Source organism: Bombyx mandarina, chromosome 08, assembly GCF_030267445.1.
Source record: "Bombyx mandarina strain Sakado chromosome 08, ASM3026744v2".
Lineage (NCBI taxonomy): Eukaryota > Metazoa > Arthropoda > Insecta > Lepidoptera > Bombycidae > Bombyx > Bombyx mandarina.
In genome coordinates, this window is record NC_143215.1 from 406,831 (window position 1) to 551,009 (window position 144,179).

Below are 144,179 nucleotides of genomic sequence, written 5' to 3' on the forward strand. Positions count from 1 at the left end.
ATCGCGTTTTCTTCAAATTATAACGTGAATCTTTTCAGACGAAGTATCCATTAGGTCTTAGGCTCTCTTCTAACCCTGCTATAACTCACGGGTGGCGATAACAATACATCATCAGACCACCTGCTCGTTTTTTTTCGACAACAGCGAAACTACGCAATTTCCTTTTAATATTTAGAGAAACTAGTTTTGGACGGAAAATATATTCGAGGCAAAAAGTTAATTAGGACAGTACGAACCGCTTGTATGTAATATTCATAGCTGCAGTGCTACTGTGTCTCGGAGGTAGCAAGTTAGTTCATTTCGTTTTGCAATATTACGGGTCGTAAATTATTTTAGAGTACTAATAAATTTATTTTGTTTTGAATTAGTTTGGCAGTTAAATATATCGTACACTGAAATTAATTTTTAAGTGGATGTACAAATTCAAATTTCGATTAATAAAACTGTAGTGAAGACTGCAACAACTGTATAGTATTTGGAACATAGAATATTGCTCATAGAGTCAATCTGTCTTAGTTCACAATAGTTTTTTTTTTTTTATTGCCCTTGTAGGCAGACGAGCATACGGCCCACCTGATGGTGAGTGGTTACCGTTGCCCATGGACTTCAGCAATGCCAGGGGCAGAGCCAAGCCGCTGCCTACCGCTGCTTACCCTTTGTCCATGGGGTCCAAGTGCTATAAAGCTTTTTAAGGAAAAAGGTTAATCGACATCATAGGAGACAGAACAGCTGGCAGCTCCTTGGAATAAAGAATTAGTCTAGCTATTCAAAGGACCCCTACCAGTATCTTCGGAACTTTACCTAAAGGGACTCCTTTTAATAATATATTTTAGTTATTATATTATATTTTTTAAGGTTTTTCATTTTTATTTGTTAAATAAACTATATCAGTTTATTAAAAATAATAATTACGTATTATGAAAAAACCGATTAGTCGTATGAACCACAAGCTTCTACACCATCTGTCTGATATGATATCTATTTCATCTTGCTCCCATTATAAGCCGGTAGGCAGCGGCTTGGCTCGTTAGGCAGCGGCTTGGCTATGCCCTTGGCATTGCTGAAGTCTATGGGCGATGGGAACCACTCACCTTCAGGTGGGCCGTATGCTCGTCTGCCTACAAGGGCAATAAAAAAAAAAGTACAGATTACGGAGTACGCAGTGGTAGGTGCTGCGACTGCAGACTGATGAATACCAAAATTATATTTCTGGTGATCGGATACCTACAGACATAGACAACCTTGAGACATGAGTTATTGTGGGGGGATATACGACAAAGGGAAGATTTTCCACCGACCGGGAGATATTGCTTGACAGACCGACGTGACGGTCTGAATATTGTTGTCCGGAACTTGTATAATATATGCAAGCTTACCTTGAAAATGTCGTAAGCGAAATTTAAGCATCTGTTAAATATTTTTGTGTTCGGTGTTGGCTACTCCCACATTATAAGTCTCCGTTCAAAAGTACAACGATTAAGCACACTTTAAAGCAAAATGCATTACTGCTTCACGGCAGAAATAGGCAGGGTGATAGTACGTACCCGTGCGGGCTCACAAGACATCCTACCACTAGTAATGACGTAAATTAATATTTTGAGGGTTTGATTTGTATTACACGATATTATTCCTTCAGCGTGAAAGTCGTTCGTGAACATTAGTTAAGTACATACGCAAATCTTTGGAAAAAAAAGGTACCTCACCGGATTTGGCAGCTACGGTTCTCCTACACTCAGCCCGCATAGATTGATAGTAAATAAAATAACAGAGCTACGACAAAAACATTTCTATAATGAACACAAACTAATAAAACTAAAATAAATCTGATAGATACCACTTTTGATTACCAATAATAATAATAGTATTTACATTTATAAGGAACAATAAATTATTATACGACTTTTTCTGCCTTCTCTGTTGAACCTAGAAATCAAAAATATTGTTCATTAACTTAGGCGATCTTACGGTCCACTTAGCGATAAGTCATTATTGTCTTTTATGGACGTTGGTAGTTCCAATAGATCAGTCAAGTCAATGTACATATATCGATGCAAAAATCTCCTATGCAAAAGGACATGCATTTGTTTAATTGTATCTTAAAGTTATTAATAACTAAACTCTTTTATGTAATTTATTCCAGCCAATGCTGTTTAATGATTGATGTTTTGATTGTTCACAGAACATTTACAAATTAGATATTCATATTTAAATATATTTAACCTCTATACGATTTATCTTAAAAGAGGTTGATATGTTATAAATATGACATAAATGGATTTTTGAATATTGAGACATTAGAAGAAGGAAAAAAGTGGTGAAGCATTAGCTTTAAATGTTGTTTTACAATGATCATTTTATACACATCAAAAAACAGTTTAAGCTAGTAAAACTATAGTACAAATTGAGTTGCTCTATAAAGAGAAATAACATTTAAAGCTATTGCTTCACCCCTTTTTTATATTTCAATATTCCAAAATGCTTTAAATGCTTCTAATGTTCCTTCTTCTAATTTCTCAATATTCAAAATTCCATTTATGTCATATTTATAACATATTAACCTCTTTTAAGATAAAGCGTTACATATATTAAGATCGATTGGTACACGCACGCCGGAGCATCACTAGAGTACAGCTTTAGCGATCTTGATGACTTTTTATTCGATGTCTTTGTAATTGTCAATGACACATGCTTGACTATTTTTAGGAAACACCGCTGGAACGATCTCCAACCACCAACGACACTCGTAACAGAGCGTGGCCCGTAAAAAAATAAAAACAAACGTATTCGCGAATTAACGTTATTCAATAACTAATTCAGTTGTTTTACTGATCAATTCATTCAAGTTATTGCAATCAGGTACATTATCTGTTGACTGAAGAAACAAATAACATAAAAAGCATAATATTGGTACAGTAAGATATTAACGTACTGTTTAAGTATGTGAAAGTACACGGAAAAATCTTGTGTAGCCTGAAATTTCATCGCAAGAGGAGGTGGGCTTTAGAAAAATACAAGGAACTATTTTATTAGTATAGACGCAGATGAGATATTGGTGTTAGGCAGATAATGTAGTCAATAGATGTCAAGAGGCGAATGTCGTCGCCCACCAAAGTTAATACAATATTATTCTCCAAGACAGGAACAGATAGGGTTCTACCAACGTTAGTATAGTATGTTAATATATTTTTTATTACTTAGATGGGTGGACGAGCTCACAGTTCACCTGGTGTTGAGTGGTAACTGGAGCCCATAGACATCTACAACGTAAATGTCACTACTCAGTATTAAGCAAGATTAAGTTTTTGTGTTTTTACCATTATCAGTTTCTGGTTCATTCCACTTTTGTTTTTTACTGGTCCCGAATATAACGAAGAAAAGGTTACAAATGATGTAAACAGCCGACGATACATAGAACACTTTACGCCAGTCTGCTGGGTCGGTCTGAAAATGAAAACATATACAAGTCTCAAGAGGGCAGTAGCCATAGCCAAAACAGACTGATTTTCGACATTCCAAAAAAATTTTTTTTTTATTCCCGAGATCGCTGGACGAGCTCAGAACCCACCTGGTGTTTATTTTGAGCCCATTGACATCAAAAACGTAAATTCCACTATCCACCTTGAGACATGAGTACCAAGTCTCAGTTTTTTTCAGTACAACGGCTACCCCACCTTTCAAAACAAAACGCATTACTGCTTCACGGCAGAAACAGGCAGAGTAGTAGTAACTACTAGTGACTACCATCTTATCCATTAGGCCACGGCATTTTTGTATAGATTGCTACGAGAGTTACAAACCAAAATACTGAAACAAGTTGATATCTCATTGTTGCGCGTTTAGGCCATCAAATCCCTTACCTCATCTTGTAGCAAGAGTCCGGCGACCAATGGCGCTATGATTGATATTATGTTTGCTATGCAGTTTGTGATGCCCATAAGAGTACCCGCAAAATTTGGTGCCATGTCGATGTGTACCAACTGGAAGAAAACAAAAGTAAGTTTAACAAGTCGCTAGTGAAGTGCGGTTCCGCCCTTCTAAGACTACCGCCAAGTGTATGAAATGGATAGATTTCTTGCAATTACTCGAGCTCCACATATTATTGATACTAACTACAGTGCTATAACAGAAACATTGCCGGGATGAAATCATTTAAGAATACATAGAGGACAAACAAAAATTCATTTTTATTTTCGGCAAGTGTATGCTACATTGGAACTGTGCGACGTCAGAGTATTGTTAATACAATACTCTCTTAATACAATACAATACTCTAAGCAAAATATTGTAAAAATCCCAACAATTTCACCACCAGATCTGCCAATGTAGTGGATTAAAATTATGTATGCCTGATAATGTGCCTTGGAACTTCTTTATCAAGGCCACAGCCACGTAATTGTTTGAATTGATGTATGTCTGCTTGTTTTAATACTTGAATTATATCTACAAGGGGGACACTTTAGCGGTCAACATCATTTAATTCGCATGGTATAAATTTACAATCTGAATGTTTGTTAGAATTTGATAGTTCTGCGGTGTTAGTTGTTGAGACTATTTAGTATATTCAAGTCTGTTCACTATATTATTACGAGTATAATATCACTAAGACTAACACGGAAATAAAGATACCTTGAGAATAATCTCAATATACGTTGATAAATACATCGAAGATAGAAATTTAAGAAGGTGGATAGATATTGAAAATCAAAATTACCGGAACAAATTATTAAAAATTGAAAATAAAATAAGCAGAATATTGAGGCGTAAATTGCGGAGATAAATCAAAATACATTCCACGCGAGAATTGAAATCTAACTGCTGGCGATTTGGAAATATTCAAAATATTCTTAACAAGCGGCCCGCTCCGGCTCCGCTCGGGTCTTTAACAAAAATTTCAAGAACATGTGACGTTGTTTTATTTTTGTAAATAAAAGAACACTTATTACGGCATAACTATAATAGTTAGACATATGCTGTCGCGACTTTTTTTATAAATAATAATGAGTCCTACAAAGCCGTAGTACATTATTTTATTCTATCATCAATAGTTTTCGCAGGGCACGCGATGTAAAGAATATTTTAGGTAATTTTTTACACCTTGGGTTACATTATTGGAGTTTTAGTAAGGATCCCTAATTTTTTCCAAAAAACATTATAGCCCATGTCACTCGGGAATAGTGTAACTTCGAAAAAGTGAAAGAATTTTTCAAATCGGCTCAGTAGTTTCGGAGTCTATTCAATACAAACAAACAAACATTTCCTCTTTATAATATTAGTATAGATATAGATGTCGTGTGACTGAAGCGGTTCGGTGTCGAACGTGTTATACGTTAGTTTTGCATTTGGTTTCTCGAGTGACATAAAAATTATAAAATTATGGAACTAGAATTAGAATACATGATTTTTTATAATTTACGCACCAAATATCCCGTGTAATGACCTGCGTTCAAACTGACGACAGCGGTAAGTAGTGCAACAGCCACCGCTACATTGCCAGCCGGGGAATACGATAACCCGATTAGAGCTATCGCCGGGCCCATGTGACCTAAGAAGAATGGCATAGGTTAAAAGAAATAAAACCAAATCCTGTCAGCCAGATTCCGAAGATTTCAATGTACTAGGCTGTATTTTAGCAACACTGATCAACGAGGGATTTTCATGAAGCTAATTATAAAACTGTTATATTGGCAAATTGTAGATAAGGAATTTTAGAAACGTAAAGAATACATACCAATAGAATTGCTAATCTTCCTGCTAGTAGTAATGCTGAACCAATTCTTCCTCAAAATATAATCTGATAAGTATCCAAAGGGGAAACTAAGCAGATACATTGCCAAGTACGGTAGAGCTGACATCACTCCGTTCTGCAAGGATTTGTTTCAGTAAATTAGCAACTTAAATTAAATAGCTATTTCAGTGTAAAATTTGGTGATCTTAGCTGGTAAACTGGCCTGGGCTTACTTTTTAGTCGATGTCAAAGATATTTGGTAATTATGTTTATGGTTAAAGATATTTGGTATTTGGTGTTCTACGTGGAATTGTTATAATTTATGTGTTTCCGGTACTCATAGCAGAAGTAATAACCTTAGCGAAAGTCTAGTTTTGATGTTCCCGGCCAAAGTGGAGTAAGCTAACGCTCAACATACACCAAAGACTACCGATCATACTCGATCACAATTTTGGAGATGTGTCAGCTGCTTATTTATTTTCCTATTGATTGGCTTATACTCGTATTATGAGGCAAAATTTACCTGTTTAATATCAACTTCCAAAATTTGCTTCATGTAAGAAGGCATCTGCGTCATGAGTGTCCAAAAGCCCCAATTTTGGCCACAGTGAACAATTATTAAAGAGATGAATGGTAAAGATGTTAAAATTGCCTTCCACGGTGTTTTTAATTTCTGAAAACAAAATATGTATATAATATAATATGTGTTAGGCATAATATGTAATATGCACATTAATAGCATGTACACCTTTTGGAATATTTATAATATAAACCTTTTGCTCTTTAACTTGGCCCAACGAGGTCTGGATGTATAAGCGCTCGGTATCACTGATCATCTTCGAGTTCCGCGGAGTGTCAGCACCCAAGAAAACATATACCACAGTCCATATAGCTCCAAGAGTTCCATTCGTATAAAATATAGCTGGCCAGCCCCAATAACTGGCTAAATATCCTGAAATTATCAGCTGTATTGCTGTTCCCAGTTGACCACCTGTAATGAATTTGAACTTATGAAGATATTGAGAATGATAGCAACTTTTGCGGCGGTTCTTCACGACACTTTTCTGGTTAGTGTGCACTGGCAGACGAGAATTACTAAGCTTGTTCTGCCAGAGGTTTTGTGGATAAAGTGCCATCAACGTACGACAACTTCATAGCTTTTTTTTTTATTGCTTAGATGAGTGCACGAGTTCACAGCCCACCTGGTGTTAAGTGGTTACTGGAGCCCATAGACATCTACGACGTAAATGCGCCACCCACCTTGAGATATAAGTTATAAGGTCTCAGTATAGTTACAACGGCTACCCCACCCTTCAAACCGAAACGCATCACTGCTTCACGGCAGAAATAGGCGGGGTGGTGGTACCTACCCGCGCGGACTCACAAGAGGTCCTACCACCAGTAATTACGCAAATTATAATTTTGCGGGTTTGTTTTTTATTACACGTAGGTCCCAGCGAAGCGTGGCCTAATTTTACTCGTTTAAGTTAAATGTTATGCATGTATATTATATGAGAACTTATCGTAACGAGATCAATTTGTATTGGTTTTTAAATCAGATGGCTTCATACAACAATCTTTTACCGGCCCTACAGTATCGCCCCAGGCTCGAATTTGTAACGGCGTGAGCAGAACGCCTATTCTGTTACGGACCGTAGTGACTTCCTTGGCTTATCATTGCTGGGTAAGCTTTGATTAAACAACTATAATACGTAGCGGGGGCTTCAGCTGCCTTTATATCTTAGGTATAAAAACGAGCTTAAAATTACTTGGGCTAAGGCATACCTTAGCCTTAATATTCTTGGGCCCGCGGTTTGCAGTCGCGGACCAGTTCCACATATCCCGAGACCCCCTAAGCGGGGGAACCTCGTAGGAGGTTCATCTCCAAGCACTAAAAAAGGTATATCTTGAGACACAAGTTGGAAAGTTATCTCTTCGGCTTCCAACGGGAACAGCTTTTGCAAGGTAAAATATCTATCTATTATCATTTTAAATCTTTTTTGAGCCAAACAGGAAGACGTAATCGATCTTTCTGGGTATTGAGTTTTACCGGAACCCATACAACCCGTGACAATAATGACACAACCAACCTTGTGTTCGAGGTATCAACGGGCCTCAATAATTATTTAAGGGCTGTTCCAAGCTTTAGATTATTTCATTCTCACCCGAATATATTAATGTTCCAAAGCGACTTTTCTCTTCCAGAGGTATCCATTTCCCTATAAGGTTATGCACTGAAGGGAATATAAAACCCTGGGACAAGCCCTGCAGGACACGGCAGGCACATATCAGTTTCCAGCCTCCCTGTTAAAAAAAATTGTAAATAAATTCATATAAATTTAGTTCAAATATAATTTTTATCTTGATACTCTTAAGTATTTAAAAATATATGTTTTCTAGTTATCTTACAAAACAGAGATTCATATGGTGGCATTATCCACACGGGTTTGTTCTCTTATTTATCGTATTTCCATCGGTAACCGACTATTGGACTGGGGGACTTCCCAGCTTGAACGGCAAAGCTGTTTTTTTGGCCTAAATAATTCTGCCAACTGTTTCACCTCAAAATTAGTATGTAAGGAAATGAAGTGTACATTATCTCATGCTCACAAAACGAGTCTTTATACAGATAATAAAGAGTAACACAAAAAAAATAAAGTAGGAACTCAAGCTTATTGTTGCACTGGGTGTGTAGCTGCAGTACACTGCATTTCAAGAAATTCGTGTCACAAAATTTCAAAGCAAAGGTAAACGAACTCTTCCCCGTGGTCATTGCCCCACCCTTTAAGCGAAATGAATTGTTGATATTTTGATAATTTATTTACCATAATCTCTGTATATGTAACGTAATTAATTAGCCTTTATTACCATAATCTCTGTATATGTAACATAATTAATTAGCGTAATATTCACCGATCCCAAGATGTCTAATAAAATTGAAAAGTTTTACAACTTGAATGCATCAATGACCATGCCAAAGCGAAGAGGATATTTTTTGTTCGGTTTTATTAATATGTATAACCTGTTTTTATTATTATTATAAATATGTATAAAAATAAAATAAAAACTTGAATCACATAAGCATGTCTCATTTCCAACGATACGAAATCGCGAGATTCAAAGAAACACAATAATTAAATTCGACCTATAAATTTGCTTAGCTATAATGAATCGTTGATATTTATTGACGAAAAAAATATAATTTCATTGCTCTTTATTTACAAAATTTAGGTCGACCTTTTTTTTGTGGTTAAAAAGTTAAGAACGTGTTAATTTTTATTTTCCTTAATATAATAATATGTACATTTCATGTTATTCTATCGTTTGACCTACTTTTTGAAGGTAAGGTTTCTATAGCTGACTTTATGCTATTTTATTTTTACTTTTTCGCATTTCTTACTGTGAACGATAGCAATAATTAATATTCATTAACAACGAACATACGGATAGATTCCGATAGCAGTTGTTTTGATGATATTTTTTAATAAGTAGTATATCCACAAGCCTAAGTACCACAATCTTGTCTATTTCCTCCTCAAAGCAGTAACGCAGCAGTTTGAAAGGTGAGCGAGATTTGTATCATCGAGGTCATGGTGCCTTTATAACCATACTAGCGACCCGCCCTCGCTTCGCTTCGGAAACATTAAAACACACATGAAACTAAAAAAATAAAATAAAAAATAAATAAAAAAGTAGCCTATGTTCATCAGGGACAATGTCGGCTTCTAATGGAAAAAGAATTTTTCAAATCGGCCCAGTAGTTTCGGAGCCTATTCGAAACAAACAAACAAATCTTTCCTCTTTATAATATTAGTATAGAAGACTCCTAGTGTACTTGTATCAAGCGAAGCCACTCTCTTGGTTGTCAAATTCCGTAGACAGGAGCGATTTTTTCTAGAAGTATACGTACTTAACAGAGGTCTACAAATGACTTCGACGATAAAGGAATAGCATTCTATAATAAACATCAAACTGCTAAAATTTATAAATTTGCGTAATATCTGATTCTGATGACAGCGCTAATCCTTTTGCCTAATCTTGCCGCAGAGCAGTCTTGCGTTCTGGTTCGAAATTTGGAATCGGTGTCATACAATATTCTAACACTTTTAAACAAGCAAACAACAGAACGACGTCATTATTAGACACGATTGCAACTTACATTGACACAATACAATGGCAGCAAATTTAATAATTGCCAGTTGACAATTAGGTAGCCTTTTCAAGGCAAAATCTTGAACGGTACACTTGCGAGCTGAAGTTAACCATGAAGTGTCAGATAACTGACCCAAGGAAACAATATACAATAGCGGTGCTTGTCCAAAACTGGCCCTTTCACTAGCTGGGTGACTAGTGGGGCTTAGCAGTGTACATGGTAATAGAATAATAACAATAGTAATAATTATAATAGGTCTAACTTTAATATTTGGTTCATTATCGCCTATACCATATGGTAGCCTTTGTAAAATCAGTAAATAAATGGCATGATGTTTGTCGTTTAACTAATTTCAATAGTTTGGGCACACACAGGTACAAACTGGGGCGACGTGTTGTGTGTGACTCCACATGCTTCACTAATTGCGCCGCCCACGCGTTCTCTAGCCTGAACACAGTAAGCCGTGAGCTCTTTCAACCACCAAAGCTATAAAAAAGCGGCCCTGGGATCTCGAGTTAGTCGCAGATTGTTTAGTGTATGTTGTAGCTTCATACGGACCCATGTTAGAATACAATGCGACTGAAGTCTCATGTCTTAACCGTGGCGTTCAAGACATTTTGTGTATGGGCCTCGCTGGTCACTTCACACTAGGTGGGCTTTGAGCTAGTTCTAGAGAACACAACTATGCAATGAAAATATTTAGATTTATTTCGCAAATTGAGTAGTCTCCATCTTATGGTTCCTGGTACCTTCAAGCTAAAGTTAGTGATTAAACTGGCAAGCTGTCCAGTGACTTGATTTATTCTAAGCTCGTCTGCTCATCAGTAAACCAAGAGACCCGGAGTCAGTCCGCGTTTACGACTATTACATTACAGAGATACTTACGTAATGGGCTCCAAGAGGTATCAGCAGTGAAATAGCAGAGTTGATGGCGATACATAGAGTAATGAGAATCGATCCTCCGAATCTAGCAGCCAGCTCACCGCCAGGAATCTGCAGCACTACGTAGCCCCAGAAAAACGAAGAAAGAATCACGCTTTGAATTTGGACATTCCAATCAAAATACTGAAACAATACAATCAGATTAATATAGTCATGATTTTCAAAAACTTTATATAGGTATTTTTGATGTCTTATTTACATTTTTCCCTGTTATTGACATGTACAAGTACTTAACTTAAAACAGTATTCATAATAATATACATAAATATTCATCAAGATAATGGTATATAACCAAGCAGCTTGTCAATTTTTTTACCTGCCAATAACAATACAATGATATGCAACATCTCAGCCTACCTATGATAATAAAATAAAAATATAAGTATATTATTACAAGGAATATTAACCTGTAACTTTAAAAAAAATATATAAACAAAAACTCATTTGTGTTCATTAAACTTTAAATTTTTTACTAGATTTTTAAGTACTCGTAATGTCTTGAGGTTTTACAACCATCATTGTACATAAGATGAGAGTTTATTTCTGTATTTAAACAACATTGTTAAAAAAAATTCTTACTGGTGGTAGGGCCTCTTGTGAGTCCGCGCGGGTAGGTACCACCACCCCGCCTATTTCTGCCGTGAAGCAGTAATGCGTTTCGGTTTCAAGGGTAGGGCAGCCGTTGTAACTATACTTGAGACCTTAGAACTTATATCTCAAGGTGGGTGGCGCATTTACGTTGTAGATGTCTATGGGCTCCAGTAACCACTTAGCACCAGGTGGGCTGTGAGCTCGTCCACCCATCTAAGCAATAAATAAAATAAAAAAATTCCCACCTTCACTGAGACTCAATCAACAATAATAAAATTTATATAAAATAACACATTTTCTAAGTGTTTGATAAACGTTGTAATTTCGACGTTGTTCATTCTTGTAGTGGCAATAACCTTCGTAAGGTCTGATGGGCAACATTTGTTTACTTTACTTAAGAATGCTTTTGTTTTGGTTGTCGTCAAGCCAGGTAATGACAAGAGGATAATGTTGTTCTAAATTGGATCAAGAAATCCTCTAAAAGCAAAAAAATACACGGTTTTGATCAAAAGGGATCTATTGAATCATTGTACGCTCTAAAATCAGTCCTTCCTAGATAGTGCATTCAAACTATTTTCGGGAATTCGTGTAAAGTCGTTTATTAATTATACCGCTTTCCTACCTATTCTTGCGAGATTAAAAATCAGTATTATTTTAATAATGTACACTACTCATATGTAATAAAACTGCATTTAGCTGTTATAATAATATTACAACCAGGATACGGTGTAAGTAGTAGGTGTAGTGTAATGTTCTGAATAAGCATGAATTACAAATTAAAATATGAAGTAAATTTAAAAAGACTACACCGAATGTCAAAACATGTTGGATTTGAGAACTTTCAGATTGAGGCACGCTCTTAGAATTTATTATTTTTGATGGCAGTCTTATTTAATATAGGAGGAAGCTAGATTGTAGCAGCAGCAAATAAATAATCGGCACGAGTCTTGAGCTCTGACCTTGAAATCCATTTTTGGGCATGTTTGGGGGAACAAAGCAACGGAGACGTGGCGCTGGCCATGTTGATTACGTGATTGGATCTTTCCATGTCGCGTCACATGCCGTCAGTTGTGATTGGTTCCCTGTGTTGTGCACGCGCATTACTCCAGCAAACTACACTTTCATCCAATTTTATTAGCCACGCGTTTTTTTATCAATCTCTTTTAATTTATATTGTTTTTGGTAAGTATTCATCAACTTAGTATTATTATAATATTCCAATAATGTAATATTTTAAAATTTATTCTCATAATGAAAATATATCCATTGTTAAGTAGTAAAGTAATCAATAACTCTGATGAAATAAAAAATAAAATCAATTAAATGAATTAATTGATTTAAATTGAAAGAACATAAGCACATCCCTAAAATCTATATTTAATTGTTGCAGTCTAATTTAATCTATCTATCTAAATAGATAACAGAAGGAATTGGTAAACTTTTGGAAGTCGGTTAAAAATAGGGTTATTTCTGACTATATTAGGAGCGAAACCCCGCCAAAACTATTATAAAATTACTAATACATTTTTAAATCCGAAATTGAACGAAATTAATTTGATTATAAAAAATATACATTAAATACATGAATAGACCATTTATTTTGACCCTAAGTACACGATGCGCTGACGGTCACAATCTTTTGTCGAGAGCTCAAGACTCGTGCCGATTACTATAAAGGTGACGATACGAAAAAAAAAACACATTTGCTTTTAATTTAGATCAAGTTAAAGCTGTATAAATAAGTTGAGTAATGCATATCGTTACAAAACATTATATTTCAGAAATATAGAAAAAAACACCAGACTCATACCTAATATCGATAGTCTAGTCAGATACGTTCGATGTGTGTTTTAAACTATGGTCATCTGTTTCAAATCAAAAGTTGTTTTCAGATTTCCTTAATATGCATTTTCTAAGACCCCTTATCTTGTCGATAGCAATCTGATTTTAAGATATACTTTACAGATATTTTTATATGAATATTTGTCAATGTCACGAATCATGTGGGGTTTTTTGAGTTTAGATAAATCAAATTGATTTGAAATTTCGTTGTTTCGTTCGTTTATATCAAGAAGAACGATCTAAGATCTCTAGAAAAATAGGCTATGGTTCTACAATATATTATAAAGTGCATAATAATATGATTCAGGACACATACGCGGTTTTCATGAACTCCGAAATTTTGGTCACTTTGCATTATTCGAAATTAATAGTATAATGCAAACCAAAACCACTTAAAAGGAGGACCTTGAGGTTAGGTAATCTATATTGCATAGATGGGTTAACACGAGCGCACAGCCCACCTGGTGCTAAGTGATTACCGGAGCCAAAAGACATCTACAACGTAAATACCGCCACCCACTTTGAGATATGAGGTCTAACGTCTTATTATATTATAGTTACAACGGCTGCCCCACCCTTAAAACCAAAACGCTTCACGGCAGAAATAGGCAGGATAGTGATACCTACCCGTGCGGACTCACCAGAGGTCCTTCCACCAGTAAAGTAGTAGATATCCGCAACCAAATAACCATCTACATATATTTTCGTCTTCTACATACATACGAGTGTATTTACTTATATTATTATAACGTAAATAGGGAAACATTATAGTAGTAGCCAGCGGCTTGGCTTTGCTCCTTACAGAATTGATGGCCATGAGCGCCAAAATACCAAGTACATTTTAAATGAAAATATTGGAAAAGATTATGTCAAAGAGTTTTTTAGTGACCTCACGCAACTTTGTTAGCCTCAGATGAGATGACTGATCCGTAAGCCCTGGCATGGATTTGAATAAATCAGAATGTACCGAAGAGAGACATGCTCGAAGAGAGAAAAGTGGACTGAGGATTATTTTATGATGATACCTTAATTTCTTTTATCATCACACCATCCACCGTAGTGACAGACTTTATTTCTATTAAGTGCCTCCGCTGCGTTCATGCACATTTCTTTCCATTGCAGCCACGTTACTGGATATGTTTGGCTCTAGAATTAAATTCTTTCCACGGTATTTTCAGGATGTCATAGCTTGCTACTTTTCAAATTATTTTTAAAAACAGTTCTTAGCGCCAAAAATCCATAAACGAGCGCATTTAAAATTGATCAGCATTTTCATTTCCTTTCAACATCAACATGTTCAGGTACATTAAACAGGTAAATTAAGTTGACACTTTTGTGTCTTCCTAGTCTGAGCTAGCAAACTTTAAGTTAACCATAAGTCATGATTCTACTCACGTCTTCATTACTTGAATCAGTCATGGCGACTATGGCGATGCTCATGTTCACTCTCATCGAAAATGCAAGCAGCATGGCAAAAAACAATAACAACGCCTGCAGGTGGCGTACTCCGAGGAGGGCATCTGAAAACATTCAAAAGTACATATCAGAGGAAACGATAAAGATACACAATATAGACCATGGGTCTATGTGTATCATTGTATGTGACCACTAAGCTCACTTTTCAAACCTTGTTTGAACAAGAACCCCTCAGGATTCTATTTATTGACAAGGGAAGCTTATGCACGTTTTTTCCCATGATACGGCTGTTAGACGAGGCAACTTTATTCCGCCATAATAATCTTTGGCCAGCCCATACCTTGGGCCGCGAAGGTCAAGTACTTAGGAGTCACCTTCGATGAAGGAATGATAGTCCGTCTACATATCAGGACAGTACCCGACCGTGCCGCGTTCTCACTCGGTCGTCTCTACCCCATCATCGACCAGCGAAGTAAATTGTCCCTTCACTACAAAACTTGGTTATGTTTCCTCATGCCTTATATTATAAGTGTAGTGCTTACTCATGCGGCCGGCACGCATATGGTTTTGCAGGATAGCCATCGGAGCACCATGGTTTGTGAAGAACGTAGATTTTCGAAGACAGTGAGAACGCTTCTTCGATAAAGCGGCGTGATATGATAATCCTCTTATTTTGGCCACCTCAAATTACAAACCCGACTGAGACGACGGGGCAACGCGAAGCCGCTGTCGCACTAAGCACATCCTATCAGATGCTCCCTATCTACTATCGATGCTTTAGGCACTTCAAACATGGGTTACAGTCCTCGTCGAACTTGTGGAATGCGTTCGACGTGCAACCTAGTCCATAGAAACAACTCATTGAGTCTCTCGTGGGATCTTTTCAATGTGTTGCGGTTCCGATCTGGTGGTAAATTTAGTAAAACACTCCACTTGCTAGGACTAGTGTTAGCAAGTCCTCTTAAGTTGATCTCCTTCAGATGTCCGTACCGCGCGTACTTGGAATAGCCCCTTACTAACGATTTCGTTAATTATTACTGGTGGTAGGATTTTTTGTGAGTCCGCAAGGGTGGGTACCGCCACCCTGTCTATTTCTGCGGTGAAGCAGTAACGCGTTTCGGTTTGAAGAGTGGGGCAGCCGTTGTAACTATACTTGAGACCTTAGAACTCATATCTCAAGGTGGGTGGCGCATTTACGTTGTAGATGTCTATGGGCTCCAGTAATCACTTAACACTAGGTAGGTGGGCTGTGAGCTCGTCCACCTATCTAAGCAATAAAAATAATAAAAAAGAACGTAGTAAAAAAGTAGATGCTTTATGGAGTACGGAACAAATCTGTAAAAGTATTGAGCGAGCCCAGTTGTTCAGACAATAGGACTAGCCTTCCTTCTGTTTTTAGTTCCAAGGACAACAAGAATTTGCTAGTACAATGTATTGAGAGCCTTCACGGGCACAACCGACCCATCTGTTTTATAAATCCTGAGTTTCAAATTGTAGGATGGGTTCATCGTTTTCGATTACTAAAAAAGACTTCCACCCACGTTCTACAGTGAGAGACAATATTCATGTTGTGATCGGGCTTAGTAACCACTTCATTAAATGTGGTTCGTGAGCTCATCTATCCATCAACAGGAAAAAGAGCGAGAATCACCTGTTGGCGATGCTTCGTAGATTATGTCATTGTTATATTATAACTGTATTTAATATTATCTGTTAGTATCTGCCTTTAAAGTTTAGTATTTTTGCTACTGGTACTCTTGACTTCGGATTAGTTACTTCTTTTACAACCCACCTGGTGTTAAGTGGTCACTGGAACTCATAGACATTTACAACGTAAATGCGCCACACACCTTGAGATATAAGTTCTAAGGTCTCAGTATAGTTACAACGGCTGCCCTACCTTTCAAACCGAAACGCATTACTGCTTCACGGCAGAAATAGGCGGGGCGGTGGTACCTACCCGTGCGGACTCACAAGAGGTCCTACCACCAGTAAACTTGACAGCATTAATAGAAAGTTTGCTAATTGTGTACTGGATGACATTATTGGATATATGCAAAACGAACTGAATACTGTTTACTGTACATATACACATATATACAATATTAACATAACTGGATAATTAAATAATATCAACTAACTACCTTCAGTTAAGGTAAAATATGGCAATTCAAATACACATTGTCCATATGTACAATGTTGTGTCTCCAGCCAGCTCGCACGGCTGCTACGGAAGACTTCATTTCTGTTCTGTTGGTTCAGGACTACGCCGACCGCACCAGTAGCTAATACCTAATACTGTAGCTGTGTCTGTCCATTCATTATGGTAAAAATATTTAATAACAGAGAATAGCTTACCCGGCTTCTTAACTTCAGCAATATCTTCGACACCCATTTTAATTTATGTTGTAATATTATAACTTCTCCAACAATTCCAATGCACAAACTAAAATCGTCTCAATTAAAAACCGGTTTATGTCATGAGAATCGTAAAAATACATAAATAATTTAGGACGAAATTTTTAAGCAAAAAAAACATTACTACTTTTTTTAAATTAAGTGGTTGATCAAATCATTTATAATTTTATATGAGTTAGAATACTTTGTGAAGTGTTTAAAACAGGTAGAATTTTATATAAATTATTTATATAAACAGTGTTTCAACAGGCGTGCGTGCGCAATCGCCTCGTTTTCAAAACTAAGTTGTACTCCTGAGATTTTTTTTCTCTTAGTAGCAGCTGCTTGGCAATGAAGCATTGTACTATCAAAGTCACGGATGGTGCAATCATAAAACGTGATAAATTTAATAACTTACTATGGCATTTGTTACCTTCTAACACTGAGACGTAAATATTTAATTATCTGTTATAACTGTTGCGTTGAATGAATGTTTTTGGGGCTTCGATTGACCAAAAATTAAACCCTCAGACTGAAATACTCGTGGAAGATTGGCACTATTTACATAAAAAAAAGTAAAATATGTATTTAATTAAATAGATACAAAACTAGATATATCGATTATTGAGGGAATAAACTAAACGGGTTACAACATTGCGTGGTAATTGTTAAATTCGTTTTCTAATTATTATTTTTAAGTCTTTGGTGAGTGAGACGTGCCGTTTTTAAGAAGTCCAATGTATGTCTGTTTTAGAATTAAGAATGCAAAATTCTTAAATAAAATATGTAAATAAAGGAATTAAGTATAAACTATAAGCAAAGTTTTTTTGCGCAAAATACCTCGAATAGTTATCTGTCTATCACATTCGGATGGCGTTGAGCATACGGACAAAACCGCTCGAGGAAGGATATTCCATAACGACCTCCTGGAAGTTATTTGATTCCAAAGTTTGGTGGTATAACTGGTGGTAGGACGTATTGTAAGTCTGCACGGGTGGTACCATCCTATCTGACGCGAAGCAGACATGCATTTGGGTGTGAAAGCTAAGATAGGCTCCGATAGTCACTTAACATCATGCGGGTCGTGAACTCGCTCATCTAAATGATTTAAAAAGACAGATGTGGTAAAAACTATCTCTGGATTAATAAGAGTGTTCCTAAGTAGTAGGAATAAGCTTGGTTCTAGTGGCGATTAATGTGATGACCAACTAGAGATGTTTTTTTTTTTTATAATAATAATAATTTATTTATTTATTTATTTCTTAAAGCCATAGTACAAATACAAATAGAAATTAACCTTATAATTTATTTTGTAAGCTTTTGAAAGAGCTGTGAACAGGTGCTGCGGACTAGTGTTGAGAGATCATTAGGTGTTATCATTTAAGAAGGTCATTATGCGTGTGTGTGTGAATGTTCTAATGATGATGATAATAATACTACTAATAATGATAATACTAGTGGCCAGCTGCTACTCGATACTATCCCGAAGCGTTTGTCTTAGTCAGGAACCCTTCACGGCTTGTTCGACTCGCTCTTGCCGGTTTTTTTATGTTGATTTCATGGTGCTTTTTATTTTAACTGGGTCAATTGATTATTTCTGCAATGCGCTGCTTAAATATTAATAAAAGTAGCGCTATTTGATTATGCAAACAAATATAACATACGATATAATATATAGATCTGCGTTTTCAGTATTTTTATGTCATTATGTACAATAAATAATTTATTTATATTATTAATTCTTAAAAAAAATATATTAAGAGCAATCGTAGGTCATATTGCAAGTCCTGGCTGCTGCCAAGTCATTTTTTTCCTACCTAAGCTGAGAGCCTTGAGAGGATATATCAGCGTAACCTTAACTAGTAGGTGAGCTCATGGGGTTCAAACCTGACGACGTTGCTAACACGAACCCTAGCAAGAGCAGTGCTTCGTGGAATCTACCACCGGATTGGAAATGCGACCCACTGAGAAGATCCGACAAGAAACTCAGTGGGCTGTATCTGAGGGTTAATTTACTCGTCGAGCCCTTCGTCGCAAACGACGGGTTCGACGAGAACAATCACCGGTGCTTGAGGTGCCTAAAAACACCGTTAATGGATCGGGAGGATCCGAAATGGCGTGTTTGGGGCGACGTCGACTGCTTTCCATTCTGTCCGCAGGATTGGGAAATGTAGTTACCGTCGGCCACGATAAGAGGGTTCTCGTGTCGTGCCGCTTTATTGAAGTGGTGCCAAGTCATGTGATGCGTAGAAGCTTCTAAAACCTCTGCACTTCTGTTGAAGCTACCAACTTACACAATCCTCGTGGCGCTGGGCACAAGTGGTCGCCCATACACATCATATTAATTCACTGCTTATATTTAAATTTTCTTCAAATAAACTCAGATTTATTTAGCGAAACTGCATTATTTGTAATATTGAGCGATTTGTTCGAGAAAATAAGTCTGTATAATTTATTCCATAATTTTAAAGCTATTGCATAGCTTTTATCGCGGGCTTTGATCGCACCGACCGAATCGAGGAATTCCGTATAGAAAATAAAACCTAACACCCCCACTCCGCCTACCATGTAGCTGGCGTTCAACACATTCCCACGTTGCGCTTGTGTAGTGTTTGTGAATAAGCGCGCGGCGTGACGTCGCACTGCATGCGCATCATGAAAAGTCTGCCCATCTCTCTCTCGCGCGGTCTAGCTTATGAGTGTGAAGGGGACAGTTAATGTTTTGCTTTTATTAATGTTTATAAATACACCGTGGTCTTATTTTATTATTGTTTTAATATTAAATTATTATTGTCTAATTATAATTGCATGAGTTGATAAAAAATGTTATGCAATTCCTAGCTTTATCGCGGCAATCCCCGAGTGCCACACGTGTTTCTTTATTTATTCTTTTCTTCCATCATTTGTTTTTTATAACGAGTTTTCATAAGCTCTTCTAACTTATAGTAACAAGTGTCGATTGTTCAAATAAATGCTTTTTAAATATTCTACGTAAACCCACATTGCTAATTCTACTGGACTGAACATTGAGCGTATTTTAATGTTACTTATCAAATATATATTAAACCTTGGGTGTTAGTTACTCTGGGCTTTTTTTGCCATCCTTTGAGTGTTTCTCTTATAATAAAACCATTTCCTGTGACTCTGAACTTTAAGTTTATTCCCTATCAGTATAATACAATAATCCTTGAAAATTGGATAATTTGGTTTGATACTGCTGAAGAGTTTCATTTTTTGTAAAATACCGACACATCTCAAACTTGTCACTCAACATATCTTGTGCTTTGATAAAATAAAATAAAACGTATTTTTTTATCGGCACTTAACGTATCCTGAGTGTTTTTTCTTAAGTGAAATTTTTGGAATAGAATTTTCTATGACGGGGGGTCAAACTTACTATGTAACTCAAAACCACAACCGGTTGGGTGGTCACGTTGTATACTATATTACTTCTGTTAGATTTTGTCTTTTTAATACGCTTTTATTAGTTTCAGACGTAAGTATGTTAGTATGTAATGGAATCTTTGAACATGATTTTGACCTCCTTCTAAACGTCGGATTAACTCGAAATTTGGTATACATATTAAAGACCGATGTAAAGTCAATATTAAAAAAAATATTGAAAAAGTTGAAATTCAACAAAAAAATGAAAAATAAATAATAGTTTAAAAAAACAAAAAAATACGCTACCCAACTAAAAAAGTAGAAGATAAATTTTAATAAATCGGAATTAAAAATAGTGTATAAAAAATTGATTTTATTGTAAAAAAAGCGTGGGGTGCATGGTACATGGTAGTTATAAATATTTTATGAACAGATATGAAGTAGAAGGGTTATTTTGATAATATCCTGAAAAGCACCCCACGCTTTTTTTAAATTTATTCACAGTTATAGGCTTATTTTAAATGGACCAAATCGAAATAGAGCGTTGATTTTCTTTGCTAATATTATCATCAGGCTTTGTTTGAGTGTGCTAATTTCCTGTTTTAATAACTCCATTTCATTATCGGCAATTAGTAATTGTTGGTTAACCCATTGCTGCCAAAGAGTTGCTTTCTTTAGAAATAAATTAGGCATCGATACCAGTGGATCCCTCTAGGATTGTGAGACTATTTCACTGATAGGTACTTTATTCCGAAGAAGTAACAGCATACCAGAATAATAAAAATAATGAAAAGAATTAAAAGAATAATAGTTCTAGAAGTTGTCGTGGCCTAAAGGATGAAACCCGGTGCATTCGTATCAGCAATGCTAGGGTGTTCCAATCCCGCTGTCGGATACTAATTTTTCTAATGAAATACGTACATAACACACGTTCATGAGTCCCTACCATGATCAATTGATAAAAGTGTAATAAAAATTAAACCTTCTAAAAAATTAATTAGTGTAATTACTGGTTACATTAAAAACTAGACCTGTGCTTCCCAACATTTTTTGTGCCATGCCCCACTATAAAATTTCTAAAATTTTTATGCGGTGTGGGGGGACACATCATTTTTAACATAAATAAAATATTTGTTCATTTAAGAAACATAAATGATAGGTTTTAGGAAGAAATCACTACTAAATTATTAGCAAAACACAATAAGTAATATTTTAAAATATATGGAATAAAAAACTGAAATTCATAATAATTTTAATACAGATTCTCTATATTAATTTATTGCCCCCCTTAATTATTAAATTGCCCCCATGCGGTACGTAGGCCAACACGTCGGTGTTTCCCAACGGAAACACCGAACTAGACCCATAAATTACTCATTCTCTGTTTCGTTTCTGTTGCTGTAGTGACATGGCACAATGTAAGCACAGGTTAGTTCAGGCCCGGGCCTAATTCTGTTGCGATGCAACCATGCCATTTAATTCGAGAGGTATCCAACTTTGACCAACACCTTAAGGTGGGCGACGGCAATTATCTTTGTGTGTTACTTGCTGCAATGTGAATCCGACTTAAATTCAATACCAGATTTAATTTTGAAGTAATAGTTCGTTCTGGGCTCATGAAAACGATGCATTTATAATAAAAAGCAATCAAGTATCAGATGGTGGTAGGACCTCTTGGGAGTCCGCACGGGTAGGTACCACCACCCCGCCTATTTCCGCCGTGAAGCAGTAATTCGTTTCGGTTCGTAGGGTGGGGTAGCCGTTGTAACTATACTGAGATCTTAGAACTTATATCTCGAGGTGGGTGGCGCATTTACGTTGTAGATGTCAATGGGCTCCAGTAACCACTTAACATCAAGTGGGCCGTGAGCTCGTCCATCTATCTAAGCAATAAAAAAAAAAAAGTAAATAACAATTTTTTTTCTCCGGTTTCCTCGAGTCGGAGACATAGTAATTAAAACGATATTAACAGCTAAATCTCATGTTTATTGTTTTCATTTTATTATTTCTGATGCTTTACATCCTTTACAGTTTTTGTGACAATGGAAGACCTCGTTGTTATTCAAAAACTGTAAAGCAATGAAAATGTTTAACGCAAGTATAAGCTCTAAAAATATGTGGGCTTCTTTTTTGTCAAGTTTAAAGCTGTTCTTGCGTTAATCTGTATTGGTTCAATAAGCTTGTATTTTGGTGACTTTTTGTCGGGAATTTCGGTCCTCTGTGTACCAAATCGAAGGAGGAATCTGCCATACGTGTCCTAAGCAACGCTATCGTAATGATAAAGATCGTATCTAAGCAACAGCTTATCTTGAAATTACCTAACAGATAATCTCATGGTAAAATTTATCAACATTTAGAGTTATGAAGGAAACTTTTCAGGGTCTCCTAGATTAGCGGTATCACATACTTCTCATCCGAGAGGTTGTGATTTGAGATTAGATAGCCCCCTCGTCGCCCTCCAGCCTACCCCAGAGGGTAAGCGAATCTTCAACGTCCGAACAGTCTGTAGGCTTTCCTGAATAACCGTCGTAACGCCCCATAAAAAGCACTCCAGTGCTACAACTGTCAGTTACTGTTGTACGGGTGGCCTCTTATGAGTCCGCGCGGATAGGTACCATGCCTGCCTATTTCTGCCGTGAAGCAGTAATGAGTCTCGTTTTGAAGGGTGGGGCAGCCGTTGTAACTATACTGAGACCTTAGAACTTATATCTCAAGGTGGGTGGCGCTTTTACGTTGTAGATGTCTATGGGCTCCAGTAACCACTTAACACCAGGTGGGCTGTGAGCTTGTCCACCAATCTAAGCAATAAAAAAAAAATCTTCCCGTAATTGTCACGCGCGCCATAGATGCGACAAGTGTTTGGGCGATCACGCCAAGAGCCTTTGCACTCGTGATAAAAAAACCGCAACGGAACCCCTTAGCTGCGTCCTGTACCGTACACAGGGTCACTCCGCGAATTACTGCTTCACGGCAGAAATAGACAGGGTGGTAGTACGTACTACTGCGGACTCACAAGACATCCTACCACCAGTAATACGTAAATTAATATTTTGTGGGTTTCATTTATTATGTACATACATATACATATATATGTATTACACGATGTTTATTTCATCGTGGAATTTTATCGTGAAGATTAGTTAAATACCTACGTATTTCTTTAGAAAAAAAAAAATAGTACCGCACCGGACTCGGGTCTCCTACACCCAGCCTGCATAGATTGAGAGTAAATAAAATAACAGAGTTACGACAAAAACATTTTTGTAATGAACAAAAACTAATAAAACTACAATAAATCTGATAGGTACCACTTTTGATTAGCAATAGCAATAATAAAATAATAATAATAGTATTTACATTTATTTTATCAAGAACAATAAATTATTATACGACTTTTTCTGCCTTATCTGTTGAACCTGGAAATCAAAAATATTGTATCATTAATTATATCATTAACTTAGGCGAGCTTAAGGTCCACATAGCGGTAAGTCATTATTGCCTCTTATGGACGTTGGTAGATCCAAGAGCTCAGCCAAGTTAATGTATACATATATATATCGATGCGAAAATCTCGTTTGCAAAATGATTGATGTTTCGATATAGTTTTTTATTTATTTATTTTTTAGATGGGTGGACGAGCTCACAGCCCACCTGGTTTCAAATTATTACTGGAGCCCATAGAAATCCACAAGGTAAATGCGCCACCCACCTTGGGATATTAAAATTCTAAGATCTCAAGTATAGTTACAATGGCTGCCCCAATCTTCAAACCGAAACGCATTACTGCTTCACGGCAGAAATAGGCAGGGTGGTGGTACCTACTCGCGCGGACTCACAAGAGGTCCTACCACCAGTAATTATACCTACTACATCACAGCTCTACCGATTTTGGTGACTTTTTTTCGATGTCTTTATAATTGTCAATGACACATGTTTTTTTTTATTGCTTAGATGGGTGGACGAGCTCACAGCCCACCTGGTGTAAAATTATTACTGGAGCCCATAGAAATCCACAACGTAAATGCGCCACCCACTTTGAGATATAAGTCCTAAGGTCTCAGTATAGTTACAACGGCTTCCCCACCCTTCAAACCGAAACGCATTGCTGCTTCACGGCAGAAATAGGCAGGGTGGTGGTACCTACCCGTGCAGACTCACAAGAGGTCCTACCACCAGTAATTGTACCTACTACATCACAGCTCTACCGATCTTGGTGACTTTTTTTCGATGTCTTTATAATTGTCAATGACACATGTATGAATATTTTGTTTAGGAAAAACCTCTGGTACGATCTCCAATCGTCAGCGATAGTAGCAACAGAGCGTGGCCCGGTATTGTTACTTTATAGTAAACAAATAAAAACAAACGTATTACTATGCACGAATTAACCTTATTCAATAACTAGTTCAGTTGTTTCACTGATAAATTTATTCAAATTATATTGAAACTGGCACATTGTCTGTTGACTGAAAAAACGAATAGTACAAAAAGAAATCGGTTATCTGTAAAGTCGGTTTACTGACGATAGTTGAACGTGACAACGTCATAAGAAAATACTGATGGAATTGTTTCATTTTTCAATTATCGCAATTATCGTTGCTATAAACAATTGACACCACATTCACTTTTCACTGAACTTCATACTTGACGAAAACATGTAAATGTATTATTGTATAGCAGCTGTCCACGCGGATGCATCGCTCACTCAAGTAGAAGAGAGACAGATGTCGAACGCTGCCGAACGCGGAGGCCGATTGTGCCTCTTTGTCGCTCGTTGCGCGCTCTCGCTTGCACTTAAATGGAACGTCTCAGAGCGAGGTAACGCCGCATGGGTCATGTTTTTTCGTGCGTGCAGCCGGCTCCATCGAATTATAAGACGTTGTCACGTCAAAAAATAATTGGTACTGCAAGGTATTAACGTACTGTTTAAATATGTTAAAGTACATGGAAATATCTTGTATGACATGAAATTTCATCGCAGGAGGAAGGGGGTTTTAGAAAAATACAAGGAACTGACTTTTGATTAGTATATATGGCCAGATAGGATACTGGTGTCAGGCAGATAATGTAGTAAATAGATATCAAGAGGCGAATGTTGTCACCCGCCAAAGTCAATATATGCTCCAAGATAGGAACAGATAGGGTCCTACCAACGTTAGTATAGTAAGATTAAGTTTTAGTGTTTTTACCATTATCAGTTTCTGGTTCATTCCACTTTTGTTTTTTACTGGTCCCGAATATAACGAAGAAAAGATTACAAATGATGTAAATAGCCGACGATACATAGAACACTTTACGCCAGTCTGCTGGGTCGGTCTGAAAATGAAAATATATACAAGCTTCAAGAGGGCGGTAGCCATAGTCAAAACAGACTACAATTTTCGACTATCCAAAATATATTTTTTGGAACGAAGTTCCTTATGGAACGATGCGGAAGGGTACCCTAACCGGGAAAAAATGTCCGTAACGTAAGATTTTTATTAGTAATGCACACAGTGTACGATTTAAAAAAAAAATTATTGCCCTATAGGCAGACGAGCATACGACCCACCTGACGGTGAGTGGTTACCGTCGCTCACGGACGTCAGCAGACCTGGTGTTTACTTTGTGCCCATAGATATCAACAAGTACCAAGTTCCAAGAGCTTCAAGTTTCAGTATTTCAGTACCACGACTGCCCCATCCTTCATACAGAAACGCATTACAGCTTCACGGCAGAAACAGGCAGAGTGGTGGTACCTATCCATGCAGACTTACACGACGCCCTACCACCTGTAATTCTGCAAATTATTATTTTACGGGTTTGATTTTTATTACACGATGTTATTCCTTCACTGTGGAAGTGAATATTGTTTAAGTACGTATTCCATCAGAAAAATAGGTACCCGCCTGCGGTATTCAAACACCAGTACATTGCAAGATGTGAATGCACCGGACGTCTTATCATTTAGGCCACGACGACAACTACGACGACGTTGATTGAAACATCTTTGTTGCGCGTATAGGACATCCATTTCCTTACCTCATCTTGTAGCAAGAGTCCGGCGACCAATGGCGCTATGATTGATATTATGTTTGCTATGCAATTTGTGATGCCCATAAGAGTACCCGCAAAATTTGGTGCCATGTCGATGTGTACCAACTGGAAGAAAGCAAAAGTAAGTTTAACAAGTCGCTAGTGAAGTGCGGGTCCGCCCTTCTAAGACTACCGCTAAATGTATTATATGCATCGATTTCTTGCAAACACTCAAGTTCCACATATCATTGATTTACGCCGGTAACGTACGGTACGAGGAACGCCATCTATCGCAGAATATCAGAAACGAATATCAAAGGAACTAGTAATATCGAGAACGCTCGGGAAGTACAACGCCATCTATTGGCACTTAGCAGAAACACACATCGAAGCTACTCAATTTGCCCAGAATGTTCTCGATAAATCTAGGGATGTCGTATCGACTACAAAACCATCGCAGAGACGGCACGAAGTCAGTTATTAATCGATTTTTTTTTATTGCCCTTGTAGGCAGACGAGCATACGGCCCACCTGATGGTGAGTGGTTACCGTCGCCCATGGACTTCAGCAATGCCAGGGGCAGAGCCAAGCCGCTGCCTACCGTTTAATACTCTCCACAAGCCTCGTTTGAAGAAGGACATGTCATAGCGCACGGGAAACACCGTGGAGGAGAGCTCATTCCATAGCCAGATGGTACGTGGCAAAAAAGACCTCTGGAAACGCACTGTGGATGACCGCAGTGGCTCCAGGTAGTATGGATGAACTCTACTCCGGTGGCGGGAGGTGCGATGGTAAAAACGAGATGCCGGTATCATCTCTCAGAGCACTCCCCATGGAACATACGGTACAAAATACAGAGGGAACCGAAGTCCCTCCGCAGACCCAGAGGTTCCAAACGATCCGTGAGACCGGGATTATCGACAATCCGAACGGCCCTCCTCTGAAGCGAAACAGCGATCGGATCACCTGCAGCGAAGCGGAAGAAGTGAATTGAGAATTTTTTAGTGTTCATTAAGTGTTTTAAGTTTTAATTAATATTAATAATTAATAAATTTATCCCCCAGCGCGTGACAATACTTGTACTAACTACAATGCTATAACAGAAACAATGCCGCGATGAAATCATTTAAGAATACACAGAGGACAAACAAACATTAATAATTTTTTGGCAAATGTATGATGCATTAGAACTGTGCGACGTCAGAGTATTGTATTATCTAAGCAAAATATTGTAAAAATCCCAAAAATTCCCAAACCAGACCTGCAAATATAGTACAATAAAATTATGCATGCCTGATAATTTGCTTTGGAACTTCCTGATCAAGTCCACAGCCACGTAATTGCTTGAATTAATGTAGGTCTGTTTTTTAAATAGGTACTGGAATTATATCTACGATTGGGACACTTTAGCGGTCAATATCATTTAATTCGCATAATATAAATTTACAATCCGAATGTTTGTTAGAATTTGATAGTTCTACGGTGTTAGTTGTTGAGACTATTTAGTATATTCAAGTCTGTTCATCATATCAATACGAGTATAATATCACTAAGACAATAACACGGAAATAAAGATACCTTGAGAATAATCTCAATATATGATGATAAATACATCGAAGATAGAAATGTAAGAAGGTGGATAGATATTAAAAATCAAAATTACCGGAACAAATTATTAAAAATTGAAAATAAAATAAGCAGAATATTGAGGCGTAAATTGCGGAGATAAATCAAAATACATTCCATGCCAGTGTTCTGGTGAAACTTACTGGTGGTAGGACCTCTTGTGAATCCGCACGAGTAGGTACCACCAGCCCGCCTACTTCAGACGTGAAGCAGTAATGCATTTCGATTTGAAGGGTGGGGCAGCCGTTGTAACTATACTGAGATCTTAGTACTCATATCTCAAGGTGGGTGGTGGCATTGTAGATATCTATGTGCTCCAGTAACCACTTAATAACTGGGCTGTGAGCTAGTCCACCCTTCAAAGCAATAAAAAAAATTCAAATCTATTCGCTGGCGCTTTTCAAACCTTCAAAATAATTAATGTCGCGTGACCGAAGCGGCCGGGTGTGGAGCTTTTTGTAGGTTAGTTTTGCATCTGGTTTCTCGAGTTATATAAAAATTTACATTACAAAATTATGAAATTAGAATTAAAATACTTGCGATTTTTCTTTTTTATGATTTACGCACCAAAAATCCCGTGTAATGACCTGCGTTCAAAGCGACGACCGCGGTAAGTAGTGCAACAGCCACTGCTACATTGCCGGCCGGGGAATACGATAACCCGATTAGAGCTATCGCCGGGCCCATGTGACCTAAGAAGAATGGCATAGGTTAAAAGAAATTAAACCAAATCCTGTCAGCCAGATTCCGAAGATTTAAACGTTACCCTGGTAAGGTGTATTTTAGCAATACCAATAATAATAATTTATTTACTACATAAACTCTTATTTCATGACCTAGAATACTATTTACATATTTAACAAATTGAGAGATTACGCAGATGGCATCAATAATATAATATTAATCAATAATCCTCACACTAGGCATAGCCTGTATCGTGAGGACCAAAATACGATTTACTATATTAAATTTAATCGAACTCAAAAAGACACCACTGTTATTAATAATTTTTACACTCAAAAGCATGCGTTACAAGATTTGACATATATAATATATAATAGAAAATTTTAATAATAAAAATAACACATCAAATAATTACACATAATATGTGGGGAGCGTACAAATAAACAAATGTAAAATAAATTAGTAAGAAAAATTAAACAAAAGATACAAAACTAATAAATCTACAGCTATTTCTTGTTTTTAATTAAGTTCTCTGTGTCCATATAGTTCAATGTTAACAACCATTTTTTCACATTGGCTTAGCCTGCCTGACCGTTTTCTGTTTTAGGTTTTCATTACAATATCTAATAACCGCGTTATAAATATTGATTTTAGCAACATCTTGAAATAGATGTTTTTGGGTAGATGGAATTTTTGTAGCTGTCAATTTATATTAAATTTATATTTCAGAAGACAGCACCGCTTCATGTATCAATAAAAATGTCTTTAAAATGAATAACTGACGCACGTTGAGAACTTCTTTCCCTGTAAACGCGTTCTGTGGAGATCTTCGAGGTTTATTTAGTGTCACCCTTAACACTGAACGTTGAGCTCTTTCTAATTCAATTAGCACAATTTTTGAAGCAGATCCCCAGCTGATGATACAATACATTAATAGGGATTGGTATAGTGCGAAATGTATGGATTTGAGAGTATCAAAACTAGCCAAGTCACGCAGATTCTTCATGACGTATACACATCTTCTTATTCAACCAGACAACTGATGACACCAAGATTCTTTATTTCATTAACTCTTACAATCTCCCTGCAATAACACGAAGGATCGCCAACGTGTATTTCAATACTCGAAGACGCTGAAGCAGACATTGAGATTTTGCAAAAACAGATGTACATGCTTTTCTTTGTATTCGATGTCAAAAGATTACAATGTAACCATTTCCTTACTTTGGACATTCCTGCCTCGGCAATAGAATGAGCATCATGCCATGTTGATCCGCTAAATATAATTGCTGTGTCATCCGCATAGCACAGAATGTCTGCTTTTGTTAAAGAAAGTTCAAAAATATCATTAATATATAATATTTTATAAACAAGGTAGGCCCCAGAGAACTACCTTGCGGGACACCATATTGGTTAGTCTGTAGCCCACTCACTATACTCAGCCCGGGGAGGGGCCCAGTACGACACGTAACACTACCTACCACGATTTTTTTTAAATCACAAGAAATTAGTTTGTTAATACACCTATATTTGCACAGTTGGACTGTAAAAATATAAAAGCACTGAATATTTGCGAACAACTAAAACACTGCAATACTTTAAATTTCAAAATATACTATGTATATGGCCAAAAATTTGATTCATTGCGGAGCGATTTTCACAAACTGTTTACTGTCAGAATGAGGCGTCAGAAAAAGCAACGAAGTACTAAACTAATAATGACAAAACATGCTGTATTCACAAATTCTACTGAAGGAATCTTAGAAACGTAAAGAATACATACCAATGGAATTGCTAATCTTCCTGCTAGTAGTAATACTGAACCAATTCTTCTTCAAAATATAATCAGATAAGTATCCAAAGGCGAAACTAAGCAGATACATTGCCAAGTACGGTAGAGCTGACATTACTCCATTCTGAAAGGATTTGTTTCGGTAAATTGGCAACTTAAAATAAATGTAAAATTTGGTGATCTTAGCTGGTAAACTGGTCTGGGCTTACTTTTTAGTCGATGTCAATATCTATGCTAAAGATATTTGGTGTTCTACGTGTAATTGTTATACATTATGTGTTTCCGGTACTCATAGCAAAAGTAATAACCTAGCCAAAATCTGGTTTTGATGCTCCCTGCCAAAGTGGAGTAAACTAACGCTCAACCAGACACCAAAGACTAAAGTCGATCACCAACTTTGAAATGTGACAGCTACTTATTTATTTTCTTACCGATTGGCTTATATAAGAGGCTAATTTTACCTGTTTAATATCAACTTCCAAAATTTTCTTCATGTAAGAAGGCATATACGTCATGAGTGTCCAAAAGCCCCAATTTTGGCCACAATGAATGATTATCAAAGCGATGAATGGTAAAGATGTCAAAATTGCCTTCCACGGTGTTTTTAATTTCTGAAAACACAAAATATATATAATGTGTTAGGCATGATATGTAATATACACATTAATAACATGTACACCTTTTGAAAGATTTATAATATAAACCTTTTGCTCTCCAACTTGGCCCAATGAAGTCTGGATGTATAAGCGCTCGGCATCACTGATCATCTTCGAGTTCCGCGGAGAGTCAGCGCCCAAGAAAACATATACCACAGTCCATATAGCTCCGAGGATTCCATTCGTATAAAATATAGTTGGCCAGCCCCAATAACTGGCTAAATATCCTGAAATTATGAGCTGCAGTGCTGTTCCCAGTTTACCACCTGTAATGAATTTGAACACAAGATATTGAGAATTATAGCAATATCTGCGTGGTTCTTCACGACAATTTTTTAGATTTCCATCGCTAGTAGTTACTTGTATTGAGCGTGCACTGACAGTGGAGAATTACTAAGCTTGTTCTGCCAGAGGTTTTGTTGATAAAATACCATCAACGTACGACAACTACGTAGCTATGGTCACAGCGAAGCGTGGCCAAATTTTACTCGTTTAAGCAAAATGTCATGCATGTGTAACATATGAGAACTTATCGTATGTAAAGAGATCAATTTGTATTGGTTTTTAAATCAGGTGGCTTCATACAACAAACTTTTACCGGTCTTACAATATAGCCAATAGTATCAAATAAATGTTCAGCAGAAAAAATTCAATGGATTCAATATTTTTTAGTTTCCACGATCGAACATAATATACTCAAAACAGACATGTAGCTACGCGTCCTATCTCGAATTTGTAAAGGCGCGAGCATTACACGTATTCTGTTACGGACCGTAGTTACTTCCTTGGTGTATCATTGCTAAGTATGCTTTGACTATAGAACTATAATACGTAATTGGGGCTTCATCTGTCTTTATTTAATAAACTTAGATATCCAAATGGGTTTACGTCCTGCCTGATTTTTAAAGATTACTTGAGCCCACGGTTAGCTCCCAACATCTGCAGATCGTCAAGTCCCACATACTCCACACTCCCCCTAGGTGCGGGGAACTATAGGAGGTTCAGCCACCGGCCCGAATAAAAAAAAAGAAGGGGTATCTTGAAACACAAGTTGACAAGCTATCTTCGGCTTCCAACGGGAACAACTTTTCGAAGGAGCAATATCTATATATAAACAATTTAAACCTTTTTTGAGTCAAATTGGAAGACGTAATCATTCATTCTTGGTACAGAATTTTAACGAAACCCATCAATCATGAATGCGCGAGGTATCAATAGGTCTCAATAATTTTTTAAGGGTTGTTCCACAGTTTAGATTATTTCATTCTCACCCGAATATATTAATGTTCCAAAGCGACTTTTCTCTTCCAGAGGTATCCATTTCCCTATAAGGTTATGCACTGAAGGGTATAGAAACCCCTGGGACAAACCCTGCAGGACACGGCAGGCGCATATCAGCTTCCAGCCTCCCTGATAAAAAAAATTGAAAATAAATTCGTATAAATTTAGTTTAAATACAATGATTATCTTGATACTGTTAGGTATTTAAAAAATATGTTCCCTAATTTTCTTACAAAACAGAAATTCACATGGTGTCATTATACACAAGGGTAGGTTTCCTTATTGTATTTCCATCGCTAAGCGACCCCTGGACTAGGGGACTCTCCATTCTAGCTTGAATGGTAAAACATATTCAAATTCAAATTCAAAATCATTTATTTCAACTTGGATGTCATCAAAAACACACTTGTTGAATGTCAAAATGTAAAAGAAAATGTTAACTCTACCACCGGTTCCAAAAAAAGCCACAGTCCTGAGAAGAACCGGCGAAACAAACTCAGCGGGCTTTTTTTTTTTTTGTATTTTCTCAACTATTTTCTTTTTTTTTAAACAAGAAAACATATTTACAGTATACAAAAAAACAAGTCAAAAAAATACAATTCAAATAAATAATAATAATAATAATGAAAAGGCCAGGAGCGAACGCCTCATTCCCACGTAGTGCCATCTAGTAAAAAATCCTTAACTTTATAATATGCCTTGTTGCACAAACGTTCCTTGACAGTTTTCTTAAATCTATGAACAGGTAGTAGTTGAACGTTTTGTGGGATCTTGTTGAAAAGCTGTACACCCAGCCCCCTGAAAGAGTTGCTTATTTTCTTAATTCGAGCCGCCGGCAACGCAAGCCTATGTTTGTTCCTAGTGTTCACATTATGCAAATCGCAGACTCTGGGGAATTCTACAATGTTTTTACGCACGTACAATAAATTTTCAAAAATGTATTGGGACGCTAAAGTTAGAATTTTGATTTCCTTAAACTTGTCCCTCAAGGATTCCCTCGGGTGCATATTATAAATAGCACGAATAGCCCTCTTCTGCAGGATGAAAATCGTTTCGACATCGGCAGCATTGCCCCATAGCAAAATGCCATAGGACATAACACTATGAAAATAACTGAAATAAACTAGACGTGCCGTATCTTCATCAGTATACGTTCGTATTTTTTTTACCGCAAACGCTGCAGAACTAAGTCTATTCGCTAACTTGCATATGTGAGGACCCCACTGCAGCCTGGAATCAACTGTTATACCAAGAAAAACTGTCGAATCAACAAGCTCCAGTGTCTCTCCACTTACAATGATATTAGTGTCTACTTGTCTAACATTAGGTGTGGTAAATTTTATACATTTTGTTTTTTTGTTATTTAATAACAGATTATTAACACTAAACCAATGTACCACGCGCGAGATAGCATCATTCACATCGTCATAATCTTCCAATTGTCGTTTAATTTTAAACAATAAGGATGTATCATCAGCGAATAATACGACCTCGTGACGGGTTTCAATAAACTTTGGTAAATCATTGATATACACAAGAAATAAGAAGGGACCCAATATGGAACCCTGAGGAACACCCATATTAAGTAAGACCATAGCAAATGTACTCCATTCCGATCCAAGCACCCGTCGTGTGCAGACGTGCCCATCAACCGTTCGATCGCTCGACTTCGGTTCGTGGCACATCTGGCGTCGAAGTGTTTTCTCGGAAGTGACTAAGGGTCGATTCGACCAAACAAGAGTAAATCTTATTCTTAGAATAACTCGTCAGTTAATCGTAGAGTAAATCAATTTTACGTTTTACCATCTACAATTCTAAGAGTAGTGGGCCTATTCGGGAATTGTTACTATACCGCCCTTTCGCACGGAATAACGGAGCTATTCCTAGAATAAAGTAATGGCGTCAGTCAGTCCATCTGATTTCTGTCATTTCATAAATATTTATTCTGTTTTAATTTAAAGTCAACGCAATGCACTAAATTATTATTAATAGTCTGGCATTGTGTAATGCAACGTTTAAACGAAAAAAGATAAAACCACACGACAAAACTTGACAATTCCCTCAAACAAACAACAAATAAAATTAATACGTTTGACAGCTAGATATATTGATAACGAACTGTTTATTTGTTTTTTGGTGTACAAAAAAGAATACTCTCTCTCTCTATCTTACACTACAGCTACTTTTTCACACTAAAATACGACAAAATCGAGTTGACGCTATGTATGCTCTTACACTATGCCGTTGTACAACAACATTTATTTGCCGGGTTTTATTTTTGTTCACCATTTACTCTCTATTCGCGTATTGTTATTCCTAGCGCAAGTATACTCTCGTTTACGTGGAAAAACGACTATGGATTTACTCGAGATTAAAATCATGGAATAGGTTATTCCTCGTATAGTTACTCGAGTATAAATTTAAGTTTGGTCGAATCCACCCTAACTGTGACAAATGCGTCGCATTGCCATCTGTAAGCGGTCGGGCCCACTTGGATTCTCGAAAGTCGCTCGGCAACCAGGTGAGGTCTTTGTGATCAGTTGGCTGTGCACCGTAGGAGCGTGTTTAAGAGCCGAGGCAGCATCCCCCCCCCTGGGTACTCAGTAAGCATGCCGACGACCAAAGCTCTGTTGATTATAATATTCCTCCGACTACGACGCCCAAGGCTAACTACAGAATTTCTGGCTTCCATTCGTCGCGCTCGCCGCTTTTACGTCCTTTGTACCCGAACTCAAAACTCACGCGTCGGAAACCGCGACCTCCGTCGCGACCGCCGCGCCGCCTCCTCGACCCCTGAAGCACCCACCCGCAGGTCGCCCACGCCCGCCTTCTTGTCCTTCTGTTCTGATTCGAACATAGAGGCTGACCTCGCCCTCGCTTTAATGACGTACGGATTTACCCTTGTACAAAAGGGTAAGAAGTGCGCCACAGATTCCCCAGCTCCCGTGGCTGCTAAAATAAGCAAACGCGTCGCATCCCCACCCTCCGACTGCAGTCTCATGTCTTAACCGTGGCATTCAAGTTGTTTCGTGCATGGGCCCCGCTGGTAATTTCAAATTAGGTGGGCTTTGAGCTAGTTCTAGAGAACCCAACTATGCAATGAAATAATTTAGGTTTATTTCGCAAATTGAATAGTAGTCTCCGTCTTATGGTCTTCATGGTTCCCAGTCCAGTGACTTGATTTATAATGTAATCGTAAATGTTTGCTAAGCTCGTCTGCTCATCAGTAAACAGAGAGATCCAGAGTCACTCCGTGTTCACGACTATTACATTACAGAGATACTTACGTAATGGGCTCCAAGAGGTATCAGCAGTGAAATAGCAGAGTTGATTGCGATACATATAGTAATGAGAATCGATCCTCCGAATCTAGCAGCCAGTTCACCGCCAGGAATCTGCAGCACTACGTAGCCCCAGAAAAATGACGAAAGAATCACGCTTTGAGTTTGCATACTCCAATCAAAATACTGAAACGATACAATCAGATCATAGTCAAAATTTTCAAAAACTTTATATATTTTTTAATGTCTTATAAACATTTTTCCCTGTTATTTGCATATACGAGAACATAACTTAAAATGTATTCATAATAATATAGATAAACGTACATCTACAAAACATTACATACAGCAATATTCGCCAAAGTAGTGATAAATAAACAAGCGGCTGAATTCTTTTACGCGCCGATAACAATGCAATAATATGCCACTTCTCAGCCCATCATAATAATAATAAAGTAAATGATTACAAAGACTATAAACCTGTAACTATTAAAAATCAATTGAATAAAAACTCATTGGTGTTCATTAAATTTTAAACTTTTTATTAGATTTTACGTACATAATAATGGGTTTTATAACCGCCAATGTACTAAAGATGAGAGCTTATTTCTGTATGGTAAGGCCATTAAACAACACTAGCAAAATTTTCAACTTTCACTCAGACTTAATCAACAATAATTAAATTTATATAAAATAACACATTTTCTAAGTGTTTGATAAACGTTGTAATTTCGACGTTGTTCATTCTTGTGGTGGCAATAACCTTCGTAAGGTCGGATGGGCAACATTTGTTTACTTTACTTAACAAATACTTTTGTTTTGGCTGTAGCTGGGTAATAATAACAAGAGGATAATGTTGGTATGATTTGGATACGGAAATCTTGATAGGGATCTATTGTACGCTCTAAAATCAGTCCTTCCTAGATAGTGCATTCAAACTATTTTCGGGAATTCGTGTAAAGTCGTTTATTAATTATACCGCTTTCCTGTTCCTGTTTTGATACTGCTGCTGCTATTTGTTCTAATGAATTGAAACCCGTCAAAATCAATGACCTTTCAGTTAGTGTCAGTTAGAAATGTCAATGAAGCATGCGGTGAGTTGATATTAAGGAATGAGATTTTTTTCAGTTTCATTCAGTTACTGTTATAATACATGCCAATTGTCACCTGTATATGTGTGATACGATGAGATAATCAGTTTTCCAGTTCTTGAACAAAACCAAGATACTTCTAAGAAATATTTTTATAATCTTAAACTTTTCGTAAGTTTACTAGCCTTCAAGTTTCACAAGTAATAAGTTTATTTAATATCGTTGTATTGGGTCTAAGACTATACACTATATGGGTAGACGATATAAAGAATGAAGCAACTACAAGCTGGGTTAAAATCGCGCAATCTAAAGGAGATTGGAGGAGGGATCTTTGGAGGGGGTCTTTACCCGAGGAGGGGTTCTTGCAAGTGAGAAATAATACCTAATATTATCAACCAACATATTATTTATTAGTTAATTAATAGCATAGATCACACAGCGTTAATTTTGTTTTTATATCACTTGTATGAAATAAAAGGCTTTTTTATTTTATTTATTTAACTTCGTCCTATTGATATAAAGCCGTGCGACCCACGTGTTTTGTACCACACCCTTCACTCGTGACCTTATGAATGACAATACACCTCTGCCTTTGACTCTCTTCAAATACAGATTCAATAGTCGTTCGTATACATCAATATTTCGGAACAATACCGTAACAAAATACTTGTGAAATAAAAAATCAGTAGTATTTTAATAATGTACACAAGTAATATGTAATAAGGCTGCATATACTGGTGGTGGTTTTACTGGTGGTATGACCTCTTGTGAGTCTGCTCGGGTAGGTACCACCGCCTCGCCTATTTCTGCCGTGAAGCAGTAATGCGTTTCGGTTTGAAGGGTGGGGCAGCCGTTGTAACTATATTGAGACCTTAGAACTTATATCTCAAGGTGGGTGGCGCATTTACGTTGTAGATGTCTATGGGCTCCAGTAACCACTTAATACCAGGTGGGCTGTGAGCTCGTCCACCCATCTACGCAATAAAAATAAAAATATAGCTGTTATAATAAGATTACAACCAGGGTACAGTGTAAGTAGCAAGTATAGTGTAACATTCTCAATAACACTCTGAATGAAATAAATTTAAAAACACTACACCGAATGTCGAAACATGCTCGATGTGAAAACTTTCAGATTGAGGCACGCACTTGGAATTTATTATTTTTGATGGCAGAATTAGTTAATATATGAAGAGGCTAGATTGTGGCAGCAGCGAAACGACAGAGGTAACGGTGATGAAAAGGAAAACATAAACACATTTGCTCTTTTAATTTAGATGAAGTTAAAACTGTACAAATAAGTTGATTAATGCATATCATTGCGTAACATTATTTTTCAGAACTTAAAAAAAAGCAATAGTCATACCCTAATATCGACAGTTTGACCTAATCAGATATTTTCGGTGATGTGTGTGATAAGCAATGGTCATTTGTTTCAGATCAAAGATTTTGCTCCCTAATCTGTATTTTCTCAAACACCTTATCTTGTCGACAACTACCTAATCTTAAGATATATTTTACAGACATTTGCATAAGAATATATGTCTATGTCAAGAATCATGTAGGATTTTGTTGAGTTTAGATAGATCAAATTGATTTGAAATTTCATTGTTTCGTTCGTTTATATCTAGAAGGACGATCTCAGATCTCTAGAAAAATAGGCTATGGTTTTACAACATATTATAAAGTGCATTCTTCGAAATTAATAATATAGGGCAAACCACTTGAAAGGGGGACCTTGAGGTTTTTTTTCCCACAGGAAAAAAAGGCCGGATCCGGTATGTGGGAGTTGAACCTCACTAAGAACTCCTGCCGCTCCCAGCCGGCGCCCTGCCCCAGACTGTCTTAGTATAGTTACAACGGCTGCCCCACCCTTCAAACCGAAACGCATTACTGCTTTGCGGCAGAAATAGGCAGGGTGGTGGTACTTACCGTGCGGACTCACAACAATTCTTATCACCAATAAAATATTTGTTAAGTACGTATTTCATTAGAAAAATTGGTACCCGCCTGCGGCATCCGAACACCGGTACATCGCTAGATATGAATGCACTTGTCTTATGATGTCTTATCATTTAGGCCACGACGATTTACTCAATTAATCATCTGTATTATTAGGATCAAAGACATTCGCTTAACACAGCCGAGAGCTCAGCATTTTCGAACGGAGCTTTGTTTTAATTCGACCACACGTTTAGTCAAAAGCTCAGTGTGCTTAATGCGAGTTTTATAGCGTTCCTACCTAGATCCTACCACCGGTAAAGTACTATATATCCGCATATAAAAAACCATCTATATATATTTTAAAAAATAAAATTTTAAGATTAAAATTCGAGAACGGCTGGAACGATTTAGCTAATTTTGGTCTTGAATTATTTGTGGAAGTCCAGAAAAGGCTTAAAACGTAGCTAAATATGAAATGCTTGGAATTAAATAAAAATAACAATTAAAAACAAAATTGATGTGTCCCCCGTCGCGTCGGACGGATTCCTTTTGTTTGTTTTAAGTTTATTTTATACAAAAGTTTAGGCCTTTTATTTATCGATTGAGGCACTACGAAGTCTGCCGGGTCAGCTAGTTTTAAATAAAAATTTTGGAAAAGATTATGATTTATGTTCATATGAGTTTCTGATTTATGTTCAAAGAGTTTTTAAGCCAGTTCACGCAACTTTGTAAGCCTCAGGTGAGATGACTGCTCCATAAGCCCTGACATGGATTTGAATAAATCAGAATGTACCGAAGAGACATGCTCGAAGAGAGAAAGGTTGTCTGAGGAAAAGTTTATGATGATACCTTAATTTCTTTTATGATCACAGCATCCACCGCAGCGACAGACATAATCTCTATTAAGTGACTCCGCTGCGCTCAAAGCCCCAAAAATCCTCAATCGAGCGCATTTCTAATTGATCAGCATTTTTATTTCCTTTCAACATCAACATGCTCAGGTACATTAAACAGGTAAATTAAGTTGAAACTTTTGTGTCTTCCTAGTCTGAGCTAGCAAACCTTAAATTAACCATAAGTCATGATTCTACTCACGTCTTCATTACTTGAATCAGTCATAGCGACTATGGCGATGCTCATGTTCACTCTCATCGAAAATGCAAGCAGCGTGGCAAAAAACAGTAAAAACGCTTGCAGGTGACGTACTCCGAGGAGGGCATCTGAAAACATTTGAAGGTACAACAATAGAAAGTGGAAACGATAAAGGTACACGTAGCTCATGAGTTACCACTAAGCTTGCTTTTCAAACCTTGTTTGAAAAAGGACCCCACAGGATTTCATATATTGAGAAGGGATGTTTATGCATATTTTTCACCGATGATACGGCTATTAAGCGAGATAACTAACTCTATTGCCGTCGTAGTAATTTTTGGCCAGCCCATACCTTGAGCCGCGGAGGTGAAGTACCTACTTAAGAGTCACCCTCGACAGAGGAATGATATTCCGTCTACATATCAAGACAGTACGCGGCCAAGCCGCATTCTTACTCGGTTGTTTCCACCTCATGAGCTACAAGCGAAGTAAATTGTCCCTTCATAACAAAGTGAATTTCTACAAAACTTCAGTTATGTTTCGTCATAACTTATACAAGTATAGTGCTTACTTAATATGCAACCCGCAAATTTGGATACCGTTTGTATGCCAAAGGAAATATCAAGTTTATTAGGGGTTTTCAATAGGGACGCGTGAACTTTGACAGCTCATAGCGGTCTTCTTGGTAAAGCGATAGCTCTCAAATTTGGCATGAACACATACTTAGTCGTGACATTTCAGCATGGAACGCTAAACGCTTGTCTGGTGGTATCATCGGCCCTTATTTCTTCGAAAATGCGCAACAAGCCGCACTCACTGTCAATAGCAGCCGATATTGGACGATGATGACAAACTTTTGTGGCCTAGGATAGATATTATGGACCTCACAAACATGTCGTTCCAAGGAAGGCGCCACTTGCCATACATCTCGGGAAACATTAAATTTATTGGACGAGAAATTCGAAGGCTTCGTCATCTCGCGTGGTGGCGATATCGACTGGCCACCGAGATAATTTCATCGAATACCCTTTAAAATAAAATATTATTATGGCAATATCACTGAAAGAGGTTTTTTTTTATTTATTTCACGTTCACGAGTGCGCAGGAACCAGCATCGTGTCAATAACCTTGTTTTTAAATGGCAGCATGGTCATATTTTAAAGTTTAAAATTTCTGCTACTGTTACTCTTGATTTCGGATTAGCTACTTCTTGACAGCGATCATAGACAGTTTGCTAATGGTGTACTGGATCACATTATTGGATATGTGCAAAACGGTGCTAAATACTGTATACTGTGTAATAATTGGATAATTAAATAACATCAACTAACTACCTTAAGTTAAGATAAAGTATCGCAATTCAAATACACATTGTCCGTATGTACAGTGTTGTGTCTCCAACCAGCTCGCACGGCTGCTACGGGCGACTTCATTTCTGTTCTGTTGGTTCAGGACTACGCCGACCGCACCAGTAGCTAATAATACTGTTGCTGTGTGTCTGTCCATTCATTATGGTAAAAATACGTAATAATAGAGATAAGCTTACCCGGCTTCTTAACTTCAACAATATCTTCGACGCCCATTTTAATTTATGTTGTAATATTATAACTTCTCCAAAAATTTCAATGCACAAACTAAAATCGTTTCAATTAAAAACCGGTTTATGTCATGAGAATCGTAAAAATACATAAATCATATTTTTTTTACATTTACTATTTTTAAATTAAGTGGATGATGAAATCAACTATAATTTTTATATGAGTTTGAGCACTTTGTGAAGTGTTTAAAAAAGGTAAAAATTATATAAACTAAGTAATAAATAGTTTTTCAATAGGCGTGCGTGCGCAATCGCCTCTTTTAGAAAACTAAGCTGTACTCTTGAGATGATTGATTTTGATGGTGGTTTTTCTCTCTCAATGAAGAATTGTACTATCAAAGTCACGGATGGTGCAATCATAAAAAACGTGATAAATTTAATAGCTTACGATTGTATTTTTTACCTTCTAACAATGAGATGTAAATATTGAATTATATATTATTTTATGACAAGTTTCTAAGTAGTAGGAATAAGCTTGGTTCTAGTGGCGATTATGTGATGACCAACTAGAGATGTTGTAATGATGATGATAATAATACTACTAATAATGATAATACTAGTGACCAGCTGTTACTCGATACTATCCCGAAGCATTTGTCTTACTCTGGAACCCTGCACGGCTTGTTCGACTCGCTCTTGCCGGTTTTTTATGTTGATTTCAGTGTTTTTTATTTTAACTGGGTTAATTGATTATTTCTGCAATGCACTGCTTAAATGTGCTCCTAAATTATAGTAACGAGTGTCGATTTTGCAAATAAATGCTTTCCAAAGATTCTACGTAAACCCACATTGTTAATACTACTGAACTGAAAATTGAGCTTATTTTAGTGATACTTTACATTTCAGTTTCAATCAAATATGATTTAAAGTCGTCGTGGCCTAAAAGGTAAGATGTCCGGTGCATTCGTATCTAGCGATGCAACGGTGTTCGAATCCCGCAGGCGAGTACCATTTTTTCTAATGTAACTAATACGTACCTAGCATGCTTTTACGAAAACCTTCCATGATAAATTGATAAAAGTGTGGTAAAAATGAAACCAGCCGAAATTGCTCAATTACTGATAGGATGTCTTGTGATTCTGCACGGGTAGGTACCACCACCTATTTCTGCCGTGAAGTAGTAATGCGTTTCGGTTTGAAGGGTAGGGCAGCTGTTTTATTATACAACACAGACTTAGAACTCATGTCTCAAGGTAGATGGCGATATTAAAGATGTAGATGTCTATGAGCTCCGGTAACCCCTAACACCTGGTGAGCTGTGAGCTCGTTCAAGCAACTAAGGAATGAAAAATGGAATTCAACTTGTTGATGCCTATATGTCTAGGAAATGCAGTATGCTTTAAGGAATTCGTCATCTACTGAATTGTTTGAACCCAAAAATAAATTGGAGAACAAATTAGATTAGAACGCAGATAGATAGATTAGGGTAAATGTGTTCTCAAACTTAATTCAGAAGTCATGGGGTGCATATCCTCTTGATTTTTTTAAGAAAGTGGCCGCAAAACATTAGTTAACATAGTTGTCCGTGAAATCGTTTATGAATAGTATTTATATTCATTAATAATTTATTTCTGACTTTTTTTTTTCTTTCCTTAGATGGACGGACGAGCTCACAGCCCACTTTGTGCTAAGTGGTTACTGGAGCTCATAGACATCTACAACGTAAATGCACCACCCACCTCGAGATATAAGTTCTAAGGTCTCAGTATAGTTACAACGGCTACCCCACTCTTCGAACCGAAACGCATTACTGCTTCACGGCGGAAATAGGCGGGGTGGTGGTACCTACCCGTGCGGAGTCACAAGAGGTCCTACCACCAGTGAAAAGGTGACTTAAGGTGTATTTCAAGCTTCGACAATTGTATTACTTCTATATCGAGACTTTGGTGAGCTAAAGAGAATTAAATCACAAATTCATAAAATAAATTTTCATTTGGCAATAAATAATCAAATTTGCAACATATTATTTGCATTTATTAGTTAATTAGAAAAATGTAAAATTAAAAAACATTTTTTTCCTGTATAATTTATTATTCATAAACCGGCTGGAGGTTAACGAGTGGTTGTTCACGTCGCCGACCGTTGTTTCGTTATTTTGTCTGAAATAAACCGATGTTTAAGCTTTCGTAATTTAAATGTAATATAATTAATTGAAGCAGTTCGGAATTTTGATAGAAAATGAATGATTTTTGGAACAAAGTTCCTTATGGGACGATGTGGAGGGGTACCCAACCGGGAAAAAGCGTCCGTAACATAAGATTTTTCTATTTAGTTTGTTATCGACAGATGTCACTGCACGTAAATTCAACAATTCCTGAATCGCGGTGACGAGATGCTACACAGTTGATAGACGTTCTCGTATTTCTCTTGCTAAAGCATCGACAACCAAACGTAACCCACTCCATCGTAAGCCACGACTAACCTACCAAGAGTACCCAACTAGGAATAAGACTATAGATAATAATTGTGGTTAATTTAAAAAGTATTTATATTTATATATATTATGTGTATTATAACATTGATGTGGGCTCTTTTTTATGTTAAAAATCAGTTCTTGCCATAATATGTATTTTGGTCAAAATACAGTAAGCTTGTATTTTGGTCATCTGTGTTCCAAATCGAAGGAGGAATCTCCCATACAATTCGTAAATAACGCTAATCTTGATAAAGATCTTATCTAAACGAAAGCCTATCTTAAGATTACCTAACAGATAATGTCATGGTAAAATTTATCAACATTTAGAGTTATAGATTAGCGGTATTATATTAAGTACTTCTCATCCGGGAGGTTATGATTTGAGATTAGACAACTCCTACCCCGCTTTCAGTATAACAAAAAATGTTATTGATATGATTTATCTCGTACGTAAACTGATAGCTTATCTGATTACATTTAAATATATACGTTCTATATTGCAAGTGGGAACTAGTGGAGTATTATGTAATAAATAATATCTCAGGACGCTTTGAGACCACTTCTTACGGATATAACTTTTTTTTTCAGTTTCAAAATTAGATTATCTTGCTTCTTATTCGAAAATCCAGTCTTATGAAAAAGGAAGTTTTTAATTATTTATTTGATCTTGAGCTGATGACTTAAAAAGCTCACGGTCCAATTGGAATTTATCTACTACTATATAATAGGGGTTGAAGTATGAAGTTTCCGTTCTATCGTAATAGTTACTTCGAATAGAATCTTCATGGTTTGAGATTTTTGAATGAAACTTTTTTCAAATGGTGACTATGAACCTCATACTTTTAAAAAATGGGCAACATTGGATTTTCGACTTTCAGTTGTTTTGTTTGTTCAACTTAAACAAGAAAGCTGGATACTTCGAAAATTCGAGTGATTTTTGAATACGAGTTCCGACGCGGAACTAACGCTGCAGAAACAGCTCGCAATATCAATGTTGCGTTTGGAGAGGGGACTGCTAATGAACGATTTTTATTTAACGTTTTTATTTAGGCGATTTTGGTTTAAACGCTTTCGTGACGGAAATTCTTATTTGAAGAACGAAGCACATGGAATACCGCCCACACATGTGAATAACAATGAATTGAAATTGATGGAGGAATCCGATCCGAGCCAAATTATCCGAGAATTAGCGGTATGGTTTAACATTACCTTACCAACAATATTGACTCATTTGCGTCGAATCAATAAAATAAAAAATATGTAAAATGGTTGCCTCATGATTTGACTGATCTGCAGAAAGAAACGCGTATTCGACGTTTCCTCACGCACAAAATTAAATAAGTAATTCTAAGCTAATGAATAAAACATTGGTTGTTGATTATGAAACTTACATTATCATTATCTTTATTAGTCATAGCCATAATAGCGGTGCTCATGCTGACCCTCATACTGAAAGAGAGCAACAAAACGAAGAAGCTTTAAAAGTTTTAATTAACAATAATCAATTTTGTAATTTATTTTCCTTTCGTAATCTTTTCCGTTAATGGAAAAATGAAAAGCTTAATTATCTTGAAATATTATTTATTCATAAAAAGAGTAAAAGTGTTAAATGAGAAATGATCGTTGTTTCAAGCTGCTGTTTGTTTTTTCATTGTTTTATCTGAAAGAAAAGAATTTTAACTTCAGTAATCTAACTCGTGTCGGATGTTTTTCACAAAATTCAAGTTCCTTATTAATGCGGATTGAAAATTGACTTCAACTGCAATTACTAGACTAGTTTAAGTGGTAGTACTAGTCATTTCGTCCATTAATTAGAAAACACATGGGTCTGATCATAATCTCTTCCCGCACAAATTAATTTATCTCAACCTAATATGTAATTATTCACGGTACTGGTAGCAGAGCGTAGTGTAAGCCCCTGCGGCTTGATACCACCGTACTTTCGATTTACGACACTAAGCCATGGCGTGATCAGATTTGTTGGGCATCTGAGTTTTATTTATTTATTGCTTAGATGGGTGGACGAGCTCACAGCCCACCTGGTATTAAGTAGCTACTGGAGCCTATAGACATCTACGACGTAAATTCGCCACCCACCTTGAGATATGAGTTCTAAGGTCTCAGTATAGTTACAACGGCTGCCCCGCCCTTCAAATCGAAACGGATTGCTACTTCCCGGCAGAAATAGGCAGGATGGTAGTACCTACCCGCGCGGACTCACAAGAAGTAGTACCACCAGTAAAATGTGTCTTTCACGTCATTACGTGACCAATTTGTCAAACGGTAACCACAATTAGGTATTTTCTGCTTCTGGACACAAACAAGCATACGGGTCATCGGAAGGTGATCGATTATGCTTACTCATAGATATCAGCAAAGTCAGGGGCATTACCAAGCTGCTGTCTGTCGATGAAGACTCTTTTCAAACCTCGTTTGAAGTAAGCAGATCATAGATCATAATGAAGATACGAACCATTCGAATCATTGGGTTCGTTCCATTTCTGCCTCTCACTTGTTCCAAAAATTAAGTAGAAAGTATTTGAGACGATATACACAGCCGAGGCTATGTAGAAGACTTTACGCCAATCGGCTGGGTTTGTCTGAAAAAAATAAATAAATAGATGTTTAGAATTTTTTACATTCCTGAACTTAAGGAACGTAGACTAGTGTCACACTCTAATTAACATTTTTAATAAGTTTTAGGAATATAGATTAATAGTTAAGAATGAATTATCAAAAGCTTAGGAAACACAATAACATGGAGCTCATTCGAGTGTGTATTGGTGGCAGACGTAGTGATGTGTGAATCAATTGTATATATTTTAGGCTACCATCATCTCCATCAGCTACGAGACAGTGATCGACCTTGATCTGAATTAGCGAACAGCGTTTCACTTTGACTCCTCATGCTCCCATATCTCCGATATCAAGGTGAATTACAGTATGCACTTTAGGGTATCCATGACCACTTAGCACTTGGTGCGTCGTTAACTTAATCTGCTTTTCCAATATAATGAAAAAACTGCCTCACCTCATCTTTTAAAATTGCTCCTGCGACTAGCGGCGCTATGATGGATACAATGTTGGCAGCACAGTTGGTAATGCCAAGTAAGGTGCCGGCGAAGTTGGGCGCCATGTCTAAGTGCACAATCTGTTCAAAAATAAAAACTTTTATCCACTGTAATAGATATGCAGGCGAGCTTACTGGTGTTGCATCTGGTGTTGGTCTAAAAGAGATTGTGAAAGTATCAATAAAGTGGTAATGAAATGGTAGTTAAGCTACTTCCACTGTAAGCCAGGCATACGTTTTGATTTGAATCGTCGCCGATGCTGATGCGTAGCAGAACCGGTATGCTATTTAATTGTTAACTCGACCCCAGACCTGTAGATTGGTGACATCATTTTGATTTTTTTTTATTGCATAGATATTTGATATAGTTTTTTTTTTTGCTTAGATGGGTGGACGAGCTCACAGCCCACCTGGTGTTAAGTGGTTACTGGAGCCCATAGACATTTACGACGTTAATGCGCCACCCACTTGGAAGTATAAATTTTAAGGTCTCAAGAATAGTTACAACGGCTGCCCCACCCTTCAAACCGAAACACATTACTGCTTCACGGCAGAAATAGGCAGGGTGGTGGTACCTACACGCGTGGACTCACAAGATGTCTGGCCACCAGTAAAAAAGTTGTTTAGAGTTGTTTTGAACTCAGGTAACCACTTAACTCCGGTGGGTTTACAATAAAAAAACCATTCATGAAATTGTAATAACCCCAACTAATCATATTCAATTGAATATAATGTCATTAATTCCTTTCCTCTGTTTACTACGCTAATTGAAATATTTTGAATATTTTTTCGGAATACCCACCATTAATCCAGTCACATGTCCAACGTTTAGACTAACCACAATAGTAAGAAGAATAGCAGCTATCATGATATCACCAGCTGGCGAGTATGAGAGGGCTACGAGAGCTATCGCTGGACCATAAAATCCTGGAACCGTCCAACACCCAATATCAATTTGAGATGCAACCGCCTGTGACCACACAGTGGCCGATGTCATCAGGCAAGGTAGTGCCTCGTTGGTCTAATTGTTTGTAGCGACCCTGACAACTATTCCATATATAGGAGCTGTACGGGGCTCCAATTCCATAACAAGGATCAACCTCTTCAGAAATATTTGTCAATTAAAATCTAGATGTTGATCTTTTTTCGAATGTGATTTTGACCAGTACTCAACTCACAACAAAAAAAAATTGTTGTCGTATGTGACGATCAAATTGACAATAGTCATCGATATCGGTACAGCCCTGCAAACATTTAGGTAGTGCAAAATTATTTAATTTTATCGCCTAACTTATGCTATTCTTTAAATTTATAGGAGGTTTAAACAGTTTCTCGTAGATGTCAAGTTCCGGGCTGCTGATCTCTCGTGACTATCGTCAAAAATCTAAGGATACGAGTCCAAGTCCTTGGTCTCGATCTAATTCTTCTTCTTTTTCATCGTCTGCCTGTGACAGCAGTATGCTTTATTTTCGTACCACGAGACATTCCAACAGACGAGAAAGTCCAAATTACATTAAAATAGAGGCTTTCTTTAATCCCACAAGTTTGTTTTCATTGTTGACAAAAAAAGTTAGACCTTATGAAGAGTTTACCTATTGAATTAGATAATTTCCTGGTGGCAGTTACGCTCAGCAGCTTCTTGTTGGGTAGATAGTCGGTTAGGAACCCGAATGGGAAACTAAGAATATACATGCCTAAGTATGGAAGGGCTGACATTACTCCGTTCTGAAATTAAATAAATTCTGCTACATATTCCAGAAAATACTTTTTTTTTGTTGGTTCTTAATTGATGCGTTTGTGGATGATTCTCTTTATGAATTACTAGCTTTTGCCCGCGACTCCATCCGCGTGGAATAGTTACTTTGGCATAACGCTAAATTTTACCCCCCACTTCGTTTACCAAGAAAGTGAAAATATTTTGAAACATTCTTTATCGGTGCTCCACTTGTATTGGTCTTACCGTGATGTTCTATAGCCTATAACCTTCCTCAATAAGTGGGCTATTTAAAATAAAGAATTTTTCAAATCGAACCAGTAGTTTCTGAGATTAGAGCGTTCAAACAAACAAACTCTTCAGCTTTATAATATTAGTATAGATTCAGAGTAGAGTTGGTGTGGGAAGGTCAGATAATATTTTTGTGGAATTACCTTCGTATATTACTTGTGCACGCCATTAGTTTAAGCGAGCAGCTTCACAGTAGAGGCGGGATTTGTTTGCTTGCTTAGAAATATGTAGGTACGAAACTTCATTGGAAAAGTTTGTCTATCAACATACTTACTGCTTTAATATCAACGCCCAAAATCTGCTTCATGTATGACGGCATCTCAGTCATAAGAGTCCAGAAACCCCAATTTTGTCCACAGTGGAGTACTATCAGTGATATGAATGGGAGTGACGTCCAAATCTCTTTCCATGGTGTTTTGTATTTCTGAAAAAAAATCTTAATTTTTTTAAATTATTTATATAAGTACCTATATTTAACATTATGTGTATTCTATAATACTGAGATGTTACTTTAAGGAAGATTTTTGTTTTGATTTTATTCTTTTTTTGTTTTTTGTTGTTGTTTGTTATTATTTTGTTAATGCACCTACCATGCATTATCCCTGCACCACCCTATGGTCGACTGGAAGAAAATGCCCATGGCATTAAGTCCGCCTGTGTACAACTTTTGTTTTGTGCATAAAGTATAAATAAAAAAATATAACAAATAATTTTAAGCAAAAGTTTGATTTCATTGTAGAACGAACAGCATTTACTTGTAGTTCTTCTTCTTCTGAGTCGATTTCTTCATTGCTGAAGGTTGTGTCTAGTTGGAAATGCTGACCACTCGATGCACTATACTTCCCCACGTCTTCCTGTCCTATTAACTTTTAGCTATTAGTTCAAAATGTCCAATTGAAAACTGATTTACTAATACTATGCTACTGTGGTAGGCTATTGTCATCTTTCACCTAATATCTCGCACAACAATGGTAATAACCCCGTGTTTCCATTTGAAGAGTGCAAGAGCCTGATTTGAATGTACTTAAGACTTAGACCTTAAATCTCACGGCTAATCTTAGCATTACGTTGTGAAGCTTCCGGCGCGTATAGCTGCCGGTAACTAATGCAAATCACGCGACTTCTCGCTTCGAACCCACCGACATCAATAAAAATATAAATTAGTTAGTTACCTTTGGTTCTCCAACTTGACCTAAAGAGCTCTGTATATAAAGTTTTTCTTCTTTTCCAATTATGTTCGATTTTTCAGGCGAATCAGATCCCAAGAAAATATAAATAGCCGTCCATGCAGCTCCAATTGCACCGTTGGCGTAGAAAATTGCTGGCCAGCCCCAAGCATCAGCTATAAAGCCTGCCGTTATCAGTTGAAAAGCATTGCCTAATTGGCTTCCTGAAATCATATTGTTGTATTCAGATTAGCAACGACGACCACCGGTACACCGTCATCAGACGCCAGTGAGATTGTTACTTGAAAATTTTTTCGAAGCATCAGGTAATATTCAAGATACTTGCTTGCCATCAGATATTTAGTTATATTTATTATTCAGCTGATATAGATGATAATATAGATTGCTGATACTTCAAATTATACAACATAATATAATTAAGGCAACAGTATGTTTGTTGGTTTATAAACCAACAAACATACTGTTGCAAAAATATATTTTGTCATGCCGCAATGAAACGACACGGTGCAATACCGAGTTTGTGCTTGAAAAAACGCTTATAATTATTATGACTTGTCAATAAATAAATGATTTAGGGATGATTATAGTCACCCTGTTAATGTACTTTACTGTAATTTACTGGTGGTAGGACGTTCTGTGAGATCGAACGGTTAGGTACCACCACCCCACCTATTTCTGCCGTGAAGCAGTAAAGCGTCTCGGCTTGAAGCCGTTGTACCGTTAAAACTGAGAAATCATGTCATACAAATCATGTCTCGAGATGGATTACGTTTACGCACTTACGCATTTACGTTATAGATCTATGGGCTCCGGTTACCACTTAATACAAGATGCGCCGTGAGCTCGTCCAACCATTTATGCTATAAAAAAATTTAGACTGACAGCAGATCTCTCAAGCTTTGCTTTATTTCCTAAAGTGACTATGAATTTCAAATCGTATAAATTGAACTTGTAATTTATATAAATATTGACTATAAATATTCTAAATATATTCTTTCATACAAACCTTGCACAGATAGCTACGAATACAAAGCAAATAAGGCAAAACAGTTGAGCCTTTCTCAAATGCTTCTTGTTCATACACATGGACGCTTAATAATAGTGTAAAAATAGCTGGCACACGAACAGGTCGTCATACTACAACTTTAAGCACAACGGTTGCCTTTGACTTATATTCAGCTTTCGTTACACAAGGTGTGTGGCGCATTTACGTTGTAGATGTCTATGGGCTCCAGTAACCACTTAACATCAGGTGGGCTGTGAGCTCGTTCACCCACCTAAGCTATAAAAAAAAAAGTTTCCTAGATCCTAAATACCATACACTTTTCTTATTTTATATGTTGTTAACGGCCGTTTGGTGTAGTGGTAAGTGACATGGTCCCTACACAAGGGGTTGGCGGGTTCGAATCCCGCCAAGGGAAGATATTTGTATGATAAATATAAAATATCTTCTCCAGGGTTATGGATGTATATTAAATATGTGTAAATATGTGTATAATAAAAATCTTACATTTTATTTCCGTTATCTGGTACCTGTAACACAAGTTCTTTACGAACTTAGCACGGGACCAGTTAACGTGGCGTGATAGTTAGTAAATATATATATGTATATATATATGCTTAACTTAACATAGCATAAATAAACTTGCCGGAATATATTAAAGCTCCTAACCGGCTCTTCTCCTCAATAGGCGCCCATTTGCCAATAAGAGTATTGATCGAAGGCACAATAAAGCCTTGTGATAAGCCTTGGATTACGCGACACAAGCAAACCCACTGCCATCCGCCCTGAGAAATATAAATAAATGAATTTAATGAGATCTGAACTTCCCTCTAGTAGTACAAACGTTTGAAAAATGCATTGATATTTCGGACATTCATCTTATATTTAGAATGGAAGCACATGTCCCATCACCACTCAGAGCTTTATTTTGGTGCTTATTATACTCAAAACTTGATCTGTAATTTGACCATTTACAAAAACCAATAGTAGTCCTAAGTATATTAGGCTTATATAAGGATTATTAAACTTTCTATTCGTCATGTTTCACCGGTTAACCTTGTGATATTTAAATGTTAAAGTAACGAAACGACAATTAATTAGAATTTATTTACATTTTGAAGAAGCCGAGAACAATCTGTACGCAATGTAATTAGTTTACAATCGCTTTGACCTTTTCGTTTGGTAAACGACCTGCTCTGTGTTATTCACCTAAATTATGTTAGGCATGGGAATAATGGAAAAAGTCGTTTCAACTGTGCTATGAAGCCAAAAAATTTTATAAAAGTGACAGAGGGTTTGAATGCTATTGGTAAAAATTGTCGAAGCATTACATATATTATTATGTAGACAGTTTGTCGACGATTATAAAATAGTTGAAGAACTATTGAATACTTCGATCTGTGTTTTCTATCTAATTTATGTTTTTTTTTATTCCTCCTTCCGTCGTATTCCTCATTGCTGAGGGTCGTGACCACCCTTTTGTATCACCTTCGCACGCACGATCTTTCTCCATCTATTCTTGTTTCTGGCGGTGTGGAGGGCGTTGTGAAGTCTTTTCCCATCTACCTTACCAGTCACGATGAGCCTCACAAGATTGCCATCATCTTTGTGGTTTTGTTTATTTTTTGTTTGTTTCACCAATGTTTTTTTATTATATGGTTATATTTAACTATTCTTTATATTCCGACTCACGTAATTTACAGCAAGCGGTATCAATACTGAGACAAGTGAATTGATGGCCATGGATATTGTGATCAGTATCGAACCTCCAAACCTAGCTGCCATCTCACCAGCAGGGATCTGGAAGACGATGTAGCCCCAGAAGAACGAGGACAGGATTACGCTTTGGGTCTGCATACTCCAGTCGTAAAACTGAAATTGATAAGGAAAGAAAAACGCGCAATTGAGATTAAGTCAATGTGGGTGCCAGCTTTAACTTAGTGATTGATATAAATAGGTTTCGGTAGTAATAATAATAATAATAATAATTTATTTATTTCTCTCTTAAAGGTATAGTACAAACGCAATTAACCTTATAATTTATTTTGTAAGTTTTTGGAAAAGCTGAAGTCTGTCCTAGGTTCAAAGACCTGTATTACTGATCTCCAGGCTACCTCCTTCTTCAGATAGATTAGGTTAGGTAAAGTCGTGAATATATCGACTCTTGAAAGGCAAACGTGACTAAGCGACAATGCGTGAACTTTACAGTAGACTAATTTAAACTTGAAATACCTGAAAAAAATTCTATTATAACGAATCTAGCTGTAGGATTGAAATGATTTTAATAGACCTAGAAATATATTTTTTTTGTGCATCGAATATGGTTATTGCCTATCATTTATGTATAAAGCAGTTATTGTCGCTTCGTCACGTTTGCTTTCCAAGTGTCGAATTATGTTGCGGACGAGTGTTGAGAGATCATTGGGTGTTATCATTTGAGTAGGAGGTCATTATGCCTGTGAGTGTGTGTTCGGTAACCGTCTCAATTCTTTAAACTCTGTAAATTTTAATTACATACTTTACGTACATAGGCATTGCGGCACAGAACGGTAAATTAAGGATTCGGCGAGCAAATCAACTCTCAGATACAGCTCACTGAGTTTCTCGCCGGAATTTCTCAGTAGATCGCAATTCCTATCCAGGGGTAGATTCTGCGAAGCACTGCTCTTGCTAAGGCTAGTGTTAGCAAAGTTACCTAGCTGAGCCCTGTGAGCATACCTACACGTCCGGAGAAGCTGGTATAACCACTTGAGGTTACCAGCACAGGTAAGCAAAAAAAACGGCATACCTACTTGTTTTACGCCAAATTATTTACAATCAATGATTATAAACAACGCTTTCCACATTGTATTGTGGATTTTAGCCACTGGCTTATTCACAATTACTGCGCCTGTCTAAACAGTATGTATGACTGTAGGGTTTTAATGTGGTTGATATTTCGTGTAAAGTGTTTATACAATATAATTTATAGTTTCCACGTTTAATGCATAGCAAGTTCTTGCATGAATCATTCATTACTGGACTTACATTATCATTGTCTTTGTCAGTGATAGCCACAATCGCGATGCTCATGTTGGCCCTCATACCGTAAGCGAGGAGTAGTCCAAGGAACAGAAGAACGGCCTGGACATGACGAATTCCAAATAGTGCTTCTGAAATTGTGTACAGTTTTTAAAAATCAGAAATACTTATTAATGTAATTTTGAAATTGTAAAAATACGTATCCTAATAGATTGATGTCTAGTGTACTCGTCTGAAATGATACTATTAAACTTAGATATAAATTCTGGAACAATCACCGATTTTTCAAAGGAATGCTACAGAACACGTATTCATGTAGGCGTAATATCGTCAAATAAAATCAAATCCTTTTGAGGATTTAATTGAGAATCCCTTTGAGGATTAAATTTTTAAATTTAATTTGTTTTATTACTGATTGTAGGGCAGGTGGATAGATACTTTAAGACAAACAGTAGGTGTGGTACATAGGTAGGTAGCATCATCCAGCCTACTTCTGCCGCTAAGCCTTATACGTTCCGGTTTTTAGTTTGGGATAGTCGTACCAATCTTACCCGAGGCACGGACCTCTCAATATTTGTTAGCTTTGAATAAAGCATTTAAATAACTAAATTCTGTTTACAACTCAGCATGACATTAAGTAACTCACTATACTTCTTGTCAATATTTCCTTCGAGCCCACTATCCATTTTCAGTGACAACTGCCGATAAGAAACAACACCAACGAACTAACAACATTCAGTACATCATACATCGCTTATCAAATCAACACTAGCTTGTATTGAACATTGGACGTGTATGATTGACAATATTGAGTAACACTGATAAAGTCAATTCTCAAGACCACCTGACACATTCAAGATAAAATTTCAGCATTTTTGTAAGAATCAAACAACATTATCTTGTAAAACGTACGTAAAATCACAGAGACCGAATGTCTTGGTTTTTTTTTTACTATCATTGCTTAGATGAACGAGAACACGTCCCACCAGGTGTTATTAGACCACCGGAGCCCATCAGTGGTATTTAGGATTGAAACCGGGCGCGCGGGGTACCTAGCCTTCGATGCGAAACGAAGGATCTGGAACGTCAATAGTTTCGGCAAGGCAGCCCGTCAGGCCGCCCAGGTTCTGCTGTGGGTGTCCCGGGATACCACGCTGGGTCGGAATCAGCCCGCCGGGCCAGGGCGTGATACAACGCCAACCGAGGGCTCTTATAGTACGATGTCGCTCCTGAGCGGTGTGCCAGAACGCTGGTAGAACGCCGCGTGACCTCCATCTCCTCAGATTGGCCCGTGACTCTTACCTAGGGGAAGCCGCCTTCTCCAAGAGCCGCAACTTACGTTCGTATAGTTGTGGCGGTAGCCATCATACAACGCAAGATATTTGACAGATGCCTGTATCTCGCTTACGACATTTTCAAGATTAGCTTGCATATATACAAGTTCCGAACAACAACATTTGGACCGTCGGTCCACCGAGCAAATATCACCCGCTCGGTAGAAGATCTTTGTCGTTTAAGCCTCCCAAATAGTCTCTTAGGGCGTTAACGGCGATGGATTCTCCTCAGACCGAGTGAACCTCATCGCCGATTCGTAAACCATAAAATGGGTTTGCCAAACTTCTTGCTGGCGTACTCTATGAGTATAACCCTTATTACTACAAATCTGCTATAAAACGAACAGTGCATTTCCTTAAGTAATTTTTCCCTCGTGTTCCCTCAGCGCTGCAACACGTACCTCTTCAAACAGGTTTTAAGTAAAATATTTTTTATTTTATTTTTTTACTTAGTGTGTGGACGAGCTCACAGCCCACTTGGTGTTAAGTGCTTACTGGAGCCCATAGATATCTACAATGTAAATGCGCCACCCACTTGGAGATATAGGTTCTAAGGTCTTAGTATGGTTACAACGGTTGCTCCAACCTTCAAACCGAAACGCATCGCTTCTTCACGGCAGAATGTGCGGTGGGATTATGCCCGTGCGGACTCACAAGACGTCCTACTACCAGTAATTACGCAAACTATAATTTTGTGGGTTTGATTTTTATTGCACGATGCCATTCCTTCACCGTGGAAGTCAATCGTGAACATTCAATTTGCTTAGTACGTGTTTCATTGGAAAAATTAGTACCCTCCTGCGAGATTTGAACACCGGTGCATTGCTAAATACGAATGCACCGGACACCTTATCCTTTGTGCTCCTATTTTAAATATGCTCCTGATATCGCAGGTAGTAAGGGCAGCGGTAAACACAAGAATCGGGTGAGCCTTAAGCTCCTCGGTATTCAACAGCAATAAAAAGAGTAATTAATGTCTGTATTTAAAAAAAAGGATTGTGTGGTTTTATGAAACCACGGTAAAAGTTAAACTTTTTTTTCACATTATAGACATTTAACTCTGACAAACATCATTAAACACTGACAAAAACCCTTGGCCTTGGCTGCTCTGACGAGCGCCTTTCACTTTAACCCTACTCCGCGGCCGACCGTCACGCGACATGCAACACACAGACGAAAAAGTTTGAGACGATGTAATAAAGTTTCACTTTATATTAACAGTTTCAACTTCGGCAGAACACTCTGTCTGCTAGGTGACAGAATTTAAAATAATAATATATAGTTGCTACAATGAACTCAACAATAGCAACTGTTAAATAATTGTAATTTACAGAAACCGTGTGGTATGCTATTATGTTAAAAAGACAAAAGACACGAATGAATTATTTTTTTCGTTACAATACGGAATGTGAACGGTGTCAGTGAGTGTATGTGCGTGCGTGTGTTGTGTGAGCGTGTGTTATGACAATTCGTCACAAGTGTTGCTGAGTGGTTTTTCAATGTATCATTCTTGGTAATTAATACCCTTTTATTAGCTTCAGACGTATGTATGTTTGTAACGGAATCTTTGAACATGATTTTGACCCCCTTCAAAACGTCGGATTAACTCGAAATTTGGTATACTTATTAAGGACCGATGACAATAAAATATTATAAAAATATTGAAAAAATTTAATACAATTAAAAAATTAAAAATAAATTTTAATAAATTTGAATTAAAAATAGTGTCAGAAAAAATGATTTTATTATAAAAAAAGCGTGGGGTGCATGGTATCAGTAGGTGAAGGGTTATTTTGATAATATCCTGAAAAGCAGCCCAAGCTTTTTTACAATAAAATCATTTTTTCTTACACTATTTATAATTCAAATCTATTAAAATTTATTTTCTATTTTGTTAGTTTTTTTAAACTCTTAATTTATTATCGTTAGAGGAATGATAGTTGATTTCAAACACTTTTTTGTTATAAATCACGTGTCAGACTATCTCTATCTCTTAATTCCTTCCTGAAACGTCAGATCTTTAGTTGTTACAAGACGATACTTTAAGATTATGTTATCTAAGGTCAAAAGTGAGTCCAATGATCTTGGCAAACATTCGTGTGACGAACGCGTATTTTGTATGTGTGTTTTTCTAAATATAATATTTTAATCGTATTTATGTATGTTAGCGTGGTTAGCTTGGTATGGACATGTGATGCGTAGAGAGAAGATGCAGGTGACTAAGAAATGTATGGAAATGGTAGTGCAAGGTAGAGGGGGAAGAGGTCGACCAAAGAAGACATGACTGGAGTGTGTGAATGACGATATGAGAGAGAGAGGAGTGAGTGTTGAGATGACGGCTGATAGAAGAGAATGGAAGAGAAAAATTAGCTGTGCCGAGCCCACGTAGTGGGATAATGTGGAGAAAAAGAAGAGAAGAATCGTATTTATGTATGTACGTATGGCTGTGGTCAACAAAGTATAAGAAATCATAGTTTAGCGTCAGTTATTGATCATGTGATATCAAAAAACAATAGAAAAATACAATGTTTAATATATCAATGACAGGTTGAAATTTTAAACTTAATATTCCAGTTTTTTTATATAAATTAAATTAGTTTTACTATGTTATACTATGGTATGATAATGGCCAATTTTGTAAGTGGACTTTCTATTTTATTATCAGCATTGTCTATGGCTTTTACTAGCTTATGACGGTACTGTTAGTGTAATTTTGTATCATTTGTCAAATTTGCAGACTAAGACTATGTGTACACACACACACAGTTACACTGACGCCGATGTAAGAAGGGAGGTGTTTTTATCTAAAAAAAGTTACTTGTAACCAGAATGCTCTTCTGAATACGTAAGCTAAAACTACATTTTCATTTATCTATTGTTACAGAGTCCTGGCAACCCCCGACCGAGAGCCAGCGCTAAAACTATAAAAACGATCCCTCGCTGCGCCTTTGCCTCTTTTTTGTGCGTGGCGTTCGTGTGTGCGGTTCTTGTTGAAACATGTTTGGTTCTTGTGTAATTTTAACAGTTTTCGTTAATAGTAAATTGAAATCATTTTGTTAAAAGTATTGTTGTTAATTCAGTGAAATGTAATTAGGCCAGTTCTGTGTTATTTAGTTATTTTTGTTAATTACCTCACTTCTGGTCGATAATATCAGAATTGGGATAAAACCACGTGCTTTTGAAACGATGACAGGCCGTCGATCTAGAAAATACAAGCGTAATCATTCTCATCGACGCTGTCATGACCGCTCGAATTCTCGATTTAGGAGTTTGTTGCAATTATTATCGTCGCGATCGTGCTGTGTGTAGGAAGAGCAAGACACTTACACCGCAGGATGTCTCCTGGCATAATTCCGTGGAACCGTTCTTTGGCATATAATTATACTCGTGAGATCGTGAGATTAATGACCACTTTATCTGTACCGTCTACTCGCACTCTTGTACCGAACGCCACGCGCAGTTATTTTTCCCACCAGCAGCAACGGTTTCCGTCGAAGGGGGTGACGCATGTGCACCTGAGTACCCTGGAACAGCGTCATGCAAATCGGCGGGTGTGTGTAGCAGTGCTGGTCAGCAGATGGACGGCGTGACGAACAGGATTATTGGAGCATTGCAGGTGCTATCTAAACTTTGACAATGGAGGCGCCTTCTGTCTGATTTGTTCACAGACGCAGGGCGTTGTCGCCGACGTGTGAGGTCAGTAGCAAGTCGGGGCCGTGCTCCAGCAGGAGAGCGCAGAGCCGTGCAGACTGCACGTGTTGCTCGCGTGCCGCTACCTGCGCGCGCTCACCTGCTTTAGACGTGCATACTGCGCGCACTGCTCGCGTACCGCTGGCTGCGCGCACTGCTCGCGTGTCGCTGGCTGCGCGCGCTCATCTACTTCTGGCGCGCATACTGCGCGCACTGCTCGCGTGCCGCTGGCTGCGCGCGCTCATCTACTTCTGGCGCGCATACTGCGCGCACTGCTCGCGTACCGCTGGCTGCGCGCACTGTTCGCGTGCCGCTGGCTGCGCGCACTGCTCGCGTACCGCTGGCTGACCATTTTTGAGGTTGAGGTGGGCACGACGGTGCTTTACTTCCCGTTTATTTTTTTTTTGAGCAGTATGGTAGATGCGGATTCGGCCGGATCTTGCGTCCCTACTGTTTAGCTGTGTTGTGTCGGTAATGTTCAGTATCTGTATCGGTGAATATTGCCGACAACAGCGCGCTGGAATCGTACAGGTGTCTCAAATTGCGCAGTTTGGGACAGTTGTGCGATATCCATTCTTCTCACTTCAAATGTTTATCTTTGGCTCGTCCTCGCTGCAGATGTAAGAGTGCACGCTTGCGTCTGTAGTAGGGATTCTAAATTTTAGAAAGTTTTAGAGCATTAAGGTCTGGGTGTAATTTTTTTGTTACGTTACAGAGGGTGACCTTGTTGATGCAAGCTCTGACGTAGCTGGAAGAGATATGCTTCTGCTGAGGGATGAAGCGGTCGAGGACGCCTCGCCATCAGGAACGGCCGTGTTACAGAGTCCTGGCAACCCCCGACCGAGAGCCAGCGCTAAAACTATAAAAACGATCCCTCGCTGCGCCTTTGCCTCTTTTTTGTGCGTGGCGTTCGTGTGTGCGGTTCTTGTTGAAACATGTTTGGTTCTTGTGTAATTTTAACAGTTTTCGTTAATAGTAAATTGAAATCATTTTGTTAAAAGTATTGTTGTTAATTCAGTGAAATGTAATTAGGCCAGTTCTGTGTTATTTAGTTATTTTTGTTAACTACCTCACTTCTGGTCGATAATACTATATATATAAAAATTAATTGCTGTTCGTTAGTCTCGCTAAAACTCGAGAACGGCTGGACCGATTTGGCTAATTTTGGTCTTGAATTATTTGTGGAAGTCCAGAGAAGGTTTAAAAGGTAGATAAATATGAAAATGCTCGGAATTAAATAAATATAATAATTTTGTTTTTCCATTGATGTGTCCCCCGTCGGACGGATTCATTTTGTTTGTTTTAAGTTTATTTTATACAAAAGTTTAGGTCTTTTATTTATCGATTGAGGCACTACGAAGTCTGCCCGGTCAGCTAGTTGTTAATAAAACAATTTATTTATTGTATGACAATTTGTTTAATAAATAAAATTTGTGATCAGGTACATTAACAAATTACACAATTAACTATTAAATTAATTAACATTTTTTAATTAATATCTTCGTAATTATACTACTTTTTCTATTCTCTGCTCTGAAGTCGTATCTGAAACAAATATTTACTTAAGTATTATATATTCTAAAATTTCAATACATGAATGAATTAATCTATAACACATTTTTGGTTTATCTTAGATTGAGTAGATATCAGAAACTTTACGTCAATACGCATTGATAATTTATTAAGAAACGTGTGCGCAGTTCACTATGAAAGAGAAGCCCTTCAAAAGAATAATATCTCATTCCCTCGTAGGCCAGATTCAGGTATAATGTGATATTTAGTTTTCAGAGGCATAGCAATGTGTTTCTAGAGCGGCTAAAAGAAAATGTCTGCGTCAAGATATCTGAGGAATAGATAAAAAAAAATTTATATTGCTTAGATGGTTGGACGAGCTCACAGCCCACCTGGTGTTAAGGTGTTTCTGGAGCCCATAGACATTTACAACGTAAATGCGCCACCCACCTTGAGATATAGGTTCTAAGGTCTCAGTATAGTTATAACGGCTGCCCCACCCTTCAAGCCGAAACGCATAACTGGTTCACGGCAGATATAGGCAGGGTGGTGGTACCTACCCGCGCGGACTCACAACAGGTCCTACCACCAGTAATTACACAAATTATAATTTTGCGGGATTCATTTTTATTACACGATGCTGTTCCTTCCGATGAAATTCCTTATGGAACGATGCGGAGGGGTACCCTAAACGGGAAAAAACGTCCGTAACGTAAGATTTTTATTAGTAATACACACAATGTACGACTTAACGTACAAAAAATAACATATTTTTATTATATATTTTTTATAAAATAATAAGGTTGATAGCTTTATAAAGTAGTTTTTATTTTAGTTTTATCAATAAAAAAATCATAATAAAAATGTATACCCGAATAATTATTTTCTTTATACCTCGAATAGAGCTTATAATTAATATTTTTATAATAAGGAACTTCGTTCCTAACCGGTGTCCCACGACACCACAGATATATTTTTATTTCATTCTCAATTCTCACCCTTTGACTCATTTTCATCGACATCGTTCCATTTCTGTCTCTCGCTGGTCCCGAAGAAAATAAACAGCAGGTTACCGACGATGTACAATGCGGAAGCCATATAAAACACTTTACGCCACTCATTAGCGTCCGTCTGTAAAACACAATAATTTTAAAAATGTTGCTAGTATCTTTACTAAGGAAATATTGCAAAACCGGAAAGCTTTATCTTGGCCCGAAGTCGTTTGTTTCGAATATTGTCGTTCAATTATTGACAAGTGATTAACAGAGATTATTCACCTAGCAACATGATGCTAAATTACTCGAGATGCGAGATTCAAATTTGAATGGGTTACTACCAGGATCTATATTTCTGTCAAGATTAAATAACGAGCTCTAACTTTACTAGAATATAAACTTCATTGTGCCTCAAAGTGTGCAGCATCTTTAATATTGTTGTTTCCTGTCTAGCACCTCATATCCAAGAAGACCGAGTCATAAATAAACAAAATTTGATATAATGCGGGATGATTTTCATTAGACTGTTCTTTCAGTTTTAACTAAAAATTCCAATGATGGCTACAGATCCATCAAATTTGGAAAAAAAAGCAGTCTTTATTGTATTTATCAGCGTAACTAACTGTTATTAAATTAAAAACTACTAAAACTAAAAAAAATAATTAAAAACTCTGTTGTTGGACCTTCGTTTGCATTAAGTATTTTAATTAGGCACTTTTTTATCATTTGATACAATCATCAACACTTACTTCGTCTTTCAGTACTGCTCCAGCGGCTAATGGCGCAATTATCGATACAATATTGGCAACACAGTTGGTGATGCCCATCAATGTGCCAGCGAAGTTGGGAGCCATGTCAATGTGCACCAACTGTGAATGAACAAAACGATGTTTATAAATGCGCCTTTGTTGGTTAACGATTGATTGACTGAAATAAAAACACATTTGATAATTACCCCAAGAGTTTGGGCTGTTGGTTAAATATGTAAAAATCAAGCCCAACAAGCAATCCCTAGCTTGTTCATCTTGGCGTCTTGTCCGTCCTGAGAGAACTCGGTAAATAGTTGGACATTTAAACATATACCGTTAGACCTCTCCTAGGCTAGAAACCTTAAAAACCCACATACCATAAAGCCTGTTAGATGCCCAGCATTCAACCCAACCACCACTGTGAGAATTAGAACGGCCATCGTGATGTTACCAGCCGGTGAATATGACAAGCCAATTAGAGCTATCGCCGGTCCAAATAATCCTGTGAAGAAAATGTCAAGGTATTTAACTCTACAATTTTGTGGTACAAGTATGGCCTGTTGGCTATAGGATCGTAATCATTATAAAGCTTTTATTATTTACCGCAAAACAATGTATGCAGCAGAGACTTTGAATTTACAGTATATGAAAATTAGCAAAAAAATACAAATGTTTTAGTTTCAGGCATTTTAGTAATTGGTAAATTCCGAAATTCCTGAAACCTTTCAGAAATTTAAGCAAAAACGTTTTCAGCAAATAAGATACTACTCATTACAAGAAATACATTGGCATTAATTTAAGTCCTTTGATGAAGGCAAATTAGATCCTTTTCATACAAAAGGTATAATTACAATTATGAAGCATGAAATCGTGTTCATGGGGAGGCGCAAGTGAGAGGTAAGGATTATTGGGTGCTTGGATTAACGGCGAGCACGTTACAGGCAAGATAATTAGTTCGCATTTCATTAAACGAATTTTATCAGGTTATACATACAAACGAAAAATTGTGCGAATCAGATGTTGTGTTTTTAGAGTTAGAGATAAGTTAATACGCTTTCACTCCACCCTAACTTGATAAACGAGAATGTCACCATTACGGGTCATGATAATGAAGGATCCCCTGCCTTAGAATGCCTTATAAGCCTTAGCCTTAGAATATTGATTGTTTCATTAATTGTACAGGATCAACACGTTTATTCACAATCATTTAATTTTAAAATCCGAAATAATAGGTTGGGGAAAAAGTCTTTTCGCATTATAGTTTAAATGAACTTGTAATAAAATCTCTTTGGCTATACTATTTATATCTGGCTGGTTTTGGTATCATTCAAAGTTTAAATCTCAAAGAAGATAATTCCAAATTCAAATTAGGAAAATGTGTGATTTTTATTTAATTTTCGTACTGTCAAGATGAGTGGATCTAATGAAGAAATTCTATACATTTTAAAATTTTACAACAAAAAAGGTAAAAATACAACGCAAGCCGCGAAAAAAATTTACGACGTTTATGAACCTAATGCAGTGTCTGTGAGAGTAGCACTAAATTGGTTAAGCGTCAATCTGGAAATTTTGATGTCAAAGATGCACGTCACTCTGGTCGCCCTATTACGGATAAAATAGATGCCATTTTTGAAAAAGTGGAGCAAGATCGGCATATCAGTAGCTCCGACATAGCTGAAGAACTGGGAATTGACCATAAAACAGTTTTGGCGCATTTTAAAAAAGCTGAGCACTTCACGAGCTCACTGAAAGAAACCTAATGAACCGTGTACTCATTTGTGATTCTTTATCAGGACGTAATGACAAAGAACCATTTTTGAAGAAGCTAATAACTGGTGATGAAAAGTGCATCACGTACGACAAGAACGTGCGAAAAATGTCGTGGTTAAAAGCCGGTCAGGCTGCACAGACTGTTGTGAAACCCGAGTTAACTCGCAACAAGGTGATGCCGTGTGTGTGGTGGGATTGGAAGGGCTTATTCATTATGAGCTGTTACCACCAGGCAAGACCGTCGATTCTGAACTCTACTGCGAACAACTGATGAGATTAGCAAAACTCAGCAAAAATTAAGAGAGCTTGGCTGGGAGGTGTTAATGCATCCGCCGTATAGTCCTGATCTTGCACCTTCAGATTTCCACCTGTTTCGGTCTCTTCAGAAATCTTTGGACAGTGTCAGGAGGTTCACATCACGACAGGACTGCCGAAACCAATTGTCGCGGTATTTTGATCAGAAGCTCCAAAATTTATATAGCAATGGGATCATTTCTCTACCTACAGGATGGCAAAAAGTTATCGAATAAAATAATACCTACATACTTTAGTTAAATGTAAATAAATTATATTAATAAATGTTGTGATTTTTTTAAAAATGCACTAGGTTTGTGTTCTTAATTCTTCTTTCCTTTTGCGGGCCTACTGGAAGAGATTTCAGCATGAAATAAGTAGTGCCCTTGTACTCTGTATCCTTATTGACGTGTCTTTTCTAACAGCTGTGTGTACAAAATTGTTAAATAAAAAAAAAAAAAAAATGCGAAGAATCTTTTTCTCCAAACTATTATAAAAATTAGCGAAATTGAAATCAGCAGTATAATTTATATGTGGACACGTTCACATATTATTAATTCTTTCAACTAGAACCACCGACCTGTCGCCATGCAGATCGGCTGACCTTACACCCCGAACCTAGTCAGGAGGACCATGGTGGATTGACAGAAACTGAGCACCAACTTGGCAAAAGCCTCCCCGCCAATCCTCACTTACAATCCAGATTCCTCCCCATCCCCAGGACAACATCGAATCCATAGACATCCTCACAAATTACCTGTCCTACGCGAAACTCTTCCCACTACTTTTTAGCCTATTTGTTAAAGATATACCTCGGTCACCAGTGACCCAGTTAGCCCTTTTCGCGGATGATACGGCTTGTGTTTGATGTTTGTGCTTTGTGTATTGATGAAATTGTGCTTGATGACTTACCAACTGAATTATTAAATTTCCTCGTAGCAGTGATGCTGATCAACTCCTTCTTCAGTACGTAATCTGAGAGGAAACCAAATGGAAAACTCAACAGGTACATAGCAAGGTAAGGTAAAGCCGACATGACGCCATTCTGAAATGAGACGCAATATAATTATTTAATTACAAATGATCTTCTATTGTTTATATAGGAGGATAAAGAGGCTATAAAATGGTTAGAGCGCTCTGTCAAATCGCTGCTGCTGTTATGTATTTCGTTTTCTTAGACATAATATAACACCCAGAGAACTATAAATCAAATCAGTTTTTTTTTGTTTAGATAGGTGGAAGAGCTCACGGCCCATCTGATGTCTTAACATCCACTTACCACTTATGGTTGCTGGAACCCATAGATATCTATAGCCTAAATACCGTAAATTGGGGTTTTTTTATTGCTTAAATGGGTAGACAAGCTCTTGGCCCACGGTGTTAAGTAGTTACCGGAGCCGCCACTCACCTTGAGATATGAGTTTTCAGTCCTCGGTCTCAGTATAACGATTGCCCGCCTATCAAACCGAAACGCATTGCTGCTTCACGGCAGAAATAGGCAGAGTGGTGGTTCCTACGCATGCGCACTCACAAGACATCCTATCACCAGTAACCAAAATATTTATCTCGATAGCCAGCTCGATGGCGACGGATTGAGGGAAAAGGTTATTCACCGCGGCCTACTACTGCAAAACGATGCACTGGCAAGAGTCAAGCATCATTCGCCACGAGCTCCCAACCCCAAAATATTATATACGTAATGCCTAGGCACTCACCGCTTTAATATCGACTCCGAGAACTTGCTTCAAGTACGACGGCATCTCCGTCATCAGAGTCCAAAAGCCCCACGCTTGGCAACAATGCACGATAGCCAGCGACAGGAAGGGGACTGACGTCAATATTGTCAGCCAAGGCGTCTTGAATTTCTGAAATAGAACAGAATGATAAAGAGCGGCTTCTTTTTTATTATTTTATTGCTGAGATGGTCGGACGTGGTCACGGTCCACCTGGTGTTAAGTGTTTACCGGTTACATCTACAACGTAAATCTCGTCACCCACCTTGAGACACGAGTTCTAAGGTGCCCCACCCGTCAAACCGAAACGCATTACTGCTTCACGACAGAAATAGTCAGGGTGGTGGTACCTACTCGTGCGAACTCACGAGATGTCCTACCACCAGTAATTACATCAATAATAAATTTGTGGGTTTCATTTTTATTACAAGATGTTATTCCTTCATCGTGGACGTCAATCGTGAACATTGGTTAAGTACGTATTTCATTGAAAAAATTGGTACTTGCCTGCACCTGCTGGATTCGAACACCATTGCATCGCTACATACGAATGCACCAGGCGTCTTATCTTTTAGGCCACGATAGCTTTAGACTGTGTATAAATTAATTGCCTGTTAACTATGTTTGTATGCAGAAGTAAGCAGAAGTGAAAGCATTTAACATTGCAGCAAAATTTTAAATTGCTTGCTTTTAACTTTCCTAATCCCTTTTTATAAATGTTTTTCATTAATTTGATTTCTTTAAGAAATATCTAAATTACAATAAGAAAAAAAAAGCAGAATTAGCCATAAATATGGATTCATCCGTAAATTCAGTAAAGCCATAATCATTCTTATATAAATTTGAACACCTTCAGAAATTTATATACTTTCTTAATAATTTGAAAATAATACCAATGATTTTAAATATCTCACTTTTAAATTGCTTCAAAATCGTGGTTACCTACATTATAGTATTTATAACAGATTTTTAACGCGATTGTTAAGTTTCCATGATGGCTCCCGTGAAACTGTCGTATAATTGTCAATCAATGCAACAAGTCAGTTATAATCAAAAAGTTAACTGGCTCATCTGCTCATCAAAAAATAGCTTTGTTAAAAATAAAAATGTAAAAAATTGTATTTCACATTCAAAATTGTATTTTAAAATAGCCGTTGATTCCCAACACTAAAAAATGTTAATGATCCGTGCATAAAAAATCTTCAAGGTCTCGTAAACGTGAACATTTTTGTAAAGCAGGCTGGTGTTATTGTGTTGTTAATTAAAAATTGCTTTTGTGACGAAAAAAAAGCTATGATATTAAACCAAAGTGATTGTTCAAAACATTAATATGTGGACGACCTTACGCTACCTCTGTGGTCACTAGAGCCCATAGACATCAATTATGTAAATATCATGGCCCCACTGTGAGCCATGAGATCTACGTCTTAGCTTCTACAGTACAACGGTTGTCCCACCCTTGAAACCGAAACGTATTACTGCTTCACGGCACAAATAGGCAGGACGGTGGTACCTACCTGTGCAAGTCCACAAGATGCCTTGCCACCTGTGATTACGCAAAATATAATTTTTGCAGGTTTGATTTTTATAACACGATATTATTCCTTCAGTGTCGAAATCATCAGCAATCACTTATTCATATCTTATTCAATCACTTATTCATATATTATAGGTAGTTCATTAGAAATGGTACCTGCCTGTGCGATTCAAATATCGGCATGATCGCATCGCATCGCTCGACACGCATACACCGGGTCTTATCGTTTAGATCACGACAACTTCGAAATTCGACTTTGAATACATTATTAATATTATTATGTATAGGCATCTTTGCTTATGGACATCAGTATATAATACAAATAAAACAGACCAGAAATTGGAAGAAAGCAAAAGCGTTCAGACAATACTGAAGAATGGAATTAACTCCAAAGTTAGGAGACGCATAGCAACAATGATCTTTGGAAACGCACCCTGGATGAGCGTAGATACTCCAGTGGCAGGTACGTAGTAGGTACGACAGGTAGATAGGTAAAGTGCGTCTCATGGATCAGTTTTATTTATTACATAAAAAACTTAATGAACTCATGGCCCTCCTAAGGTTTACTCGTGTAGGCACTACCCGACTTCAGACAAAAGGGTCTATAAAAATGTTCAACTTACCTTTGGTTCCCCAACTTGTCCCAAAGAAGTCTGTATATAAATTTTTTCCTCTTCACTGATCATTCCGCTAGTTTGAGGGGAAGCTGAGCCCAGGAACACGTAGAATGCTGTCCAGATGGCACCTAAAGCACCGTTGACGTAGAATATGGCGGGCCAGCCCCAGTACTGGGCTATGAAACCAGATGCCATAAGTTGAAGAGCCGTTCCAAGTTGACCACCTGAAAATAGTAATAATAAAATTTAAATAAAAACTGCTACAAATTATTTAAAGAAAAAATAAAAAGACAAACTTTAAAAGCATTTTGAAGAGATCCTAAGAGCATTATATGTATGTACATTCTAACAGGGTAACACGTTAAGTTTTGAACATCCTGTGGACCGTGAACTGATCTATTCGTCCACGTAATTTAAAAAAATATCTGAGTTACAGAGAATGGGCATTCGGCCACCGTAGATGTTTCATAAGTTCAAAAGGAGTTCATAAATAGTGATCTATGTCTTATTGCATAGCGCAAATCAAAACCATAAGTAGTGCGCTCATCGGATCCACTTGGTCATGCTATCACAACAGTACTAAATTACAAGAAAGAATGGTTACCAGCGTAAATAATGGTGCCCAATCTGCTTTTCTCTTCTAGAGGAACCCATTTCCCGATAAGGTTGTGAATGGATGGGTACGTGAATCCTTGGGATAAGCCTTGGAGTACACGGCAAGCACACACCGCCTGCCATCCACCCTAAAAGGAGACAAGAATCAGAAAAAAAAGACCATGGACATATCAAGAATGTAAAAAGAGGCACTTACGTAAGATTATTTTATATGTGTATTAAAATTTATACGTACGCGTTACGATATATTTTATGTTAAAGAATTGAAAAAAAAAAACATTACCAAATTTGTTGTGACATTATATTCTGATCACGTCATTATCTAGTCATTAGAACTCATGAATGTCGTTAAAAGTATTTTCGGGCTAAAATGAAAATGGATACGCTGTTTTTTGCTACTGTCATTGTAAAATTTTTGTAGTGATATCATTAACCGCAACTTAATCATTCTCACCGTTGTTGTATGATTCAACTGTGGAATGGATTTTTTATTGAGAAACATAGTTATATTTTTTGGCTTTTACAGCTTACTGGCTCATAGTCGCAGGAGTACCTAAAGCCAAGCCATTCGAGCCCAATCAACGACTTTATACTATTAATACTCTTTTATTAGCTTCACACGTATGTATGTTAGTATGTAACGAAATCTTTGAACATGATTTTGACCCCCTTCTAAACGTCGGATTAACTCGAAATTTATATATAAGAAAATATAAGAAAATTTTTTTTAATTCAACTAAAAAGTGTGGGGTGCTTTTCAGGATATTATCAAAATAACCCTTCTACTCATATCTGTTCATAAAATATTTTTAACTACTGATACCATGCACCCCATGCTTTTTTTGGAATAAAATATTTTTTTCTTACACTATTTTTAATTAAAATTTATTAAAACTTATTTTCTATTTTTTAGTTGGATTTTCTATAAAAGCGTAATTTGTTAGTTTTTTTAAACTATTATTTAATTTTACTTTTCATTTTTTAGTTGAATTTTAATATTTTCATTTTCTTTTTTTTACAATTTTTTTTTAAAATGAATTGTCATCGGTCTTTAATAATTATACCAAATTTCAACTTAATCCGACGTTTTGAAGGGGGTCAAAATCATGTTCAAAAATTCCGTTACATACTAACATACATACGTCTGAAGCTAATAAAGGCGTAATAAAAATACAGCCACATTGATAATTAAATACATATTATTATAATCTAAATCTTTATTTAATATAATAAATAGCTAAGAAATTATTATTATTATAGCTAATAATAATAATAAATAATAATACTTACATAATAAGCCGCTAACGGTATGAGCATGGAAACAACAGAATTGACACCAAGTGAAATGATGACCAGGATTTTTCCTCCGAATTTAGCAGCCAGTTCTCCACCAGGTATCTGCAGCACCACGTAGCCCCAAAAGAACGAGGAGAGGATCACGCTTTGGGTTTGCATGCTCCAATTGAAGGACTGTAAACATAGTTTATTTATGAATTTAACTAAGACAAAGATGAGGCTCCCACCGAAAACGAACCTCATATCGAGCATTCTGTCATGTTTGTATTAAGAATTTGAGAATGGAGGTTTGTATTAGCAAAATAAATCCTTAAAAGTAATTTTAAACCATTTTACTTTTAGTTCTTAATATGTTTACTGGTAATTTTTACTACCTACTATTAATTTTAAATCTCAGCCACCATATTTTAAGAACGTAACTTTCGTATATTCAACCCATAGGTACATACACCAAGGGTAATTTATTTGCTAGCAACTTAATACTTTTATCACTAACAACAAGTACTGTAATGGTCGGTTCCAACGGTATACCTAGCCGCGTTATCAAACTCATACCGCTACTACTAGCCACCCAACTCTGGGTGTCAAACCCTACAATCCCGCGTGCAAGTTATGGCTATGCATCATGATAATCGCCACATCATTGCCGCCGCTGACTACTCCTCGGCTCCTAATCAGGCAGGACGCTCTCCAGGCACCGTCGACGCCTTAGACGCGTCCTTAAGATCCAGTAACTCTTGCATTAGACGCTTTCAGCTCTAACACTAAGAGCAAACTTAGGGACTCTGGTGGCCGTATTCGTTGAACTCGATAAAGAGTTCGACGTGCAACCTGACCCATACATCAGCCCGCTCCGTTTCTCACCGGATCTTCTCAACGCGTCAGGATTCCGATCCCGTAGTAGATTCCTTCGCGGAGAAGCTGCCCTTGAGTTGTTATGTCTCCTTTGGAGGCACTCGGGCAGCTGTTAGCAAATCCCATCCCTCTTGATTAAAACTTTGCTTGCCCATCTGTCTTGTTTATACTAGATTTGCCTACGGGCCACCAGCAATCCTTTTTTCATAAAAAAAACTGCCATGGTTTCAAGAAGTTCGTTTTTTGGAAATACGTATCTTACTGTAATTAATTCTTTTATGGGATAAACTTAGTTGGTTTATATAGGATTCATGACGTTTCAAAATGGTTTGTAAGATTTTTGCGGATCACATTTTGTAGTGACAGAATAAAAGTCTACCTCAACAAAACTTTTTCGAACTTTATTTTTCAGAATCTCCTCTACAAAAATCCAAAATCAAACAAGCCAAGGCTTTCCTTTCAAAGACGTCATCAATCAATAAATATCAGTGAGTTTACCATTTAAATAGACATTTCTGAAGATAAGATCCCAAAGTGATATCAATCGAATGCGTGTTTAAGCGTATTGCGTCAAAAAGCATGTGATACGATAATTAACGTCTTGAAGTTTTAGACATTCGGGCATAATACCTGGTATAGCGAGGCAATCAAATGTGAGCTCAATATTATCTTAGAATGGTGCATTCTATGAAATTTTTGGCGCGAATTTAACAATAATAGAATGAATTCTCCCCTGTATGCAAAGGTGATTTTACACCTACATACAATACCATTTTAGCCTTAATTAATAAAAATGCGTACACCGCGCGCATTATCGTTGAACAATATCAGTTGGTATTGAACACACAGCATGGCCAGTTCTTAGTCCCGACCTTTATTATTATTTTATATTGCCCTTGTAGGCAGTCGGGCATACGGCCTACCTAATGGTTACCGTCCCCCATGGAAGTCAGCAATGCCAGCGGCAGAGCCAAGCCGCTGCCTACCATTAAATACTCTTCACAAGCCTCGTTTGAAGAAGGACGTGTCATGCTAAAGATCACTATGGACGATATTCGGATCGATATCACTATGGATGAAAGCAATGACTTCAGGTAGTATGGATGAACTCTACTCTGGTGCGATGGTAAAAATGTGATGATGAGATCATCTTACACAATTCCTCATTAAACCCGGTAAACCAAAAAATCATCCGACGAGCTACCGACCGATTAGCCTCCTCATGTCTCTAGGCAAACTGTATGAGCGTCTGCTCTACAAACGCCTCAGAGACTTCGTCTCATCCAAGGGCATTCTCATCGATGAACAATTCGGATTCCGTACAAATCACTCATGCGTTCAACAGGTGCACCGCCTCATGGAGCACATTCTTGTGGGGCTTAATCGACCAAAACCGTTATACACGGGAGCTCTCTTCTTCGACGTCGCAAAAGCGTTCGACAAAGTCTGGCACAACGGTTTGATTTTCAAACTATTCAACATGGGCGTGCCGGATAGTCTCGTGCTCATCATACGGGACTTCTTGTCGAACCGCTCTTTTCGATATCGAGTCGAGGGAACCCGCTCCTCCCCACGACTTCTCACAGCTGGAGTCCCGCAAGGCTCTGTCCTTTCACCCCTCCTATTTAGCTTATTCGTTAACGATATTCCCCGGTCGCCGCCGACCCATTTAGCTTTATTCGCCGACGACACGACTGTTTACTATTCCAGTAGAAACAAGTCCCTAATCGCGAAGAAGCTTCAGAGCGCAGCCCTAGCCCTAGGACAGTGGTTCCGAAAATGGCGCATAGACATCAACCCAGCGAAAAGTACTGCGGTGCTATTTCAGAGGGGAAGCTCCACACGGATTTCCTCCCGTATTAGGAGGAGGAATCTCACACCCCCGATTACTCTCTTTAGTCAATCCATACCCTGGGTCAGGAGGGTCAAGTACCTGGGCGTTACCCTGGATGCACCGATGACATTCCGCCCGCATATAAAATCAGTCCGTGACCGTGCCGCGTTTATTCTCGGTAGACTCTACCCCATGATCTGTAAGCGGAGTAAAATGTCCCTTCGGAACAAGGTGACACTTTACAAAACTTGCATAAGGCCCGTCATGACTTACGCGAGTGTGGTGTTCGCTCACGCGGCCCGCACACACATAGACACCCTTCAATCTCTACAATCCCGCTTTTGCAGGTTAGCCGTCGGAGCTCCGTGGTTCGTGAGGAACGTTGACCTACACGACGACCTGGGCCTCGAATCTATACAGAAATACATGAAGTCAGCGTCGGAACGGTACTTCGATAAGGCTATGCGTCATGATAATCGCCTTATCGTAGCCGCCGCTGACTACTCCCCGAATCCTGATCATGCAGAAGCCAGTCACCGTCGACGCCCTAGACACGTCCTTACGGATCCATCAGATCCAATAACTTTTGCACTAGACGCCTTCAGCTCTAGGGAGCAGGCTTAGTGACCTCGGTAACCGTACTCGTCGAACTCGACAAAGAGTTCGCCGTGCAACCTAACCCATGAATCAGCTCGCTGAGTTTCTCGCCGGATCTTCTCAGCGGGTCGCGATTCCGATCCGGTAGTAGATTCATTCGCGAAGCAGCTACTCTTGAGTTGTTAGGTCTCCTTCGGAGGTGCTCGGGCAGCTGTTAGCAAATCCCACCCCTCCTGGCTGAGCCTTTGCTCGCCCACCTGTCCTGGTGAAACTGGAAAGGCCTCCGGGCCACCAGTAATCCTTCAATAATAAAAAAAAAAAAAAAAAAAAAAATCCTCATACATAACATACGATACAAAATACAGAGAGAACTGAAGTCCCTCCGCAGACCCAGAGGTTCCAAGCGATCCGTGAGAATTGGATTGTTGGAACGAAGTTCCTTACGGCAGGCTTGGAGGGGATAGGGATTTCGCTGCGCGACCGAACTGAAAAAAATGTGATAGTAAAACCGTAAGAAAAAATCCGTGGAAAAAAGTGCGTGGAATAAAACCGTTAAATGAGACGTGCGCAGGCGCGACAGTCGCATACACAAGCGAGTAGTGTATAATACCTTTCTCTTTCTCCTTCTTTCTTTTCGTTCTCTAATCCCCTCTCTCTCTATTTAGTAATTATTTCTATTTCTATGTAATTTTATGTTGTCAACCAAAAATAAAGAGATATATTTTGTTATTTTAATTGATAATTTGAATTACTATTTTTTTTATTTTACGTAAATTATTATTTCCTAAAATACTGAATTTCCTAAATACTTTCCCGTACTTAAATGAAAACTAATCAGCAAAATTTAAGAGAAAAAAAACCAAGAAAACCTACATAAAATAGAGCACCATTTCTTTTTTTGCAAATTGTGTCGATTCTACATTAGCCGAAGGAACTTCGTTCCTACCTGGTGTCCCACGACACCACATTTCTTTTTGATAATTCGAACGGCTCGCTTCTGTATGAAGTCAAATCGAAGTAGCTGGTATTTAGGAGCCCCGGCCCAGAGGTGGAAGCAGTATTTCACGCGAGGTCGGACTTGTGCTTTATAAAGCAAAAGTCTTTGTCCAGGCGTGAAATACCGCTTCACTCTGTTGAGGACTCCCAGCTTTTAGGACGCCAACTTGGCTTTTCCCTCCAAATGATTCCGAAATTGCACATCGTTCGAAATGTCGACCCCAATAAATATCCTAATACTCGTGGAAGGTTACAGGGATGCTCCTTGAAATTGCGGCACCGTGACAAAGGGGTCCTTCTACGTAGTCAACGCGCAAAGTTGTGTCTTCAACGGGTTCTTCAGCTTCAGCTTCAGCTAAGTTCAACTGAACTAAGTTGAATTTAACTAAGTTCAATTCACCTCACTCGGAGACTTTTCCCAGAGTTCTCACTTCTGGAGAACTCCACTTCGGAACTTGCGACAAAAAAGCTTTGTTGAATGCTAAAATAGCGCTTTCGATGCAATCAATCATTATGTTGTGTTGGTTTTTAAATATATTCATTAAGGCCATTTTTTGTTCTTTACCCTAGCAAAACATTTGCAAATCGTATAAGTGTAAAATGTAATAAGCCTGACGAAGTTTGAAATTAATACAAGTTAATTACAAGCCAGTGAAATAGAACGCGAATTATTGTAATAGAATTTTGACGTTTTTGTAAATTTATGATGGTCGTCTTCAAATTATTTTAATTTTGTTTTGTTTCGGTGTTGTATTGAATTTTATTGTGATATCTATACTTCTATACTAATATTATAAAGAGGAAAGATTTGTTTGTTTGTTTGTTTCGAATAGGCTCCGAAACTACTGGACCGATTTGAAAAATTCTTTTTCCATTAGAAGCCGACATTGTCCCTGATGAACATAGGCTACTTTTTTAAAAAAAAATTTAATTTTTTTTTTGTTTCATGTGTGTTTTAATGTTTCCGAAGCGAAGTGAGGGCGGGTCGCTAGTTAATTATAATATTATGGTGTTTACCATATCGGAAAGGTAGATTGGAATAAACTACTCTAAACAAGTACCAAAGATGCCTCTATCCCAGTAGCCAAACCATAGAAAAACATTAAAATTTGACTGATGCTCTGTACGCATGCGGAGAAAAGAAGACGGACTGTGATCTGTCTTCAAATACACATTATATTTAACAACTTACATCCTCGTTGTCCTTGTCGGTCATAGCAACGATGGCCATGCTAATGTTGACTCGCATTCCATATGCCAACACCATTGCCAGGAATAACATTGCAGTTTGAAGATGCCGAATACCCAAGATTGCATCTGAAACCAAAATGTTTACTAAGGTTTTATGACGAGTGGAATCAATATATCGGACTCAAGAGTGGGTCTAAAAACTACAAACAGTCAGTTTTTGCTTCTTGAAATACCACTACCAAGTCTCCCCTTTGACTTACCCGAGCGGAGAGATTGTTAAGAAAGATTGTTAAGATTGTACAATTGGTGTAACCATCACAGTATATGAATAACCGGGTTTGCTGTTGAAAGTCGTCGTGGCCTAAAGGATGAGACATCCGGTGCATTCGTATCTAGCGATGCAACGGTGTTCGAATCCCGCAGACAGGTGCCAATGATTCTAATGAAATTCGTACTTAACAAATGTTCACGATTGACTTCCACGGTGAAGGAATAACATTGTGTAATAAAAATGAAATCCGCAAAATTATAATTTGTGCAATTACTGGTGGTAGGGCGTGTTGTGAGTCCGCACGGGTAGGTACCACCGCCCTACCTACTTCTGCCGTGAAGCAGTAATGTGTTTCGGTTTGAAGGGAGGGGCAGCTGTCATTACTATACTCAGAACTCATCTCAAGGTTGGTGGCAGCATTTACATTGTAGATGTCTATGGGCTCCAGTAATCACTGAAGACCAGGTGGGCTGTGAGCTCGTACAACGATCTAGGCAGTAAAAATAAAGAACTGAATTAAAGTATAATATTGGATATGCTATAAATGATGGAATTGGTCCAAGAAAGTTTACAAATACCATACTTGTTTGTAACAACAGTTCTGATAACAATTTTAGATATTCCTAATACGATGCTATGTCTGTATCGTGAAGAAGTCATTCAAGAAAATATGGTAATTACGGATTGATTTTACAAAAATGTTGACGGATCCATTAGCAATAAAAAACAATTTTACTACACCGGAGGTATTACTTATGAGGCACGAATGCTTACTCGACTTAAATTATAGGCTGATTTACTTTAGAAGAGCTTCTAAAACGATACCTTCGAGATTTTTGTCTGGGTTTATGTTATTATGCGGTTTCAACATCACAATCGCTGTTTCAGTGTATGTAGCGGTTTTTATTTTTGCTATTGATCGTTAGACCGAAGTCTAACTATCCATGGTAGTTTTGCACTGAGAACGGTAGTCCGGGTGATCTTGTTCAGCAGCTTGAATGAGTCAGAACTAAATCGCAACAGGCGGAAAGCAAGAGTATTAAGTGGTAGGTAGCGGCTTGACTCTGCCCCTGGCATTGCTGAAGCCCATGGACGACGGTAACCACTCACCATCAGGTGGGCCGTATGCTCGTCTGCCTACAAGGGCAATAAAAAATAAAATAAAATAAAGGTGACGGATTGGAACGTAGTGCATGTCTTTTCGCTCATGCCTCCAAATCGGCAATCGCCATTATTTCCGGACAATTACCAGGCTTCTTGCTCGACACAACATTTGAAATCCGCTTGAGCAGGTCAAAATTTAGACGAGATTTAAATTTTTTTTCTTTTCGGGGTCGAGGGCCGAAACCCCTAACAGATTCCCGCCCCCAGGGAGCTCGCGAGGTATGTAGGACTAGACGGTCTGTAGATAATTTAGAGTCCTGCCCACTAAACGACTTCGCTGCCCAAGCGTGCGATGCCACCCGAATTAGAACCCAGGCACGGTAAGAAGTTACCACGGTCAATACTGCAAACAGATGCGCGGCACATTCCAAAGACGCCCGGTTGACGAAGCCCTCGTGCCAAATTGAAAGCTCTGAAGCATCGGCCGTCTCGGTATAATGGCCCGTCAGGTCTCCCAGTTGTGTTAGTGTCCCGAGATACCCCTGCTGGACCAGAACTAGCCTTCCAGGTCGGGAAGCGATACACCGCTAACCAATCACTCTTATGATGATGTCGCTTCTTGGTGGCTCACTAGAGTAACGAAATCCATAACCTAATCTTCGGCTCTTCTTTTCTTGGGTCTTTTTTTGGGTCGTTTGTTGATTAGACTGGTTTCACCACTCTTTGGTATTATCAGTGTGGTTTTTATCACCAGAGGATAGGTAAAACAAAGAAATGTAAAAATAATTCTCTATGCAACAAAAAAACTAATTTGAATTACTGGTTCTCGCCTTGAACAATTTTCCTTGTTGCCATTATCAAAGTTACTACAAAACAAGACAATACAAATTGTTGTTGTGCTCCAACAAAATGCATTAACTGCTTTAATCCCATCATTATACTCGTACTAAGAAATAATATTGATCTTATTTGTTTTAATCTTGCAGACAGTAAACGTGACTGATATCTTGAAGTGGATGACAGGTGCCGACATTCAAGATTTCGTATCTATAGGCTCCAGTAATCACAAAATGCTAAGTACAATACGTCTACTTTTGATACGTGACCAATCATCGACGGGTGACCCCCAAGTACATATGTACGTGTGATAGGATCATGCTACGATGACCATATCTTTAAGAACCGATTGAGTAATAACTACAACACAACGCTTACGTTATAAGTAAAATAAACATTTTAAATTTCGTAGAAAGACTAGGTGAGCCTACTTCAGTTAGAAACCGGAGGAGGCCCGAAGAATAGGCCAGAAGAAATGGCTTACAGAGCATACGAGACGAGACAGATACAGCCCAACCCGGAATGACGAGTACTTAACATAAATAAACTGATAGAACTCGAAACCTGCGGTAGTTAGGGTCGCTGATCTACGACCCGCTCAAATAATAATATGAAACACCTTTAAATGTTTTTATTGTTCTTTCAACTAAATAGCATTTGTACAAAACGTATTAATTCGAAAACTAATTTATTCAAATTAATGTACGAGCGTGGCGTATTGTTATAATAGGTTGGGGAAATAGTTTCTTCGCATTTTTTAAGAAAATTCACAACATTTTTTAATATAGTTTATTTATATTTAACTAAAGTATGAAGGTACTATTTTGTTCGATAACTTTTTACCATCTTGTAGGTAGGGACATGATCTCATTGCTATATAAATTTTGGGGCTTCTGATCAAAATACCGCGACAATTGGTTTTGGCAGTCCTCTCGTGATGTTAACCTGACACTGCCCAAAAAATTCTGAAGAGACCGAAACAGGTGGAAATTTGAAGGTGCACGGTCAGGACTATACGGCGGATGCATTAACACCTCCCAGCCAAGCTCTCTTAATGTTTGCTGTGTGCCTAAAGATGTGTGAGGTCTAGCGTTCTCATGATGAAAAACCACACACCTTCTGTTGATTAATTCCGGCCGCTTTCTCTCAACTTCTTGCTTTAATCTCATCAGTTGTTCGCAATAGAGTTCAGAATCGATGGTCCTGCCTGGTGGTAACAGCTCATAATGAATAATGCCCTTCCAATCCCACCACACACACAGCATCACCTTATTGCGAGTTAGCCCGGATTTTGCCACAGTCTGTGAAGCCTGACCGGCCTTTGACCACGACCTTTTTCGCACGTTCTTGTCGTACGTGATGCACTTTTCATCACCAGTTATCAGCTTCTTCAAAAATGGTTCGGTTTCATTACGTCGTAATAAAGAATCACAAATGAGTACACGGTTCATTAGGTTTCTTTCAGTGAGCTCGTGAGGTACCCAAATATTACAAGACGCCACTACTAACTACAAAATGAAAGAAACGCTCACTTGCTGGATTAGGGTTTTTTTTTATTGCTTAAATGGGTAGACGAGCTCTCGGCCCATGGTGTTAAGTGGATACCGGAGCCGCCACCGACCTTAAGACATGAGTCTAAGGTCTCACTTTAACAGTGCAACGGGTGCCCCGCCTGTCAAACCCAAACGCTTTACTGCTTCACGGCTGAAATAGAAAGAGTGGTGATAGCTACCCGTGCGGACTCACACGAGGTCCTACCACCAGTAATTACGCAAGTTATAATTTTGCAGGTTTGATTTTTATTACACGATGTTATTCCTTTACCTTGGAAGTCAATCGTGAACATTTGTTAAGTACGTATTTCATTAGAATAATTGGCACCTGCCTGCATGATTCGAACACCGGTGCATTGCTACATACGAATGCACCGGACGTCTTACCCTTTAGGCCACGAAGACGTGGTGTGGGACAACAAGAATAGCTGCTACTGTCTTATCTATTACCGCCGCCACGCAGACACGCATGCCGGCTTGGAAGAGTAAGACAGCTGTTATAAAATATAACATAACTTTTCCTTATGCCTCAACTAGCTTTTCATCCGCAGCTTCGCATACGTGCTTTGTGGGTTACATTTTATATCCTATGGGCTTATATTCGTGCTAGTATAGGTATGTATATATTGTGTCCTAAAATTCAAAACAATCGGTTAACAGGCTTGGGCATGAAAATGTAAAAGACAGACTTTCTGAACTGTGTAAATTACTAGATGAAAATCCAGGATCGACCAGTAGAAAATATAAAAAAAAAATGTCTAGTACATATTCTATTATTATCCGATTAATTAAATATTATAAATGGGAAAGTTTGTACGAATGTATAGATGTATATTTGTTACTATTTCACGCAAAAACTACTGAATGTATTTTGATAAAACTTTATAATAATATAGCTTACACATTAGTATAATACATAAGCTATAATGTATAAAGAAACAGTGGGAATTACCCAAAATATAAAGATAAGTGTCAAGCAAGTAAAAAAAATCTACCATCTGCGAGCTATTCCAGCGTACGCTACAAAAACAGTTGGAGCTAGACGTATAATTATAATGATTTATAAAAATGTTTATCATAAATAGTTCTACAAAAAAGCCCGCTACACCATAATATTATATGTAGCGGACGATTCCTTATTTAGATAATTTATACTTTCTTTGGATTTGTTAGGAGGAAGATTTTTACAATAAAATAAAATTATGATGCAACTTTCATGGCTGACAGTTTATTCTTTTGACTTTAGAAACAAAATTTAAAAATTATAAAAATATTAATGACAGCTGTTGCTTTGCAACCAAACTTTTTACTGCGGTTCCGAACATGCCCCCGGATGTTGAAAGGTTTCCTTTCAACCCAAAACTAATCCGCAATCAGGGGACAAATCTTATTAAACGACCTCTTGATGACTCCGCTTGAGGTACGAATGTCTGCGACCCGGTTGACTCCGTCGGACCCTGGATAGACAGCTACTATGCGGCCCAGTCTCCATTTAAGTGGCGGGAGATTGTCTTCCTTCATCACAATCAGGCTGTGAAGCTTCAGCGATGACTGATTAGTGCGCCATTTTGTTCTTTGCTGCAGCTCACTAATGTATTTCCTTTGACCATCTGGCCCAAAAATGTTGTCGCATAAGCTCTAACCGCTGGAACCTGGTGAGATTGCTTTGCCGACAGTCCTTGTACTCAGCAGCAGGCATTGCATTAAGGGGCTGGCCAATGAGAAAATGCCCAGGAGTAAGCGGCATCATGTCATCGGGATCGCTTGATAGTGGAGTCAGCGGCCGAGAATTCAATATTGCTTCGATTTGCGTTAGGACAGTGATCAATTTCTCATAAGTTAAATTACAATTTCCCAATACTTTGTGCATATGGAATTTAATAGATTTAACCCCCGCCTCCCAAAGACCCCCAAAATGAGGAGAGTTAGGTGGACACAGGTGGAAGTTAATACCTTCTTCGATCAAAGCATCAGGCAAAGAATTGCAATTGGATTTTAAGAATGTACCGATTTGTTTATAAGCACCGAAGAATGACGTACCATTGTCCGAATATATATGAGTAGGCTTACCTCTCCGCGATACAAACCGGCGTAGCGCAGAGAGAAAACTATTGCTGGCTAAATCACCTGCTAATTCGATATGGATCGCCTTTGTTTTGAAACATACAAAAATTGCGATTTAGCCCTTAACGATTCTACAACCTCGACCAAGGCGGTTAACGGACGAGATGGATCCAGCGTAGTCGATGCCTACATACTCGAACGGACGACCAGGAGTGAGGCGGTGCACAGGTAAATTTCCCATAAGAGGAGTAACTGTTTGTGCTCGCATGCGAGTACATCTTATACAATTATGGTAAGTGGCCTTGGCCAAATTGCGACCGCCAATAGGCCAGTAGACTTCTCTTATAGAAGCTAATAATAGTTGGGGTCCAGCGTGCATAAGCTTAATATGTTCAGCCTTGAATACGAGTTTTATGAGAATGTGAGTGGACTGTAGGATTATAGGATATTTTTTCTCATACGAAAACTCCGAATCGTTTCCAAACCTGCCACCAACACGCATAATTTGAGCGTCATCGAGAAAGACATTGAACTTGTTGAGGGGACTTTTAGGAGATAACGGATGTTCCTGAGTTAGGAGCTTGTATTCGACGAACGACTCAGACTGAGCTTTCCTAATAATCAAGTTCAAAGCGTTCTGTAACTCTTTAGAGCTTAAATGGCTGGTTTGTGGATATAGCTTTCTGCATAAATTTATGAATCTCAATGCATAGGCTACAGCACGTTTTAGTCGAGATAGGTTTGGGAATCGGCTGAAATCAATAAATGAATCATCACGTGGAACTGAAAGGTGCAACGAGACTTCAGGACGAACTTCAGGGAGTTTGGACTCGCTGTACCGGACTGAATAGGAAGGCCACTGAGAGCAGTCTTGCTGCAGAAATTGAGGACCTGACCACCACAGATCTAGACCCTGCAAATTTACGACTTCGACGTCGCGAGAAATATGATCAGCAGGGTTTTCATAAGTGGGAACATGACGCCAGGTACAGTTCACGGTTTTCTCCATGTTCTCCACCGTACGATTGCGAACGAAAGGCTGTAATTTACTAGGCAACATTTTAATCCAGCTTAACACAATCGTCGAGTCAGTCCAAAAAGTAGTATGCCTGACCTGAACCCGGAGCGAATCAATAGCCTTCTCGTAGAGGCGCACTCCTACCAGAGACCCGCAGAGCTCCAACCGAGGGATCGTCGTTGGCTTTAATGGAGCCACTTTACTCTTGGCCATAAGTAACGAGACCTTGATTCGTCCATACACGTTCGCGCTTCGTGCATAAAGGCAAGCACCATAGGCGCTTTGCGACGCATCTGTAAAAACGTGGAAATACACGTAAGTATAAGCCTCGCAAACAATAACGCGAGGGATGCGCAAATTATTTAAAAGCCAAATCCAAATTTTGGCTATTTCAAATGGGAGCTCTTCGTCCCATGATAACTTATGAACCCATAGCCGCTGCAATAGTATTTTAATAGGAACGATGCAGGGAGAAACTAACCCCATGGGATCAAAAACGCGTGCAGTGACAGAAAGCATAGAGCGTTTCGTAGAAGGCGAGGCTTCACACGAATCGACAGAGAAAGAAAGCTCATCTGTGGCTGTCTGCCAATTGAGGCCTAATGTCTTACACGACTCAATGGATCCGATATTTAAACTGAAGGACGAACTATCGTCGCACGGATCATCGGTAAGACAGAGTAGAGGATCGTTGGACTTCCACTTGCGCAGAGGCATCCTGGCGGTGGCGAGCTCTGCGGCAACTTTCTTCTTAATGTCCAACGCCTCCTGAAATGAGTCAGACCCCGTGAGGAGATCATTCACGTAGAAGTCGTGAATGATGATCTCTGAGATGTTCTTGTCACTGCATTCAAGGCCGATCTGCTTAAGACATTACGACAAGGTAACTAGAGTTGTCCGTCACTTAAGCAGTCCGCAGATTGTTTTAAGGGTACACGCACACGAAAACAACCATCAGCTAGACGTTTCGTATTTTTAACGAAATGTTCTAAACATTTTCGTTCCTCCTCGGAGTATGATGACTTAAGGCCTACTTCCTTCAGCTGCCAGAACCGCGACAGCAAGTTCTGAGTGTCATCAACACCGAGATCAAGATCTTGAGAAATGTCTGCAAGTTTTGTGAAGTTGCACATTAGGGGAGCAGATCCATGACCATCACTTAGATCTCTGGAAACCACCAACCAGCCAAGTCGAGTTTCCCAGAGGATCGAGATGCTATCTCCCAGATTGATCTTTCGCGTCCCGAGCAGATCCCAAAAGATATTAGATCCAATTATCATGTCAATTTCTGACGCCTTATAAAATTGGGGATCGGCTAAAATAATATTAGCGGGAATATTTAAATGCGAAACATCAAATGAATGGCAACGCACGTCGTCAGTTATGGACGGCAATACATAACAAAGAAGACATTTGGAATAATTTTCAGTGCGTGAACTGAAAGAAACATAACACATTTTTGAAGTGTTAGTTCTAGTCTTATCGATGCCGAAAATAGGTTTATCTATATCAATATACTTGGCATTCAATAAGCGACCCGTTTTCTCACTAATTATGCAAGACGAACTCGCACAATCCAGAAGAGCACGTATGATGTGCTCGTGACCATTACTATCGACAACTTTAACGAGAGCCGTCGCAAACATACCATCTTGACTCTGAATCTTAATCTCTGAAGGTGCGGCGGCAGAATACGTGGCTAACGTTAGGCCGTGGTTACCAGGAGGTTCAGGCTGGATGGCGGAGGCGATTGCCGTAGTGTCACGCTTAGGAGCGGGCTGATTAATTCTCTGTTTATTATTAGAATAGGTGTGCAGCAGCGTATTATGCCTACGCTTACATAAAGTACAACCACCTTTTTTGCAGCGATTCGAATAGTGACCACTACGAAAGCAGTTGTAACACACCTTGAACTGAGGAATTAATTCCCATCTCTGCTCATTATTAAGGCTCAGAAATTTATCGCAATTATAAAGATAATGCTCACCCTTACAGTGTGGGCACGATGTTGTACCGGAACCTGAAATAATACTAGCGCCGCCACTCGACGACAGCTGCGTTCCGGAGACAGAAACTAATGTTTTAATTTTCTGACCTTTAGGTGACTGTGGTGGCTGAACTTGTGTGTGAGGAAGGTTAGGGCGAGTAAATTCCATCGTTTCTAATAGATCGGCCCGGTTACGAATGAAATCGAGAAATGGACAAAGAAATGGGTTTTTCTTTATCAAGACGACCTTTGCACTCTTCCCATTCACGCAGCGTCTTCTGTTCGATTTTACGACTCATAATGTGGATGAGAAGAGTGTCCCAATGATCAGTCGGTTCGCCCAGCGACTCCAAAGCTCTCAGGCTTTTATTCAGCTGATCTATGAAACGTCTTAAATTAAACGAAGATTCACTCTTTATTGCGTCTATATTAAATAAATTATTAACATGTGTTTGAATTAATAGGCGCTTATTATCGTACCTCTCACATAACAGCTTCCACGCCACAGAATAGTTGCTGGCAGAGAACTGAATCTCCTGAAGCAGTACAGCAGCAGAGCCTTCTAGCGAGGCCCTGAGGTAGTGGAATTTATTAATTTCTCCTATCGCCTCGTTCGAATGTATAAGACTACTGAAGGTGTCATGGAATTCCAGCCAGTTATTATATGAACTATTAAATTTGGGTAGACTAATGGTAGGCAATTTAACCAGGCTATGATTACTCACATGAGAGCAACCCTCAAAACTATGCACATCGGTTTGTAACAGTTTAGAATTACGAGAAAGAATCTCCTGAGCCTGTGAAAGGGATTTGTAATAAATCGATTCGAAATCTTCTCTCTCTGTGCTTTGCGAGCTGAAATCGTCAGCGAGGCATTCTATTTTAGTTTGTACTACGTCATATTGTTCAAATAATAATTCGATCTTACCGATTCTTAATTGCAATTCATTTACTTGTTGCTGATTCAACGTACCGCTCAATTCCTCGATGTACTTTCTGAATGTAGTCAATCGGCCTTTTAGACTAGCTCGTTTTTTAACTAACTCCTTTTGTTCTTTCTCACTCATTTTGAAAGTATTTGGGCAGAAGCGGGCTAGTTAATCTGGCATTGATAGAAGTTACAATTGAAATAATGAACTATAATGACAACTAAAATGAACTATACAGTTACACTATTATGTACGCACCTATAATTAATAAATAAATAATAATTTTACAAGTGTGAAAGACATAGACTATTACCAATAAAATGCCAACAAAAACACATTAAACAAACCACATAGTTAACCCAGCTTGTAATATGATAAATATAAATAATCTAAACAAAAAACAGAGTAATGGGTTACACATCACTAATTTGTCCTGAATATCAAACTTGGATCACTTCCCTTATTTCCTGGGTATCTCGGCTCGATGGACCATGTAGCGGACGGTTCCTTATTTAGATAATTTATACTTTCTTTGGATTTGTTAGGAGGAAGATTTTTACAATAAAATAAAATTATGATGCAACTTTCATGGCTGACAGTTTATTCTTTTGACTTTAGAAACAAAATTTAAAAATTATAAAAATATTAATGACAGCTGTTGCTTTGCAACCAAACTTTTTACTGCGGTTCCGAACATTATATCTCTCTTTTATGTATAAGCTATTATCGCCAAAATAGTGAACCAAAAATGCAATAAAATATGTTAATTTATAAACGCACATTTGGTAGTCTCAAATCGATCCATATATTAAAATAAATACTTTTATCGCATCTGGTAATTAAAGTTTACAAACTTTGTCTATTACACTACATCATTTGGACAAACATTTGGATAGTTGTGGCTATAAACAACCGAGTTCGCGATACCATGAAAGGTGAAGATATAAAATTCAATAAGATCAATAATAAATTACAGTTCCCGAAGCGAAGCGCGGGCGGGTCGCTAGTTTTTAATACAATTATTACCCTCTTTCACAGATCTGTGTCTTCTTTCTATTTGGGAATTGGCAGTAGTTCTTTTTGACGTTCAACAAGTATGCACTTTCATTTATGTTGGATAAAAAAAAATTTGATTTGATTTGATTATTATTGCTTATCTTCAGTGTACAAATACACCGGTTTCTATTGCTTAGTAACACTTATTGATGATGACGATGCCGATATAAGATTGGTGATCGATGTGGGTGGCTGAATTCGATTTGATTATAATATTGATATGAAACCTCCAACTGTGCCAACTGTTTTCGATTTAAGTTTTTGAGAAACAAAAATTTCGAGTTTATGTTCATGTGTAATGTAAATAAAATTCAACGGTCGGACATAACGAGCAAATGTTACCAATAAAACAAATATTTACTCTCCCGTTGCCTAGTAGAGTTATATTCTCACACAGATACGGGCCTGTATGTGAATCTTTACGTTAATATTTTATATTCACTAGCTGACCCGACAGACTTCGTAGTACCTCAATCGATGAATAAAAGACCTAAACATTTGTATAAAATAAACTTGAAACAAATAAAAGAAATCCGTCCGACGGGGGACACATCAAAGAGAAAACAAAATTGTTATTTTTATTCAATTCCGAACATTTTCATATTTATCCACCTTTACCTTTATTACCTTTATCCACCACTTTAAACGTTCTCTGGACTTCCACAAATAATTCTAGACCAAAACTAGCCAAATCGGTCCAGCTGTTCTCGAGTTTTAGCGAGACTAACGAACAGCAATTCATTTTATATATATATATAGATATAGATTAATAAACATCATAGCATCTATGCTAATTGTAGAAGGGGACCCCGCACTTAGGGTCGAAAGTCTCAGAAAAATCTGGAGTGGCTGATCCGGTCCGCCAATCTAAAACACTTCATAACTTCGTGACATATATCGGCTGTAAGACTGGATTGTGTTTCCTACCCAGCGAGCTCACAATGTAACGTGGAGTGTATACGAACCTACCTACCGCCGGCATCCTGTTCGTAATGTTTCGCAAATTAGCCACACGAATGACGTTCACAGCGTTCGAGGCACTTACTCAACTAAAATGAGTTAAATTCGAGTTCAGATAATCAAATTTGTTTTTTATGGTCCTAGAACGGATATGCCTACGTTCAGAAACGAGGTTAAGATATTAATTAGATTGGAATAAGGTAACCCTAATCACCCACGAAAGTGAAGTCTCGCAGTGATGCAAATGCTGTAAACTTATCTGCAAACATGCGCATCTAGATTACGGAGATGGATCCAATTGTTCACTATTATTTTGATTGTGCAAATATATTTTTTTTGCCCTTGTAGTCAGACGTGCATACTGATGGTGAGTGGTTACCGTCGCCCATGGACTTCAGCAATGCCAGGGGCAGAACCAAGCCGCTGCCTACCGCTTAATACTCTCCACAAGCCTCGTTTGAAGAAGGACATGTCATAGCGCTCGGGAAACACCGTGGAGGGGAGTTCATTCCAAAAGCCGGATGGTACGTGGCAAAAAATATCTGTGGAAGCACACTGTGGGTGACCGCAGTGGCTCCAGGTAGTATGGATGAACTCTGCTCCGGTGGTGGGCGGTGCGATGGTAAAAACGAGATGATGGTATCATCTTGAACAATTCCTCAGAGCATATTATTATTTGAGTGATTTTATGTTATGTATATGTGATATGTGTTGTGTCAAATACATGGTAGTGTGTGTAATGTTTTTTTATTGATTTTATGTATTTTCATAGATTTTCATGCATAATATATTAAAATATTAGCATTCTGCACTGCTTCTCTATATTCTCTATAAGTGTGGGAAATTTCATACTTCTCCGTCCGCCCAATTTTTGTAAAAGGTTTTGCTTCACTTATTAATCTAAATATAATATTGGCATGTAGTATTAGTAGTAATTAAAATCTTAAAATGAAATAGAATCTTAGAATAAAATGAATTCAATCTTATATTAATGTACATAAATATACTAATGGAACCAATCAAACTTAAATTTCCGTATTGTCCGTTAAGGCGCATTGTAAATCCACACAGGTTCGTACCAGCGTCATTCTTATTTTTGCCGCGAAGTGAATACTTCTCGTTTTTAGGGTAAAGTAGGGATTATAATAATATATGGGTCGCTTTCACATTATGATATCAATTGGCTTTGTTGTTGCCAGTTAAACCCAAGCACTGTAGCAAACTGAATCGGATTGTGAGTTTTTTATTCATAGGTGCATTTTATTTCTCCGCGACCAAGCCTGCTTACCGATATCATAATCTTAACGAATTAGCTATTATAATAATATTTCAACGTTTAATTATCAAAACCTTAAGATATCAAGTGGATCGATGGAATCCCTAAGCCCTACGGCGTCAACTTCGGTGAATACTCCGAGACGTGAGGAATGACTCGAATGATGAATGCATAATTAACAATACGCATTGAGAATTAAAAACAAAACTTAATAATACGATGTAAATATTGATAGTAACATCGTGATGTAAGTCCAAGCGGCCTAGTCTTTGATATCTCCGCCAGAATCCTGACATGGTCTCCAGTGTAGAGCGCGAAACAGGAGTAATACTTATTTTTATTGCCTACCTAGTAGTATTTATTGCTAGTAACTTCGAGGGGCTATACTAGTATCACCAAACGTCTAACATCTATCCTAGCAAGAGCATTGCTTGACTGAAGCTATCACCGGATCGGAATCGCGACCCACTGCGAAGATCCGGCGAGAAACTAAGTGGGCTGTGTCTGTGGGATAGTTTTCACGACGAACCCGATGAGAACGGGTGCGTTAGAACGGTGGGCCGTGCTTGGAATGCATTTTTTATTTATTGTTTAGATGGGTGGGTGAGCTCACAGCCCACCTGGTGTTAAGTGGTTACTGGAGCCCATAGACATCTATGACTTAAATGCATCACCCACCTTGAGATATCAGTTCTAAGGTCTCAGTATAGTTACAAAGGCTGCCCCACCCTTCAAACCGAAACGCATTACTGCTTCACGGCAGAAATTGGCGGGGTGGTGGTACCTACCTGCGTGGACTCTCAAGAGGTCCTACCACCGGTAACAATGCATGGAAGCACCGATAGTGGATCAAGAGGATGACGGGGCGACGGTGACTGTTTACCGTTTTATCGTCTAAATCGAGTACGTAGTTTCCGGCAGCTACGATAAGAAGTTTAATACACTACACTTGAGACATACATATCTCTACGACGTCTATAGGCTTTTGTTACCACTTAAATCCAAAATAACTGGCAACTTCCGGACATTTCACAACAAAAATAAAGAATTTAATAGACAACACTTCTTGATAACTCAAGAGCAAGCCCTTTTTTATTGCTTAGAAGGGTGGACGAGCTCACAGCCCACCTGGTTTTAAGTGGTTACTGGATCCCATAGACATCTATGACGTAAATGCACCACCCACCTTGAGATATCAGTTCTAAGGTCTCAGTATAGTTACAACGGCTGCCCCGCCCTTCAGGCCGAAACGCATTACTGCTTCACGGCAGAAATAGACAGGGTGGTGGTACCTACTCGGGCGAATTCACAAGTGGTCCTATCACCAGTAATTACGCAAATTATAATTTTGCGGGTTTGATTTTTATTACACGATGTTATTCCTTCACCGTGGAAGTCAATCGTGAACATTTGTTGAGTACGTATTTCATTAGAAAAATTGGTATCCTGCGGGATTCGAACACCGGTGCATCACTCAACACGAATGCGCCGGACGTCTTATCCTTTAGGCCACGATGAGTCAGTTCGGGATCACGACGTATTTTTTTTTTATTGCTTTGATGGTTGGACGAGCTCACAGTTTTCCTGGTGTTAAGTGGTTACCGGAGCCCATAGATATCTACAACGTAAATGCGACACTCACCCGGTAATAGTAAATTGTTTCTCAGTTATTAGCAATGCAAATGTTATAAAATAAATTATTTTCTCTCAACAATTGGTTAAATATTTACCTAATACGTTTTAAAAATTCGAATACGTCAAAAAAAAATCGAAAATTTTTGGAATAAATATTAATTTGTATGTATATTACATTATTTCGAGTGTATAGAAATTTAAAAATGCGGAGTCTTCAATTAATTTTGTTACATTCAAGGTTCTCTGGAAGAGAGCCCTGAGATATGACAGTCTGCTCTTGGAGAATGCCTTGTTGAATTATTGCTTCTTATTAAATGTAAAATAACGAATACAACAATTACTAACACGATTGTGAAACTGTTTTAAATTCATGTTTATCACGAAAATATTTTTTGAATTAAATTATTTGTAGATAGACCTATCTTAGAAATAAACTCACCGGGTTTTTTAATGTCATTGCTAGCTTCCTTGACAGACATTTTTCACACTACTAATTAAATCAATTATTAAAAAAAATACAATGTAAATTGGCAGTAAGTATCACGTTAGGCACAGCCTGTCAGTGCTTCAACACTAATAGTGGACAGAGTTTGTCATTATTGAAGTCGGTTCTTGTTAAGGCTGATCGCGGAATTGCGACTGTCGAATGATTTTGCGATTTTAAATGTTTTTCATACCTTTAATGAGAATTTGTTTTTTATATTCGGACGCAATCTATTTATTTATTTATTGCAGTAATTGCGAAACGATCTCACAGCCCACTCTATGTTAAGTCATTACTGGAGTCCATGGACAACGTGAATGCTCTTACTTCGAAAGTTGAAGTCTCAATTATATAATGACTGAGTCGCCCGTTCAAACTGAGCTGCTTAATAGTAGAAATTTACCTAATTAGATAAGTAATGACCTAACGCATATATCATGAACAAACCATGGAGCCTATATAGTTCATCGGTCAAGAGTAAAGTCGGAGTCACTATGTCGCACCTTTACTAAAAAAAACGAAATAATGCAAAAAAATTAATTTGGTGGGAAAACGAATTTTAATTATAATTTAAAGTTTGACCTTGTTAAACATTTCAAATGATGCTTGAAGCACGCGGAGCAGACGTGTTTGCGAACTCGTTGGAAGCGGTTTACTGATGGGGGTATAGGGAGACCCACTAAACGGTCTCTGTTGCCAGTGCAGGTGATACAGCAGCAATACCGGCTTAATTCTGGTTGAGCAGCTACAAGAGGGGACTGACTGCGTGCTAGAGCAGTACTCATTTGCAGCAGTAGTGATCTTTGGATACTTTACACTCACCACCAGGACCAATTCAGGTCCAGAACCACTGACCTCCGAGTCTGGCTGTCTAGTGTATGACTTCTATGAGATTAAGAGTCAACACTTTATCTTACGGTCTCTCTCAGCAAATACAGATCACACGTGTACCAGATATTGAGGGGTACGATCATTCTTTGTTGGACCTTCTGCTAACCCTTCGCCAAGCCAGATACAATGTGGGAGCCGGCGCCTTACTTGAATCATTTAATCTCTGCCAAACATCTCTCATCGTACATCTCTCATACCGTGCGTCGAACGACGATTGGGTGTCGGAGAGTTTAGAGGTATAAGTCAGCAATATAGCAAATATAAGTCAGCGATATTGGCGTCTCTGCGGACCGACTTACGTGGTGCTTTAGGGATTATATTGTCAGAATTATTCTGTTCTTTTTTTGAGGAGCACGTTGCGAGTCGCAACAAACACTGGTGTAATAAAGCCAGTAGGGATACTGAATTTAATTCCGTTCATGAATATACAGGTTAGTTCGTTCACTGCGAAAAAGTACCCTTTAGTCATAGCGCTGCAATTCCAAGGAGTATCCCTGCAGCCTACCGCGATCACAGGGATTCTTGGGGTCGTTGTTTCGAGCGATGTTCCAATGATGTGTCATTTGGAAAGTAAAACAAAATTCGGTTATAGAACGTTGAAAGTCCTCATCAGAGCGAAATTATATTTTACGCCTAGACAAAGACTTGTGCATTACAAAGCACAATTGTGACCTCGCGTGGAGTACTGCTTCCACTTTTGGGCCGAGGTTTCCTGGTTCCAGCTCCATTTGACTTCAAATAAAAGAAGGTCCCTTGGATTGTCGTGTCATGTTGAAATGATCCCTTCATCCCCCTTTTACTATTAAAGCCCCCATCACTGGAACAGAGTTATCCGTATAATCCGGTACAGCTGCATACATTCAGAGTGTGTTCCAGAGATATTTTTTCTCACGGATCATCCGGCACTGGAATTAACTCCTCTCTATGGCGTTCCTGAGCTCTATGAAATATCCTTCTTCAAACGAGGCTTGCGGAGAGTACACAGCGGTACACAGCGACTTAGATATGCCTCTGACATTGCTGAGATCCTTGAGCAAAGAATGCCACTTACCATCATGTGTGCTGTATGCTGATGAGCCTTCAAAGGCCATAGAACAAAATAGTTCTTTAACCAGAGACTGTCAATTTGTAATGCAAATATTAATAGTATTAACATTCAATTAGGTTATTCAAAATAAATCTCCTATCACGGAAAGATTTGTTTTAGAGATATTAAATAAAGTACTTACTTTGCAAATATATATGTTTTACCAAACATATACAGGGATTATTATATTATTATATACACATATAGGTTGATGTTGGATTTAGTCACCATGGTCATGATACGGTAAGGCGTGTACTGAGGCAACATCAGTTATACCTCATCAACTCTATCAGCCCACAAATGTATCATTTACACCTATAATTTAGTAAAACTACGAGTGACTCAGTGGCCCACCTTTTGATAAGCTATCATAGAGAACACCGAACTTTTTGGGTGAGGTTTATCACCCAAAATAAAGCTGTTGAATCAACAAAAAAATAAGATTATTCTATTAGGTCGAAAATATTTTAAAATGTTTATTTGAACTAAAGTTTATTTTTATGATGTCGTTGTAATACCGGCCGCCTAATACAGGAGATGCTTTGTTTGCGTCTTTGTAATCCGAATGTATCAATCTTATCTTATTTAGGTCATAAATGATAGCTGCTCATTCTAGAGACCCATGCAATAGTGATAAGAAATACCGTTAATCAAATCTCGATATAAAAAAAACTTCATCTGTTTGCTTAGTAGCATTGGATCGGAATGAAAAATATTGACAATACAAAAATGTGAACTTGGTTTTAGAGAGTAGAGTTGAACTAACCTGAAGCTGACTGTTAGTAATAAAACAAAACACTATTCACACGTTTATCGACAATAGAAGAACCGTTTGATATTCAGTCTCTTGAATATTGATTCACGGCTGGTACCTTACGTTTCGTATACACAATATATGGTGGTTAATTGTCACTTAATTAGCCATAGCATAATTAAACAAAAGTAATTAAAAACTATTGTTTTTAAATTTGTAGTGGTGAGGCGTATTATGGGTCTTCATGGGTATTTATCGCAAGCTGATAAGAAAATAATGTGGATTACCTCTTCATCCTTGTAGCAGTCTGTAGCCGTGTCGCGGGATTCACGCCTGAGTTCTACTACTGCCATTAAGGTTCATCAATTACCCATAAAAAAGAGTGTCCAGTAGACATGCCCATTATAATTTGCGTAATTACTGGTGGTAGGACCTCTTGTGAGTCTGCGCAGGTAGGTACCACCACCCTGCCTATTTCTGTCGTGAAGCAGTAATGCGTTTCGTTTTGAAGGGCGGAGCAGCCGTTGTAACTATACTGAGACCTTAGAACTTATAACTCAAGGTGGGTGGCGCATTTACATTGTAGATGTCTATGGGCTCCAGTAACCACTTAACACCAGGTGGGCTGTGAGCTCATCCACCCATCTAAGCTGTAAAAAAAATGCGCGTGGGATAGATATTTTATTTCATACCTACATTGTATTTTAGAGGCAATCTGGCGTCTTAGTCGGTGACTTCTACGATCAGTGAACAAGCTATGTGGCTCTTTTATTCGGCTTAGATGTCCTTTATCTTAAATATTTTTGCCTTTCATCAAAGACAGACAAGAATATTCATCTATAGACGAGTGGCCAACGATGTGTAGTTAGAGGCAGAACATGTCGTAGCGCTTAGGAAGTACTTTGAAGATTCGTCCTTTCCAAAGCCGGACGGTTACGGGAACTTTGTTCAAGGTAGTGCCAAAATAAGACGATTATGCCGCCATCATCCCGTGATCACCTCAAATAATTCCTCAAAGCGCTCTCTTGCCTCACCCTCTTTATTTCCGGGTATTTCATTCTTTCTCACGTGAGCAAAATAAGCTATTGACATCAGTAAAAAATCGCAGACTGTAAACATTGAAGCGTTAACCCATAGTCTAAATTTAGATTGGAAACGTAAACAAAAAATAAGTAAAAAAAAATATTTTCGGTTGAACAAACAATGTTTGCTCATAGCAATGATGTGGCGTGAAAATTCTGATTCTGACGGTAACCATTGAGTGAGTACTAGCGTGTGTATCTGGCTTTATTATGTATTAGAAGTGGCAAGTGGTTTCGTTAGCGTTACATTTGTAAATAAAAAAAAATAGTAATTCCCGATAAACACTTTCTTGTGTCAGTCACTCTGTGGTCCATAAGCTAAGAGTCGTTCAGCAGATGTGTTGGTACCTACTTCAAATCACGAACACGCTGTCGTATTTATTAGAGCAGATATACTTTTTTTTTTTGGTAAAGATCAATGGCCGACTTGAGCGGGTTGACGCTGCGCGGCGCTCTAGCGTAATGCCATGGAGTAATATCTTCTAGATAAAAGAGCAACAGCTGGTTGGCGGTGATTAGCATCCCGGGCCGGCAAGCTGGTTCTGGTCCAGCAGGGTATTCCGGGACACCAGCGGCACCGTCTGGGCGGCCTGACGGGCTGCCGTAACGGGATGGCCGACGTTACAGAGCCTTCAATTCTCCTTGAAGACTCCATCGGCCAGGCGTCCTTGGGGTGAGCTGCGCCGTCTGGTTGTAGTGTTGACCGCGGTAACCCCCTTTCCTCCTCCGGTTTCTGACCTCGGAGTCGATCCTCGAGGGAGGGACCTCGGAGGCGATCGGACGCTTGGACGAAAAGTGCAGGGGAGTTCTTTAGTAGGTAAGGTCGCGGGTAGGCGCGGGGACCTCGTAGGAGGTTCGGCAGCCGGCTTGAAAAAAAAAGAGCAAATATACCTGCCTGGGTCATGTCTTTTACCATAATAAAAAGCGTTCCATGTATTTGACCAGGCTACAAAGCATCCCTGTGCAAAACTTCATTCAAATCCGTTGTGGCATTTTTGCATGATTGAGGTTTGTGACTTTAGATATTTGCATCTCAGTTACAGAAAATTGAACCAACTGAACTGAGTTTTATAAAATGAATAGCCGTATTCGTCCGCTTCACTGGGCATTTAAAATTAACATTACTATTTATTGCCATTATTAATAGGGAGTCCAACACTCATATAAATATTAGCCTATCCATTAAGTACATGTATTTTCTACATGGGTACCAAGTTTCAAGTCAATTGGATGCATGGTTCAGTAGTTATAACGGAACATCCGTAAAAACCACTGTAGATTTATATAATAGTATAGATAAATTTTATAATATTTGTCAATTGTGTGGATTTGCGTAATCAGTGGTGGTAGATCATATTGTGAGCCCGCACGAAGGTGTCATCGTTCTGCCTATTTCTGTCGCGTGTCTAGTAACTGTTTGCTTTCTGGTTTAAATGTGTCATCGTTCTGCCTATTTCTGTCGCGTGTCTAGTAACTGTTTGCTTTCTGGTTTAAATGGTGGGGTATGCGATTTCCCAAGAAACATAAGATTGCATACTAATAGTATGGGACTTATAACCCCAGTATTCTTTACAGTATAGTACATTGTGCACCGCGGGACAAAAGTTGGACATTTCCTCCCGCGTGTTACATGCGCTGTGCACATACTATTTTTTCTCCTACCAGGCCGAAGCCCCGGTGGGGTCCAGGGGTGAAGCCCTGGCGGGGGGTAGGGAGGACGGAGCCCTCCCCATACTCATAAAAAAAAACAATTTAACTGTTTTTTAATTTTTAAATAAACTACTACTAATTAAATAAGAACTGTCTGATGAACTCATCTTTCTTTAATACTTCACTATTAAATTTTATTGTCTTTTGTTTATTTCACTTTTACACTAAACACAATATTGCAAATTACCCGAGCACAACTATGGCGGAGAATTTTAGGTGCGTGAGAGCAGACGTAGACACTAACGCCCATGCGCACTTGTCAGTACCCAGGGAGGAAAAGTTACACTTTCTTCCCTGTACAGCGGGAGGAAAACCGAACTTTCGGCGTCGGTAGGAGAAAAAGAAACTTCTTCAAATTATTAGATGATGCTACTTTTATGAATTACACACTAATATTTTCTTCATCTTTCTTTCATATAACCCTCTGCTGGGATCAGAAGAGTCAATCAGCACTAAATAACCTCGTTCGATTTCATAGTTCAAAGCCGGTTATTCCATATTGCCGCTTGCTTAACGTAAGGACATGATCATGATACAATAAATCGTCATGTGATTTATCATGTTTATGACAAGTGTTATTCATGATAAATTGTGTTCGAAACAATAGACATGCACAACATTTATTTGTTTAACTATGCACATACCACTAAGCCAAGGTTATTGAATCGCAAAAGGATTATGATATTTTTTTAACTAAGTCAATATGATAGAAAGAATATTTTTTACTGGTGGTAGGACCTCTTGAGAGTCCGCGCGGGTGGGTACCACCACCCTGCCTATTTCTGCCGTGAAGCAGTAATGCGTTTCAGTTTGAAGGGTGGGGCAGCCGTTGTAACTATACTTGAGACCTTAGAACTTGTATCTCAAGGTGGGTGGCGCATTTACGTTGTGGATGTCTATGGGCTCCAGTAACCACTTAACACCAGGTGGGCTGTGAGCTCGTCCACCCATCTAAGCAATAAAAAAAAAAAACGTTATATTTGTATTCAGTCTAGGATGTCAGCAATCAGACAGTGAGTGATCGCTATCACTCGTGTAACACCAGGGGCACGACTAAGATGCTACCCACTACTAAGAAGTCATAGCAGCCACAATACAGGATGGAGGAAACAAACAAAAATCGAATACATTCAGACTATTTTACTGGTGGTAGGAGCTTTTGTGAGTCCGCGCAGGTAGGTACCACCACCCTGCCTGTTTCTGCCGTGAAGCAGTAATACGTTTCGGTTTGAAGGGTGGGGCAGCGGTTGTAACTATACTGAGACCTTAGAACTGATATCTCAAGGTGGGTGGCGCATTTACGTTGTAAATGTCTCTAGGCTTCAGTAACCACTTAACACCAGGTGGGCTGTGAGCTCGTCCACGAATCTAAGCAATAAAAAAAAAACTTTTATTACAGTAGATCCCGGCCTTTATCGCTTAATATGTTATTGTCCTCGTTAGTATGAGGATATGTCTGTGAACATAGCATTAAACAAAACCGAAAGTCGGGAGTACGAAAAATCACGAAAAGTGATTCCTAAATTCTCAACATTAAGGCATCAGTGAGGTGAACAAGCCGGAGAATTAAACTAAGCGTGTGTGTACTTAAGTGTTAAGTTTCTACTTAATTAGAATAAATATCCAAAAACAGAATCTGAGGTAATCGGTTTCAAAAATATTAATCATGTTAAAAAATACTTTCAGATTGCCATATTTTATGCGCAAGTACAGGAATAATCATAGCATACAACCTAAAAGACTAAAAATTCCGCTGCATTCTGTTGCCATGAATATATATCTTTCTTTTTATTGCCTTTGCCTTGCGTCTAATAACATATTTTGAGGGCCTGGGCGCAGTGCATTTAGAACTTTAATAAACACCACCATAACTAAGGGATAAAACGGTTAATTTGCTGATACAATGATTGGCGTTTTAGCAAGTTAATATTTTTTGTAAATTAAAATTAGTTGTTCCCCACTGCCTTGAATCTAACCACTCGCTTAACGTGTTATTTGATTGTACCCTATGTTGCACTGCGTGCATACAAGTACCTACCTCTTTTATGGCGATTTTAAGCATTCATTGTAAACAATTACCAGCCTAAATCACTTGTTTTCGTTATCAGGAATGACCTCTTTTAAATCTAACACAGTAATAATATTCTAGTCTGACGACTTCAAGTGTCAAGAGCGTCAAACGTGATCTAACAGGGACAAGATCGTGCCAAACTACTTCCTATTAGGTAAATCAGAATTATCTTCAACAAATCATCGCGCTTGTAGCTCTGTCACATTTTGATCGATACACTGTTGTTATCCGTTATCGCTGATGGCATTCAAACCTTACTTATGATGACAGTCGTTGGCACTGATACTAACATGATAAGTTTATAAACAATCTTATCATTTGTAAAGACCCAAGATTAGAAGTTTAACTTTTTAAGTGTTTATTAAGCACTACTTCACTCTTCGGAATGACGCACGTGAATAATGCTAAACAATAATTTTATTAAAAAAGGATTCTATTTAGTCATGGAGCTTTTGAACATGCAGAGAGAGCTTGCACTGTCTGCTCATCTGAGCTGATGTTTTTTAATTATTATTATTTTTAACAAAAATGATAATTAGTTTCATCTGACACTTTTCAAAAGAAACGAAAAAGAAAGAGCCGTCAGTAAGCCATGATTATACATAAAAAAAGCCAAGGACGCTCAGTAATGCGCTTTCTTTATCTGATACATTTAAGAATAACAAGGCGATCTCTTTTCTCTAAATGAATAACAAAAACTTAATATTTTTCAAAGTTTCTCTAATATCTGCAAGTTAATTAACTGCATTCGTAATGAGCTTAATTGAAATACAACTTTTAATAAAGACCGCAGCTGCAGCTTTAATAAAGGATGTAATCCAGTCGGTTCCTTTGCGGAACTATTGTACGGACTAATTATTAATTTAATATGCAGGTTGCATGTGATACAATTAAATCCTTAATTTTTATTATATTCTTATCACCATAGCTTATTGAAATATGTATATACATATACATTTTGTTTATATTGCTGAAATGAGTGAACGTGCTCATGGCTCGACTAGTGTTAAGTGGTTATCGGAGCCCATAGACATCAACAACATCAATGTCGCCACCCATCTTGACACATAAGTTCTGAGTGTCAGTTTGCACAGTACAACGGCTGTTTCACCTTTCAAACCGAAACGCTTTACTGCTTCACGGCAGAAATAGACAGGCTGGTGATACCTACCCGCGCGGACTCACAATACGTCCTCCCTACCACTAGTAATAAATAAAGATATCGTCTTCTCGCATTATAACTGTATAATCTCAAAACTTACAAATTTTACAGGAGAGTGTTTTAAAGGTTTAACATGTAGTATTTTTAATATTAATCATCTTTGCAACATTTATTTTTTATTTTTTACCAGTTTCATTAAGATAATATTTTATGTATTAATTTTGTTAATTATTACGGTAGTCAAAACATAGGTAAACTAAAAAAAAAAAAAAGACTAAAACTAACCTACGCTCCTTTGACAGTATTTATGAGAAAAATACTGGTGATACCAAATGATTCCACATATTAACTCAATTTCGAATATTTTTGGAAATTGTACACTTTGAATGCGAAAAGACGATATACTATTTAATGTCTAGTGACTTTTCTATATCTATACTAATGACTTTTCTATATCTATATCTATACTTAATCTATACTAATATTATAAAGAGGAAAGATTTGTTTGTTTGTTTGTTTCGAATAGGCTCCGAAACTACTGGACCGATTTGAAAAATTCTTTTTCCATTAGAAGCCGACATTGTCCCTGATGAACATAGGCTACTTTTTTAAATTTTTATTTTATTTTATTTTTTTGGTTTCATGTGTGTTTTAATGTTTCCGAAGCGAAGCGAGGGCGGGTCGCTAGTAATTTATAATGTTGTGAGTTTAGCGTGGGTAGGCCTTCCACAAGATGGACCGATGAGCTATTGAGGTTCGCGGGGACCCACTGGATGTAGGTCCGGTCATCGTTCTCATCGGACCCGTCACTTGCAACGAAGGGCTCGATGAGTAAATTAACCCTCAGACATAGCCCACTGAGTTTCTCGCCGGATCTTCTAAGTGAGTCGCGTTTCCGATCCGGTGGTAGATTCTGCGAAGCACTGCTCTTGCTAGGGCCAGAGCCCTGTGAGCTCACCTACACGTCGAGGAGAAGCTGAAATAGCCTCTCAAGGCTCTCAGCTTAAGTAGGAAAAAAAAAAAAAAAAAAATGATGTAGGCAGCGCAGGACTGATCGCTGTAGCGAGGCTTGGAGGAGGCCTATGTCCACCGTTGGACGTCCTGTGGGCTGATAGAGTTGAGCTTAGAGAGCTCATAGACAGCATAACGTGACTACTATTATCCACGTTGAGATACAAAATTGAATCTGAACTAGATTAGTAAAGAAGTTTTCTTTTCCTCTAAGCAGCACCACTGCTCCGCGGCGGCCACATTTGTAGACCCTCAACATACCCTACAGTTATAGGTACTTCACAAATATTTGGTAAACTTCGTTTCTTTTGCGGCTTCGACATCACGGAAACTATACGCTTTTATCATTCGAACCAATGAATGGTATTTGACAAAATATTTCTTTTTTTATGATTTAGGGATTACTCGTGGCTAGGAGGCCTCTCCAGTTTCACCAGGACAGGTGGCGAGCAAATGCTCTCTGCCAGGTGGGGTAACAAAATGTGTTTTTACAACAACAAAACAAAGCATAGAATACATTAAACGGCGTAAATTCAAATAACAACTGTGCCGTGGACAAGACTTAATCTAATTTACTTGGACACTAATTGGAAGTGCGACCGTTTGTTGAAATTGTGTCTTCCTGATATATGGGAAGTAGTTGGTCGTCTAGCCGGACGAGGTCAAGGTTTCTAATGACAAGCTACTTAGTATCTGGAACCATTTTTTATATACGTGTTAAAATAACTTTTTATTAAATAAAAGGATTGTTCTGAATGAAGCAACTTGTTGAGGCTATATTTACCCAAGAAACAACATGGCTTATAAATATTTCGATAGCAAATTTCCGATTAAAAATTAACTATCACTTTGTTTCAGATAATTGTATGCGGAGGTCACGCCATTTCCTTTTTGCTATTACGTCGCTATCGGAGCTGAGCTCACCCATAATACATGTGCTACCACTGTGTTTACGGATCCTCCCGATCCATTAACAGTGCTTTTAGGCACCACAAGCTCCGGTCACCGTCCTAGTCGAACCCGTCACTTGCGACGAAGGGCTCGACGAGCGAATTAACCCATAGACACAGCCCACTGAGTTTCTCGCCGGATCTTCTCAGTGGGTCACGTTTCCGATCCTGTGGTAGATTCTGCGAAGCACTGCTCTTGCTAGGCTCAATGTTAGCAATACTCCGGTTTGAGTCCCGTAAGCTCACCTACACACGTTAGGGTGAAGCTGAAATAGCCTCTCAAGGCTATTAGCATAGGTAGGAAAAAAAAAGTGTTCGTTCAATGAGCTTACCGCCTTTTTTATTGCCACTGTAGGTAGACGAGCGTACGGCCCACTTGATGGTAAGTGGTTACCGTCGCCCATTGACTTTAGGAATGCCAGGGACAGAGCCAAGCCGCTGCCTACCGTTGAGTACTCTTCACAAGCCTCGTTTGAAGAAGAACATGTCATAGCGACTAGACACTGTGTTTCCTAGGCACTATGACGTATACTTCTTCAAACGAATCATGATTAAAATCCTCAATGACAGGCAGCGGCTTTATTTTTTTTATTACTTACATGGGTGGACCAGCTCACAGCCCACATGGTGTTAAGTGGTTACCGGAGCCCATAGACATCTACAACGGAAATGCGCCACCTACCTTGAGATATGAGTTCTAAAGTATCAGTATAGCTACAACGACTGCCCTGCCCTTCAAACCGAAACGCATTACTGATTCACCCCAGAAATAGGCAGGGTGGTGGTACCTACCCGTGCGTACTCACAAGAGGTCCTACGTCCAGTAATTACGCAAATTATAATTTTGAGGGTTTGATTTTTATTATACGATGTTATTCCTTCAACGTGAAAGTTGATGATTGTTGTTTTTTTCATTACTTTTGTACGTTTTTCATTAATATGGACACGATAAAAACACGAGTAATAATGGAATACGAATTTCGTCACGGTGACAATGACGCAAAACGATTCACAACAATAATGACGTGTACGCAATGTACACTAAAAACGAACGCATGACTCGCTGTTGGTTTGAATGCTTCCAACATAGAAATTTCGATCTAAGAAATAAACCCAGTGCTCGTCCGAAAACTAAAGTCAATGACGACCAATTATAGGCGACTATCTGTACCCGTCCGCTTCGCTGGGCATTTAAAATTAAAATTATTATTTCTCACCCCACAAATATTCTCATCATTAACGCCCCCGCAACTGGTGTAGGGAGTTCAACACTCATATTAATATTAGCCTATCCATTAAGTACATGTATTTCCTACATGGATACCAAGTTTCAAGTCAATCGGATACATGGTTCGGTAGTTATAACGGAACATCCGTAAAAACCACTGTAGATTTATATATTAGTATAGATAGTGGAAGTTGACGATACTCAATCTACCGCTGAGGTAGCAGCAGCTTTCAACATTAACATCAAAACAATATTAAGTATATTGTCCCGTTTGCGTCAAAATGGTAACGTAAAAATAACTTTATAAGTAGGTGCCGTACTAACTGAACAATCCACAGTACGACAAATGTGTAAAGGTTATTGATTGACATTGTCACTTGCGATGAAAAGTTGATTCTTTTTGATAATTTACCAAATAAGGTCATTCTTCTAATTGGACCTTGCTTCAGCATCTAGCCAATGCCCCAAACGTAAACTTTTCCCTAAGTTCATGGACACTCTTTAGTTGTCTTATACCGGTATAATTCACAGCTTCTTACCAAGCGACACCAGGATTACTGAAGATGTGTACTGCGAGGAAATGGACGCAATGATGGAGAATCTCACAAATCTCCTGCCAGTCTTACTTTTTAGGACAATGTAACGCGGAAAAGGATTATCTGCTAGTACAACTGGTGTAAATTTTGTGCCAGGGTATGCGATATCCGTCTGGCCTCCGTCAGACAATTTGACATTCCACATACAAATGGAAAATATGATTACAATTATTATTAAAATTAATGGAACGTCGAATTTGTTTTGGCGGTTTGTTTTAAGAGTGTCTTTTACCTGTAATCGGTGGTAGAGGCTACTTTCATATTCTACAAGAGTGCCTCATATCATTCGTGTCAAAACATCTTCTATCCCAGAGCTCTAGATAAGTCAGATGGTACTAGACGTGTGCCACAAACAATCTAATCATTTAGATTTCTCGATAGGTTTTACGTAATCTTTGTTGAGAGTAATGACATAATACCGTTATCCACCACAATCTACCGTTGTAAAGGGCACCTTCATTAAATTGTTTAGTGGTTAAAAAAAGGCTGCCAGCTTTCACGGAGGCCAAGGAATTGTCATGCTGCTTATTATTAATACAATACATACGATACTACATATATTATCTCAAGCACCGGTCACCGTTCTCGTCGAACCCGTCGCTTGCGACGAAGGGCTTGACGAGTAAATTAACCCTTAGACAGAGCCCACTGAGTTTCTAGCCGAATCTTCTCAGTGGGTCGCGTTTCCGATTCGGTGGTAGATTTTGCGAAGCACTGCTCTTCCTAGCGCCAGTGTTGGCAACGCTTTGGTTTGAGCCCCGTGAGCTCACCCACACGTCGAGGAGAAGCTTAAATAGTCTCTCAAGGCTATCAGCATAAATAATTCTCAAACTGCTGCTCAAACTGTATGACGTGACTCAATAAAATATGCGATAGGCTTTGGCTGTTTGTCGTATTGCCAAAATTCGTGAGCACTTTTGGGAGTAGTAAAGCATTACTTCTTGAATGTATAATTATATACAAGCAACAGCGTAAACACGTTCCGGATTGTTGGGTTCACGATAAACATTCTCATAACCGAGCTAGCCGATCGCGCACATACTGGTCAATTACAGCTGTCAAAAACAAGTAATTTTTATTGTTTTACGCGCTGTCTGAACTGGTACTAGACGACGACTTATGTTGTGATAGTTTTTGTCGTTGCTGGAGAGCGTGAAATTCACAACGTTACAGAAGAGTGCGGCTATTCTCTTCGGTCCGGTCCGCACAACAGTCGTCCCGGGACAGCTCAGTCTCCGTGACGCTAATTTCGAGTTTAGATCCAGCGGTACTTGGGGGTCAATATCGACCGGAGTTTGAGGATGACCGCCCACGCCAATACGGCGTTGGCGGCCGCTCGCTACGCGAGATTCCTCCTCCGGCCGGTGTTGGCCTCCAGGTTGCCGGTCAGGACTAAGCTCGGCATTTATAAGACGTATGTCCGTTCCCGTATCACGTACGCAGCTGCAGCCTGGTATCACCTCATCCCGCAGGGTATGCGGGCGAGGTTACAGGTCCAGCAAAATCTGGCTCTCCGCACGATAGTAGGAGCAGGGCGTTACGTCAGAAATGCCGTAATCGCCCGGGATCTGGATGAGGAGTCGCTCGAGGAGTTCATCCGGAGGCTAGCTCGTAATCTTTACGAGCGGGCTGACGGTGGACCCCACGAGCATCTCCACAACATAGCTCCCTTGCACGCTAGGCCACCTGATGGTCGGGCGCTATCAGGGAGCTACTGGAACCCCCTACTATGGTAAGATAGTCGGCTTAATCGGAGTGATATGGGAGTGCTCATAATGAGTGCCCCCATGGGACTGAGCTGTCCACACTCGTCACTTCCCCTCACATCGTTGGGGTGCCCCCCTTTGGGGACCCATTTCCCACCCCGTTGGGTGGACCACTCCCCCGTCTGGGGAGTGTTGTAACCCGGCCTCTCCCCGTGACGGTCTTCCCCTTCTGGGGAGCTCGGAGCGGGTGAGCGCCTTACTAGTGCCGCGGCTCCCCCTCTGTTTTGTAGAGGTGGGGCCGCGGCATGGGGCCGGTGGCAGGCCCCACGGTTGCTGACTGTTGTCCCTGTTTGTAAGTAGTAGTTTAGTTAGCTTTAGTTTAGTTGTAGTTAGTTGTAGTTAATTTTAAGGAAAAAAAAAAAATAGAATAGACACAGAGGACAGCAGCCGGCGCCGGGGTGACACCGCCGCAGACATCACTCCACGCAGACCATCAGCCCATCGTATTATATATATGTATATATAGATGTAAATTGCCGCCGAACATGCAGCGAACCTCCCCTCTCAATCTCGTCCCAGCACTATATCCACCCCTGCCCTGTGTGGCAGGGAGTTTCAGCCCGGATAGTGGGGTTTGCCCCGAGGCTCGTTCCGTGCCCCCGTCAGGGGGTACGATGACCCCCCTCTTGCTCACAACATTACAAAAAAAAAACATGATTCTAAAGTACTCACAGGTGGTAAAGTAATCACGTAATCGTATATAGGGTTTTGGGTGCTGTTATTTGGTTATTTTTTTGCTGGCGTACAAATGATTTGATAGATACGGACCTCAAAAATTATTCTATCTGTGGGAGGTTTAACGACGGAGGGAAGATCTTCCACTGAGTGGGTGACATTGCTCGGTAGACCGACGGTCCCGGATGTTGTTATTCAGAATTATGTAAAAGGCAGCTTATCTTTGAAAAGTCGTTAGTGAGATTCAGGTTTCTGTCAAATATCTTAGGTTCTGTGATGGCTACCCGCCACATTATCATTTAAATTTATATTAAAAAAGACAAACAAATTGTAGATGAAAGAAAAAACAGAAAAAAAAACGCTACGAAATACTGCTGCTCGCGGAAAATGTTTCAATGAAATTGAAGCGTTTTGATATTAAGTTCCAAATAACTAATGCTTTCTAGAACAAAGTTTCAGCTTTTAAATCTTTAGGCTCCAAATATTTCCAACAAAGCAATCAAGTCGTGACAACTAATTGAGCTTTAAGAAAACTAATATTTCCCAATTAGCGAGTTGTGCTCATTACTGGTTTCAATTTCGGAGAAAAATTTAATACTTGGAATTCCAAAGAATCAACGCAGAACTTCTACCAGAACTAATCATTATTACTTTGAACTAAACATAGGTTTTTAGAGAGAATTTCCGCTAATTTGAAGGGGTCGCCTAATAAATACGATTCAGTAAATATTGAAACGTGGGCTAAAATCCTGCTTCAAATTGAAATTAGTTTTGTATTGTATCTCTTCTGGGTACCCGATGCAAAAGCTTGGTGAGGGCTGATCTGTGAAATCAAATAGATGGTAAGTAATTTTTGTTAACTGAATATGCCAATAAAATAGGGTTATTATTTAGATTTAGAGTACGAATTAAATACATACATTACATTTTAGTAAGTAAATACACTACTAAAATGTATTATTAGTGTTTTTTTATAATGCTTAGGGGTGTGAACATGAGCTTTTCTATGTACTAGAGCAAATTAATAAATAACATTCAACATATGTAAGGACAATATGCAGTGCAGGACACCCTCATGCTCGGCAGAGTGATGATCTGTCCAGGGTGACTGGCAGGAGCTTTTTGGAGCAATTGGAGAGCCTATTGGACTGCTATAGGCTGATGATGATGGTGATGATGATGATGTGTTATATACTCACTGTTCCTATTAGACATGTAGAAACACTAAAATTATCCAAGTATAAACTGGTGCTAGCTGCCATTATATATTATTATAATACAATAATTATTGTGAAATAGCTTAATGTGTAATAATGATGTTTACCTACATATTGGTACATTTGTTTATTTATACAACCGTATACATATATTTTTCGTGTGATAAAATTACTATGTACGAAACATTAAATTATTACAATAGATCTTGAAAACGCAGAGAAGAGAAGAGACGTGGTTCTGACAATTCATGATGCGTTAGCAAAACAGATAAGAATATTTAACTTCTAATATTTCCACTACATGCAGTTAAGATCAAAATGTGATGTGTGGGCTATCTAAATGAAACGAGTGCTTTGGTCGACGATCGTTAATTGACTGCCTTACTAATTACTTAATACAAAATACAATGGTTATACCTATACTACAACTAAAGTAACGTGTTGTTGCACACTACATTTAGCCCACACATCACAAATACACGCACGAAGAGGTGGTGGGTAGTTGCAAAAAAAATATTTTTTATTAAATAATTAAATTGTTTCCAAAATCAAAAATAGTAATTAACTAATTTAGCGGATTTGTTGATTTGTATTAGTTTCTGATGTCTAAGGCAATTGTGCAGTGTAGGATAGTGATTGTTTAAATTCATATTATGGTAAATATGGTAGTGTCGACAATTGTTGTTTTTTATATTGTTGATTATCAATATGTGTAATTTTCAGATGCCTGATGAAGGTCTAATAAAAGACCGAAACGTTGCAAAAATAATAATGTAATTTGTTATGATAGTCCTATCTTGTCCACATTCCTGAGATACACAAAAAAAAATTTTATAATAATTATGGACGACAATATTGATAATATTAAATAATTAACTTTATTACATCCTGATCACTAAGGAGAAGTAGTAAAGAGTAGTAGAAGTACGTACGCACGCAAAGTACTTTATTGAATTTTAGTGTTTTTTTTTTATAAAACCATTTGTTTTGTTAATTTGAATAATTTAATGGAACTCATAGTGTGGTGCATGCATCACATCCGGTGGCGAACATGTTACAAAAAAAATCGTGTGTGTGTGCAAGTCACACACGGTAGAAGTGAAACTTATAAAATATAAAAATAATCGCAAGGGTCAACCACTCTTCACAGCACTCCATTTTTCTAGCATATCTGACTGTACTACATATTATTATGATAGCCCATTGAGTTTCTCGCCGGATCTTCTCAGTGGGTCGCGTTTCCGATCCGGTGGTAGATTCTGCGAAGCACTGCTCTTGTTTGGGTCAGTGTTAGCATCACTCCCATGAGCTCACCTACTAGTTAAGGTTACGCTGAAAGCAAGTAAGAAATCAAGGCTATCAGCTTAGGTAGGGAAAAAAACGACCCGATCTATGTCTTAAGCATTTTGAAATAATATAGCTCAACAACCGTCCTAGAATAATTAATATCATGTTCCTAAAAAACCAAATTCCAGGAAGCATTGATTGTAACCACTTACTTCAGAAAATCAACTTTAGCGTTCCATACCACTGCCCACGGCATCGTATCACTAAAATTAAACTAGTATCCATCTTTATAATTGATGAGAGAATGTTAAGTAGTTAACTCTTGTTTTCATGTTTTTTTTATATATTTTATACTCAATTTTATACTTGTTAATTTTAAGCTTCAATGTTTTTTGTGTATTGCTGTTGGTCTGTCTAAATAAATAAAAAAATAAAATAACACGTTTTGATAAATTAGTTAACATTGTTGTGAATTATAGATATGGATACGCACTTAAAAGTAATTTGGGAGAGATCAATAAGTGGTAAAGTAGTCAGTTGTATTGTGATGTACAATATCTTTTGTTCTTAATATATGATTTTCGCGTACCTTGAGAGAAATAATATAGTTTTGGACGTCTGTCGTTGGCTTTTTACCCCGGTGCTAACGTTAGGATATGTTGTGAGCTACGTCGCAACGCTGAATATTCATAAACTTCTCTAATTATTAATCCAAAGGAAGATGCCCGTCAAAAGCCGTTGAATGTATAACAAAAAACCGTATAACTTTTAAAATAAACAAGGGTGCAACTTTTTCTTTCACCTAGGCTCCTTGATGAAAAATTGCCGCGAAAATTTTGAAGGTAGCCTTTGTAACAAGAATCCGTCAGCTTCGGTTCGTACTAATGAAATTCCCGAGTCGAAGGAAAATTAATCGATGCCCCAGTGTAGATATCTTGAAGCATGATGACCGTGTCTTTTTATTAAAATAATAATTTACACTACATTTATTACATCACAGTGAATAATTTAAAAAGAGCTTCGGATTTTTTTTTTTGGTCTTCAGACCTTCCTTCAGGAAATTACAGTGCTTCTTTCTACTCGCTTGGGTCGGTAGGCGGGATATGTCGAGGTTCAATCAACTGAAACCCGCTGGTCGTCCCCACCACTCTGTCTCCACCGGACTCCAAATCGGTGGTCATAGACACCACGAAATCCGGGCCTGCCGCGGGCCATCCGAAGCGCTCCTAGACGTCGCCGTCAACACACACCGCCGGGATAGCCTGCTGGTCGGACTATACATATAATATACTCACACATTTAAAAAATCTTCACACAGTTTGTAGGTACCCCGTTATATTCTTACCTCGGTTAAATCGAGAAAATGAGAATAATTATGAAAAAAAAGTTATCAACATCAATAGCTTTAAATGAGTGTCGTGGCATAAAGGTTAAAGCATCCGGTGTATTCGTATGTAGCGATGCATCGGTGTTCGAATCCCACCGGCATGTACCATTTTTTCCAATGACTTCCACGTTGAAGGAATAACATCTTGTAATAAAAATCAAACCCGCAAAATTATAACTTGCATAATCACTGGTGGTAGGACGTCTTGTGAGTCCGCACAGTTAGGTACCACCACCCTGTCTATTTCTGCCGTGCTGCAGAAGAAATGCGTTTCGGTTTGAAGGGTGGGGCAGCCGTTGTGCTATAAAAACGGAGACCTTACAAATCATGTCTCAAGATGGGTGGCGGCATTTACGTTGTAGATGTCTATGGGTTCCGGTAACTACTTAACACGTGATGGGCCGTGAGCTCTTCTACCCATCTCAGCAATAAAATAAATAAATAAATTAAAAAAGAAGCTAAAATTAAATACTCTTAATAAAAGAGCTTAGTATAGGGGTGGTTCTACGCGACAAACAATACTGTTATAATCTAATTTATCGGTTCTTTAACATACGACGTTATTAGTACTTAGCAATGTGCGTGTATCAGAACGAAAGGCTTAGACAGATTTCAAAAAATAATCCTTCAGTTGTCCTATGATTGCTTTGAAAATAATTTATAATATTGATGATTTTTCAGGGTGTATTCCAGCTGCTGTATAGTTCTCGACCGTCCCAAACTTCCGAATTCGAAGCACTTAAAAAGGCTTTGATTTGGGCGAGGTCGCTATCCCGGTCCCCGGCCCAACAGCGACTGGTTGGTGGTAAGGGACAAGAGTACTCTCTTTCACACCCCACCACCTGCCTTCATTTTGCAAGATGGTTCTCTCACAGTAATAGAACACAACCAAAACGACACGATCATAGTGACTGCGATGCTGGGCAGCGACAAGTCAATACCTATTTTTAAGATGAGGACGCGGCGTTGTCCCTTTCGCAGTTGATGCATCCACGACACTTTGGATCTGCGTTCTTTGCATATCATGATATATTTGCATATCATGATAACATATCATGATTAAGCTCATCAAAGCACGCGCTGCGTTCCAACGTGTATTTTTTCATAAACATAAATTTTAATGGCATTTCCAAACTAACTCACTACGAAGAAATTGCACCGTGCTTCATGTGTATTTTTTTTGGAATTCGTTTTCCGACTCGCCATTTGTCCCGGTAATGATCTGGGCAAATGGGAAAAAGAGGATTCACGTCAAATAGTTGAAAAAAAAATTTTTTCTCTTTTCATTTTCACTTCCCGAGAACGTCCATTGGAAGGATTACAGCAATTAATTGTAGGGATTTCTCGTCGTGACTCTTTAAATAGGCTCCTCTGTTAATAAATGATTATATCACGATAAAATAATTCACAGATTTAAACTCCGTATTAATTGTAAATGAAAATACACTGAGGGCGACAAAACGGTTGTTTTTTTTTTGTAATTATATAAATCGAGTTTAACAAGGTGACTTGTAACAAAGTACTTTGGTTTCAATACTCTTACCAGTGAGCGACCTGAAGTTAATCCTTAAGAATGTATGGAGGTTTTTTTTTATTTTATTGCATCGATGCGTGGACGAGCTCACAGCCCACCTGGTGTTAAGTGGTTACTGAGCCCATAAACATCTACAACGTAAATGCACCACTCACCTTGAGATATAAGTTCTAAGGTCTTCGTATGGTTACAACGGCTGCCCCACCCTTCAAACCGAAACGCATTACTGCTTCACGGCAGAGCCCTCGTACCTACAGTCATCAGTTAACCCCCATGCTAATAATATAACTTCCTCATAACATTGTTAATTAGACACCATACACACTCGTAATGTTACCTCAAAACATATTTTAGTATCTAGAAGACTAATACAAAGCAAATAAATGTAGTGTTTTTTAAGTAATCTGTAAATTACTGTCACTGCATATGACATGCCCGTGATCCGCGGCACTGACAAGAAATACAAAATCGATAAAAAATAAATACTTTTAAATAATTTAATTTATTCAATTATTTTGTTCTATTCTATATGTTAATCTAAATTGTTCTATTGGTACGGTAAATAAATAATATAAATGACAATCGACTGTACATTATTCATCAAATTGAACATTTGTGTGTTATTTAAAACTTATAAATTTTATTATTATTTCAAATTGAGACTTTTTCAAGTAATAATCCATTTCCTTTTGCAGGTTTGATTTTAAAGAACGAATTCCAAAATAAGTGTTCATGAACAAGTTCCAGATCCAACCATATCGACGCTTGAAAGGCAAACGTGACTAAGCGACAATGTGTGAACTTTATAGTAGACTAGCGACCCGCCCTCGCTTCGCTTCGGAAACATTAAAACACATGAAACCAAAAAAAAAAAAATTTTTTTTAAAAAAAGTAGCCTATGTTCATCAGGGACAATGTCGGCTTCTAATGGAAAAAGAATTTTTCAAATCGGTCCAGTAGTTTCGGAGCCTATTCGAAACAAACAAACAAACAAATCTTTCCTCTTTATAATATTAGTATAGATATAGACTAATTTAAAGTTGAAGTACCTGAAAACAAAATTTATTTTAATGAATCCAGATGTAGTATAATCTAGCTAGTAGCTGTAGGATTGAAATGATTTTACTAGACCTAGAAAAAAAATTTTTTTGCGCATCGAATATGGTTATTGCCTATCATTTATGTACAAATTCGTTATTGTCGCTTAGTCACGTTTGCCTTTCAAGCGTCGATATGGTTATAGATATCAGAACAGATATCAAGTCCGATATTAGCTTCTAATTGTAGCAACTAGATACGCCAATAATAAATCAAATATAATAAAGTATATGTACTGACTATACACAGCAACGCCGGATCTTATCAGTGGGTCGCGTTTCCGAACCGATGGTAGATTCTGCAAAACACTGCTCTTGTTAGGGCCAGTGTGTGCAACGCTCCGGTAAGAGCCCCGTGAGCTCATCTACACGTCAAGGAGAAGCTGAAACAGCCTCTCAAGGCTATCAGCATAGGTAGGAAAACAAAAACAACTTCAAGGTAAGCACAGTGTGCGCATTATTCGCCTTAAGCATGCGTTTAGCTTGATGCTGTTTAGAAATTTGCTCTTCTTGGAGCTCAGACATAGCTCTCAAATTGTATAACTTTGCGAAGACTAAGAAACTCTCATTCACAAATTCATTTGAAGCACACGGCAGGCTCGCACTCAAAAATAGGATGAAATATTTGCGGCCAGAGAACCTTAATGATATTAGCTAGTTCAGCTATTAGTTAGAACACGATAGCAGGGAAATCCAGCCTAATGCATCGACCAATACTTCTTCATCATGAGAATGCAGCAGCAGTTGGCCTGTTTTCATACTTTCCTCTATAAATTCCCTCTGGTAATAGCTATGCTACTCATTTCAGGTACGTAGCAATATAATGGCAGTACCGATCTCCTTAAGTATTTACAACAATATAATTGGATCTCATGCCTCAAAGTGGATGGCATTTTTCACGTTACGGTGTTCTAGGGTTCCGATATAATTTTTTGTCGATATGGGCTGTAATATGGGTCAAAATGTCTATGAATCATTTTTAAAATAAATAAAACGCTGCTTCTCTTCTACATATTTATTTTATTTATGCTCATTTTCATTCCTACTAATCGGAGGTTCTTTCTCGTTTCTAATTTTTATAAGAGCATTTTCACTATCTTTCTCGTATCGTAAGGGCTCATTCCAATCAGCTCTTTCTGCAGTTCCAAAGATAACGTAGAAAAGATTGCTGATCAGGTAGAATCCGGCTGCCACGGAAAATACGTAACCCCACAGTTTTGGGCTTTTCTGAAAGGAAAAAAGAACCGTTTGCAAATAATTCTTACATAACTAATTGTAGACGACGGTGTGCATAGCAATCAAATGTAAATGTTTCAATGACAGGACTATACCTGCTTTATGAATGAAATTTAAATATGGTCATTCTGCACGTTGAGCCGGCCTACTGGTAGCATTCATGTTGACTTACTATAGGTATCGAGAACCAGTCAGAATAACTTAGTCCTAATTGCGCTAATTAAGACCAACGTAGCTAGCACATACAGTGAAGTACTAAAAGATCCACTACCACGTTGCGGGCTATTGTTATTGGATATTCAGGATCGGTTCTTTACATATCGACCTAATACCTTAGCAGTGGATCAGATGGAGTACGTTTACAAATTTCCAATCCAAAGGGCAAATATCAAAGGAAATTAGTATGGCACCATAAATGACAATAACCCTTCGAGCGCGAGTCGTCGATAGATCGACTCTCTTAATGCGTATAAAGCGCGGAGCGTCGGAATATCGACTATTTGCGCAGTTTAATCATAGGTATTAGGTATCGACCTGTACGAACGTCTCTTAGCGCACGCATATATAACGTTTATAATAAGTTAATAAAATCTGTAAATAACTATTTAAAATTATTTTGCTGTGAATTAAGTAATTTTTGTATTTTTTTAAGTTAAGTTACTCTTTTTCCAAAGTCTTTTAGAAATTTCTGCAAAATATGTGAAAATAAGCTCAACATTAAAAGGGTTAATGACTTTCATGAACTGTACAACAACTTGAATTATAAAGCTAATAAAAACACCAGGAAAGTACTTACAACATCAGTTAAAATTAAGCCAGTTGTGATGGGTGCTAATGACGCAATAGAATTCGCCATGAAATTGCTCAAACTCATCATAGTTCCAGCGAAATTCGGTGATATGTCAATATGATTAACCTAGAATAAAAATTCATATTCGCTATAGCAAAGCAATGCATGTTGAAAAATATCTGTTTTTTTTTTTAATAATTATAATATATCCAGTTCAGTTTGAACTGTCTATTATTGTATTCAAACTATCTGTTTGAAGACATAAATAAAAAGACATCGTAAAATTGTAGTTCAAATTTTTATTTGTATTTCTTCTGACAGTAATAATCATTATAAAATAAAGCTAATACCAGTAAAAAGGTATAGTTAATCTACTGCTTATTTCAAATTAAAAGTTCTTCCAGCTAATCTTAATAGGAAGACCAACTTTTTTTTTTTTATTGCCTTTGTAGGCAGACGGGCATACGGCCCACCTGATGGTGAGTGGTTACCGTCGCCCATGGACTTCAGCAATGCCAGGGGCAGAGCCAAGCCGCTGCCTACAGACTACCTACGCTGCCTACAACTTAGAGATTTCATATAAAATTGCTTGAACAACATCTCTCATGGGTACAAAATACACATTATTACTTTAAAGAAGATAGATAATATTTGACAAACTTTTTAAAAGCAGATTTTTATTTACAGATACGAACGCATGGTACATAGGAAGGACAATATAAAATAGGGTAAGAAGAACAGTGAATAGAACAGTGATTATGACTAAAAATATGCTTTGTCGTTGAGCAAAAAGGGTGAGGGCAGCCTTTCCACTGTAAAACTGAGACTTAGAACCCATATTTATTAAATGGTAGAAATAAAAATCACATGTTTTTGCAAAGACGGATAGTTACTTTAGAAATGCGAGACGCGATGAAACTTTACTCAACTTAACTAAACTAAAAAAGGGATGCCTAATTTTGGAAGCATTCAAGTTTGTTTGTGAGAGATCTGTCTGGTCTGTGAATAATTTGTTGTCTGTAAATTGTTGTTAAATGTGTCTTAACTTCGTGTCGCCTGAGGACACAAGAAAATTAATGTATAATATTATGTCATCTCAATGGATCTGATCTAGTGGATTTTATGAAGATTCTTGGTTATTTAGGTTGTTACTTCATTTGTTTTGTTAATAAAAATAGTACGTGTATATATTTTGACAAACTAAAGCATGACATTATTTAACACATTATTCCGTCACATACACAATAATATTGTTAAAGTTTAAGATAAAAGCTTAATTAACGCACGGAAAAACTGATAATGGCTATTATACATGTTATTATGCAGGCCTTTTTAGCAATATGTATGTATGAAATGTATTTTTATCGTAAATGTTCTGGATTGGACGGGTTTACTTTTGCGTTATTTGATAGATTAAAGTCGTACTTTGACATTACAGTTCAGACCATATTGTGTGCACTTTTGATTAACCTACGTGTCTTAAATAGCTATCTTTCACTTACTTGGAATCCCATATGGCTCGATACTTTTACAGCACACACCAAGACAAGGATTGTTTCGATAATATAAATATTTTGCGGAACATATGCGAGTGATATAAGACCTATTGCCGCTGGAATACATCCTGAAAAATCATCAATATTATAAATTATTTTCAAAGCAATCATAGTTCATAGCATCATCAGTTCCTGTAGGATTATTTTTTGAAAACTGTCTAAACCTTTTATTGCTTAGATGGGTGGACGAGCTCACAGCCCACCTGGTGTTAAGTGGTTACTGGAGCCCATAGACATCTACAACGTAAATGCGCCACTCACCTTGAGATATAAGTTCTAAGGTCTCAAGTATAGTTACAATACACGTAAATTGCTAAGTACTAAGAACGTCTTAGGTTAAAGAACATATTAGATCATAACAGTATTATTTGTCGTGTAGAACCACCTCTATACTAAGCTCTTTTATTAAGAGTATTTCATATTAGCTTACACAATTTATTATAATATATCAAATGACTTCGTGTTGAGAATAGTGGCTTGGATTCTTCAATCTTGATCTGCAGCAAGAAAAGGTGTTATGAAAGTATAAAATAGAAAAGTACATACATAAAACTAATGAATTTTTCATATATTTGAACGCATATAATGGAGATATGAAATCGTCAAAAGAATGTCATTAGCATTAGTCAGGTATGGATCTTATCTTGTTTTATAATCTGTATTATATGTAATAATAATTTTGATATTAGCTCAATTTGCCTTCTCTGAAGATTGATCGTTTAGTTATCATTTGGCACACATCGATAAGTCATTGAAATAATGTTAGTAGTACATATTATTTGGAATATAAACACGACCTTCAATCGTCTTTTAAGAGTAGCGGCTAACAACTATAAATACTGCATCGCACGAAGTTTCTAGCCCCATAGACACAGCCCCCCTAGACACAGCCCACTGAGTTTCTCGCCGGATCTTCCCAGTGGGTCGCGTTTCCGATCCGGTGGTAAATTTTGCGAAGCACTGCGCTTGCTAGGGTCAGTGTTAGCAACACTCCGGTTTGAGCCCCGTGAGCTCGCCTACACACGTTATAGGGTGAAGCTGAAATAGCCTCTCAAGGCTATCAGCATAGATATGAAAAAAAAGTCTATAGCTTATTAAAGATTTTGGTATGTGGGTGTTATTTTATATATTATTATATGTTGGTATCTGTACTTGTCCCGTTTTGATACCCATGCGATATGTATCTGACCCATAAAATAAAACTAGCCTCCGTTTTAAATGTCTTCCGATGCATACCCTGGGCGTGTGGCCTACCGTATGGTAAATGATCACAATCGTTTGGTCCTGGACATCGCGAATGCTAGTTTTCGGTCGTTGAATGTAATACAATGTTTTAAAGTTAGATTTAAATTAATTCGTTTCAAACTAGACTTTATTTCATGTCTCGGTCGTCTTATGAGATCGTAGATGCTTGACTTTTGAGGCTTTCAAATTGATTTTCAACAACATTTATTGTTTATGCTCATTTTCCCTCCTTAATGCATGTCATTAGCTCATTAGCTATCTCATTAGATGGGTTTGGATTCTCAGGAAACAACGTTATTGTCTTTACACGCGAGTTCGCGAGTACTTTACATAATATAGATAAAAAAATCACATTTCATTCGTCAATTATCTTATCTGACACCAATTCGAGTACAAGATTGACAAAATTCGTCATAATAATCATTGGATAAAACATTCTAAGATAAACTTCATCCGATAATCTTGATTAGGAGCATTTGTTTTTGAATTATATCTTTTAGTTAACGTCATCGTGAATTGTGTAATGTCATTGAGTCATATTATAATTGAGCCATATTTTTTGGTGCATTTATAAATGGGCGAACACACGATCCACTTGACGGTAAGGATATATATTAGCGATGCAATAAGAACGCAGTCCAAAGTTAGAGTTACGCTGACATAGCCTCTCAAGGCTATCAGCTTAGGTAGGAAAAAAAAAAAAAAAAAAAAAACGCAGTCAAGCCGCTAAAAGAAGGACGCGTCGAACATGTACGTAGTAGCGCTTGGGAAACGCCGTAGAGAGGGGTTAATAATAAAATCGGGCGGTGCGTGACAAAGAAGCTTTCTGGAAGCATCCTGTGGATGAACAGCGCGCTTCCAGATATTATGAATTAGCTTAGCCAGATTAGATTTTTTTTTATTGCTTAGATTGGTGGACGAGCTCACAGCCCACCTGGTGTTAAGTGGTTACTGGAGCCTATAGACATCTACAAAGTAAATGCGCCACCAACCTTTTGAGGTATAAGTTCTAAGATCTCCGTATAGTTACAACAGCTGCCCCGCCCTCCAAACCGAAACGCATTACTGCTTCACAGCTGATATAGGCGGAGTAGTGGTACCTACCTGCGCGGATTAGCTAGCCATATCAACAATCATTGTATCATTTCTGCGGCTTTGGTTTTAGGCAAAGAAATCTTTAAAAGTTGAAATAATATATTATGTATGCTGCCGGAATATTAAAAAAAAGGCGATAAAGATTTTGATAGTAGGAGGAACATCATAACTTCATTTATCTACTGTGGCGGAAAGCCATCACACAATACAAGATATTTGACAGACGCCTAAATCTCGCTTACATTTTCAAGATAAGCTTGCATATATACAAGTTCCGAACAGCAACATTCGGACCGTCGGTCTACCGAGCAATATCACCCGCTCGGTGGAAGATCTTCCCTTTGTCGTATATTTATACTACGATGCTAATTATGTCCAAAGGCATAAGTATAGTTTTGAAGTCGGCGCGAATTTACTTTGTCGTAAAGCTCTCAACGTAGGCGTTTTTATATAAAATAGGTAATGTAGTCTTGACATATTATTCGTTGATTTGCAACGTGTGCATTTGATAGATAGAGACAGAGAAGTTTGCCGAGACGCGAACGAACAATATACACCCGCGTTGAGTTAATTTCTCGACATGTTGTACTTGTGTGAATAAAATGTATCTTTCATAATCTGGTGGTAGGACCTCTTGTGAGTCCGCGCGGATAGATACCACCACCCCACCTATTTCTGCAGTGAAGCAGTAATGCCTTTCGGTTTGAAGGGTGGGGTAGCCGTTGTAACTACACTTGAGACCTTAGAACTTATATCTAAGGTGGGTGGCGCATTTACGTTTGTGGCGCATTACGTACATTGTAAATGTCTATGAGCTCCGGTAACCCCTTAACACCAGGGGGGCTGTGAGCTCGTCCACCAATCAAAGCAAAAAAATATATATATCAAAGTATAGAAATAACGAATGTTCATATTATAATGATTTCAATTACCAATAGAATTAGCGACTTTTCTGGTGTTAGTGACGGACAGAAACTTCTTTACAATCAGCATATCCGTGAACCAGCTGAAGAAAAAGTTTGTAAGCCACATCACCATGAATGGAAGGGCTGTCAGAAGCCCATTCTGAGGAAAGAAACAAGCGTTTTTAGTTTTTGTTGCATAGACGATTACGACGGTAAGCGGACTCAGCACTTATCTGATTTTAGTCAGTTCCTAGAGTCAGTTCATATCACAACCACAATGCTGCCTTAAGTCACGAGATCTCAATCTCAATTAGCTAGTATAGCAGCTTTCCCTCTTCAATCTGAAACGCACGATTGTTTCGCAGCAGAAATAAAAAGGATAATAGTACACATCCGTACGGGTTCGCAACAAGCAACTATGAAAGTTATAATTTATTTTTACGGGCTTCGTTTTTCTTACCCGACGCTGTTCCTTTATCGTGCAAATCATTCGTGGACATGTGCTGAGTACGGGTTTCATTGTAAGAATTAGTACTTGCCTACTGGATTCGATCACCAGTACAGTCGTATCGATCAATACGAATATACTGGACATGTTATCCTTTAGGCCACGACGGATTTAATAGTGGTAAGTCATATAAAAACAATTATGTTGTGGGTAAATCAGAATCGAGATGCTCTGTCGTGTTAAGGCTATGTTAGTAAAATTGTAAAGGAATAGTTCTTGTTCGTCCTTATTAATCTGATCTGATGACGCTGATGATGAACACGTAGAAGCATTCGTTAGTAAAAGGAGGAAAATTTTCGGTTAATCTAAGCCTTTCACTCTCACTTTTGAAATTCATCTCTATCCTTCTATTATTCCGTAGTCTGTAGCACGTTAAAAGGAAGACAATAAAGTTGTTTTGTTGCATCAAAGAGTGCCGTTCTTGGATTGTTCGTTTACCAATAACGACAGAAGATTAAGCTCTTACCGCCTTAATGTTCACACCCATGACCTTATCCATATACGCAGGTACCTCGGAGTACAGTATCAGCTGGCCCCAAGTGTGTCCGATATGCGCAACTATAATAGCATAATTTCCTTGAGAACGCAATATTTTCGTCCATGGAACGGGCATTCTATTCTGTAGACCAAAATTTAAAACTTAAACTCACGATTAAACTCGCTATGCAAAAGAGGCGCTTTGTCCAGCTGCGAACACTTGCGGGCCTTTCAAGCTTCAAGTTTCAATTTAGAACTTACTCTCTCTAGGTAGTTAAAAATATTCACGAAATACTTTTTAATATTCTTCGGTACCTTATATCACTGTCATGTCAGCCATCGTATAAAGAACTCAGACTTAAAATTCGTGTCTCCACGTGGGCAGCGGCATTTATGTTGTTAATATTTAGGGGCTCAAGTATTACTTAATACTAAATGGGCCGTGAGTTTGTTCAGTGTTCTAACCAATAAAAACAACAAAAATGCCTATTTTTTACAACTTAACAGTCTCGCGTCTATTTTCTAAGAGCCAAAATTTCGCCTAAAAGCTATATTTCCTACCCGCTAAGGACTACGCTACAATTAGGAAAAAAAAAACAAAAGATAATAAAATTTTTGGTAATACAAACCAGACTAGTAACTGTTGTTCAAACTTAAAATATTTTACTGTAACAAATACTATAAACTAAAAGTAGTTACTATAAAAAATATTACTCTTGTTCTTGCTAATCAAAAATCCCTTACCTTGTCATGACCTTTTTTATGTCCTAAATCACTTTCAATATACTCTTTCTCCATCGCCGATATTCTAGTGTGTTTACTTGGAGTGTCAGCTAGCAACCACCAGATGACAGCACCGATTAAGCCAGATAGCAACCCGTAGAATCTGAAAATTCCAGGCCAACCTAATGACGAGGCTGAAATGAACCCTGTCATTGGAAGTCCTAATACGGTACCTAGCGCCTGACCTGCAAGTATAATACACAACATCAACCTCGAATTGATAACCTCCTTCTTTTTACAATATATGACTTTTTTGCAGTCGATTTTCAATCAGGTATTGGCGTTAATTAGTATAAAGTAGTATAAAATTAGTTGATAGAAATATTTAATATTTCTATAATATTTATAATAATTTTAATATATAATATAGACATATTAAATAATTACAAATTTTGTATGAGAAGGCAGTTTGAATTGTATTTCTAACATCTGAAGAATTTAGAGGCCATTTTTAATATCATTAGAGTCAAACAAGTCTTCTATCCGTCTAGGCACTAATGACGAAGCAGTCTTTTCTAATGTAATTTGAAAAAATACCATCGTGTGGTTTAATTCTTGTCTTAATAATAACGAGAACAGCTAAAAATAATAATATCTATATATTAATAGAAGAAACAAAAACTTTGTATCTCTTTTTACGAAAATTGTGCGGACGGAGGAGTATGAAATTTCCCACACTTATAGAGAATATAGAGAAGGAGTGCAGAATGTTAATATCTTTTTAAATTATGCATAAAACAACATTAAATCAATAAAAAAAACATTACACACACTACCATTTATTTGACACATACACTGATATATATTCTTTTGTTTATTATTAAAGTCTGTGGTCAAATTAAGATTGTCTTTAATATTACTTGTCTATAGTTTAGCCTTGGCCAAATCTTTGATTATAAAACAATGATTATTATAGAAATGTGACAATAGAACCATAATAATGTTCAAACTTATAATTAAAATTAATTATGGTCGATTTTCGACCACTGGGCGACCACTAATTATAAGTTGAAACCCATTTTACTGTAAGGTATTGTACTGTAAAACTCTACAACATAAATTTAAGAACGTGATTTTTAGTTTTATCTTGTTTAACATAAATTTACTAAGATCTCCCAAACATTTTAAGCAGTCGCTTACTTAGGTTATGTGCCAAATTTACAAGGCGTCATTAAATTATTAACTAATACTTAAAAAAAAACGATAATAATCATCTATTATCATCATCATCATCTAATTACCTCCGTAAGTCAAAGCAGTCAATCGACCCCGTTCATGCAACGGAGCCCAGTTTCCAAAGAAAGTGTGCATCCCGGGCATTATACACGCCTGACTTAAGCCTTGTATAACACGGAATATTACTATGCAGATCCAACCTCCCTGGAACAATACGTTGATTTGAAAATAAGTAGATGATCAATATTTTTAACTTCATTACAGTATAGATGCGTGGACGAGCTCACGGCCCACCTGGTGTTAAGTGATTACCGGAACCCATAGACCTCTACAACATCAGTGCCCTCACACTTTACTGGTGGTAGGAACTCTTGTGAGTCCGCACGGGTAGGTACGACCGCCCTGCCTATTTTTGCCGTGCAGCAGTAATGCGTTTCGGTTTGAAGGGTGGGGCAGCCGTTTTAACTATACTTGAGACCTTAAAACTTTATATCTCAAGCTGGGTGGCGCATTTACGTTGTAGATGTCTCTGGGCTCCAGTAAACACTTAACACTAGGTGGGCTGTGAGCTCGTCCACCCATCTAAGAAATATGGGAAAAAAAAACCTCGAGACATGAGTTCTAAGGTCTCAGTGTTTTTACAGTACAACGGCTGCCCCACCCTTCAAACCGAAACTTACTTAATAAGCAGGACCTTTGAGAGCTTCATAAATTTAGAAAACAGTAAGTACATACTACTGTGGCGTCTATTTTACAAGGGGCAGTAGTAACATCATCTTGAAGACTTCATACTTCAACATTGACTGGAAGAATCGTTTTGATCAGGATTGTTCAGAACACCGATTTTTCTCAGTCAAATGAAATTTAGAACTTGATGGCAATCAATTTTCGCTACAACTATGAAATATACTTACATAATAAGCGCCTAAAGGTAACAGGATGGACGCAATACAATTTATGGCCATAGCGCCGGTTAACAGGGATTTCGCTCCATATTTGTGGGCTAGGTGCCCAGCAGGTATCTGCAGAACTACGTAGCCCCATAAGAATGACGATATCACGACATCTTGGATTTTTTTGTTCCATTTGAAGATTGGGTACTGAAAAGAAAGCGTCGTGGACTTTTCCTGACAATTTTGGTATTGTTTGTAACCTAAACATGATATTTGTATTCCTCTGGATGAGAAGATTTATATAGATATCAAAACGAGCTTAAAATCAATAGGACTTTGCTGTTATCAGAGCACAAAAAGGCCACAAACCCAATGTTACCACAAGGCCACAAGGCCACAAACCCAACCTCAATATTGGCACTATCATCTACTTGTTCTTGATTGGTGATTTTTTATCGCCAACAATAGCAGATGGTCTTACGGTACCTAATGGGAAGTGAATATGGCGGTTCATGAACCTCAGCAATACTAGAATCCCAAATATTATTATAAAATACATTAGTAGTCTTTACCTAAAATCAGACAGGACAGCTTGTCAGACTATAGCACCTAACGAAAACTGCTTTAAATAGCATAAATGCATAAATTAGATTAATTACTAAATTAATTTAGTTAAAAAATAAATTAGATTAATTACTAAATAATTCATAAATTAGATTAATTACTGGTAGCAGGACCTCTTGTGAGTCCGCGCGGGAAGGTACCACCACCCTGCCTATTTATGCCGTGAAGTAGTATTGCGATTCGGTTTGAAAGGCAAGGCAGCCGTTGTAGCTATACAGAGACCTTAGAACTGATATCTCAAGGTGGCTGGCGTATTTACATCGCGGATGTCTATGGGCTCTAGTAACCACTTAACACCAGGTGGGCTGTAAGCTCGTCCATCCATCTAAGCAATAAATAAAAATAAATAAAAAATAAACCAATATTTCACGATGAATTTATAATAATCCCAGAGTGGTCTGAAATACATTATCATTACAAAACTTACCGGTGGCACTAACATCAAGGCATTTAAAACTCCATGCACCTCAAACTCTTTACTACTAGAATTGCTTGTCAGATTAGTATTTGGGTCTTCATCAAAATCAGTCATGGCGACCAGAGAAACTCCCATACAGGCCCTCATGCTGTAGGCTATTGTCAGAGCGAAGAAGAGGATAACGCATTGCTGATGTCTGTAGCCCCATGACCCAACTGAAAAAAAAAACAATTGTTTTATTGTTTTACCATACAGAATAGAAGACAAATATACCGCGGGAGTGGCCACGAGAGCCCAGAGGTACGACTGTGTTAATGCTGCCTGTCAACTTCAGACAATGAGTGGAATGTATTCTTAAAAGCAAAATTCATGTTTGCTTTGCGACGGAAATGTCTACAATAATATCATAATGGCACGAGTCGATTGTTTCTATACGACCATGTGGAAAAGATGCACATCCCTGATTCGCCGGGTTCGGGTCAGCCCTAACAGCATCCTGAAGGCGTTAACAGACCGTTCTGACTGTCGGTACTTGAACCATTGTATCATGGTTCACTTGCGGATTAAATAATAATAATGGTTGGTTTGAAGTAAGTATCAGTTGAATGGAATATTTGCAATGTACTCAACTAATAATTATTATTAATAAATGTATCTTTTTTATTTGATTGATGTTGTAATTGTGGTAATTTTAAGTATGTTTCAATGATACTATGTACACATATAGACTTGTTGTTGTTTGAAATAAAATAAATCATGCATTCATAATTTATTACGGTATAGGTGTTTCTCTACTGGCTTCACTTAAGCAATCGAAGACGGTGGCTCATACGGAGTTCAGAATGTGTCTTCACTTTTTGTAGAAGAACTAACTGTGATTTTTTATTTATTCCGCTCTGGGTGAGTGGAAGAGCTCTTGGTCTAATCTTTAATGATTGCTGGAATATCAATACGAATACCGCTATTCAATATGAGACATTCAACTAAATGTCTCAAGTGTATTGTATAACGACTGCTTAAACTATCAAACTGAAATTCATGATTGCTTTACACCAGTAATAAACAAGATGCTTACCCGTGCGGCCTCACAGTGACGTGCAACCACCGTTTATTACGTAAGTGTATAAGTTTTCATTTACGGTGCTGGTAGGACGTCTTGGGAATCTGAACCACCACCCTGCCTATTTCTGCTGTGAAGCATTAATACGGTTCGGTTTGAAGGGTGGGGCAGCCGTTGTAACTATACTGAGACCTTAGAACTTATATCTCAAGGGTGGGTGGCGCATTTACGTTGTTGATGTCTATGGGCTCCAGTAACCACTCACCATCAAGTGGGCTGTATACTCATCTGCTTACAAGGAAAAGGTTTTACTGTAAAAACTGAGACTACAGAACGCATGTCTCAAAGTGGGTGGCGGCATTTACATCGTTAATGTCTATGGGCTCCGGTAACCACTTAAGACCAGGTCAGCAGTGACCTCGTGCGCCCATCTAAGCAAAAAAATAAATACTATTAATTTCAGTACACAGTCAATACTCCTTCACTTGATCTTCTTCCCAAAGTTTCCGAAATAAAATATTTTCATGATAAACATTCCGAGTAAAATCGTTGAAGGAAAACATTTGACACAATTTCCTTAAGTCACGGAAAATTTGTGACATCTTTTGTAGCGTCTAATTATTCGGTTTATTGCACTTGATAACCGTTTGACGACGCGTTTTCCTCATGAATATAATATTCAATTCGATGAAAATCTACATATTCGTTGTAAGCTAAAATTAGTTCTGCTGATTTCGAATAGTCAATGTTTTTGAAGTTATAGCTTCTTAGGGGAAGGTAAACCGTTTCGTTACTTAATGTGTTACGGTGCCACTTTTTCTGGCTTCCCTTTCTCTCTCGCACACGGCAGCGCCACTGAGAACGTCGTTGGGTCTTCGTGTCCCCTTGCGGAGGCACGGATCGGGCCTCGGGGCAATCCCCTCTACCCGGGCTTGGACTCCCTGCCTGACGAGGCAGGGGTGATGTTTTTGCCTGTTGGCCGTTTTTGTAGGTGACGAACTGGTATAATGAGGTGATGCTGTTCGGTAGGTGGTAATTTTTGATGTGGGAGTGATGATGATGATGATCGGGCGGGTCTACCCCCATGATGTAAGGGAGGGATGGACGACCCCCCCAGATGGTTTCTTCGTTCTTCTCTCTTCTTCTTCTTCCCCAGCCGCTGCCGCTCCTCCCGCCGTCGCCGACCGTCCGCAGTCCCCCGTGGGGTTGTAGTGTGGTAGTGGCTTTTTTTTTTATGTGAACGTTTGTATCTCTTAACTATTTATATATATTTTTCAATGTATGTTACAATTTGCCTTACATTATCATATTCATATACTCAAAATTTAAGTAATAACCTAAGCTTTTCTTAAGTTAAATAATTTCAATATTAAATAGTTCAACTTAGATTAGTTTAAGTTTACACTTCTGTCGGGCGTCTCAAGACGCGCCCTTTTTTTTATCAATATCCACATTCTGCGTCCATAAACTATGATATTTTCCTAAGGTATTGGTACTAGACATGCACATACGGAGCATCATTAAGCACGCTCAGATCGTGGAACATTTCATTACGCTACTGATTCCGACCGGAAACTGTGGTACGATAGTCAAACTCACTAACGACCATAAACCAACGAAAAACCATTCAAGGTTTCACCCATGATGGTTTCACTTCAAAAGCACTTAAACATATGTGGGCACACAACAACTTCGTCTATAGCTAGGGGAAGAACAAAAATTGTTAGGAGAAGGACGAGAAAAAGTGGTCACCGAATATATACCGGGAAAGACCACTCCTACTATTATCAGCTCACAGATGTCTACTGTTGGACACTATATAAAATAACTGGAAAAATTCTTCTTCTTTTTCTTCACCTTATCCCACTAGGTGGGGTCAGCACCGCTAATTTTTCTCTTCCATTCTCTTCTATCAGCCGTCAGCTCAACACTCAACACTCACTCCTCTCTCTCATATCGTCATTCACAGACTCCATTCCTGTCTTCCTCTTTACGCATCACATGTCCATACCACGATAATCGTCCACTCTTTAATTTGTTAATTACCGAGGCTACTTTCACACTTCCTCTGAAAAAGCTTCTTCTTTTCCTTCCTCAAAGATTATACTCATTTATTTGGTCTGGCTTCTCTTGGACTTCGCTCGTCACCAGTCCGTATTATTTATGGAAATGGAGTTCTAAAATAACACTAAGATCCGGCTTAATATAATAATGTAATGGATGAAAGTCTAAAAAAATATTGTGCAGACATCTGGGATCTGCTCCAGTACCGGCAATAAAAATAATAAGAAAATATATCATATTAATTGAGTTTATTTCGTCAGTTCTATCCAAGTCCAATGGTATTCTTCAAATAGTCTAGACTTGACATTCACTGAACATGTTCAAAGCATCGAGGTCGGAGTCAATAATGTTATAACTACTTTTTAGTTGTCAGAAATATATTAGATGGTACTTACTCTCTACCCATACGGGTGCACAATATTGATATTACGCAAAAAAAATTGTGCACGAAATATGTATTTGCTTACAAAACATGCATTTTTGTTACACGATGCCATTCCTAAATCGTCGAAGTCATTCACGAACATTTGTGATTTATTTTAATTATCCACCAGTATTTAAACTCCTCTACGGGTGCAGTAGGCTTCTTTTCTCAAAAATCCAGGCGACTCACTGCCATGTATTCACATTGTTCATCTGTTTGCACAGTATTGTTAAACCTTAGTAGATAACATGTAATACATACCTTTAAAATCTTCATTATTTTCAAGACAGGCTCTCTTCTCTCCCATAACTTTACGTAAGTATGAATTAACGAAAACTAGAAGTTCGTTTAAATTTATCTTTAACAACCTTTTCGAAGGCTGCAAGCCTAGACTCGCATAGAATAAATTATGTAGATAAGAAATCATCAACTCCGTAATCTTTATTTTAAGACTGAAACTTTTAAGATGATATAAACTATGGTACAGTATCTGTTATCGTATTAAAGGTGGAGACGAGCTCACGTTCCACCCGCTGTTAAGCAATCACTAAAGCTACCACCCAGACTGGGGGATCATCTTTGTCTTTAATGTGGGGGTAATCTTTTACTGGTGGTAGGACCTTTTTTTTTTATTGCTTTGATGTGTGGACGGGCTCACAGTCCACCTGGTATTAAGTGGTTACTGGAGCCCATGGACATCTACTACGTAAATGCGCCACCCACCTTGAGATATAAGTTCTAAGGTCTCAGTATAGTTACAACGGCTGTCCCACCCTTCAAACCGAAACGCATTACTGCGTCACGGCAGAAATAGGCAGGGTGGTGGTACGTATCCTGCCGTGCAGGGTGGGTGGCATCTCAAGGTGGATGGCGCATTTACGTCGTAGATGTCTATGGGCTCCAGTAACCACTTAACACCAGGAGGGCTGTGAGCTTGTCTACCCATCTAAGCAAAAAAAAAAAAACGGATGATAACGGAAAGCAACAATGCCAGTTCGCTGCCTACAAGTAACAACTCTCTTAATCCTCTGATAAAGTAGGACAGGTCATAGAATTCAAGGGAAATCATGAATATCAGTAATTTGCAGAAATGTTTTCGAAAAGTCATTGTTCTGAGAAAAATCATAATAAAATACGTGTATTCCATTGTTACGTAACGCTCCTTCTACGAGTAACGATTCTAAGTATTGCGCAGCATTACTACGCTAAGATTAAGCAATTTGCCTAACACTAATTAGGATTATAACTAACACACTAATAAATTCGCTGTCTAGCTGCTTTGACATTACCGCTGCTTATCAATGTCGTAACAGATGACAAAAAAAAGGACGAGAGAAGATTTTTTAAACGAAGTCGGTACGAAAGGAATTTCTTTCTGTCCTTGGCTGCGATATAATTTCCCATGTAATATATAGACGGCTTGCAAATTATGTTCAAAATGTAAGTTTTTTTTAATTTATTTTTTATTGCTTAAATGGGTGGACGAGCTCACAGCCCACCTGGTGTTAAGTGGTTACTGGAGCCCATAGACATCTACAACGTAAATGCGCCCCCCACCTTGAGATATAAGTTCTAAGGTGTCAAGTAGGTATAGTTACAACGGCTGCCCCACCCTTCAAACCAAAACGCATTACTTCTTCACGGCAGAAATAGGCAGGGTGGTGGTACCCATCCGCGCAGACTCACAAGAGGTCCTACTACCAGTAAAAATCCGTAAAGTATCCGTCAACAGTTGATATTGTGTTCATCATTGTGCATTCGCACTTTGCAAGTTTGGATACCTGGCCGAAAACTCTGTGAATCAACACAAATCATCAGTAATTACGCATAGGTTATTCATAATATTAGAGTGCTAGTGTGTAATTATAAAAGTCATTCGTGACCACAAATTCGTTGGCACACCAATCCAAACAATAAATCATGTAAATTGTCAGTAATCGTTTGGGGAAATTGGTACAAACGATTTGATCATTTTACTAGTCTTATCTGTTTCTTATGATTATGAAAACCTAAATAAATAAAAATTTCAAAATACTTTGGGAACGAAAGCAACTTTAAAATAATATTAAAATTGAGCACAAGCTATTTTTGATTAAGAAAGATAATTTAACTCTATGACTATAAACAAACAAGAAATTTTCTAACTCGCTAATACTTCCATCTCACTTTTTCTTTAAATTTTTTGACTATCGGGTTTTTATTTTTCTTTATAAGGAACATGAAAATATCAGTTTTTTTTTATTGCTTAGATGTGTGGACGAGCTCACAGCCCACCTGGTGTTAAGTGGTTACTGGAGCCCATATACATCCACAAACGTAAATGCGCCACCCACCTTGAGATACAAGTTCTAAGGTCTCAAGTATAGTCACAAGGGCTGCCCCACCCTTCAAACCGAAACGCATTACTGCTTCACGGCAGAAATAGGCAGGGTGGTGGTACCCACCCGCGCGGACTCACAAGAGGTCCTACCAGTTATTATAACTATTTTTAACTAAACCATTGAATTTCGAATTTTTTGACTCAATCCTTTTATCATACCTTAATCTATATTTTTGTTAGTAATTAATAAAGCAAAATCCACATGGGTAAGAACTGGTGGTACATACCATTGTTTCTAGGGCAAAGTAGTTAGAGGAATTTACGCTGTGATACGGACTCCGATAGTCACTTAAATAATGACGGGTTTGACTATCCGTCAAGTGAAAAATAAATAATTAAGTGGCCATCTTAATCTAATTGTAAAATTTATTAATTAATTTCGCACAACAAAACTTGTTTGATGCAAGGACTGAAGTATTCTTCGATAAAAATCCCAAAAGTTTGATACAAAATTACCCAAATTTTCCTTAAACTTGGTCAGAGTTAGAAAGTTTTAATAGCTGCTCAACAGACATCTATTATGTACCAGAAAATCCATATAAATAATAAAAGTTATATTATTGATGCCAAAATGTACCATATTTTTAGGGTTTCGTATGCGATTCCTAAAAAAACATTGTTTTCAAGATAATTATATGAAATAGTTCAAAAAGTAATTGTTTTTTCAAGGAAAAAAATCGGGCCGAAACCCTAAGGAAATTACAAAATTATGCACGTCATCACCACGTCGAATTGTTATTGAACACACATACAGTAAAAGTGAGAAAGAAACACATCAGTGTGCAGTTTAAATAACTCATTACTACAACTAAATCACTGCAATTTATCCTAAACTTTGGTGTCTTACCTCAGTATGAAGTCGTCGTGGCCTAAAGGATAAGACGTCCGGTGCATTCGTGTTGAAGCGATGCACCGGTGTTCGAATCCCGCAGGCGGGTACCAATTTTTCTAATGAAATATGTACTCAACAAATGTTCACGATTGACTTCCACGGTGAAGGAATAACATCGTGTAATAAAAATCAAACCCGCAAAATTATAATTTGCGTAATTACTGGTGGTAGGACCTCTTGTGAGTCCGCGCGGATAGATACCACCGCCCTGCTTATTTCTGCCGTGAAGCAGTAATGCGTTTCGGTTTGAAGGGTGGGGTAGCCGTTGTAACTATACTGAGACTTTAGAACTTGTATCTCAAGGTGGGTGGCGCGTCTACGTTGTAGATGTCTATGGGCTCCAGTAACCACTTAAGATCAGGTGGGCTGTGAGCTCGTCCACCCATATAAGCAATAAAAATAAAAAATAAAAAGTTAAAATAAATAAAAAAATAGTCTAAATCTTAGTAAAATGACACTAGGGACTCCTGGTACAATACATTTTGATGTTTGAATGATTTGCGATAAAATCTAATTTTTATGTAAATAAATTACGTGTTACGTTGTTTGTCCGCGATGGACGCCTAAACTACTGAACCAATTTAAACTTTTTTTTTTTTAATATGTATATTGTTCCAACTTAGGCCATAGGATGGTTTTTATTTCGATTAATGGTCGGAATATTTATTAATTAACAATAAAATTATTTTTATGTAGATTATTGTTATTAATTGTAAGTTTCATAAGTCTAAAACAGATGGCGCTTTAAATCAGTTTTTACAGATAATTTTAATACTGTGTGACATTAATATCTCATAGATGGCGCTGTGTTACAAACACAAACGTTTCACATAAGCTACAATTTAATGGGATAAATACCACGTGTTGCTGAGGCTAAAGTATATGTGAAATTTATTTCGTAGTAAACGCAATACAGTGAAATCCAATAGTTTTCACATTGTTAATTTTTGGTATTAGTATAGCCGGCCACGAGTTATTTAGAAAAAAAACCTTGGCCACAGCAACGTGTGGCTGGGTCTGCTAGTATTATATAAATACCAAAGCTTTTGTTGATGCTCAATTTTATTAACCATCAAATGTTTGTACCTGTCTTTAAATGAAATCTATTCTAGTAGTAAGCTCCAATAAATTCCAGAGGAGTTTACACTAATAAAAAAAAGATGTGTGGTGTCGTGGGACACCAAATAGGAATGAAGCTCCTTATTATAAAAATATTAATTGTAAGTTCTATTCGGGGTATAAAGAACATAAAACTGGAGGTTTCGCAACAACCCACGGTCATTCGGTAACGTACAAACTTATTGTGGTACACCTCACTCACGGCTGTTTGCATAAGTGCATTGCGCAAACGAACGCTCTGAGATCGTGGTCAATGAATGATAAAAAAATATGTTATTCTTTGTACGTTATTACAAAGTTAAGTCGTACACTGTGTGCATTACTAATAAAAATCTTACGTTACGGACGTTTTTTCCCGGTTAGGGTACCCCTCCGCATCGTCCCATAAGGAACTTCGTTGCGAAATATTTTTTTGCAAAAAACATTTCTTTTTTTCAACATATTATTTATTTATCTTAGTGCCCCTTGCGCATAAAGCTAAATAAATAAAATGAACTTTTTTTTTTTTTTTTCTGGTGGCCCGGAGGCCTTTCCAGTTTCACCAGGACAGGTGGGCGAGCAAAGGCTCAGCCAGGAGGGGTGGGATTTGCTAACAGCTACCCGAGCGCCTCCGAAGGAGACCTAACAACTCAAGAGTAGCTGCTTCGCGAATGAATCTACTACCGGATCGGAATCGCGACCCGCTGAGAAGATCCGGCGAGAAACTCAGCGAGCTGATTCATGGGTTAGGTTGTACGGCGAACTCAAGAGTAGCTGCTTCGCGAATGAATCTACTACCGGATCGGAATCGCGACCCGCTGAGAAGATCCGGCGAGAAACTCAGCGAGCTGATTCATGGGTTAGGTTGCACGGCGAACTCTTTGTCGAGTTCGACGAGTACGGTTACCGAGGTCCCTAAGCCTGCTCCTAGAGCTGAAGGCGTCTAGTGCAAACGTTATTGGATCTGAGGGATCCGTAAGGACGTGTCTAGGGCGTCGACGGTGACTGGCTCCTGCATGATCAGGATTCGGGGAGTAGTCAGCGGCGGCTACGATAAGGCGATTATCATGACGCATAGCCTTATCGAAGTACCGTTCCGACGCTGACTTCATGTATTTCTGGATAGATTCGAGATGAACTTAATGTGGCATATGTGGCAGTACACAATATTGCATGGTTACTTTTGAATTTGACCTGTACTGCCATTTATTTGGACTACAGAACCATTGTGCGGAGCTCGCTACACATTTGTCCATTTTATTATTTATCGCACACTGGAAAAGCAGCAAGCTACTTTGACAAGACTATGGATTTTTATTTTAGTTGGAAAAGTTTACTCGCATTGACAAAGCAAACGTGTTTAATGCTCTGATAAAAATATAAAACGAATAAAAAACTACTAGACTATATTTTCACGATAGATATATTTTTATTTATTTATTTTTATTGTTATATGTTATTCCTTCACTGTGGAAGTCAATCTTGAACATTTGTTAAGTACGTATATCATTAAAAAAATTGGTACCCGCCTGCGGGATTCGAACACCGATGCATCGCTAGATACGAATGCACTGAACGTCTTATTCTTTAGGCCACGACGATTCTAAAACTGGCTCTCTTTTTATCAAAAACCTTATTCAACGACTAAGAATGCGAACAAAAAAAATGCTGACATCGATACCGTGGATACATACTTTGAATGAAAATAAAAACTTTTTTTTGGAACGAAGTTCCTTATGGGATCATGCGGAGGGATACCCTTAACGGGAAAAAACGTCCGTAACGTAACATTTTTATTAGTAATGCACACAATGTACGACTTAACTTTGTAATAACGTACAAAAAATAACATATTCTTTTATCATTCACTAGCGACCCGCCCTCGCTTCGCTTCGGAAACATTAAAACACACATGAAACCAAAAAAAAAAATTAAAGAAAAAATTAAAAAAAGTTGCCTATGTTCATCAGGGACAATGTCGGCTTCTAATGGAAAGAGAATTTTTCAAATCGGTCCAGTAGTTTCGGAGCCTATTCGAAACAAACAAACAAATCTTTCCTCTTTATAATATTATAGTATATAGATTAGTATAGATATAGATTACTTTATTCTATCGTCAATAGTTTTCGCAAGGCATGCGATGTAAAGAATATTTTAGGTGATTTTCTTACACCTTGGGTTACATTATTGAAGTTTTAGTAAGGATCCCTAACTTTTTTCAAAAAATGTTATAGCCTATGTCACTCGGAAATACTGTAGCTCCTAAACAGTGAAAGAATTTTTCAAATCGGTTCAGTAGTTTGGAAGCCTATTCGAAACAAACAAACAAACAAATCTTTCCTCTTTATAATATTAGTATAGATTGACCACGATCTCAGAGCGTTCGTTTGGACAATACACTAACTCTTATGCAAACAACCGTGAATGAAGTGTACCACAATATGTTCGCATGTTACCGAATGGCCGTGGGTTGTTGCGAAAACTCCAGTTTTATTTCCACACATTTTTTTTATTTAAAATTTCTGTATACTATACGACAATTACCGGGGTTAAAAACCTAATAATAAAAAAAAACGTGGCGTGTGGTGTCGGATTAAAATAGCACCAATTTATCTCTTCCCATGATGATCGTAATCGATGACTGAGGTATTCAAATGGCAAAAGCTTTCTCCTTTAGTGTGTTAAAGCAACGTACTATGATCGCCATCAATATTTACTAGTGATAGAGAAAATTGTGAGACCGGTTCTCCTATCATTATGCTTATTATCTCCCTTTTTATAAGGTTTTAGAAAAAAGGTGCACTAAAGAAAAAATATTTTTAAATCTAGTAAATTATTTACTGTAACAAAATATTATCAAAAGCGTTCTTAATTTTGTGCTTTGAAAATGTATTTAAGGTGTAATAACTGATGAGCGATTTCCAGTAAATTGAACAAGTACTTAGACATAATACGGGGTGTTCCAAAATGCAGGATAACGACCTTCAAGGTATAGAGACCCTGAATGACTAGATCAGTCTATTCAACGTTGAATCATCTATATCATCAGCTTTTCCCAAAGTGGGCGATAACGCTCCCCTGTCCTAAAGGAGGCGGTAAGAGTCCGCAGGCTTGTGGAGAGTACTCAACGGTTGGCACCAGCTTGGCTCTGCACCTGGCATTGCTGAAGTCTAGGGCCGACGGTAACCACTTATCATCAGTATCAGTAATATAGTAAATTGATAAGTAACTACAAAGCAACACTCTGTATTTTATATTCTGATGTTAATTTCAACATCGCCAAACAAGTGGAGCTACTAATTTGATTTCACGCTTTTTCAATTCTACGAAATTTCTTACTTGAAATATATCTTTCGTTCTAATACCTTAACTATTTTTTCTTATTTTTTACGTCATAATAATGTATCATCATCATCATCATCATTTCAGCCTATCGCCGTCCACTGCTGAACATAGGCCTCTCCAATAGATTTCCAGTGCGACCGGTCCATTGCCACCTGCATCCAACGAGACCCAGCGCTTTTTACTAGGTCGTCGGTCCATCTAGTAGGTGGCCATCCCATACTGCGCTTGCCAGTACGTGGTCGCCACTCCAGGATCTTTCTGCCCCATCGACCGTCCTCTCTTCGTGCTATGTGGCCGGCCCATTGCCACTTCAGTTCACTAATTCTACGGGCTATGTCAGCAACCTTCGTTCTTCTACGGATCTCCTCATTTCGGATTCGATCACGTAGAGAAATGCCGAGCATAGCCCTCTCCATAGCTCGCTGCGCGACTTTGAGCCTTCTAAAAAGATCCCTAGTGAAGCACCATAATAATGTATGTATTGTTGTTATTGTAATAATTTAATGTAATAATATGAATTGCCAATGTTAGGGCTTAATAAATTTAAGATGATGGACATCAGATTGTACTTATAAGAGTTAAAACAGCTTCTCTCAACAACAACGGATCGCCGCTTAAAATTACTGCGCGAGTTTTGACGTTTCTTTTATGTCAGAAAATTGATTGAATTCGGCGCAAACCTGAGTGAGTCACATTTACATAATATATCCGACCACGAAATATCAAGTAATGTTGAAAACCTCTTTATTTTTAAGTCAGTCTAAATTCAAGAAAACATTTAGAAGATACTGTGTTTATAATGATATAGAGTATTTCAGAATGAATAAACAATAAAAGCTTGTTTTTTCAATTGTTTTTTCTATGGTATAATTAGAAGAAACATATAAAGTCCTTAATCTCCTTTAAAATTAATATTCAAAATTAAACAGTATTAATAAACATAAAAAAGTGAACTCTATTTTTACTGAATGACAGAGTTCAATCCATGGCACTGAAGAAAATTCCTTTTTTAAAACTAAAGAGTTTTAAATAATAAAGGTCTTTACATGTACTTAATTAAAATCATAACCTATTTGAAACAAGCTCGTAGCAATTTAGTTCTGTAGCACTTCACGTAGCACATGCTACATAGCTCGTAGCTGGGGGCTCGTAAGGAAGCTTTTTGTTCAAAAACTACACTTGATTCAGTTTTATAAAATATAAAAATTTTAATTTAATCTAAAGTGTAGTTTCTGTTGTTGTTCATGTATTTTTTTAATTGAAATAATATTACTTTTCTGATTATCAAGGAGCAGGTACAAATAACTTCATGAAACCCATCTTAGGCGCCACCTGTCTTATGCTGATCGCACTACTTAGCTAAGTGTTGCATCTTCTTCTATATCGTTCCCTCACTACTGAGGATCGCGACCACATGCGATGTACTTCCAATGCACCCGATCATGCATGTGTTGCATGCAGAGCTTATATTGACATACACAAATACACCCATTTTTAAATGTAATAATAATCTTAAGTTAGATGTGTCATGTGATTTTAGCTTTAGCTCAACACAAAAAAATATAATTGTATATAATTTTATTACTCGTTTGTACAAACTTTCTACTTATGGATATTAATAAGAAATACGACGTTATTAAGCAAAATAATAGCTTTTAGATGTTCATGAACGACAACGGGGTAGCTAAATTACTGTTCCCTAAACACACATACAAAAAAGCGCGTGTGCAAGCAAGCACGCACGCGCTTGCCCACACAATGTATCTGTATCTACACAGTATAGTTTTACTGTTTATCTTCACTGAATTTAATTATTCGTGAACAGTGAATATAATAAAATTCCCAAAACCTATAATTTAATTACCGAAATCTGTAAAGGACACGTCTTGAACGCCTCCATTCACCTTAAGAAACGAGATCAAAGCCCCAATATTTTTGTATAGCTGTAAACTTAAAGTCTGCCCAAACCTGCGAACTGGAACGCATGAATGTTTGGCGGCAGTAATGGGTAATATAGTATATGGCCTACAATATACTCTACTATCGGGCGTAAAATCCGTACAAATCCTTAAAAAAGACTTATCTCGTGTAGCTAAGCCAAAAACTGATAATTAAAAAGAGTATAGATAAAAAATCTTCGAAGTCGAGAGTTTGCCGATCCGTTCTGGTGAGACTGGAATTTATTACACAATAGCAATGTCCTCTTCAATAATACTTTATCCCATTTCTATTCAATCTACAGGCAATTCTTACAATATACAAAACGAGCTTATCGATTTTAAGATTCCAGAATACAAAATCATGTCACTTGCTAAACTATTATAATATAATAGTATTACGTAATTTTTACGTAATTTTATAAAGATACTGGTCTCTTGAATAAGAATGAATACGTTTGATGGACGTGACAAAAGTGGTATAATATAATTATGCGCGGAAAGATGTAGTTGGATGTGTGTAAGCCGACGCTTTCGTTTTTGTTCTGTGCACAGGCGCGTATGCAATACACCAAAGGACATTAATAGTACACATTAAAGGGTGAACTGCAATCTATGCAAATAAAAAAAAAAAACAATTTGGCACTCGGGGACTGCCGCGGTAAAGCTATTGCATTTTTTATCAACTTATGCAATTATAATTAGACAATAATAATTTAATATTAAAACAATAATAAAATAGGACCACGCTATATTTATAAACATTAAAAAAAGCAAAACATTAACTGCCCCCTTCACACTCATAAGCTAGACCGCACGAGAGAGAGATGAGCAGGCTTTTCATGATGCGCATGCAGTGCGACGTCACGCCGCGCGCTTATTCACAAACACTACACAAGCGCAACGTGTGAATGTGCTGAACGCGAGCTACATGATAGGCGGAGTGGGGGGCGTTAGCTTTTATTTTCGTTACGGAATTTCTTGATTCGGTCGCCGCGCTCAAATCCCGCGATAAAAGCTATGCAATAGCTTAATAAGACAGTTTGTGAAATATATTTGAACATACTCTACTATTATTAGTATCCATTATGGCCAAACCCCCAATTTATGGCAGTCCTAACCACGAAGCACAGCTACTCAATAAATTCCCGCATATTGCGTTCACATGCACCCGTACAAATTAGATTCAGAGCATGACGCTACGGAACTGAATGCAAAGCGTGCATTTTTGTATAAATTCCTCAGAAATCCATTACTCCTTTATGAGATCCGGAACTACTTTTGTTTTGCATTATAATGTTGTGGCTCGGTTTTATATAACTCGAAGCGACTCTCTGAATGCTACTTACCGTTGCGTGTCCTATACTCTCTCGCGCTAAACTATAACAACTTTGAAATGCATATTCAACGAAATGTAATTTATTCTTTTCACTCTTTAATCTATATATTATATAAAAATGAATTGCTGTTCGTTAGTCTTGCTAAAACTCGAGAACGGCTGGACCGATTTGGCTAATTTTGGTCTTGAATTATTTGTGGAAGTCCAGAGAAGGTTTAAAAGGTAGATAAATATGAAAATGCTTGAAATTAAATAAAAATAACAATTTTCTTTTTCCTATGATGTGTCCCCCGTCGGACGGATGCCTTTGTTTATTTTAAGTTTATTTTATACAAAAGTTTAAGTCTTTTATTTATCGATGGAGGCACTACGAAGTCTGCCGGGTCAGCTAGTGTTTCATTATTATTTCACAGTATACTGTCTTTTTATCTGGCTTGATACAACAACAACAGATGGTCAAAAAGATCGGTCATATGGACTGGTCCGCGTGGAAACAGAGCTAAAGGCCGCCCGTACGCCAGGTGGGTAGACGAAATTGTAACAGTGGCTGGTAAAGATGGCCTGAGCCAAGGATAAGAAGAAGTGGTGTACCTTGGAGGAGGCTTTTTTACTCGAAGGGGGTCCGTCCAGGAATAATGTAAATAGTAATCAATAATAAATTAATATAAGAAAACAACTTTTCAACCCATTAACGTCTGTTCAAATTATTTGTAATTAATTGTTAATTATTTTTGTATGGAATAAAGAAAGCTTTATTATTATTATTATGTTGTCTTTTACAAAAAACATGGCGTGGGAGTTTGGCATGACATTACAGTAAGGAGTACATACATACGGTGCACCAATATTCTTGCTTTTGTTTTTTGTGCAGTTTTAGAACCCTAGAAAAATGGAAATATGCTGGTAAAATTTAAACCCCACCATCATTCAGAAGACAGAAACACACCGCGGCTCTTGTCTTTTATTTCAATCAATCGCATAGCAGAATCTTCAGATTAAGACATCAAAAAGACATCAAATAGACAGATTATTGCCCGAGCAAGATAAAGGCTGTCGCAAAAAAACAATTTAGAATACTATCGCTGTTTATCTAGATAATATTTTTACGAGCTCAAACAAAGAGTTTTAGGAAGTTATCACAATCAGATGTTTGTTCGAGATTTTAACAAAGAGATATTTCAGAGATTTATCGCCCTATTAAATCGAAGTCAAGAAAAATAACAGCGCAATACCATCAAATTCTCAACATTCACAGTTCAATTACTTAGGCCTGGGTTTGATGTTTTTTTATCATAATATAGTAAATGGACATTCAAATGCGAATGGTGATTTTTTTTTATTGCTTAGATGGGTGGATGAGCTCACAGCCCACCTGCTGTTAAGTGGTTACTGGAGCCCATAAACATCTACAATGTAAATGCGCCACCCACCTTAAGATATAAGTTCTGAGGTCTCAAGTATAGTTACATCGGCTGCCCCACCCTTCAAACCGAAACGCATTACGGCTTCACGGCAGAATTATGCAGGGCGGTGGTACCTACCCGCGCGGACTCACAACAGATCCTACCACCAGTGATTCCATACGATTCGCAGAATAATGGCTTTCTCTAGAAACAGAGAAAGTTATTTCATGGCCTTGACTTGTGAAGCGTCTAAGAACTGCATGTCATAATCCTAATTGCAATGAAACTCAAAGATTCCAATCAATCGGTGGATTCAATGAGCATACGACCCACATGAGTGAGTTACCGTCGCCCCTGGACGTCAGTAATGCCAGGAGCAAGACATGTCATAGAGCTCAGGAAACCCGTGAAAGTGAGCTCATCCCAAAGCCGGGTGGTACATGACAAAATAGATCTCTGTAAATGCACTGTAGATGAACGCAGTGACTCTAGGTAGTGTGTAATGGGAAAACGAAATGATGAGATCATCTTAAACAATTCCTATACTACTAAATATAGTACTTGTACCAATACTATTGTATAATTAGCATAAATTATATTCTTAATGTTCTTAAAATGGACGCCGTTGAGAGTTTTTTTAATGAAACAAAAAAAAAATAGGCGTTTTAGTAAGGCACAGTTACATAAGCTGCTCGGTGCGTTACACGAGGGCGTTGACCTCACGCGACGTTTCATTCCCATCGTGTTACATTACGGGCAGCAAAACAAATCATCAGTATCCCCGGGTATTCGTTAGCTAATACACCAGATAGTTACTCAATATGGGTCGCAATAAAGTAAATGTAGAAATAACCACACGGCACATTGTGAATTGCGACATGCACAAACTGGGTCTTCCTGCTGATCCGGCATGCATATGCGGTGAGGTAGAGGTAAAAAGCTCCCTGCATATACCGTGTGACTGCTGCCTTATAAAGAGCAAAATGTACTCAATCCTCGGTAGCACATTCTTCACTTTGAGGAGATGAAGAGAAGGTGTCCAAGGAAAGTATTGCTGGATTTGGTCCTGGTTGGAGATATATAATGCGCCGTGGAAGCTACAATAGATCCACCTGGATCGTAGTGACAGGTAGCTTAATACTCGCACAAACACTTTGTTTTTCACATTTGGGAATCAATTTACGAATATCCAGCCAATGTGGCATCGACCAGGTTCCAACACCACGGAAGAGACTACGTCTTGAGAAAAACGCGTGAGACAACCCGAGGTAAACTTTACGTCTGCCCCATAACGATAAGCGACTAAAATAGTCGCACCACCCTTGCGAGCAATAACATTAAGACTACTAATTTTTATTTGAAGCAACTACGACTTAAAACACTTATTATTTTCGTGTTAAGACGCTTGATTTCAAAAGTCACTTAGAATATTTATATATTTTATTATGTTTTTATAAATCTAAAAACAACGTCTTAAACAACCACTGAATCCAAAACAATGAGCTTACAGGGTACCTCAAAAGCTGAAAGCTCTGGGCCGACAAAGCTGCTAAGTCGTAATCTCATTAAAATTGGAGATATACACTTTCATTGAACTTTCAGTGAAAAGCAAAGTTAATTTGAAAAATATGATTGATTTATTTTATATTAAATAGTAAAAGAGGACTATATCGTGTTTACAAAATGAAATAAACAAGAAAACGAAAAAAAAAATTAGAAAAAATGCTACATATTAGAATGTTAATTTCTTCTTCTCACATGCTTTTTGTTAAGTTTCACAATAAAAATTAGTACCTATATTTTCAAACGTGTATCACAACAAAATTGATAATATCTTTAATTTACGATTCAGTCCCGTTATGTATGTATATAGTATAGCATTTTACTGTAAGTTATATTCTCCACGCGTGACTACCTATATTCTACTTCAAATAATTCCATTGTAAGTCACAAAAACAATTCAAAAACGGTTGCAAAAATGGTACGGAGTCGCAAGCATGAGTGATCTCTGTATATGGGTATTTTTGTCAATCAATGATTTTAACGGTCCATTAGTTGCGTACAGATTCGTCCAAAAATCATCCCGTCACCGCCATGACTCCGTGCTATTCACTGTATGGCTAGAGAAACAGGTTAGTTAGTTATACTAAGCATTATTTGGATTTTTCTGAAGATAGCATTTTAATAGATTTATAGTAAGCCCATCTGACGGAATCTTAACGGCATTACGTAGTTTCGGTCCTACTTTCTAAGCTGAAAAAGGAAGCGCGGGTTGTTGTTACCTACCCACGCGTACTGACAGTATGCCAAGCTATCAGTAACAATGAAAATTTACAGCGGTACATTAATCTCAAGATGCCTTAAAGTACATACAGCGTGTCATCGCTTCATACTGCACGTAAATATACTATGGACAGAAAGAAAATGTCTATTGTGACAGATTGTGACTTCAGTAACTCAACAAAAAGAGGAAAAACCCTAAAAACTTAGGTGACGATTAGATTTGCTAATCTTTCAAAGACGTGGCCTAACGGATAAGAAGTCCGGTGAATTCGTGTTGAGCGATGCACCGGTGTTCGAATCTCAGGCGGGTACCAATTTTTGTAATGAAATACGTACTCAACAAATGTTCACGATTGACTTCCACGGTGAAGGAATAAATAAATAAATATAAAATATAAATATTTACTAACAATCACGCCACGTTAACTGGTCCCGTGCTAAGTTCGTAAAGAACAAGTACCAGATAACGGAAATAAATATAATATTTTTATTATACACATACATATATTTAATATACACCCATAACCCTGGAAAGACATTTATATTTATCATACAAATATCTTCCCTTGGCGGGATTCGAACCCGCGACCCCCTTGTATAGTGACCATGTCACTTACACCAGACGGCCGTTTTAAATAACATCGTGTAATAAAAATAAAACCCGCAAAATTATAATTTTCGTAATTACTGGTGGTAGGACCTCTTGTGAGTCCGCGCGGGTACCACCACCCTGCGAATGTCTATGGGTTCCATTAACCACTTAACACCAGGTGGGCTGTGAGCTCGTCCACCCATCTAAGCAATAAAAAAAATAAAAAATTAGCAACGGTGTAAACTAGAATAAGTTATGCCGCGATTATCAATAATTGAATTAAAGTCTCGCCGTTTTCATAGCTCCAAAGTTTGATAGGCGGACGTAAAATACTTGAAGTAAAAGATTTTCACATGTGAATGGTTTCGTCTTTACAATGTTTGAACAGCGACGTACTTGAACAAAGAGTTTTTAGTCTTGAACCAAGTATTGTGGAAAGATCGTGAAGAATCGTTTTTTATTTAATGTGCTAACATTAATATAAAAATACTGTTTTGTGTGATAAAAATAAAATTTAGAGGTATACACAGGGCAATTGAAAACTGAATATAGAACTGAAGTGAATCGATTGTTTTTATTAAAACTGTTTGTTGGTTTTATGTTTTATCCTATAAATAATTTTGCCGTAAAGCTCGTTAGCATTAATATTTGTTGTATTTCTAAACAATAATTATATTACAGAGAATATAACCTAACTACATTGTTTAACAAACTTATTTTGTTATTTGGTAAAGCAGCATCAACTTATTACAACAGATCCTTTTTTAAATTGCTTTTTAGAATAGAGAACCCTCTCCGTCTCCTCCTTCAGTCGATCGCTCATTGCTGAGCATCGTGATGCGCCCGCCTGTGACCTTTTTTTGTAATTTTTAGCCACCCTAATTAATTGAATTTAATTTTAAATTAAAAAATTAATTTAATTTCATTTTTAGAGAACCCTACAGCGCACCAAATGAGAATTGGTTACCATCGTTTATGGACACTAATGGTACAAACAGAATAAGGCCGCTACCGAACATAAAGTACTTCCTTTTTTTTTATTAAAACTCGTTTGAAGACAGAGTGATATGTAATTTCGTTGAGGGTGTACCGTGACTAGCAGTTTGGTTCAAAAGTCAATAGTATGGAAAAAAATGTTCAGAAATGATAAT

General features: G+C 37.9%; 5 protein-coding genes across 5 annotated transcripts; all 5 read right to left on the bottom strand.

Annotated features, from left to right (window-relative positions):
• Positions 1-1,771: 1,771 nt before the first annotated feature.
• Positions 1,772-17,371, bottom strand: LOC114244986 (putative inorganic phosphate cotransporter). The gene is made up of 11 exons (XM_028176986.2): positions 17,028-17,371; positions 14,649-14,773; positions 10,764-10,943; positions 7,891-8,029; positions 6,499-6,716; positions 6,249-6,398; positions 5,729-5,861; positions 5,418-5,542; positions 3,858-3,977; positions 3,315-3,441; positions 1,772-1,923 (listed from the first exon to the last, which is right to left on the bottom strand). Exons 1-11 carry the CDS (start codon positions 17,062-17,064, stop codon positions 1,892-1,894), a joined length of 1,386 nt encoding a protein of 461 aa, XP_028032787.2. The 5' UTR covers positions 17,065-17,371; the 3' UTR covers positions 1,772-1,891.
• Positions 17,372-23,834: 6,463 nt separating this feature from the next.
• On the bottom strand, positions 23,835-41,572 carry LOC149502396 (putative inorganic phosphate cotransporter). Its single transcript, XM_089728965.1, has 11 exons — positions 41,459-41,572; positions 39,916-40,040; positions 35,792-35,971; positions 32,495-32,633; positions 31,272-31,489; positions 31,029-31,178; positions 30,559-30,691; positions 28,659-28,783; positions 26,472-26,591; positions 25,640-25,766; positions 23,835-23,866 (listed from the first exon to the last, which is right to left on the bottom strand). The coding sequence occupies exons 1-11, from the start codon at positions 41,493-41,495 to the stop codon at positions 23,835-23,837; spliced, it is 1,386 nt and encodes a 461-aa protein (XP_089585091.1). The 5' UTR covers positions 41,496-41,572.
• Positions 41,573-45,489: 3,917 nt separating this feature from the next.
• Positions 45,490-54,998, bottom strand: LOC114244989 (putative inorganic phosphate cotransporter). Its single transcript, XM_028176989.2, has 11 exons — positions 54,858-54,998; positions 54,218-54,342; positions 52,883-53,062; positions 51,833-51,975; positions 50,173-50,386; positions 49,275-49,424; positions 48,588-48,720; positions 47,798-47,922; positions 46,957-47,076; positions 46,399-46,525; positions 45,490-45,585 (listed from the first exon to the last, which is right to left on the bottom strand). Exons 1-11 carry the CDS (start codon positions 54,895-54,897, stop codon positions 45,554-45,556), a joined length of 1,389 nt encoding a protein of 462 aa, XP_028032790.2. The 5' UTR covers positions 54,898-54,998; the 3' UTR covers positions 45,490-45,553.
• Positions 54,999-60,628: 5,630 nt separating this feature from the next.
• LOC114244985 (putative inorganic phosphate cotransporter) lies at positions 60,629-91,095 on the bottom strand. Its single transcript, XM_028176985.2, has 11 exons — positions 90,956-91,095; positions 75,828-75,952; positions 70,348-70,527; positions 69,047-69,185; positions 68,449-68,666; positions 66,271-66,420; positions 65,468-65,600; positions 62,869-62,993; positions 62,492-62,611; positions 61,746-61,878; positions 60,629-60,780 (listed from the first exon to the last, which is right to left on the bottom strand). The coding sequence occupies exons 1-11, from the start codon at positions 90,993-90,995 to the stop codon at positions 60,743-60,745; spliced, it is 1,401 nt and encodes a 466-aa protein (XP_028032786.2). The 5' UTR covers positions 90,996-91,095; the 3' UTR covers positions 60,629-60,742.
• Positions 91,096-113,505: 22,410 nt separating this feature from the next.
• LOC114244996 (putative inorganic phosphate cotransporter) lies at positions 113,506-128,094 on the bottom strand. The gene is made up of 10 exons (XM_028176998.2): positions 128,021-128,094; positions 124,221-124,426; positions 123,191-123,376; positions 122,342-122,480; positions 121,062-121,285; positions 120,307-120,459; positions 119,360-119,492; positions 116,034-116,155; positions 114,538-114,657; positions 113,506-113,732 (listed from the first exon to the last, which is right to left on the bottom strand). Exons 1-10 carry the CDS (start codon positions 128,064-128,066, stop codon positions 113,526-113,528), a joined length of 1,536 nt encoding a protein of 511 aa, XP_028032799.2. The 5' UTR covers positions 128,067-128,094; the 3' UTR covers positions 113,506-113,525.
• Between the last annotated feature and the right edge of the window lie 16,085 nt (positions 128,095-144,179).

Coding starts and splice junctions, on each gene's coding strand:
- LOC114244986 (XM_028176986.2), bottom strand. CDS start 17,064: ATGGGTGTCGAAGATATTGCTGAAGTTAAGAAGCCGG. Junction 3,978..5,417: donor GTCATTACACGGGATATTTG/GTGCGTAAATTA, acceptor GTTTTCTTCCAG/TTGGTACACATCGACATGGC. Junction 1,924..3,314: donor TGAACCAGAAACTGATAATG/GTAAAAACACAA, acceptor TTTGATTTCTAG/GTTCAACAGAGAAGGCAGAA.
- LOC114244985 (XM_028176985.2), bottom strand. CDS start 90,995: ATGTCTGTCAAGGAAGCTAGCAATGACATTAAAAAACCCG. Junction 65,601..66,270: donor TCGGAGTCGATATTAAAGCG/GTGAGTGCCTAG, acceptor GTCTCATTTCAG/AATGGCGTCATGTCGGCTTT. Junction 61,879..62,491: donor GAGCAGTACTGAAAGACGAA/GTAAGTGTTGAT, acceptor TGTGTTTTACAG/ACGGACGCTAATGAGTGGCG.
- LOC149502396 (XM_089728965.1), bottom strand. CDS start 41,495: ATGGGCGTCGAAGATATTGTTGAAGTTAAGAAGCCGG. Junction 40,041..41,458: donor TGTTGAAGTTAAGAAGCCGG/GTAAGCTTATCT, acceptor AAATGTTTTCAG/ATGCCCTCCTCGGAGTACGT. Junction 32,634..35,791: donor TACCTCTTGGAGCCCATTAC/GTAAGTATCTCT, acceptor TTTTTTTATCAG/GGAGGCTGGAAGCTGATATG.
- LOC114244989 (XM_028176989.2), bottom strand. CDS start 54,897: ATGGATAGTGGGCTCGAAGGAAATATTGACAAGAAGTATA. Junction 53,063..54,217: donor CTGACAAAGACAATGATAAT/GTAAGTCCAGTA, acceptor TATCAATTTCAG/TTTTACGACTGGAGTATGCA. Junction 47,923..48,587: donor GAAATTATCTAATTCAATAG/GTAAACTCTTCA, acceptor GGACGGTTCCAG/GATTTTATGGTCCAGCGATA.
- LOC114244996 (XM_028176998.2), bottom strand. CDS start 128,066: ATGGGAGAGAAGAGAGCCTGTCTTGAAAATAATGAAGATTTTAAAG. Junction 120,460..121,061: donor ATAAAAAAGGTCATGACAAG/GTAAGGGATTTT, acceptor TTTGGTCTACAG/AATAGAATGCCCGTTCCATG. Junction 119,493..120,306: donor TGGGTGTGAACATTAAGGCG/GTAAGAGCTTAA, acceptor TTCTTTCCTCAG/AATGGGCTTCTGACAGCCCT.